The sequence below is a fragment of the Chenopodium album genome, chromosome 16 (genome assembly GCF_948465745.1).
Source record: "Chenopodium album chromosome 16, dcCheAlbu1.1, whole genome shotgun sequence".
Lineage (NCBI taxonomy): Eukaryota > Viridiplantae > Streptophyta > Magnoliopsida > Caryophyllales > Amaranthaceae > Chenopodium > Chenopodium album.
In genome coordinates, this window is record NC_137849.1 from 17,938,687 (window position 1) to 18,082,865 (window position 144,179).

The 144,179-nt window shown below is 36.3% G+C and overlaps 4 protein-coding genes across 5 annotated transcripts; 2 read left to right on the top strand and 2 right to left on the bottom strand.

Moving 5' to 3' along the window:
• Nucleotides 1–2,507: 2,507 nt before the first annotated feature.
• Nucleotides 2,508–37,040, top strand: LOC145586275 (protein FORGETTER 1-like). Of its 2 annotated transcripts, none has more exons than XM_081643062.1 (32): nucleotides 2,508–3,151; nucleotides 6,099–6,164; nucleotides 6,312–6,485; nucleotides 6,567–6,697; nucleotides 7,835–7,911; nucleotides 13,166–13,350; nucleotides 13,439–13,516; nucleotides 14,217–14,349; nucleotides 14,674–14,734; nucleotides 14,807–14,888; nucleotides 17,561–17,689; nucleotides 17,796–17,939; nucleotides 18,024–18,123; nucleotides 18,221–18,355; nucleotides 20,158–20,228; nucleotides 20,303–20,472; nucleotides 20,607–20,700; nucleotides 21,009–21,106; nucleotides 22,273–22,408; nucleotides 22,607–22,713; nucleotides 27,131–27,226; nucleotides 27,297–27,384; nucleotides 27,481–27,595; nucleotides 29,330–29,441; nucleotides 29,531–29,654; nucleotides 29,733–29,810; nucleotides 29,889–30,007; nucleotides 30,208–30,261; nucleotides 30,340–30,442; nucleotides 31,656–31,784; nucleotides 35,005–35,116; nucleotides 36,510–37,040. In XM_081643062.1, the coding sequence occupies exons 1-32, from the start codon at nucleotides 2,663–2,665 to the stop codon at nucleotides 36,539–36,541; spliced, it is 3,822 nt and encodes a 1,273-aa protein (XP_081499188.1). In that variant the 5' UTR covers nucleotides 2,508–2,662; the 3' UTR covers nucleotides 36,542–37,040. The 2 variants fall into 2 exon arrangements, with proteins under 2 accessions (XP_081499188.1, XP_081499189.1); XM_081643063.1 differs by having other exon boundaries at nucleotides 18,224–18,355.
• Nucleotides 37,041–64,872: 27,832 nt separating this feature from the next.
• Nucleotides 64,873–86,332, bottom strand: LOC145586276 (methyl-CpG-binding domain-containing protein 9-like). The gene is made up of 10 exons (XM_081643064.1): nucleotides 85,527–86,332; nucleotides 81,872–82,583; nucleotides 80,635–81,741; nucleotides 79,857–80,528; nucleotides 75,407–75,712; nucleotides 74,143–74,478; nucleotides 72,823–72,921; nucleotides 70,010–70,444; nucleotides 66,306–68,630; nucleotides 64,873–65,721 (listed from the first exon to the last, which is right to left on the bottom strand). Exons 1-10 carry the CDS (start codon nucleotides 86,084–86,086, stop codon nucleotides 65,419–65,421), a joined length of 6,855 nt encoding a protein of 2,284 aa, XP_081499190.1. The 5' UTR covers nucleotides 86,087–86,332; the 3' UTR covers nucleotides 64,873–65,418.
• Nucleotides 86,333–117,363: 31,031 nt separating this feature from the next.
• LOC145586279 (WAT1-related protein At5g40240-like) lies at nucleotides 117,364–121,589 on the top strand. Its single transcript, XM_081643066.1, has 7 exons — nucleotides 117,364–117,667; nucleotides 117,791–117,853; nucleotides 118,075–118,191; nucleotides 119,963–120,188; nucleotides 120,354–120,512; nucleotides 120,607–120,758; nucleotides 121,220–121,589. The coding sequence occupies exons 1-7, from the start codon at nucleotides 117,474–117,476 to the stop codon at nucleotides 121,386–121,388; spliced, it is 1,080 nt and encodes a 359-aa protein (XP_081499192.1). The 5' UTR covers nucleotides 117,364–117,473; the 3' UTR covers nucleotides 121,389–121,589.
• Nucleotides 121,590–121,760: 171 nt separating this feature from the next.
• LOC145586278 (uncharacterized) lies at nucleotides 121,761–126,295 on the bottom strand. The gene is made up of 7 exons (XM_081643065.1): nucleotides 126,055–126,295; nucleotides 125,870–125,959; nucleotides 125,564–125,740; nucleotides 124,067–124,237; nucleotides 123,583–123,822; nucleotides 123,180–123,271; nucleotides 121,761–123,082 (listed from the first exon to the last, which is right to left on the bottom strand). Exons 1-7 carry the CDS (start codon nucleotides 126,137–126,139, stop codon nucleotides 122,390–122,392), a joined length of 1,548 nt encoding a protein of 515 aa, XP_081499191.1. The 5' UTR covers nucleotides 126,140–126,295; the 3' UTR covers nucleotides 121,761–122,389.
• Between the last annotated feature and the right edge of the window lie 17,884 nt (nucleotides 126,296–144,179).

Sequence of the window (144,179 nt, forward strand, 5' to 3'; positions counted from 1 at the left end):
GTTAGCCTGAGCCTGGACCATCTCGTTCTTCAGGCGATTGACGTCTGCCCGGAAATTAGTGTTCTCCTTGTCAACCCCCTCCAAAGCCTTGAGGTCCGCCTGAGCATTATTAAAGGCAGCCTCAAAGTCACTGGTCTTCTTGTTGGCGGTCTTCAAGGCAGCCGTTAGACGTTTGATGTTGTCCGCCTGCGTCATTTCCAAGGCTTTAGATTCAAGTTCATTTATTGTATTTTGATATTGGGCAACGTATGTGGAATCTTTAGCCGCTTTATTATCCCGCTTTACCTCTTCTCTCTTCCGGGTATATGGCCTCTTGAGTCCATCAACCCTTAGCATAGCATGTGAAGTACAAATGGCGTGTTAAGAATGCAAGCGAAGAAGTACTTGGGAAGTTAAGGGAAGATACCATACGTCAAACAAGAAGGCCAAGATGCGTTCCACGTTGAACGTCACTATGACAGGGATGGCGTCCTTCTCCTTCCGGGGAATGGCCCCAAGCATGGACTTAGCATGCTACTATACGTTCGGCCACTGGGGAAACGATCTACACCATAATCAAGAGTGGGTGAGTGAGCTATATAGGCGGCACCTATATGTTGCCGGCTGCCCGACGATCCTTCTAACGTCTGTTGGGAGTGTGATTTCACTCGCAGGGGCCAGCCAAGCTCAAGCGGAGTATCGAAAGGGTTAGCCATACCTTCAAGGATTTGTAGGCTATCATCGCCTACAGTCGCTGTAGAACCGCCTGCAGTCTTGGGTGGATCACTACCCTTCGGTACCGAATTTGCACCCGGCTTTATCCCAAGATCAATGCCTAGGCAGAAGCCTTTTAGGCTGATGCTCTTCCCCACCGATGCTCATGCAACTTTTCCTAGACGAAGCATCTAGAGCCGTCTGAGCGGACGATGCTCTTTGAGTTTTGGCAAAGCTAGAGGCGTCGTCGTCTCGAGTCCATTTGAGCAGTTTTTGGAAGGACCTAGGAGCCTCCCCACCCTGAAAATGAAATTGCTAATTAGACATACAGCCGGTAGAATCCATAGATAACTAAATTCAAATATTCACAAAAAGGGGGGCAAACGGTTTTTACCTTGGCCTTTATCTGGGCTTGTTTGTCTTTCGCATTATCCTTGCGGATTTGGGCGGCATATCGCTTGGGTGTCTTGTCATCTGAAAGCATCCTCGAAGTAGTGGCTGCAAAAAAGAAATACTATCAAATCAAGAGTTGTGCAATACAATTGAATTTAGCAATATAAACGGCTATTAGCCGGATGCATGGTGAACCTACGCTTGTCAAACATTGTGCTTAGACCGTAGACGGATTCCGAGGGCATCTTCTTCCTCATCCCATTTTTTCCTCTCCTTGACTTCGATATCCTCAAGCGGGGAGAGGGGGCCATCGCTGCTATCTTTAGAGCTAGACCTAGAGGCGATGCTTCCCCCGTCTCTCCCTTGGGAAACCTCGTCATCAGAGCCAGAAGCAGAGGCGATCCTTTCCCCGTCTTCATCTTTGGGCTCCATCTCTTGAGAGCCAACATTGGAGACGACCTCTTCACCGTCTCCCTCCACAGACTCAACTAGGATCCCATCACTTGGGGTGCTAGGGATCCTAGAAGGGAAGTCATCTTCTGGGTCAATTTGCATATCAACCCCCTCAACCGGTGTGACCTCGTTAGACGATACTTCCAAGGCACCGTCTCTTCTTCGCCGTCTGATGGCTGTTTGTTTGGTTCGAGCCATTGTGTCCTACACAGACATAGAGACAGTTGGTTTTGGGGACGTACAATGCTGTTCCATACACCCAGAGCCGGCACCCTTAGTCCTAGACTCAGCCATACCAGAGGACCGGCTGACTGCTGACTGCTGACCTAGGCTTTGCCGTGTGTGTTGGTGATGAATTCATTTATTGAATGTAAATGTGCAAACGGAAAAACAAGAATGAGCTGAAAGGGGTAGAGACGGTACCTTTAGATCTGGCTCTGAAAGGTGTCATGCGTTGTTCGGCTGTAACAGGCGGGCAAGAAGCGAGTTTGCTTGTATATAGCACAAGCGGACGTTGGCCGGCTGTCAGGCAGACAGAAAATGAGCTGTTTGAATAACACAGACGGTTATCAGACTCTCTCTTTCTAGAAATCTTGACTTTCTTTCTCTAAACTTTTTGGAAACGTCCAAAATAAGGGGGATAAAAGTCATATTTATAGAGGGGTAAATTCAGGGACATATGTGTAATTTCCCTGGAATGTGAAAGGTTAAACCTGATTCACAATTAAAATTAATCTAATTAATCTATGAGTAATAGAGTGACAAATGTCACAGATGCCACATGTCACGCCATGTCATATTGTGAGGAGCAAATGTTTTGGGTAAAAATACTCATGTCAATGTAGCGCCAAGGGAGAATTTAGCCATTATCCATGCGTGCTTCCAGTACTAACCCACGCACACAAACTCTCACCTGAAATACCCCAATAAAGTCCATTTATCGAGCAATTTGATGTAACACAGGGCGCCAACCATTCTCCCAAAAATGCCTTTGGCGCTCTAAACGTCTCCAAATCTCAGAAAAACCTCCTCCTTCACTTCCTATTTCCCGTTAACCAAAGTCTTTCACTTCCATCTCTAAATCTTCACTTTCTCTTCCCAAATTCCACCTTAAAATCCTCCAATGTCACAACCATCTCTTCCTCCTCCAATTCCCCCTCCTCTCCCATCTCCGCCTAATGGCGGATTACTTGGCGGAGGAGCCCCGTGTCAAGTCCGATGCGCCGGTTGCCGTTTGATCTTAACCGTTGCCGCCGGTGTTGCGGAATTTGTTTGTCCTACTTGCCGGTTACCTCAGATGCTTCCTCCTGAGCTTTTGAAGAATTTCCGGCCTCCTCCTCCGATGCTCCCTCCTCTACCACCGCCAAACCCTAACCCTAACCCTAACCCTAACCCTAATTCGGTGGGACCACCAATTCCCACTCCTCCTATTCAGGCTCAAGGTATCGATCCGAATAAGATGCAGCTCCCTTGTGCTAACTGTAAGGCTATACTCAATGTCCCTCATGGCCTCGCTCGGTTCAAATGTCCGCAATGCGATATCGATCTCGCCGTCGATGTCTCCAAAATTAAGCAGTTTCTTCTTCCTCCTCCTCCCGAAGAAGTCAATGAGGTTCTTTTCTTCACTTAATTGTGTGCATTTTGTTAACTTTTGATTTAGCTGATTTTAAGTTGGCTTACCATTATTGATTTGGATAATTGCATGTTTCGTTAGTCAATAATCATGGAGATTCATTATGCATGCTACAATGTTGGTGTTATTTTCTATTCAGCTGTTCAGGTCTTATGAGTGAATTTACAAAATTATAGCACTTGGGTAAAATTATATATGGAAGTTTTATTTTCATATCCAGAATACCTTTATTTGTGATGCGAGGTCCTGACACGATACAAAGACTATTTCTTTCCCACCAAAAACATGCTTGAAAGCTTTCGGGTATTCTGGCTTCATTTCTGTCAAAAGGATATAACATATCTTTTGAAATTCAATTTGTGTTTAGAACACTTTCGCTAGTGAATCAAGGAGCTAACACAGTACTAAGACTACTTCTTTCTCATCATATTGCAAAATTGCATATTTCGTTAATTAACAATCATGGAGATATATTATGCATGCTACAATGTTGGTGTTAGTTACTGTTTAGCTGTTCAGATCTTATTAGAGGTAAATTTTAGCACTAGGGTAAAATGTATCTATGGAAGTTTTATTTCCATGTCTAGAATACCTGCATTTGTGACGCAAGGTCAGACATGGTGCAAAGGGTATTTCTTTCCCACCAAAAAAATCCTTGAAGACTTATTCTGGCTGCGTTTCTGTCAAAAGGATTTACATATTGTTTGAAATTCAATCCATGTTTAGAACACTTTCATGAATGAATCAATGAGCTAACTCAATACTAAGACAACTTCTTTCTCATCATAGAAAATTACTTGAATAGTTCCAGGTAAACGTAACACTCCCTCTTTTTGGAAATATATTGAATGAATGAATCAATGAGCTAACTCAGTACTATTGAGGTAAACGTAATGTTTGTATTCCTGTCATTGTATCAATACACTAACACTCCCTCTTTTTGGAAATATATTTTCACATAGTATCATTAATGACGAATGTTGAAGTATTTAAATAACATCTATGTGTGAAGGCTTACAGCCCCTAAGGCCATGTAGTGACGTCAAGGCCAAGGTGGCAAGGTCATGTAATTACAGGGTTATCTCAAGCTGCAACCCTATAGGCAGTGAACTCTGGCCAAGAGATCTTCTTATAAGCTTTGTCCAAGGTTGTATGGACCCATAGCCCGTAGGGGTACTGCAGAGGTTGGGGGAAGGTGGCTTACATGCATAATTTACCAGCTACTGAAAGAATACACCTTGTGTTCCACAGTTTTCAACTTAAGGCATCTGTGGGTACTTCTGTTTGCCATCTGGTGTTATGGAAATAACAGCTGAGATGGTTTTGGAAGATGAGCCAGAAATAGTTCTGGGAATTAAGGATTTTTTGGACGTTTATTGCTATAATGGACCAACCTTCCAGTTTTAAAGTTACCTGGAAGGACCTCATTTCAGCTGCTTTATGTTTTCTTTCTTTGTACCTTAAGATTTGCAGACTGGGTGAGGGGTAATGCAAAAAAAATTAACCCAGGTCCCTATCTATACATATGCTTAAAAAATATCAAGGGAAAGAGGAGTGGGGTGGGGAGAATAATCTCTCGTGTTAGTTACAGGGCAATTGCGAATTTAATAAATAAGTAATACTGCTGATAGTACTGAGCAAGTTAGTCATATACCGAATGAGTAAGGAATGGTGAGGAGGGGATCATTGTGAAAGTGATAACTAATTCATAGTGTGGGAGAGTTCCATTCCTCTTGAATGATTGGTTAGGCTGTAATTGATGATTATCACCTGATTCATTTCTTTGACACTTGTTCTGTTAGTGTATGCTATTCCATCTATGGTGTTTTTGCATAGGCTCCCATTCAATCGTCATCTGAACCCTAATAAATGTATTTGCTGATTTTAAATTTGTGTTTTTCTAAATTACGTATTTATGAGTGGTGAGAAGGTGATTTTTGTAGTTGGTTGTTTTGGATAGCGAGTGTGCTTTTGCATGAACTTTGTAGGTTTAGTTGTGTGTGTGTGTGTGTGCGTGCGTGCGTGTGCGTGTGTGTGTGTTAGAAAAGCTTCACTGTGGAGATTAGCACTCTTGGTCAACCTTGGATTTTTTGGCTGGATGAGTGTGTTTTCTTCCATTTATTTTCTTTTAGTGATTCTACACCCTCTTTTGGTTTTTCTCCTTGTTCTAGAAGCATCATCAGTCCCAATCAATTTCTAATTTGAAATTTGCAAAATATTATCGAGTCACAAATTTCATGGTAGACATTTCAGATCGGATAGGAGTAATATTGTATTATTTCTGATAGGGGGTAATAATATATGATATTGAGATGCCTTGTTGTTGTGCTCTTGTTCTCCTTTATTAGGTTGTAGTGAGGTGTGCTGATTGCTGTGGAAAATTTATGTTATGACTTTGGATCTATTATATTTCCACTGTTTCACAATACATAGTATTATTTTGACTTTTATTTCCCTACACATAACATTGACCACTTTATTTATTTATTTTTTAATACACCTATTAATAGAAAATTTATCTTTTTAAAATATGCATTGAAACTAATCACACAAGATTTCACATAGTAATATAAAATTTTAAAATATCAGTAAAACATAGTCAAAGCCTATGTTACTTGGACTTGGGTACCCATGTCCGACACGGGTATGTGTCCAAGTGTCCGACTCATCTATTTTATGAACAAACTTCCATGATTTTGAACTAAAATGAAGTTTCTAAGTGTCCTACCCATGTCTTATTGTGTGGAAGTCCGACACAGGTACTTGAGGTGATATGAACATCCCGAGTAACATAAGTCAAAGCTCATAAATGAAAAGTGTAAAAGGCCAAAATGATGCATGCATTGTGAAACAAAGGAAGTATATTCACTTTGATCATTTTGCTTCTTGGAGTTTATGTACACATCTTGACTGCTTATTGTTTCAGGTAGCTATTGAAGTCGAACAGGAGGAAGGTGATGGTGGAACAGTGGGAGAAACGTTTACAGACTATGTGAGTGCTTTGCGAATAATTAACCTTCATCTTTTGAGTTATATTTTCTCATTACAATTTATAGCATGCGGAATCTTCTTTGTTCAGGTGTTAAAACTTGAATATTTCAAAAGTAATTTTCTTAACTTGAGCATGTTCAATCTGCAGCGACCCCCTAAATTGTCTATAGGCCCCCCTCATCCTGATCCAATCGTGGAGACATCATCCTTGTCTGCTGTGCAACCACCTGAACCAACTTATGATTTGGAGATTAAGGAAGAAATTGTGCATTCTAAGGCGCTGTCTTGCTTACAGCTTGAGACATTGGTTTACGCTTCTCAGGTTGTTTTTGTTACCAATTATATATGTAATATGCTTATAACTTGCTCCTTTTCTGATCAGAAAAATTTAGTTCTTCAACAGAGACACTTGCAGCATCTTCCAAATGGTGAGAGGGCAGGATTCTTCATTGGAGATGGTGCTGGTGTGGGCAAAGGTCGTACCATTGCAGGGTTAATATGGGAAAATTGGCAACATAGAAGGAGGAAAGCATTGTAAGTTAAAGGTTGATGTGTAATGTGTGATGATTTTAGATTGGTTTTTAGGGCCGTGTATGGGGTGAGGCTTCTTTCTTTTTTTTTTTTTTTTTTCTTTTTTTACTGTTTGGGGGAGGGGGGCTGAGCATCATACTTCTAGAAAGATGTACATTATCTACAATGAAAAAAATCAAGTACTCCGGCCATATTTATAGAGTTTTTCCACTTTGACATTTTGGATTTTGTACATTACCTACCTTGACGTTTTAACTAATATATAAAATCTAATGTTATTAATTTTGAAATTATGATGTTATATTTACCTGAAATTATAATATTGAAATATCATCTTTCTATAATTTTTATTAAAAGGTAGTAAAAGATATTAATGGTTAAAGTTGTCAGCGACAAATCTGCCAACTATCTAGTCATATTGGAACAATTACTAAAATTGAAGGGAGTAGTTTTTAAGTTCATGAATTTTGTTTTGGCGACAATTGGCAAAAACTATACTCAAGCATGACATTTGAAATTCTTAATATGGGCACTTTTAATGCTCTTGCATCTATTTCTAGGTATATGCATCCATGATTTGTGTTTCATTATCAATTCCTTGGAAGAATCAACATTTTTTGGTCTGACAATTATAAAAATAATGGAGCATATACTTCAGTATTGTAATCCTAACAGTAAAAGAAATTATTATTACTGGCAAGTAGAAAGCTGATGAAGAGGGGAAGTAGACTTCACATAAGGTGTGAAAACCATGTTGGATACTTCTAAAATCACATTATTAATATTATTACTTTTAAAATTTTTATAAAGTATTAAAACCCCGAGACAAGGAGCAATCTATAAGCAAAATAGTACAAGTCAATCTTAATTAAATGTTGATATTTTGGGAGAAGGGGAGAGAGAGACAGTAAGGAGGCTACAACTTCCCGTGTTTTCTGAAAAGATGTGATAGAATTTATTTATTTATTGTTTTCTGAAATTAGTGATAGATGAAAAGCAGCAAGCTCCGCAACTTTCTTTATGTGTGCTATATGTTTTAACTTTAAGTGTTTGCTTCTTAGTTCATATATGCTTCTCAGAAGAAACAATCACATTCTGCTCATGTCCTGTATTTGTTTCCTCTGAATTGACCATACATAGGTGGATATCTGTTGGTTCTGATTTGAAGTTTGATTCGCGAAGAGACCTGGATGATGTAGGTGCAACATCTGTTGAAGGTAATACCATTTATTTATTTCTGATGGAGTCTTCATTATCATAAACATTCAAAACAGAGCACACTTAATTATGATGATTAGTAGTTAGATGAAATATATGTATGTACATATAGTAGATTATAGGGTCCATTCACGGTTTTTTTTAATGAAATTTGTTTCGAGATGTGGCCTGCCCACATTTAACCCTGGCATGACAGTAGTCCTGCTTTTTCATTATGCAATCTTTATTGCCTGAAAACAATACTAGTCAGTCTATACCAATTCATCACTTAAGGTCTAAGCCCAATTATAGGCCAAATGTTCTCCCTTCTATTTCAAGTTCTCATTCAGATGTCCTCTGCCCCCAATAGAAATAAGGGAGTGAAAGTGATGACTGATGAATGATGATCAAAGTAAAGAGCTAATTGTGTGTCTTTCATTATCTTTACTGGTTGCTTCACCTTTTGATCCAGGAGGCATCATTCCCTACTCTCCCAATAGCTGTCTTAATATTTTTGCCCCCAGGAAGATTCAACTGTTTATGGGAAAAACCAGCAGATGATTTCATAATTGGTAATTATTTTTTAGTTTCTAGATTTACCTATATCAATACATGAGATTTTATAAAATGCACTTGATTAGATACCCGTAATATATAGTACATTTAAGCCCATTAAATAATAATCAAGGGTAACTTTGGGAGTTAACTAAAAATAATTTTTATATTAAGAAAAGAGTAAATTATCGGATCATACCAAAACTAAAGAGGAAGGATTTTTATTAGTATGCAGAACCAGTAATGCATTAGAAAAAAATGATTTATTTATTTTTTTAGAAAAAAGGGTATAGTCGTACCAGTCAAAGGTTAAACAAAAAGTGGAAAGCTGCAACACCTCTAATTAATAAATGTGTGGTGATCTATTTATCCCTCTGTTACACCACAAATATGTAGATTGTTATATGTGATGGGTTTTCAACAATTTCTAGATTTTTCAGGGCATTTACGTAAAATTAAATCATTGTCCGGTCTTAATATTTCGGTGTTCTTTCTAATGTCTGAGATAATTTTCGAGAACAAGTAATCTGTATTGCATCAGTGTAGGGGAAGGGCACATTAGGATTTGTAATTATAATTAAATTAGAGTTAAAAAGGGGAAAATCAATTAGTTTATAATTAGAGGAGGTTAAGGAAAGAGAGATCATAAAGAAAATTAATGAGTGTTCCTTGAGTTTTGGTTTGTATTTGAGATAGTATCAAGCCTCTTGAAACCTTGAATTTCCTTAAATTTTCTCTCTCTCTCTCTCTCTCTCTGCTTCATCCTCCTCATCCTTTAATTTCTGTTCAATATAGAAAATTTAATTTTTTGTCCATATTAAAATTGTGGGATCCTTCAACATTTTCATATTCTGTCACATGTTTTTCTCCTTGTTTACCCAGACTTTTCACTTTTGCTCTTTGTTGAACCTCTCAACAACTCCACTTATATTGGACCCAATTATAATTGGGTTCGCTATTATTGAACAGGATATGATTGACTGGTAGTGAAGAATAGGCTATATTCCTATCTTATTAGCACTTAGTTATGATGAATGAAAACAAGGAGAAATTTGGGGGATGGGTACTTGAGTTGTGACAAATGAAGCATATATGAGAAATGTTATCTAATGAATGTTGTTTCTTAGAGCTAGATCTTTGCAGACAAGTAAAATCTCCACACATAGGTATGATAGAAACATCTTAAGGAATATAGCTAATCATTTATTCCATTTATGGTCTACCTTTGGATCTTGGACTTATTAAATCTAAACGGGTTTGGTAGTTACTTTTGTTCACATGTGTGATGGTTGGTGTCCTTGGTGGAAAAATTTACTTGGTTATTTTGATTTTGACTTTCCTTAATTTGTGTGGACCAATGTTGCATAGAACATTGAAATAGGGCAGGGAAAACATGTACGTGGAGTATTACCTTTGGCTGAATAGGGTAATATGAGTTGATATACATATTTTATTCTCTTACCACTTTCACGATTCCATACACTCTTACTTTTTTACCTTTTTGTTACACCCAACCACCTTTTTACTCTATCTCGTTTATTGTATTCACCTTATTTTCTTACAACCATTTTAAAATATGGTCATAGATAGTATATGAATAAGGTAGAAGTCAAAGTGTTGCAACTAATAAAAACGGAGGACATATCCGTTTTCATATGCTAGTAAAAAAAAGTGGTCAAGGTGTGGTATTTAAATCTTGCAAAAAGTCAAAATGGAACAAATAAAATAAATTATTGGTCTACTCGAGGAAGTAGGATGTATGTCAATTATCTAATAAAATATAGGGCATGGAATAGATGTGGTGAGCTATGTGGTGACTCTAGTATGAATCTTACTACATGACTTCCAACATCTATACATATTACATATTGGAAAAGCAAAGAATGAGTAGGAAGTCATCTGGTGGGTGAAATGTTTGTATGATATTTATACATTAATGTTTGCACATCCTTATGAGATTGATGATAAGATTCATTTCTTTAATTGTACATATAGTTGCATCTTTATATAATTGTTATTATTATATCGACATACTAAATGCGATTTGATACATAAAGTCGTACATCCTCAGTTTCGCCAACGCACAAATTTAACATTAATATCTTTTATTATCGATAAGCAAAAATTATAAAAAGTTGATATTTTGAAAATATATATTGTGACGAATCTAACAATATCCCACATGACTATGTTTTTCAGTAAATAAAAATCACAAAATACGGTGAAAGAGAACTGTGTGAGTAGTGCTAAAGTCAAAACGTGTTAACTAATAAAAACTGGATATGCGGGTTCTATTTTCTTCTCTTTCTCTCTCTCTTATTTAAAATATATAATTCACTTAAATTAACCCTCTTAACATCATATTGGAGAAGAATGAGTAGGAAGACATCAAATGTGAGTAGGTAAAACCAAGGTTACAAGGAGTGCGAACCAGTGTTTGGAAAAGCGCGTTGCTAAGGCGCACCAAAAACACCCGAGGCGCACCAAAAACACCCGTGGCGCACCAAAAACACCTGAGGCGCACATGAGGCTCACTTGAAGCAAATTTCAGCCAAAATTTTTTAACCGCCCATGCAATGCACCTCACTTCAAAGAGGCGCACTCACCTAGGCCCAGCAGAATCCCTTTCACTTCAGTGCGCCTTAGAGCTTTTTAATACATTGAATGCAATATGAAGCCACTTATCTCGAACTGAGCTGTTCGTACTGGAATGCGATGACTTGGATCGCTCGTTGTCGCGATCATGGTTCTTGCGGGTGAGCAAACACGGTTCATGCTCTGTAACTTTAAATGGCTTGCTTCCCGACAGTTTCAATTCTTTTTTCTCTCTCTCATCTTTCACGTGCATTCATTTATTTATTTTATTATATATTTTACTCTCTCTCCTTTCTTTTGTGTCTCACGTGGCAGTTCAGTGATGTTAAATTGTTATTTTAATTCTTATTTATGCTACCCTATGAAGCGTGGCATGCTACCCTATGAAGCGTGGCAGATAGGTTTTTCTGTGAGTGGGCTTTAAACTCTAACATCAACTTTGGGGTTTTTACATACTCTATTTTCTTTAGCAACCCACTTACATGCCCATATTGAAAATATTCTAATAAAAATATACTATTTACATCACGGAAAATTTATAAATTACCACCCAAATATTAGACCTGTTTTGAAATTACCACCCGTTAATTTTTTTATTTTATTTTACCACCTCTTAAATTAAAAAATTACTCTGATTCCCACCTTTTTCAAAATTCTGGTGGATTTTCCATATGTTGGCCCAACCTAACTAACATCCCTCCTTTTATTTCTTTTATTTTATTTTTATTTATTTTTTTATTTTTTTATTTTATTTTTCTCTCAACTTAATCCTCTCACTAATATATTTCACTCAACCTATCACTTCCTTCAAAAATTGCTGAAAAATCATCAATCTTCTCCCTTTTTCTCAACACTCATTTCTTCAATCTCCTTCAACACCCAATTTTCTCATCCTTTCCCCTCTAAATCGTTGCCATTAAAGATTTCAGCAAAACCTAAAACCCTAAACCCTTTCTCTCTCCTCAAAACCCCTCTTTCAATTGTCGTTGCTGCGACCACAATCTTTTTCTTTGTGTAGGGTTAAAGGAGGCCGTTAACTGCAAGAGCTGTGCACCGCCTATGGTTGAGACGTAGGAGAAGGGAGAAGATGTAAGTTTCAGCGAGGAGAGAGAAAAAAAGTTGGAGGAAGCCGTTGCGGCGAACTCGAATGATGTTGAAGCATTGAAATCGTTAATGGAAGCGAGAATCAAGAACAAGAAGCTTCCATGGAGGTGTTAAACAGGTTCATTAGCACAGGAACCCTTATTGTTGAAAATGTCCAATTGAATTGTCCTAAGAACCCTAATTCCCAAAACTACCTATTTACCCCAATTATAGTGGAATTTGGTGAAGGAAATGCGAATTGAAGTTGGGAGAGCTATTTTAAAGAGAAAAATCGGCCGTCAAAAGGGTCAAAATAGTGGTTAATAGCCGTTAGGTGGGGCCCACACACGGAAAACCCACCAGAATTTTGAAGAAGGTGGGAATCTGAGTAATTTTTTAATTTAAGGGATGGTAAAAAAAAAAAATAACGGGTTGTAATTTCAAAACAGGTCTACGGTAGTAATTTACAAATTTTCCTTATTTTATTTTCCAAAAAAAAAATTTGTCAATGAAAAATCATCTACTTATTTTATTATTTTAATTATTTTGTGCCCAAATATACTGGATTCACCACTAGTAGCGTTCCGTGTATCCGTTTTTGTACCACATTTCAAATCGTACCGCCTCCCATCTGATGTTGGGTGAGATGTTTGTATAGTATCTACACATTTAGGTTTGCTTATCCTTGTGAGATTGATGATAAGATTCATTTTTGTAATTGTACATATAGCTGTATCTTTATAGTATTGTTTGTAATAATAACGATATACTACATACAATTTGATAGTATAGTTGTACATCTTCGTATGGGGGTTTTTCTTCTCTCTCTCTCTCTCTCTCTCTCTCTCTTTATTTTTTGCATTTTTTAATTTACGTTTCCCTTTATTTTGGCTAATAATGCTTTGTGAATTACCAAAGAAATATATGATTCACTCAACTTAACCCTCTAAACATCATAATTTAAGTTTTCTAAGCCTGCATCAGTCTTACTTATCTTCTAGGAAGAATGTTTATATATTCTATTTTTGTATGCTTTTGTAGTACATGCTCTGAATAAGTTGCCTTATGGAAAGCTTGATTCAAAGTCCGTGGGAATCAAAGAGGGTGTTTTGTTTTCGACATATAGTAGTCTTATTGCATCTTCTGAAAAGGGGAAGTCTCGCTTGAGCCAACTTGTTCAGTGGTGTGGTGGAAGAGATTTTGATGGTCTTGTCATATTTGACGAGGTATCAGTTGTCATCCTTGCCAATATATGGAATGCAGGAAATTGATATGTGTCTTTTTACTTATAAGTGTTTTTGCTTTCTATAACAGTGCCACAAGGCTAAAAATTTGGTTCCTGAAGCTGGAGGGCAGCCTACGCGTACGGGTGAAGCAGTTCTAGAGCTTCAGGTATGTTCTTGAATTGGCAGTCAGATCACAGTATTTAATCATCATTCACCTCTCTGCCTTATTGGCAATTTTCTACCAATAGTATTATCTTGTTTTATTTATTCCTCATGAAGTGCCTTGAGTTCAAGTAGGTGTTATGTGATTGTGTACTACTCGAGTTATAGCTGTTGCTTTTTGCTGTCTTTGCAATATTTTTCAGGACAGAGGATGATTTTGACTTGAATTTCTTTGGACTTGTGATATCTATTAATTTATTTTGTAAGAGCACTTTTCTTTTTCATCCAGCCGTTTTTTAGCTTGTTGTTCACATTAGTATCACTTTGAGGACAGAACGTTGAATGGTTGGAGGCCTTGTAGCAATATTCTTCATTATGAGAGTGAAGATGCTATTTTTATTGCTATGTAGAAAAGTTTAACTTTATTATTGCTTTGTGGACTGATTAGCTTCTCATGCAGTCATGCTTTTTTATTTTTTTTTAAAAAGAAAAAAATTTAAGATTGTTTTACACCTTTTCAGGCTTAGAGAATCCTCAATTGTGTATATATCATATATCAATGATATTATCTTATGTTGTAGAACTGCATAAAGTTTGTCAACGTGTTTATTGAATATGGTTTATTGGTGAGCTTTCGATTGTTTAATTCTTTTGTAATGTAGGTGGATATTTAACTATGAGTTGTTATTGTTCAAACACAACAGGATAAGCTTCCTGAAGCTCGTGTAGTTTATTGTTCTGCCACTGGTGCGTCTGAGCCACGCAATATGGGTTACATGGTTCGTCTTGGTCTGTGGGGTGCTGGTACATCTTTTTTAAATTTCAAGGATTTTTTAGGTTGGTATCCTCCAACTCTAAATTGATTCCTGTTTTTTCCTGATTATTTTGTTGTAGTTACAGTCTTTGTGCTCCATAGTATATGCTGTATGCAATTCAATGTGGATTAAACATGCTCTAAGGAGCTTAACAATGGTCAAAATCGTTTTTTCTGATAAGAATTACATCACTCAAATTTGTTTATTTTGTTTCTGAATTTAATTTTGTCATTGATGATACTGTCTTTCCTTTTTTTGTTGATCTTGTCTATGTGTCAATTATCACATTTGTTATTGTGGCTGAGCTTAATGGTATCATTTAACTTTTTATGTTGTACATGTGCAGGTGCTCTAGAGAAAGGTGGAGTTGGGGCTTTAGAACTGGTTGCCATGGACATGAAAGCAAGGTAGTGTATTTGCAACTTTGTAGTGTAGTTGTGATGTAAGTGATATTGACATTCCCTCTTTTTACCCATCAGGGGCATGTTTGTTTGTCGAACACTTAGCTATAAAGGGGCTGAGTTTGAAGTTATTGAGGCACCATTGGAACCTAAGATGATGGTATGCAAAGCTGTTATTTTATTTTAATTAACAATGTTGGTTCTAGACTTATTTGTCTCTAGTGTACTTGGATAGTACATATATTTTCTCGTTCCACCCCCTCCCCATTCTTTTCCTGTCAGTTCTTTTCTTTAGTTTCTGGGAGTTGTATGCTAACAAATGTTTGCATGGAAAGTTGAAAATAATCATGTTCTTAGCCATTTTCTGGCTTGTTCAGTACTTTTTTAAGTTCTGTAGTGTTTATTGAGTCACACGGATGTCTTACTGTAGCTAATACAATTTTAAATTATCCACGTTAGTGCTGTTATAACTTCTAGCAGATGCCTTTGCTATGAAGCATCTCATAACCTGGGGTTTGCTTCCCTAATCTTCTGCATTTCTGTTACTTCTGAATTATTGACCTCTGGCAATTTGTTTATCAAGTGTATAATAATCTATAAAGGCATATCCTTGGCCACCCAAATTGATTTCTTGCTCTCTTTTTTCAAATTGTAAGAGTGCAAGTCGTACATATGCATTATAAATGTCAGTCATTTGCTGTAAACAATTCTGCAAATAAGTTTAATGTACAGAACATCTGACTTAGTATTTCTGATTTAACAAAGCAAATAAATAAAGATGATAGCTGGATGCTTTGATTGATAATGGCGGAAAGCTTACAAAGGTAGTAGATCTAGCCTACAAAATCTCGTGTTAGCAACTTGTGGCTACTACTCTCCATTTTCAATAATCCAATTCATGCCTACCTCTTCCTTTCCCCCTCTCTATTTATACTAAGCTTAAGACTACTAACCTGATAATACTAGACAACCAATAATGCCCCTCCTTATGCTAGTCTATTACATAAGTATGCTATAAACTTTATGCTTAGCGCCTGTCTTCCAGCAAGCTTTATTAGCGAACTTTTCTCCCTGTCAAAATCCCTGGACTGGTGTATCACATTGGAGCAACTGCAGAATTCTGTGCCAAATAGCAGCACTAAAAAAGCAACTGAAAAATAGGTGCTGTACAGGTTTTGCTCGCACACCACATAAAGAACATACGCTAAAGCACTTATCTTTTCTGCTTATGCTTTTGGTAATTACTCCCTACATATTTTTTTTAATTTCTACAGTCTGACTATTGTACTATTCACGTACAATACTTTGACTAATGTTTATGCTATATATATAAGATCAAACAGTCATATAGATACTTGTTGAATTTTCTCAATATTTTGAAATATCAACTTTATATAACTTATGCTTACTGCTAATTAAAGATATTATTGGTCAAAGTTCCGTGTAGACAAATAAGCCGGTCAGACCGGGGCATTTTAAAAAATAGAGGGAGTATATTGTTATTTGTTTGCCAAATAATAATGTCGACATGACACTACATATGATTAAGCTATGAATCAGAAAAAAAAGTGCTACATTTTAATGATTTTAAGAGGCATAGACTACAAGAGATTAAATGGCCATTGAAAATACTATTGCCAGTGTCGAAGTATTATCCAAGAGATTTAATGGTCGTGACAGCACTAATGACTCGTTGATTGTGGATCTTGTCGCGGTTTTTGCGTAACGAATTTGATTTCAAAATACGGTTTTTTTTTTTTTTTTTTTTTTTTTTTTTTTTTTTTTTTTATAGTAATCGGATTTACTCTGTATAATAGTGGTAAATTATTTTATTAGTTTAACTAAAGTATTATAGACATGGTCAACATCTAGTTAATGTTACATGTGGGGTGATGGGTGATTTGTAGTTGGAACATGTGATTTGGACGAGATCATGGGTTTTTAAAAAACATCGTCAATTGAAAATTCTGTTTGTTATGGCCCAACCGAAACAATGCAGCCATATTGTTGTACCATGACTTTGGTAAGAGAGTAGATAGTTTGGTGATCCAGGTAATTCTTGTGGATGAGAAAATGAGAAATAGAGGCAGCATTCTTTGATTGATTATAATTGGTAGGTAGTGGTGGCAGAAGGGAAGTTTGATTTTTCTTTTATCAAGTAAATTCGTAGGATTATGTTTTCTACAATTGGAAATCTCTACCTTATGACAATTTTGAATATCTGGGTGTAAATAGGAAATAGCTTAGAAACTATCCGATCAAATTAGTATAACACTTCTGTTAATAAATGATTTAAATCCTTTTTTGTTTGTTTATGGAAGCATGTTTATGGTTTAGAGTAGATCACACTTGTATCATCCAACATTAATTTTATTGTTGAAAATTAATTATTTATCCAAGCCTTGTAGCTTTGTTGAGCTACGGTTTCTTACTAGCAGATCAATTATTTTGATTTCCGATAGTTAAACTACAGCTATAATCTTAATATAACTGCAATCAAGTCCTTAAAAATCAACCATTGGAGATGCTGCTAGGAGTTCATGCAATCAAGAGAGAGATAAAATAGAGGAATCCATGTGATGGGGAGTGCATAAGTTATTGAATGATGGATTTATTTGTATATATCATATTAATATATTTCAAGTCTGAGTCTACTGTGCGTGTCTGTGTCTGTGTCTGTGTCTGTGTCTGTGTCTCTGTGTGTGTGTGTATTTCTTGGGTCAGTTACTCCATAACAATTGTACAGTAGCAATCTTTAGCCCTATCCATAAGGCTCCATTATTTCTTGGGATATAGATTGCCTTAATCTGCATTTGCTTTTTAATTTTGCAGGAAATGTATAAGAAGGCAGCTGAATTTTGGGCTGAATTGCGTGTTGAGCTACTTACAGCTTGTGCATTTCATGCTGAAGAGAAGCCTAATTCTAGTCAACTGTGGCGATTATATTGGGCCAGCCATCAGGTCTTGGAAGCTATCTATGCTTTTGTGGTTTGATTGCTGTTCCAAAATTCTTGTATTATAATCATATTTATATTGTGCTTATCTGGTGTATGATTGTCAACTTTAGCGATTCTTCAGACACCTGTGCATGTCAGCTAAAGTTCCTACAGTTGTAAAACTTGCTAAGAAAGCATTGAAGGAGAATAAATGCGTGGTCGTTGGCCTTCAAAGCACAGGAGAGGCACGCACTGAGGAAGCTATTTCGAAATATGTCAGTGATCGTTTATGGCATTTATTTACCTTGCTATTGATGATAATTAATCTAATTTTTCTATTTGTACTATTTCTTAAATAGGGCCTTGAACTTGATGACTTTGTTTCTGGGCCACGTGAGCTGCTACTCAAATTTGTTGAAGAAAATTATCCTTTGCCTGAAAAGCCTGAACCACTTCCAGGTCTTTTGATGTACATTGCTTTTTTTTTTTTGGTCTTTCTTTGTTTAGTAATCTTTATGTGGGGCAGTAATTTGATTCGTCAATGAATCATTTTCAGTAGATGATGAAGGTGTGAAGGAACTTCCACGAAAGAGACACTCAGCAGATCCTGATGTTTCATTCAAAGGGCGAGTGAGAAAAGCTGCCAAATGGAAGGCTGAAAGTGACGAAGATAGTTTTGGTGAATCTGAATGTGAGCTTTTAAAACCTAAACCTTAAACTGTAATGTTTTATACTCCGTCCTTTTTTTTTTCACTTTGTCAAGACTTGGGCCAAAAAAAAAAAAAATCGAGTTGGGATTTTGTCTTTTTTCTTCAATAATTAATTATGTATGGAGGAGAAACATGTGAGGATCACAGGCCAAAAAGGTTTGGGGCAAGCTCAAAGGGATGAATCGAAAATGAAATTGGTCGCATACTATGAGGGATGGAGGGAAATGGAGATGGTTACCTTGTTACTCATCAGCCCTTTTTCGTGGTTTGATCTGCTCATCATTATTCATTTCTTCTAAAAGGGAAATTTGAATGAATGATAGTATTCTGAGAAACTGTTGAGTGATTACTTTATTACCCTGTTTGATTTTTTAGACTTTTTTATGAGGGAGGTGAGGATATTTATTTGAGCTAGTAGATTACATGACGGTCAAGGTCTATGTGGTAGAGTGTGCATATTTTTACTTTTCTATTTGTTTACAGCAGCTAGATTTTTATTTTATTGTTTGTTGTGAGCTTGTGCCACCTGAATATTATATGGTGTCATTCAAAGGATCTCTAGTGTTGCAGCATTGTGGTGGGATGTGTACTATTTCACAGTGGAGAAAAAAGTTGGGTTTTGGGAAGGATTGGGTGGCAGAGGTTGAAGAAAGAAGAGAATGAGAAAGGGAAGAGAGGGGGGGGGGGGGCATTGCAGGAGCTCATAGCCCAGCCACCTGCAGTACTTTCCCGCTGTATGGCACTGCAGTGTACAACAGCCCGCAACGGAGAGAAAAGGAAAAATAGTGAGAGGAAGAGGGCAGCAGGACATTTAAGTAAATTACATAGGTTAATTATGGTTAGCATTTTTATGAAAACAAATCAATTAGGCCTCATGAATGCCATAAGCTATGGTAATAGGACATGGCTAATATCGCAAAGTGTCCGTGTCAACACGACACTTCACGGACACGGACACATGACACGTGTCCGATCCTTAACTGTGCACTCGGGCACTTCCATTTAGAGAGGAGAGGAAAAAAGAGAAGAAGCATGAAAGAAAAATATATCTTGTTCGAAAACGACCATTGATATAGAGAAGATGGAGATAAGCAGATTGCCATTTATTAGGAAAATTTTCCGAGGAATGAATTAAAAAAAAAAAAAGAATAGGGGTAGACATAATGAAAAACTTAAAGCTTTTGTAATATATAATTTATTTATATAAATTTAAGTGACGTATTGAAGTGTCCCCGTACCCGTGTCCAAATATCGGACAGAGTCCCCGTGTCCTAAAATTTTGGAACTTGCCGGATCGGACACTTGGACACGTGTCAGTGTCCGACCCCCGTTCCCAAGTCCATGTAACATAGGCCACAAGTCAGATCAAATTTTGTTTTCGGGCTGTATTTCATAAAAAATGTGTATTAAATCAGGGTAGCAAAAACAGTAGATCATTTCTCAAAGAATTTTATTTTCATCTGTCCATACTATAATAATTACCCTACTTTGTACTGGTTCCAAAAGATTCATCTTTACTTGTATCAATATTCTGTATGAACTGGGGTGATGGAAGGAATATCTGTTTAAACACCAGTACTATCTTATATGGTTGGCAAACAACTATTTGTATAGTCCTTTTGTTATTATTTGTATTTCATTCCTGGTTTAATTGAGTCTTGAGTGGACACTTTTTCGGTTAGATCTTACTCCAATTACATTTTTATCTCTTCTCTAATATTAGTGATTCGTGGGAGGAGACACTTTCAGTCAGTACTTAATTTGTCTGCTTTGTTACATGCAGCTGATAATGATAATGAATCTACTGAATCTGATGATGAGTTTCAGATCTGTGACATTTGTAATGGTGAAGAGGTGAATCACATTAAATTGTTATATATTATGCAATTTTGTGAATATTGTTTACTCATTTGGATTATTTGAAACAGGATAGAAAGAAATTACTTAAATGTGCCTGCTGTGGCAAGTTAGTACATCCTTCTTGTTTAGACCCACCTGTACCAGATGTATCTGAGGAGTGGACATGCAATTCATGCCATCAAAAAACAGAAGAATTTTTGCAAGCAAAACGTGCTTACATAGAAGAGCTCACAAAGAGGTATTTAAATTCATCCGTCTTTCCTGCTGCTGTTTTTTTTTCCTTCTGCTTCAATGGTCCTTGCATATATGTCTTCCATTTTGGCAGCCTCTCCTTATTGTAGTGTAATTTCTGTACTTTGGATATGCATTTAGGTATGAAGAAGCTGTTGAACGGAAGATAAAAATTATGGATATTATTCGCTCTTTGGATCTTCCAAACAATCCACTAGATGACATTGTTGATCAGGTAATCTCAACGTATTTCCCTTATTCTTCTTTGAGCATTTTCTTATCTCTGTTATTTTCATAATTTCATTTCCCCTTTTAGCTTTTTGTTAGTGCAACTTCCATTTTTTCCTTGGCCTAATGGCTCATAGCTTGCTATCTACTAATATATTTTGTTAAATTTTACTTCGTAGATGTTAATGTCTGTTGAAACTTAATGTATTACTATCATTATATTCTTGTTTGAAAATGAAAAAAAAAATGGTGAAAGAGCTAATATGCTTGTGCATGGGTTACCAGATTTATTTTTAACTTAATGTGAATGTGCAGCTTGGTGGACCTGATAATGTTGCAGAAATAACTGGTAGGCGGGGAATGCTTGTTCGGGCCTCATGTGGTAAAGGTGTAACCTACCAGGCACGGAATACGTAAGCTCATATAAATCTTAGTTTCATGGTAAATGTTATCCCCTTAGACACACTTATCACAGGATATGAAATGAATTGATTAAGCACAAAATATATCTTTGAAGGTGCCTTTGGATTCCTAGTTTTTATTATATTAAAAATAATCAATAAAAGACAAAATCCTATCTTTGAAAGGGTGTGTTACTCCCTATATTAGTTACAAGCGTGTTAACCGATACTTTTTTAGTCCCTCTGTCCTAAATAAAAGCCTTGTTTTCTTTATCAAAGTTGTTAGGGGTATTGTTGATTAAAGTTGAATAAAGAAGGAAGATATTGGGAATAGTTTAGGGGGTTTTGTTGATTAAAAGTGAGAAAATGGACCCCACCAAATTGAAAAATGGGGATTTTATCTACTCACAAAGGGAATATGTCTGTCTTAGTAGATCTGGCTGGATGTTTGATATGGGTTTAGATCTTGGTTTATTAATTATTGATATATCTCTTATGCTACCATTTTTGAGGAGTGTTTGGGTAGTTCGTCTTCCTCTTTGTATTGTCTTAAAATTCTGATTTTTTCCTAAATCTTTTCTTTTGTTTTATTTATTAATTTATTTGTTTATTTATTATTATTATTATTATTATTATTATTATTATTCTTATTATTATTATTATTATTATTATTATTATTATTATTATTATTATTATTATTATTATTATTATTATTATTATTATTATTATTATTATTATTATTATGTGTGTCTATTGGGGGAAATGATGAATGTCAGCCAGCTTTGGCATATGATACATTTGGTGCTTGCTGGAATTTAGGTCTCCTAACTTAATGGGTTGTTTTGTGTTGATGCTCTAGTTGAGGCCATGCTGCTACTAATTCTTAGTGAAATTAAGATTAGAATGTTCTCAAAGTAAGATTTATATATGCATATGCCCTTGCTTAAGTATGAGGCCGTGCTTACTAATTCCAAAGTTGAGGCCGTGCTTACTAATTCCATTTGCACATAGATTGTTCTCATATTTTGCTTTATAAAGAAACCTGGGTATTAGGAAAGAGGTATGCATTTTGGTGCTGAAATGCTGAAATCTATGTGCAAATGGAATTCTGCATAAAAAATTTCTGTTATTACTTTTAGGTTTGATTTAATTATTTATTTATTTATTTTTTTATCTAGGAAAGAGGTGACTATGGAAATGGTTAATATGCATGAAAAGCAGCTTTTCATGGATGGTAAAAAGTTTATTGCTATTATATCTGAAGCTGGGTCAGCAGGAGTTTCTCTGCAAGCTGATAGAAGGGCTTTAAATCAGGTAAAATAATGCAAATACATTAACTTTTTCATAGGCATCTGGGAATTACAACAGTAGTATTGCATTCCCTGTGAAGCTCATTTTAAACTCTGCAGGACTACATGATTAACTGTGTCATCTGATTTTGACTTACATCATTTCAAAAGTAAATTTGTGGATATCTTTAACACATCCTACTCAATTTCTTTTTTCTATCAGAGGAGGAGGGTTCACTTAACTTTAGAACTCCCATGGAGTGCTGACCGAGCAATTCAGCAGTTTGGCAGAACTCATCGATCAAATCAAGCCTCTGCTCCTGAATACAGGTTTTTTTTCCCTTAAATTGTCTCCTTTTGTTATGCTCCCAGTTTTTTATAAATGTTTTTTTTATAAACATTCTATTGTTTTTGAAATGAAGAACATGATTCAATATGGCTTTGGTGTTCAAGTTGTTGCATATGCTTAGAAGAAAAGGTCGGTCGTAAAAGACAGTAAGATTTTATTAATTATCAGGAAAATAGGACATGGAAATTGACAAATTTTAGTATTGCAATGTGCACTATTGCAGTTTTGCTTGATTAATTTATCATTTGTTTCATTGTCTCCCCTAAAAAATTAAGGATTCTATGTCATCTCTATCACTGATTTTCCACCAGTAATTAGTGCGTAAACTGATTCTAGTATTGGGTTTTATAACCTCCCAGTGCTCTTAGACAGATTCAAATTTATCAATTGAATACAAAAAAAGAGTTTGTCTATGGATAAATGCCCAAGCATGGTATAAAAATGCGGTTTTGGTCGCGATCGCGGGAATGGTTGCGGTGTCACGGTAACGATATTGATGGGTTGATAGTGGACGGGGTTGCGGTAGAATTTTATTTAAAAGTTATTAATCCAAGTTTTATAATTAAGGTATTTTGAATTAATTTTTATTTGGGTTTTAAGTTGAATTATTATAACCTTCAAACCAAAACCTTACGTAGTTACGTACTCTGTATTACACTATTACTCCAAAGCTTGTTTGTGTTTTATTTACCCATTGACAACAATAAAAATAAAACCAAATAATAAAAAACAAAAAAGGCCACCTGTCATTGCAAGTGACCACTGGCCCTCTACTGTCCTACCAACTTATTACTTGAATATAATAAAATAAGATAAATTAATAAAAATCCCCTACCAAACCTATTACTTCAAATCTACTTGACTATCTCGTTTCAGCTGTCCCACAATTTACTTTCACTCTTCTTTTGGTTTAGATCTAAGAACTCATCGGTTTCAATAGAGTCTCTCCATTTCTTTTCTTTTTGTCTAAAAAGTAACTCTTCTGAAAATTAAACTGAATTTGAGTCAATAGTGTTCGATGCGGATGAGATTCAGTTCATACCGGTTGTATTGGCCAGAATGTCGTCCTTTTGTAACATGTGCTAAATCGGGAAATATCGGTTTGGTAAGTTTGAAATCCATTACAAACCGGCCGGTTTGCGACGTAACGGCCGTATTTTTATACCGTGCACCCAAGTGCACGCAGACCATAAGCAGCTGGTGAATGGCCAGATAGGTATCCATTTGGGTTATGTTTTGGGGAAGAGTTCTAATCATACAATAATCTTCTTAGAACGAAAGAAATGAAAAATTGCATCCTGAGGATATGAAGCTCTTAACAAGAAGTTGAGCTTTATTCTACTTATCTTCATATGGCCACACTCTTACTATCTAACATTAACTAATGCTCTCCTCACAGCCTGTCAGTACAGCAGTCTCTAAATCCCATGTACCCTGATTATTACGTGTCGCCTTCGTTACTAGTTAACAAATGCTCTCCTCACAGCCTGTCAGTGCGCAGTCTCTAAATCCCACGTACCCTGATTATTATGTGCCACCTTGCACCCTGTTTATAGTTTCTGGATCAAATTCAGAACCCTTTGTATCCACTCTCTTGGCCCTGCATCTATTTTATGTCAGCCAGGAAAGTAGTACAATCAAGTGATTTAGGAAAGATCAAAACTAATCTTGAATGTACATGGTATGAGAGTGAGGGTATCTCTTTAGATTAATAAAAATACCTAAGAATTTTAGGCCTATGGATAGGGAATTGTTTTTTTATTGTTCGATTTAAAGAAATATGATTTATTCTTTTAAATTGAATTTTGGCACTACTTTTGAAAGAGGTTATCAGTACATTACTCACTAGGATTGCCAAAATATTATTCGAGTGATGTTCCAATGTGTCTAGAAGGTTTATGCTTTGTGTGAAGTGTGGTAGATAAGGATGATAACTTAATATGTTGTTTGTCTGTCTAATCTCTTTTATGTAATGTTAAGCAAAAAAATTTTATGATTTATTTCTGCAAAATGAATTTTAATACTTTCATGGTGTGGAATTTAATATTAAGCTATGGACTCTCCATATTGTTCTATTGTTCGTTTTAATGTATCCTTATAATTCTTGAAGAGTTTTTTCATGATAAAGCTAAATTTTGTTGGTTTATTCTTGCAACTTTGTGTAGTCTACAAATCATGTAGTGGTGAGATTAGAATTTTGATTTACTCTTTAAATAATAAGTTTGTAATTCAACTTAATTTTCAACTTACATTTTTGCAACTACTATTGGTTTGAAGTTGAAACTTCTATGTCCAACCTTAATAGAAGGGGGAAGGGGGGAAGTTTGGGTAGAGAATAGAGTTAGGCAAGTGCTTTTGTCGAGTTTGCCTTCTGTGAACGAACTGTTGGTATGAGGGATGCTGTGGGGAGAAAAAGGATAACTAGTTTGTATCTCATCTTGAACATCTATTTATTTCAGCTAAATTGTAATTTTGTTTGGCCAATTGGTTTCAAACATGTTAACTCTTGTAAGCTAAAACCATTTTTACTTATAAGGCTCACCATTAAGGACAAATTCCAAAATAGATCGTTGCAGGGCCACCATAAGAAAAAGACATAGCCGCAAACACAAGAAGCACAACAAAATAACACACACATCAGCAAAAGCTGAGTAATCACCACATATCAGAATACAAAGACTAATATAATAATTAACATTACTATATCAATTAAACAATGTAGTTCAAAACTACATTACACATTGTACTTTGAAAATAACCTTTATAAATTCAATCTCGAATAATAATACAAACCTTTACTCATTTCATCTGTCCCATAAGTGTGCCATGCTCTTTGTTTTATACCTAGTCTTGGACATGGGTAATTCGAAGACAAACCAACAAGTATAAAAACTTGAATACTCTCAATAACCAGAAAAACACCTTAAACCACCTTAAACCAGACCACATATGGGTCAATTCCCACTATAGGGGACCATAGAAAAATATAAATAAAGATTGCACCTCATTCTTAACTGATGATTATCATTCTCTTACCAATATGCCAAGGACTAAGGTAATAAACGCCGAGCCTCAAACCAAGAATAAAATAATCATTCTCAACCTTTTGATCTCATACGTCGATCAAATAACCATTCACAATGTAATAGATAATATCTCAATAATGGCACATGTTCCCAAATAACATAACAATTCGATTCAAAAACATCTCAACTCTTAGGGAAATAATACTAATAACCCAAATATAATCAAATCTTAGCCAACGTAATAATTTATTTGATATGAGTAACCCTAAAACCTCAATAAAACAATGCTCCCTATAGCAACAACATTAAAAACCCTAGAAAAATAACACAATCAATCAATTCAGCAAAAATAATACGGCAATTAGAATCATATTATACCACACACTAATCATGTATATATATAAATCATGATCATATATAATTCACAAATTATAAAATTTACACATAACAATACGGAGTACAATTAATACTAAGAATTTATAATCAAACAAATCCAAAATTCAATTAAGGTCGTGTGATTACCGTCACGGACATACAATCTGAACCTATAAGATACTCGTTTTGCTTGATGAACTTTCTTTCACATTGTATAATAAAATCTTATGAATATGATATGCTTATTCATGCGCACCAAAACAAGGGTTGACTTTGATTTAGAAAATCCAATTGATGATTAATTTGCGTCATCATGTTAAAGACAAAAGTAGTAAACTCACGGGAGAATTCAGAGTACAAAGTTGGAGTAAGCGAAGGCAAAGCTTAATATAATTAGGGTATAAGAAGTATTTATAGTTTATAAATAAGAGTTCTATTAGATATAAAATAAGGTTTCAAACTTTCCAAAAATAAACTATGTAGATAAGGTTGGTTACTTAATAATTAAAATAACTTAATTTATCAATAAAATATTATACGTATAAAATCATAAAATATTCGGGTATTACACACATTTTTTTCAAAACTTCTTTACCGTTAGCATCAATGAACTGGTGTCTCTAGTGCTTTACTATTGGATTTTTTTGTACTGTTGATGGTCAACTTTTATACTTGCCACTGTGCCTTTGTATAATGGAAAATAATGATAAACATAGCCCTAAGGGCTATATATAAGAAGCTAAGAAAGGAAATATTGATAATAAGTTAACATTAATTACACCGATTTACGCATGATTTTGTCATGAATTCCTAACTTAATTCCGTTTTAGGAAGTATATTTAATGCTTATATATAGCCATAAGGGCTACATAAATCATTACCCTTGTATAATATCTCTGTTATTGGCATATGCTCTCTATGCGAAAATATGTTCAGCAATTGATAATTATGGAGTGTTATATTATTCATTAATTCATCTATTTTCTTTTGCTTATAGACTCCTCTTTACTAATCTTGGTGGTGAACGACGATTTGCGTCTATTGTTGCAAAGAGGCTAGAATCTCTTGGAGCATTGACACAGGGGGACCGCAGGTATATAAAATTGCTGTTCTGCCGTCTCAATGAACCGAACATTCTCTTATACACTTGCTTTGTCTTGCAGGGCAGGGCCATCATTAAGTGAATACAACTATGACAGCGCTTATGGGAAAAGGGCTCTTATGGTGATGTATAAAGGAATTTTGGAGCAGGTTTCTGTTGTCTCAGTTATCTATGTAGCTATACTTTAGGTTGACCTTGATCCTTGTTACCTTAATACTTTGGGATGTTTTTTTTTGGATTAACAGGATTCATTGCCAGTTGTACCCCCTGGATGTTCAACTGAAAATTCCGAATCAATTCAAGATTTTATAACCAAGGCAAAAGCTGCTCTGGTCTCTGTTGGCATTGTTAGAGACACAGGTAACTTTTTCCTGTTTTTGGTCTTTGGTAACTGATGATTTATTCCATTTCACCTGTTGATGTATGCAGATCTAATAGGAAAAAAAGGGCTTATGGCTTAGTTGTGTATGATACTTCACTCGGGAGATCTTTAATTGTTGTAGCTGCATCTAATAAAGTGTTATGCTGCTGTAGTGCTGAATGGGGTTAAGGAGTTTGATCATTTGATGGAACTCAGCCTTTGCATCTGAGGCAACTTTGAGACAACATAGTTTGCGCCTTTGGGACTTGTTTTACTGTTGCTAAGTTGCATAGTTCTTGAATATATTTCCTTAATATTGGCATGTCATGTGAAATGGACCTCACATTAGATGGGTTAGTATTGAAATTAGAATGTCTAACTATGACTAGGTGTCTCCGGGTGAGAAATAGATTCTGTTATGTGGCTAAATTTTTTTTGTCTTGGTGGAGCAATTGGCAACCAAGCTTTCGGAGAAAAAACTGGAATGCAGTTGTTTTTAAGTTGTAGTGATCTTTAATATTTGCTCTCCTTCATGATTAGCCTACTTCGTTCTGATATTTAATAAAAAAATTTATTCATATGTAAAAATGACAATCTCAAACATTAAGAACTGTATTTGTCTCATAAGTAGATGGTTCGAAACTGAAAGCATATAGGATAAGTTAACAACTGTGATTAGTTTCCACAAGCTGTTCATTCTTTAAGTTGTGTCAAAAATATGTGAACAAGTTTCTTTGTTTGCAATTAACCCTTTATAACTAGCATACATACTAGCTTTAATGCATGAGAAATCATATGCCAAGGCTGGTCCTTACAAATTATCGATATTGTGTACTTAGCTGAAAACGGCTAAGGAACAATTTTTGTAGCGATTTTCTATCAGCTGTACAATCATTTGAACATGTGATTGTGCTATCATTTGGAAACATTTTCATATTCTAATCTAGACTCATCTATAAAGCATTTATTGTGGTCTTAGTTATTCTCATCTGGCAATTTGTATCATATATGAGGAGTTCATGCTCACCTGATTATGTCTTATATCACACATGAGCTCTGACAACTTGCACCCATGAGACTCTTGCCTAGGCAGGATCAATGTTTTGTGAGCTTATTGAAGCTAACAATTGCACAGTTAGACACCTTCTGCTGTGGCACCAATGTTGCTAATTATTGTATATGTCCACTTTCCTGATAATTTTAATTTTACGAGATACATAGTGAATTCAGGATTGTTTTGTCTTCACTGTATTATGGACTTTATCTGTGACTCTCAATGTATCTAGGATGTTCAGGAAATGTGGATCCACTTATCTGTATTTGATGAAGCATTTAAAGGTAAATGTTGTGCTGTATAAGAGATACGGACCAAAATTTTCGCAGGAATGCATTCTTGGCTAATTTATGCAGCATGTTGGAAAATGATTGATATTGAATAGTCTTATGGTTAGAGTTGTATGTAAATTCAGATATCTGTTGTATAAAACCATTTGTTCTTACTTCATTAACTTGCAATTTTCCGCCGTAGACCTTTTCTTGTGCTAGTGTTTCATGACTTTCCTTGGCAATATTTTTATAACCTAACAATATACTCAATTTTTGCGACCTCAATTTGTAAGTCTATTAATGGAGCTAACTATGTCAAATAGATGAGGGGAAAAGAGAAGAGGGGGTTGGGGGAGTGTTGTCTTAAATTTTAAATTTTCATTGACTATGACTATTTACTTCTGAAGTTAATGGAAAGGAATCTGGAAAGATATCCGCACGTATAGTTGACTCGGACATGCATGATGTTGGTCGTTTTCTTAATCGACTTCTTGGACTGCCTCCTGAGATCCAGAACAGGTCATATATTTATCCATAAGTACTTGTTTGAGTTGTACTTTTTATGTCTGACTATATTTGTAGATGATGAGTAATTGTTTTAATTGCAGGATATTTGAGTTATTTATCAGTGTTCTTGATGTAATAATTCAAAATGCCCGAACAGAAGGGAATCTTGACTCTGGGATTGTTGACATAAAAGCTAACATTATTGAATTACAAGGAAAACCAAAGGTTTCTATCTCATACATATGTTATGGCCACCTGTTCCTTCGATTTGTATGTCTAGTCATTGACCATTATTTCTTTCAGACTGTGCATGTGGATCAAATGTCTGGCGCATCAACAGTGCTATTTACCTTCACTCTTGATCGTGGATCCACTTGGGAGGTAACCTCGAGCATCTGTATGATATGCGTTGTGTTTGTTGACAACTGTTGATGTCTCACATAACATTGTTGTGTGCAGTTTGCTTCTAATTTGCTCAATGAGAAGCAAAAGGGAAGTCTTGGCTCAACGCATGATGGATTCTATGAGTCTAAGAGGGAATGGCTTGGAAGACGTCACTTCCTTTTAGCTTTTGAAGGGTATTCATGTGAATCTGATTGAATGATTTTGAATTACGTCCTACTTTGTCCGTTTTTTTCTTACTTTTTTCTTTTGTTGTCTTTGTTGTCTAATTTGTTATTTGTCTGGCTTAATGGTTGAAGTTGAATTCCTGGTATAATTTGCACGATAAAACTCCTTAAATTAATTCTTTTTGTTTGTTATTTTGCTGTTTATTCAGCTCTACCTCTGGCTTCTTTAAGATAGTCCGTCCTGCTGTTGGTGAGGTGATAAGGTAATTATGAATCAGAACATTGCTTGTACCTCTTACCTTAAGAACTATGCATCAATGACACTTGTTTTGTTTGTCCAGAGAAATGCATTTAAGTGAGCTTAAAAATAAGTATAGAAAGATTTCATCTTTGGAGAAGGCTCGTAGTGGTTGGGAAGACGAATATGAAGTTTCATCAAGACAGGTGAAGTATAACTGGTCCATATTCGTTCTGAATTTTATGGCATTGATGTAGTAGAAATTGTTATGTTTTTGGTGTAGAGAGAGTCGGAAGGGCTATGATGTAGACAGGATTGACTTTAACCAACTAAGCAAGTTGGCATCTAAATACGGTAGAAATTGTAATGTCTATCTGCTTCAGATTTTTCATGGTCAAGATATTTCATTATGTTTAATTAATCTTAATAACCTAAATTTCTCAATTTTATTAATCTCAATATAAGTAGTTAGGAATGGAGCACAAGTGAATCGTAAACCATTTTTCCGATTTAGTCAAAGAAATTAACATGAATAGAATAATAAAACTACTCCCACTTACCCGACTAAACATGTTTGCCTATGCATAACATGTATAAAAAAATACTGATTATTTTTCTTTTTTGTTTCAAATTTTATTATGGATTTATTAATTGTTATTCTTCATGTTTTTTGTTTCTTCTGTAAATCATTAGTTCATCAGTTAATTTATTTGTTCAATTATACGTAGTATAAAATATGGACAATAATGTAATTTTAGCAATTGAACAAATCCTCTCTTTTGAAAATGCTGATATGAGGAGCTTTTTTTAAATCAGCGGATTGAGTCAAATCTGCTCTTCCCAACCGCCAATCCAAACACCTCAAATTAGCGGATTGAATGGTTAAACCTTTAATTTGCCGTCAGTCTGCTTAACACAGCCTGTCCGAGGTTCAAGCAGCCAATTCTCACACCCTTCTTTTTTGTCTTTTCCCTTGTCTAAAGCTTTTTCTTGTCAGTATAGTTGTTTTAGACTATAGATTGGAAAATTTTGAAGCTCATTTGATAAGTTTTGATTTCCTTATAAATCATAATCCTAAATTTTGTTCAGAGGTGTTTTTGGCATCACTGCTGTATTTTCATTTGAAGCGTGTCTTTGTCTAGTCTTTATTCATCTTCCAGCATGATTGAGACACATTTACAGTGTTTACTTGCAAATGGTTGCTACATTGTTTCTTCGCCTCACTCACTTTTATGTTTGCTGTTTGGTTTCATTTTCTTTATCACTTCTTTATATGCTTAAGATCATAGCCTCATAACAGGGGGTCAGATGTACACATTCTTAGGGGAAAAAGTGTTTATGAATCATAAAGCTATTACAAGTGCTTATTTTAATTAATTAATTAATTTGTTTTATTATTATTATTATTATTTTTTGCAGTGTATGCATGGCCCCAATTGCAAGGTTGGTAGCTATTGTACTGTGGGAAGAAGACTGCAAGAAGTTAATGTTTTGGGTGGCCTGATCCTTCCAATTTGGAATGCGATTGAGAAAGCCTTATCAAAACAGGTACTGATTTTCCTGAAAGTCAGACATATCAACAATGCAAAATAGAGAAATAACTAATGAGTTGCTATCACCTATCACACATTATTTAGTTTAATATCTGTGTATGCACATACACTCTCTGGAATTTGACCTGAACATATCTGAGCTTCAACAGACTTCATGGTAGTTTGTAAATCATTCCCTTTTCTAGGTTTCACGTATCCAAATTTTCGTACGCAGTGATGACTTGTTTTTGTTGTTGAATTGTCACCTAAAGTATGTTTGGATAGAGAAAGGAGAAAGAAAAGGAGGGGAAGGGATGGGAAGGGAAGGGGAGGGGAAGGGAGGGAAGAATGATGAGTTTTCCTTCTAAATCTCTTCATTATTGGAGAGATCAATTTCTTACAATTTAATCCCTTCATTTCTCTCCCCTCCTATCCCCTTCCTCATTTATTATCCAAATGAAAGATAATCTATCCCTCCATTTCCCCTTCCCTTCCTTTTCTTCCATTTTCCTTCAATCCAACAAAGTGCTAGTCACCTTGAGGTCCTAGATTTAACCGCCCCTCTTGAGCAATTAAAGATAATTTTGAGAATGATTAATACTCTAATGTATTGTTGATATGTTCCATGGGAGTAATAGTGGTTTGATGAGAGAAAATTTATTGATTTAATAATATATGCCCCCATCTCCCTCACTTGGCCCTTTGAAAAGGAGAAAATACTGGGATTCTATATGGTTGTGTTTCTAAACCAAGTTGCACATTCCTTTTAATCATTGCTGATTGAGAATAGACAGTTATTGGGCGGGTCGGGTGAGGTCGGGTCAAAGAGGATTGCATTATATGGTCAATAGTGGGTCGGGCCAATTTGGGTTGCGGGCCAGTATTGGGTCAATATTAGGCAGGCCAACAAAATATCAATTAAAATAAATATTGGAGAAAGCCATTGTTAAGTACGTATGAATACAAATTTATCTATGTAACTATTTTTACATTATTTATATATTAAATTGGAAAAACATTTTGGCACTATATTGACTCTGCCCAATAAGGATCCTGACCATTAAAGGCTTTGTCCATTAAAAGCCCTTTAAGCTTGGCCTTGATCCTATTATCATTAGTCTACCCTACCCAAATAACCTGATCCTATGTTACATTGACACGGGTACGGGTATCCGATATTGGTACGTATCCGAGTGTCGGATACGCCATTCTCAAAAATTTAGGACACGGGGACACCGTCTTAACATTGGACTCGGGTACGGATACGGCAATAATTTTGTCCATAATATATCAAAAATTATATAGGTGGTTTTTATTGATAGATTTTGATATCTAGGTGAGTGGATTGCTAAAAAAAAGTAAACAAAATAAAAAGCCCAAGTTGTTTATTTAAAAAAAGCCCAAGTTGTTGATAGAGAAACATAGGTTTAAGGCCTTTTAAGCTTTTTACCAATTAAAAAAAAACCCTAGCCGCCACCCTTAAGCACATATATTAAAAAAAAAATGTTACTGCTAGGTAAATCAGGAGAGAGGAGGGAGAAAAAAAGTCAAAAACTTCAGAAATTAAATAAGTAAATACACGTGAAAGAAGAAAGAGAGAGAAAACTGCATTGAGAAAACTCGTAATCGTGTTCATCTTCGAAATTGTTTGAGAACCGTCTTCATCTTCTTCAAAGCTTCAACTCCTTCAATGGCCGCCGTACCCGAGAACAAAATGGAGTATCCGGAACGGATTTCATACCCGGATCGGTGTCGCGTCGTATCGACCCGGGTATGCCGGCCAAAATGCCGTGTCCAGGTAACATAGACCTGATCTAATTGAGAAGAGGTATAACTTCTTCGTGATACACATGACTCGAATTAAGCTTTTTCACCATAATAAAAGCCATAACTAAATAAGAACCTCAATTAAGCTTAAAATGACAAACTTTTTCGGTTTTCCTAGAGCTGTGCACCTTGGCTGGAAAAAACTTGGTCACAACCATACCTTGTATGAAATGGTGGAGCTTGTAAGTGTTGAAATAAGTGGAATAAGGTTATCAAGATTAAGCTTTTGATCAAATACAGACATTTAGGATCATTTGTAGTGAAATAAATGTGGGCTGCAAGGATACACATAAGCTGTAGGCTGTAGTGGGGAATGGGAGAGGGCATATTCAGTAAAATTAAGTCTTGGTGCTGCTTCAGTGTCAGCTACATTGTAACATTGCCATGTGATGATATTCGAGGTGTGTTGCTAGCATTTTGCTGCAATGTAGATATTCTACTACACTTTTGATCTGTATTTCCTGAATTTAATATCAAGCTTCCAAAACACTTACAAGAAGTATTGTAGCCATAGACACCAAGACCAAAGCAACTTAAAGCACATTACTGAGAATTTGAGAGTATTCCAACCATTATTTGATGATGCTAAATGCTAATGAAAATTCATCAAGTAATTTGAAGGGCCTTGCAATTATTTTGAGCCCATTTTAGGAATCTTATTTGTTTTTCACTTTGATTTAATAATGATTTTAATATGGTTATAGTTGAATATTAACCCCTGAGACAAGGTTTTTATGGTGCCCCGCCTCCACTCATCTCTGCTGTTTGTTGGTGCAAAACAAATAAGCACATTGGGATGCGCAGGTGAAGGGAATTGATGGAAACCTGCTCAAATGATTTTTATTCCTTGCGAAAGTGGAATCCTCAATGCTTCAATTGAACTAAACACTGCAGTGTATGTGTAATCTATAATTGTAAATGAGGGTTCTTATAAGGCTCTAAGATGGAAGGCGCACAACTTAACACCATCTCTTGGCCATGTTGAGGGGCTATGGTGTAAGAACTGCTTTTTGGGGACCTACCTCAACTTGTAAACCAAAGGTTTTTTTTTTTTTTTTTTTTCTTTTTTTTTTAAAAAAAAAAATAACAAGAAAATATGATGCCTGATATGAAAATCAAAACCCTATTTTATTCTTAGAATATATAATTAAAACCCTAATCTAATATGCAATCAAACCCATAACTCACTTTAGCAAGGGGTGTGCCCCCACCTCTCGTATACCACCTTGGGTTGTATTCCTTGCCGAATACATTTAGTGGCTTTTGCTTTGTAACAAGCTACACATTTCCGATTTATTGTTGTATATTATATAAAGAGACTGATAAAATTTATTAAAATTGTCTCAAGTCACTCCACTGCTGTACTTTAATTACAAAGGCACTTTTAACTGTGGCACTATAATCAACAGGCCCGCCAGAGTCATAGACGGGTTCGTGTTGTGCGTATAGAGACAACAACAGATAGCCAACGAATTGTGGGGCTCCTTATTCCTAATGCGGCTGTTGACGACGTACTTGATGGTGATTTTTCTTCTCTTAATACTTGCTGAATCCTTTCTTCTCCATCTTTTAGCTAATTATACTAGGTGTCATCACGTCCACTGATTGGGCTCTGTTTCCTATGCTGTCCTTTTGTGTGCATTCCCTTAAGGTATAATGTGTGAATTTTTGTAATCTACATATAATTTATAGTACTTATATCATTGGAACCGTAAGTAGCTAGGAATGACTTGAGAACTTGATTTGTCATAAAAGTCGATAAAATAAATTACCCAACCATTGGAGTTGCTCTAAAAATATATTTATGGTAAAGCTCTTGAACAAACTTCAAATTAGTTGGTCAAAGTGGAGGATTGACTGATAAATTTTTTTAATATTTTACTAAGGAGGCTTGGAAAGTATAATACTTTGTTTTGCTAAGCTTGACTTGTTTTGTGGCCTTACCTTTTTCTTAGATGGCTAAATGGGTTATGTTTGCTTGGACAACATAAGACATGGGTGCATGTCTACATGTCAAACTTGACTATTACATCAAAAGCTTCCATATGTTTGGCATAAATTAAGTTTTGTAGTGTCCATACCAATGTCATTGTGGTTTAGAAATTTTACTAAAGAGGCTTGGGAAGTATAACGTAGAGTCCAAGTAGCATAGCAACGTGTTTTAGGAAATCGAAACTAGTTGTTTTGAGCATAATTTTTATTTTTTTCAATGTTGCTTATGAGTGATTGAATCTAATTTTAAGCTAGTCTTGTAATTAAAGTATTACTAGATCCTTAGTTGGCCTAATTCATTTGCAATCCTTTCATTATTCTGTGTTTTGTTCAGTGACTTGCGCAAAACCTTCAACTGTTGTATGGAGGGAGACCTTCCCTATAATATAAAGCAAGTGTATTGGAGATAGGATATAAAACCTGAAATTTTTTGGGTTCTGCTCTATTCACCTAATTTCAGATGAGATAAGTTTTGAAAAAGGTTGATAAGGATTACCTAAGTTTAAGTTACAACTAAAAGTTATAAATGGTTTGATATAAGTTCGAATTAGATAGGATAGGTTTTATCTTGTGAAAATCAGGTGAATAGAACGTAGACACACCCTTAGTCTCCCTTTGGCTAAGTAAATGTGAAGAAAAAAATGAACAAGGTTAACGTGTACCTCTACTCAGCAGGGCTTTTGTCAGGGGTAAGGAGTACAAGGTTATGCTCCACTTGGTGCCTCTAATTAGAGTTTAACCTGTGTAGAGCTTGAACTCTATTCTTTTGAATTTCTTTCTCCATTCTTTCCTGGTGTTCAAGCATGTTATGCAGATTGGCAATTTTGGGGGATTTCATGTCTGCTCAAAATTTTTGGTTAGGTTTATTCTTTTCTCTTTAGTTGTGAATTCATATATGACAATTTAACTGATGTATTTGCAGATTTGGCTTGGAATGGAGGTATTGATGAGTAATTCATATTCATCGAGCCATTTTCTACCAAATTTCACGATTGATTTAAGTGTCGCGTCAGTCAGCTCAAGCCGTTGGTAGCAAGAAATGGATCCCGTGCTAAATACCCAGGAGTTGTACATAGAAGAGCAAATTTTTTTGAATCAAAGCTGTATCATTGTTTATCAACCCATGATGGGCGATCTCATCCTTCTTGTAAAGCTTCAGTGTAATTATAGAGCACAGAATTATAGCGTCACTGATGAACTAGACTCGGTGATTTTAGCTGCTAACTACCAATATGTAAACCTTCTTCAAATAGTTAATATCCCTCGGTTCATTTTATTGGTTACATTTTGATTCTTGACCCTATTTATTAAATGAGAGAATCTTCTAATTTATTCCTAATATATGAGATATGTTGTAAAATAGTGTATGTTCATTATCACTTGGTAGTTACTTTTGTATATATAAATTACTTATTTGGATGATTAATGAGTAGACAGTTTTTATGATATTCTACATTTTCTCTATATTCTCTCTCTTCCCTCTATTCTTTCATTCTTCTTTGTACTTTTCATTATACGTTATCAACACCATTGCCTATAATTATCATTATCATCGAATTGAAAATAAGCGCATGGAAATTGTAATCAGAAGAAAGAAAAAAATAACAAGAGGAATTAAATTCAACGAAGATTATTATGTAAGTTAAATCTGTGGTTTTGTTTTACTAGCGGTTTAACTTTATGATGTTTACTTTGATTTTGATTTGTTGTTATCCCATCTTGTAACATCATGCTCGTTTTTACGCAAATTAGATTTAAGATATATACTTTATATTTGTTCTAACTGCAATTCAACGTGTGATTGTCACATCAAAGTGCTTGCTATGCAAATTATTCATGTCAATTGTTATTTATTTTCATTTACTTTAAATAAAGTTGATTTTCAGTTATTATATTAATCTATGAATAAGATATATATTGGCCTTTTACTGTTCAATATCACTCCATTGTGTATTTGTAATTTTGTATGAATGTATGATTTGTAGTTTTACTCTATCACTGTTGCATGATGATTTTATTTGTTTGAACTTTAAAGTTGTGTTTAGATATATATTATTATTACTATTATTCTTATTAGTATTTATGCCAAATTGGTTGTAAATGTTAATTTACTGTATGTATTTTTGCCGGTTTTATGATCACTAGTTTATTTATTTTCACCACAATATATGCTACTTTATTTAATTTTATCAGTATATTATAATGTGAGTGGTGTAGCAATTACATACATTTTTGTTTATTTTGCCATTGCATGTTGATGATTTGAGCACCAATAATCATGTTTTTATAATCTCTGATTTGAATATTATTTTGTATATTGAAAAAAGGTCAAATCTTGCCAAACTTGAATTTGTGGCCCTTGATATTACCGGAAAAAATTATTTATCATGGGTGTTAGATGCTGAAATACACCTAGATGCTAAAGGGCTTGGTGAAACAATCAAAGAGGGTAATAAAGCTACATTACAAGAAAAAGCTAAAGCCATAATATTTCTTCGCCATCACCTCCATGAAGGGCTAAAATTGAATACCTCACTGTTAAAGACCCAAAAATCCTTTGGAATAGTCTAAAGGAAAGGTATGACCACCAAAAAAATGCTATACTTTATAAAGCTCGTTATGATTAGTTAAATTTGAGATTACAGGATTTTAAATTTGTTATTGAATATAATTCAGCCATGTTCAGAATAACTTCTCAATTGAAATTATGTGGAGAGAAGATTACTGATGCAGAGATGTTAGAAAAAACATACTCCGCTTTTCATGTAAATAATATTGTCCTGCAGACTTAATATTCGAGAGAAAAGTTTTGAAAATATTCTGAATTGATATCATGTTTGCTTGTGGCTGAACAAAATAACGAGTTGTTGATGAAAAATCATGAATCCCGTCCTATTGGTTCTGCTCCATTCCCTGAAGCGAATGTGATTTCTCATGATGGAAAAGAATAAAAAAAATAGAGACCCTTCTAGAAGTAGTGGTCGAGGTCGAGGTCGAGGTCGCGGTCGTGGTCAATGGCATGGCCGTGGTCGGGGACGTGGATATGGTAGAGGTCGTGAAGGTTACTCTAAAAGCTCACATTCCCACCGGAAGTGGGAACGCAAAAATGAATGTTGAGAAAGAAAAACATGAGCCTAATATTTGTTTTCGTTGTGGAGTAAAAGGTCATTGGTCTCGTGTGTGTCGAACACCAAAACACCTTGTTGAGCTTTATCAAGAATCACTAAAGAAAGCAAAAAAGGTTGAACAAATCTTGTACTTGAAGATGGCGAAGGTGACTTTGATTCCGGCGATGCAACTCATATTGAAGTTTCTGATTTTCTTACTACCACCGAAATAAATAATTAATGATGTATTGGTTATGTTGTTTGATTTTAGTCATAGGACTCTAATTTTAAATTATGTTGGTTATGTATATATTTTATGGTTTTATGATTGTAATATGATTTTATTTGTTTCATGAGATATTGTAATATTTTAGATGTTTTATTTTATTTATGGACATATTTTATTATTATTAGTATTTAGACATGTTTAGTTTTTGTGACACATTTTATTTCTTTGAGTATATAGTATGAATACTCCTCAAGTTCAATTGGAAATAAATGATGAAGAATTGTGTCTTGCTGATAGTGCAATTACTCATACTATACTCAAAAATAAGAATTATTTCTCTCAATTGATTTTGAAAAAGTTTAGTGTGAGTACTATATCGGGTAGTACAAATATAATTGAAGGATCCGGAAGAGCTAACATAATATTGCCTTGGGGAACAAAAATTAAAATAACTGATATTTTATACTTACCATTGTCTCAAAGAAACTTGCTAAGCTTTAAAGATATTCATGATAATGGTTATCATATTGAGACAATTAGTGAAGGAAAAGACGAATTCCTTCAAATCACTTATATAAACCAAGGCACAAAATGTATCTTAGAGAAATTGCCTGCATTTTCTACCGGTTTGTACTACACAAAGATCAATGTAATTGAGACACACACACTGATGACTTCGTTGTTTGGCATGATCGGTTAGGCCATCTCGGTTCAATAATGATGCGAAAAATAATTGATAGTTCTTGTGGTCATTAATTGAAGAGCCGACAGGTTTTTCATAATAATTTTTCATGTGTTGCTTGCTCAGAAGGCAAGTTGATAATTCTTTCATCACTAGTTAAGATAAATTATGAATCAATTAATTTTCTAGAACGTATACAAGGGGATATATATGGGCCCATACACCCTGCATGTGGACCATTTAGATATTTTATGGTATTGATCGATGCATCAACTAGATGGTCACATGTATCTTTGTTATCAACTCGTAACCTACCGTTTGCGAGATTACTAGCTAAGTTGATTAAATTAAGAGCACATTTTCCAGATTTTCCTATTAAGACTAATCTTCTTGATAATGCTGGTGAATTCACTTCTCAAGCTTTTGATGATTATTGCATGTCCATTGGGATAAATGTTGAACTTCCTGAAGCACATGTTCATACACAAAACTGTTTGGCAGAATCATTGATTAAACGTCTCCGGTTAATTGCTAGACCATTACTTATGAAATCTAAACTCCCAATTTCTGCTTGGGGACATGCGATATTACATGTAGCATCACTAATTCGCATCAGGCCAACAAGTTATCATAAATTCTCCCCATCACAATTGGTTTTTGGTCAGGAAACAAATATCTCTCACTTGAGAATTTTTGGATGTGCAGTTTATGTTCCAATAGCTCCACCTCAACGCTCTAAGCTGGGTCCTCAAAGGTGGTTAGGAATATATGTTGGATTTAAATCTCCATCTATAATTAAATATCTTAACCCTACCACAGAAGATCTATTTACTGCTCGATTTGCTGATTGTCATTTTAATGAATCAGTTTTTCCAACATTAAGGGAAGAAACAAACATTTGGAAAAAGAAATTAGCTGAAATGAGTTATCATTAATTCATTTTGATCCTGAAACAAAGCAATGTGAATTGGAAGTTCAAAGAATAAGTCATTTGCAAAGTTTAGCAAATCAATTGCCAGACTCGTTTGCTGACCCAAAAAGAGTGACTAAGTCACATATTCTAGCTATAAATGCTCCATTCAAGATTGATGTCCCAAAAGGGAAAAATGAAGTTGCTAATGAGTCTAAAAGCACGCCTGAAGCGTGGAAGACCAATAGGTTCCGAAGAAAAGAATTCTCGAAAAAGGAAAGGAGCAATGGTTGATGATGGCCAAAATGATAATAACATTTATGAAGAATCTCCCGGACAAACCTTAGACATGATCCAAAAGGACCTACCTAATAATGAAGAAATTTCAACAAATTATATCATGTCTGGAATTACATGGAACCGAAACCAAATTGATGTCGATGATGCTTTTGCATGCAATGTGGCATTAGATGTTATGAATGCTAATGAGGATCATGAGCCAAAGTCTATTGATGAATGCCGACAAAGAAATGATTAGCCAAAATGGAAAGAAGCAATTGAAACAAAATTAAAATATCTTGGAAAAAGATAAGTGTTTGGACATGTAGTCCATAAACCTGAAGGTGTAAAGCCAGTGGGATATAAATGGGTTTTTGTGCGTAAGAAAAACGGAAAAGGTGAAGTTGTGAGATATAAGGAACGATTAGTTGCACAAGGATTCTCACAAAGACCAGATATTGATTATGAGGAAACATATTCTCTTGTGGTGGATGCAACTACTTTTAGATTTCTCATTAGTCTGGCAATAACAGAAGGACTAAACTTACACTTGATGGACGTAGTCACAACTTACTTTTATAGTCCACTGGATAATGACATTTACATGAAACTCCCAGAAGAATTTAAGCTGCTTGAAGCAACAAAATCTAGTTCTCGAGAACAATTCTCTATTAAATTGAATAAATCTCTTTATGGATTGAAACAATATTGGCATATGTGGTATAATCGCCTTAGTGAGTATTTGTTGGGTTACAAAAAGGATCCTATTAGGCCATGTATTTTTATAAAGAGATTTGGATCAAGATTTGTTATAGTTGTAGTGTATGTTGATGATTTGAATATAATTGGAACTCCTAAAGAGATTTCAATAACAGTAGAATGCTTAAGGAAAAAAAATATGAAATGAAAGATCTTGGAAAAACAAAATTTTGTTTGGGATTGAAAATTGAGCACCTAAAGAATGGAATCCTTGTGCATCAATCAACATACATAGACAAGATTCTCAAAAGGTTCTCTAGATAAAGCACATCCATTGAGTAATCCCATGGTTGTAAGATCACTAGATGTAGAGAAGGATCCATTTCGCCCTCGAGAAAATGATGAAGAGATTTTTGGTTCAGAAGTACCATACTTAAGTGCGATAGGAGCATTAATGTACCTTGCTAGCCATACTCAACCTGACATGTCATTTTCAGTAAATTTATTAGCATGGTTTAGTTCATGTCTAACTCGGAGGCATTAGAACGTGATTAAACATGTACTTCGTTACCTCCAAGGCACGAAAGATATGGGTTTATTCTTTTTAAAATTGTCCAAAGAAAATTTGATTGGTTTTGCAGATGTAGGATATTTATCTGATCCACATAATGCTCGACCACATAGTAGATATGTGTTTACCTATGGTGGTACTGCCATTTCTTGGCGATCCATGAAACAAACCATAGCTGCTACTTCTTCTAACCATTCTAAGATTTTAGCTATTCATGAGGCTAGCCGTGAATGTGTATGGTTAAGATGATCGGTAATTCAGCATATACGAGAAGATTGTGGTTTATCTTCCGGAAAAGAAGGACCAACCATTTTATATGAGGATAATGCAGCATACATTGCGCAGCTCAAGGAAGGATAGGAGATCGGACAAAGCATATCTTACCAAAGTTCTTTTTCACTCATGATCTTCAAAAGAATGGTGATATAAATGTGTTAAATATTTGTTCGAGTGAAAATTTGGCAGATTTGTTTACTAAGGCGCTTCTAAATGCGACAATTAAGAAGCTACGTCATCACATTAGATTGTGTTCTCTTAAAGATCTTCAATGATGTTGTTGTGATGGGGAGTTTTGCGCACTGCACTATTTTTCCCTTAACCATGATTTTTTTTTCCCACTGGGTTTTTCCTTGGTAAGGTTTTTAATGAGGCAGCATTGTATTGTATTGTTTTAGATAATGAACATCCAAGAGGGAGTGTTGTAAAATAGTGTCTGTTCATTATCACTTGGTAGTTACTTTTGTGTATATATATATATATATATATATATATATATATATATATATATATATATATATATATATATATATATATATATATATATATTACTTCTTTGGATGATTAATGAGTAGACAATTTTTTTTGATATTCTACATTCTCTCTATATTCTCTCTCGTCCCTCTATTCTTTCATTCTTCTTTGTACTTTTATAATAAGATATAATTTAGTCATATGAGGTTTTGTTTTATTCGTTTCAACGAGTATTTTATTAATATTCAATCATTATAATCTTTACAGCATTGAATGATATTAATGGTCAAACAAGGGCATTGTCAAGTGTGCAAGTAAAAAATGTAACAAATAAAAAGGATTGAAGGGATTAATTATTTAACATTTGGAAAATATTATTTTAATAATTTCAACTTTGTCCAATTTACTTTGAATAATTTTAACCTTGGCATGTATGACGATGTAAAACTTTGACTAGTATTATCTTAAATTATCAATAAGTAAAAATTATAATAATTGAAAATTAATAATCTATTTATTGAAAGGATTATAATAAGTACCTACAAAACTACTTCATTTTTTACTATTCATATGACACGTTTAATTTAGGTACACAGTTTAAGGAGATGAGAGAGAATGTTAAAGCAAGTTTACATTGGGGTCGACTAAAAAAAAACTTTTCCTAGTCCTTTTATTTCCTAATAATTGCAATATTAGGTGTTCTACAAAGTTTTAGGAAAATTATAGGAGTGGGAATCAAAAAGAGTATTTAATAATATAACTATAGCTAGTAAGAGAAAGCATTAATAATTTTTTAAAAAAAAACGTTGTGTAGGGGGGAGGGTTTGATAAAATAATAAATTAATATTGGGTCCTTACTAGATAAGAAAGTGTTGCAATTATTATGAAACAAATATAAAAGATAGCTATTTTGATTAACGGAGGGAGTAAAAAGGAATGCGTGATGATTAAATAAACTTCCCAAAAAAGAATACGCGTCAACTAAAAAAATGGAGGTAGTATACTCTTTGTTATGTAAAAATCACACACGTTAGTCAAAGTAAATGAAAAGTTGAAAATTGACATGTGTGCCGATAAAAGTATTGTGATTATTATAAAACGGAAAAAGAATTTATAAAAATAAGGTCAAAGTAGTGCATTAATATTTAGGCAAAAATTTGATTGTATATGTTATTCTTTTGGGACAAAGGAAGTAAGGTTAGCTCATGCAAAATTTGATTGTGTGTGTTCTGTTTCGGGTTTTTTTATGTCCCTCGAGAGAGTTACATCACCAAGATTAGAATCATGCTGTCTGTACCTGAAAAACGACGGAGACTTTTGAAGGTTGGAGTTCTACCTTCGACGATCAAGTTAGAACGCGTACGGAGAATGTAAAAAAGTGCGGAAAAGGTAAAAGTGAGATATTCTAGAATTTCGATATCAGGTGTTTTCTCTGATGTGAGAGAATGTAATAAATGAACGTGTCTCAGAAATGGGGGAAATCTTCCTATTTATAGGGTCATTGGAAAAGGTGTTCTCTCTTAGGTCACCTTAAATTAATGGGCTGCGTCATTTTGTGGCGCTCTTGGGAATTGGGCCCTAAAGGCCGCCATTTTCTTTGCTATTTGAGGGTGCCACGTGTCAGCTGGTGAGTGGTCCAAGTTGGACCTATCTTGAGATGACACGTGTCCCTCTCTGATTGGGCCACATAGATAGGGTATTTTTACCCAAAACATTTACCCCTCACATGAATGACGTGGCGTGCCACGTGGTGCCTGTGACACGCGTCACTCTGTAAATAGTGAATAGTTTTTAACTACAAGTATTCACCTTTTGAGGAAATTACGGGGATGCCCCCGTTTTTACCCCTCTATAAGTAGGCTTTTACCACCCCTCCTCCTCCCTCATCTTTGACATTTTTACAAAAATCTAGAGAGAGAAAGAGAGAGAATTCTAGAGAGAGAGGCTCTGATCACCACATGTAGAAGCTTTCGTGAAAACCTTTGTCTGCTTTTTCGTTGATAAAGCCAGTCACCGTTTGAGACTTGTTTTAGCAAACTACATAAAGGTAATTGTCTCTCCTTTCTCAGCTCTTTCAAACTTTTTTCCGTTTGCATATATATATATATATATATATATATATATATGGCTTTCAATAAATGGATTCACCATCAACACACACGGCACAACCTAGGTTAGTAACCAGCCGGTAGCAAAGCACAAAAAGAGAAAAGAGAAAAGAGAAAGTTAAAACCAAAAGGAAGAAATGTGCTCTTACAATGGACTTTTGCAAATGGACAAAACACAAGTAGATACCAAGTTTCCTAAACAAACAATGGTAAGCACGTTCCGAGATATCTAGGGTTGATTAAAACATAGGACATGCTAAGTATAGAGAACTATCAAAACGCAATTCACTTTCATCTCAAAACATTTTTAGCACATTTTCCCAATCAGCTTCAAATATACTTTTAGCAAGCATCTCTATGGTTCCTCAAAGGAACCGGAAAAAGAAATAGATTTGAGGTTTCTCGACGTCTCAACTATTACATGCCACTCCATAAGCTTGACCTACATCTCCCTTCACCGACTAGTGACTCAACCACCAAGGTTAAAAGGTCTTGAAAAGGGTTGTAATGTAAAGGCGAGAAGGGTGAGGGTAGGCTACAATTTGAAATTTGGTGGTACACCTAAATTGTGAAGCAAAGATTAGCCAAATCTCAACACCAAAACCAAGTAAACACCAAACAAAAACACATCACCCCCAAGCTTATTCAAGTCTAAGAATTACAAACATATGTACAAAAAGCGTAAGACACTTTCCCCAAGCTAGAACAAAGCACTGTCCTCAATGCGAAAGAAAGGGAGAAAGAAACTTACATCAAAATATTTTTTTTTTGAATTTTTCATTGTTCATTTTTTTCAATATTTGCCAAAGCTTTCGAATTTGCTTTGCTTTTTCTCATTTTTACATTTTTTATTTTCACTTTAATTCATTGTCCTCACCTCTTTTAACTATGGATGACTTTTTCAACTTTGCATTTGCTTTTTATTCACAAAATATTTACAACACAAACTTGCTTTCATTATAAGAACCAAACAATCATTCTCATCCACCAGAACTCCAACAATAGAGACCAAATGCTTCACAAAAACCAATGATGGGAACAAGAATAAAACAAAAGGCTCAAGATCTAAAGATGTGTCTTGAAAATAAGGATATATGGCACAAATGGTTAGTAATTAAGCAAATGAAAACGATTCCTTTGTCCTTCCTTAATGGCTCGGTCGCGATCTCGGGAGATGAAAGTCAAATTCTAGATAAAGCACACAATAGTCAAGGATCCAAACGCCGCACAAGCAAAATACGGAGAAGGCTAGAGAAGAATAAAACCTCACAAGGTTGTGGTAAAGACTCACTAAAAGCTTTAAATTCACCAAAGCGGAACAATTGCGAGTTTTCAAAAACAATAGAATCCAGCTTCAAGGTCCTAATAGTTCTAAACGACTACCTTAGCGTGCTCTATCCTACAGTTAACCAAAGATATTCTCAAACCGTTCGAACCATAGTCCTTAGGAAGAGTAATAGCCTTAAGTGCAAGTCCAAGTGGTACTAAGTCCAAAGCAAAAGCAAAACTATTAAGAAAGAAAAGCAATGCCTCAAAAAGTTTTGTTTAATTATCAAAAATTACGTTTTTTTTTTATTTTTTTTTTCAAAGTCAAATTTAAAAGCAAAACATAAGAAAGAAAAATGCAAAAAGAAAAGTAAAAGAAAAGAGATAAAGAAATCAAAAAGAAAAAGTAAAACAAAAAGGAAATAGAAAAAGAGGAAAAAGAAACAAAAAAAAAATAGTAGAAAAGCAAAGGAGAAATAGAAAGTATCAAGGAAGTAAGCTATCATATATATCCCAATTGACAAACAAGTGAACATTCGGCCACAACGCCAATGTTCCCAAACACGCTAAGGTGTTAAATAGCAAACAACCTCGAACCGTTCAACTTCTCCTAATCTAAACCTATACTAAGCATCCAAGAAAAGAAAATAAAATAAAAGGAAGAAGATTAGAAGGATCTCACCGGGCGTCGAAGTTATGCTATAACAAATAAGGTGAAAGAATAACCACCGTCATGGAGCACTAATAACCATAGCACAAACTACGAGGCTAGACTATAGGGGTACATACGATGCATTCCCGATCATCTGCGAGCCAGAATGGACGATATTACCGCCTGTATGGCTCTCATGCAAGGATTGAATATTCCCTGCAGATGTGTTTTTGAAGCTGTCTGGAAAGCTCGAAGTAGATGCTAACTTAGACAGCTACTGACTTCTCCTGCGCTCGATGATTTGTTGAACATCAGGGGTAGATTTCTTGCTACCCACCGGTTGATTCTCCCGGCGGGGACTCCTTGGACCCTTTTGGGGCAGAAGGATCTTGGACCAGTCAAGGGTTGCGGCTGCCTTGTCCTTTGGATGTGGAGTTGGCTACCTGTCCCTGACTGGCTTTTTCCTCACAGTTCAAGGAGACTTCTTGGCCGGCTGACTCTTGCTAGAGCCAACTGTTTTCTTTTCGATCAGATACTTGATCTCACCCTTGAAACTCGTCATGAATTTCATGAGCTCGTCTCTGGTGACTGGAGCCTGACCTCTTGCCGACTGGGTTTCTCCTTCCGGCTGACCAGGGGGCCTACTGGTACCCGCCTGGCTTTCACCGCGTTCCAGAGTGTCTCTAGGACGGATGCGCTTAATGATGAGAGAGCCATCTTTGGCTATGTACGTTTCAACCTAAGGATCATCATCCTCATCATCTGTAAAGACCTCCAGCTGGTTAGCCTTGGGTTCAAGAGGCGGTACAGACTCTTAAACCATCCTTGAGGTACTCTCCCCACATACGGCGCCAAATGTTTTGGGTGTTTTTGTCCCTCGGGAGAGTTACAACTCGAGGACTGATCCGACTGCGCCTGTACCAGCAAAACAACGGAGACTCTGGGTGTTTGGAGCTCCGCCTCCGACAATTAAGTTAGTACTTGAACGTGAGTAGGAGAAGGTGCGGAAAATGAAATGAGATCTTCTCGGATTCCGAGATCAGGTGTTTCTCTGATGTGAGAGAATCTAGGGTAGGTGTAATAAATGATTAAATGTCCCAAAATTTGAGGAATATCTCCCTATTTATAGGGTCATTGGTGAATGTGCCCCTTCTAGGTAATTTAACCTAGATTTGGTGGGATGTGCCGTTTTGCGGCGCTCTTGAGAATTGGGCCTTGAAGGCCGCAATTCAGGAAGTATCTGAGGTTGACATGTGTCAGCTGGCAATTGGCCCAAATGGACCTTCCTAGGCTTGACGCGTGGTCCTCTGTGATTGGTCCACGTGGACAGGGTAATTTTACCCAAAACAACATGCACGACTAAAAAAACCAATAGATTATATCACAAAGCTATAGATAGAAAAATACTATTGCATAGTATTGTATAAAAGAATAATATCTTGACTGTGTATAAATGGAATACATTCTCTAAGAAGCTTCGGCAAAAAAAAAATTAAAAAAAAATCTTTTGGAGAGAAAATTTTTAAACAGGAGATGACATGTGTCATTCTTGATTTCGCCTTTAGTATATAGTTACTGGTCACATAGTTTTAGGATGGAACCTTACTTGATTTATGTACTAATTGCCTCTTATTTTATTGTCGACTGAACTCGTTTGGCACAAATAAGAGGCGATTAGTGATTTATTGCTAAGATAAGGTCAAGTTCTTTTACCTAATGAGAATCTTAATATGTGTTGGTGAAGACATGAGGTTCAAGTTTCATTCTAAGTGCAGGCATCGATCTAAAGTTGAACCATTTAGTGTTTGCAGATGACTTGATTTTGGGGAGAAAGCTTCTGTTGATCTTACTTTGAGAAGCCTTGCTACTTTTGCAGCTGCCTCTAGTCTTGTCGTTGATAACGGGAAATCGAATATTTAATACTATAATATGAGTCCCAAAGAGAAAGGAGATATTATTAGCAACTTTGGTTTTAAAGAGGATTTCCTGCCTTTCAAGTATTTAGGTGTGAATGTTAGCTATAAAAAGCTTAATAAGACTGATTGTTAGAGTCTTATTGATAAGATTACTACTAGAATTAGATCTTGGGGCACCAAATCTCTTTCTTATGCATGAAGAGCTATGTTAGTGAACTCAATACTGCTCACTTTACATTCCTATTGGGCTTCTATATTTGTCCTTCCTTCTAAAAGTGTGATCACTAGTATTGTGGATATTTGCAGTAACTTTTTGTGGGATGGTAAGTGTAGCCGTCGTTTGAAGCCCTCCTATGTTAAGCATGTGTGAATATGCTTGACACTCTTAGGAAGTGGGAATTGACATTATACGTTTAGGGACAAGGAAAGTAGGGAGCCGCCAACAAGTTTTTAAGGAACTTGTAAACCGTTCACGGATCATAAAAAGCAACCACGAATAAAGGGACAACGATAGGCAACAATGATGGACCCGTGAGATTACAACAATGATAGGGAACAACGATAGGCAACAACGAAGGTTACACCCCATTCATTATCCATGAGATTACTAACTCCATATGGTTCGAAACCACGAAAGGAGAGTCGGGGATAATGGTACAAAGTGAGTCTTGGAGTCACATTCACCCATATTAGCCTCTACTCAATTCTTATATTGAAAAGCGATTCCTGCGATCTCAAAAGCATGCAAACAAAGATTCAATTTGCTCCAAACTATTAAATATGCTAAATTGGTTAAATATTAATGCAACATATAATTCTAAAATATTCGTGATCGCTTAAATTAACAACAAGATTAAAAAGGAACCTAAACCGGTTGTCCAAATTATCTTATTAGTCGTGGTTTTCGATTACACATTCCTTTTAACATGCAATATAGTGATCATGAATATAATAAAATCAACATTAATATTGGAAGCAATTCAACAATAATTCAAAAAATTAATATATGACAAACATAATAAAAATCGTTAGAAAAATAATAGAAATAAAAGGAACATATTCCTTACTTTGATTTTTTTTCTTGCAACTACAAAATAATAAACACGTTAGTAACTTCAAGGAAATTAATAAAAAAATAATTAAAATTAAATTAAATTAAGTTGATTTGTGGCCAAACCCTCAAACAGTTCTACCTTTCACGCCTTGGTTTTAGGATGGAACCTCAGGTAAAGTATGGACTCCTAGGAGTGCTTAGGGGAAGTATTGTGAGAGAATAGGGAGGCTAGTATTTAGGCTAGAGCATAGAAGAGAAAATAGAGAATTATTTGATTGTTGGTGTAGAGGGAGAGAGAATGATTTTTGGTGTCTCGAACTGCATAAAAGAGGGGGGTATTTATAAAGGAAATTAATAGACGGATGCATGAAACCCTAGAGCTGCAGATAAACCCTAATTTGGGCGCCGTGACATGGCATGTCTGCCGCGGCACAGCAAGCACCGTGTCACGGTATTATCTACCGTGGCACGGCTCAAAGTTTTGCCCTAAATACGTCTAAATTGATAAAGCGCGTGACGAGTTGTATGCGGAGAGTATGCAGAAAAATCCCGTGTCACGGTATGTGTACCCTGACACAGCAAAGGACATCGCGACACAGCACTGTCCACCATGGCACTGTATAACACACCGTGTCGCGATGTACAATTTTTCCAAAAATGCCTCCAGGTTCATAAGCACGTGAGAAAAAAACGCAAAAAAGATACGGGAAAGCATCGTGAAACGGTGAAAATTACTGTGTCACGACACCAGGAACCGTGCCACATCAGCTTTTTTCGCGACGCGACGTTTTTGCTGCTGCGCGGTAATTCCAATTTCTTACGCGTTTTTAAAACTATGATAACATTTTATCCGTAACTCTGAATAAGGCATATAATATATCGTTGGAAATATTATCAAGTCTATTTTCAAACCCAATTAGAATCAGGTCAAAACCATTTGTAGATTTTAAGATATGGATGTTTTAGGTAAAGGGTGTCGGTTTTGGGCCGAGTTTAGTGTTTGGCTCATATTTCTTCGTTTTAAATCAGAATTGGGCGTATGATATATTGGAAAGATTTTTGAAAGGAGTATCCAATTAAATAATATTTGGATCAAAATTATATAGCCACAAAATCAGATTAGCTCGGTTTTGTGATGTGGACACGAAAAGAGGAAAATAAGTTATGGTGTGGGGAAATAGGCTAAGAATTAGGTTGGTTTATGAAATGTATTGAATAGAAATATGGATTAAGCACTTGAAAACTGCAAGACCAGCACCAGTCGCTAGACAAAGATTAGATACTTAACCCGACCAATAGTGGCGGTGAAATGTTGTTCATCATCGGGTTTGGTTTCGGGGAGACATTTTTAGGTGTCTATAAAAGCCCCCACTTTGCCTGAGTTTGTAGAAACGTCAGTTTCGAAAACGTAGTCAAAGTAGTCGATTGGGACGGAGAATGATTTAAGACGTTCTGCGATCCTAAATCACTCTGTATACGCCAGTACCTACAGAAAAAAGTTAGTTCCGCAAATAAAAAAGTAAAGGGATAGAATGCGTATCTGACACAGTGTAACGGTGGCAAATAAATTTTTGGTAGTTTTCTATGCTGAAGAAATTTACGGAATGAAGATCGTTGTGATATTTTCCATGCTTGAGGAATGTTGATAGATGATATAATCGCTGACTTCTTCGCCTTGAGAGGTGGCAACGACCGACAATTTTCCATGCCCGAGGAAAAGCTTGTCTGATGATGAGATTTCAAGTCTCTGTGTATCGAGAACCTTGTGTCGTGAATCATCTTCGCCTAGGAGATGATCACTAAAAATGATGATGGTTCGCTTGTCCTCGAATGAAATGGTTCGCTTGTCCCCGGACGTGGGTTGTATATGGTTCGCTTGTCCCCGAACGTGGGCTGTAGATGGTTCGCTTGTCCCCGAACGTAGGCTGTAGATGGTTCGCTTGTCCTTGAACGTGGGCTGTAGATAGTTTGCTTGTCCCCAAACGTGGGCTATAGATGGTTCGCTTGTCCCCGAACGTGGGCTATAGATGGTTCGATTGTCCCCGAACGTGGGCTGTAGATGGTTCGCTTATCCCCGAACGTGGGTTGTAAATGAGACCTGCAAAATAAAATTTGCCAAAGGACCTGTATAGACTGCGATTGACTTGACCAACTGACTTGACCAAGCTTGACTTGACATGACATGACATGTGTATGACTTGTGATTTTGTGTGTGTATGTGTATGATTTGAGTGTGTGTGCAGACACAAGCAAATGAAAATGCAAAAGCAAAAATTTTCCATCATTTTTGTCATGAATGGAGGGTACCGACTTTCTCCCGAAGAAGAAAGACGTGAAAGATAAAGTTTTGTTTTCGAACTTCCTTCTGTGAGAAAATTTTAAAAAAATTTTTGAACTTCTCCAAAAGAAAGACATGAAAAAGGGAAGAAGTTTTGAACTTCCTCTTTGAGCAAAGCGAAATGAATCGTATGGATTTTCTTCTAGTCAAATTGAACTGCTCGTCTTGAGAATAATGTATGCATGATGAATGTTCGTAGGCCAGGAGGCTAAGGACAATTACATCATGTGACACGATCAATGAATGCACTTAGGTCATGAAGCTAAGAACAATAGTGTATGAAAAAGAACCTTGATGAATGTTGCTTAGGTCTGGAAGCTAAGCACGTATATAGATAAAGTGATTGTTGAGTGTTGCATAATGAACGTTGCTTAGCTCAAGGAGCTAAGCACGATATGCTTTCTATGATTACAAATCTTTGATAAATGTTGCTAAGAACATTATGCGATGCGTGAAACAATGAATATTGCTCAGGTCAAGAAGCTAAGCAAGTATACAATGTTTCTTTTAATGAATGCTGTCTTGAAATATGATGAAGCATGCGTGGTAGGGAAACAAGATTTCATGATAAAGGGTTCCTAAGGGAAGGATGATATGGCTATGTATGTGTGAAAGAAGTGTGTGAATGTGATACTAAGGCTGGTTGCAAAGGCTGTGGTGATGGAAAAAGATGTGAGAAGAGTGAAAGATGATGACTCTTTAGGCTAGGTAAGCTAAGTGATGTGGGTTCAAGCCCCCAAGTCTAGGGTTGCCTACGTATCCGTTAGGAATCAGGCCGAACGTAGCTCTAACCGAACTTTGCACAAGTGTATGTACACCTCAAAGAGGTCTTTCGAGGGTTGTAATGTGGTTAAGGCCGATGGTTTAAAGAAGAAAGGGGTAAAAGGCTCAAGACCCGAGAGAAGCCCCCAAGATGTGTAATTGTGTATTTGAAATTTGAATTTTGCAAGTTTTATTTTTTCGCTTTTTTTATTTTTTTCGCTTTGAATTTTTTCTTTTTTTGATTGAATCAATGTGGGCAATCTCAGATCATGCGGTCCATCACTCACTTAGCATTCATATTTCTCATGCACGGTACCAAGCACTCGATGAGAGACGCTATTTGAGACGTCTTCATATCAAAGACATTAGAACACTTGCCCTTAGACATTGTTTTACTGTTGCTTTGCTACTTCTTTTTTTTACTTGCTTTTTGAATAATACACAAGTTTCACACTTTCCCATCCCAGGGTTAGGTGAATGTGGGTTAAATAAAAGGTCAATCGTTAGACGAGGCTCAAAGTGGTTAATGAAGAAATGGATATGTGATTGAATGGTTAATGGGGAATGAATGAGTTGCAAAGGTGCCTCAAGTCATTGGTGTACCTTGTGTTTGGTTCGGCGTTTTTTTTTCTTTTTAATTTTATAAGAAAGACATGATCGAGATATAAAGGAATAATGCTCATTTTATTGATGGGAATGGTGAATAAACACAATAGAGTCTACGAAGAAAAACTTATGCTAGATATAAGAGGGGAATGGAAATAATTAAAAAGAATCATGAAATCTTGCATGATTGACTTGCCGTGCGCCTTGTCTTCATTACTTCTTACCGCCGGAGGGATAGGAAGTTTGTTTGCATCAACAAGATCTTGAATAACGTCTTTCAAATTCTAACATTGCTCGGTATTGTGGCCTCTTCCTTGATGGACCTTGCACTGGGCATTGGGATTCCACTTGGCACTCCTTTCTTCAGGTTTTGTCTCTGGAAATGGCCCAATATGTGTGATCAACCCTTGACTATAAAGGCGATCAAAGGCCGCATCATAAGTCATTCCTAAAGGAGTATAAGTTCTCCTTTTCTTAGGCAATGGAGCATCAAGAGCTAACACTTCATTGAGATTGACTTGACTTATATTGTTGGCAGTATTTTCGTGCTTAGAATACGAAGAAGAAGGAAGGTCGTTCTTCTTGTTTTTCTAAGTGTTATTATTGTTACTACCAGCAGTCTTTATTAGCTCGTCCTCGATATTGATGCCAATGTCGTATACAGCTTCAAAAGTGTTCAGTGGAAGAAATTTGAGATGTTCCCTACACTTGTGAGTCAGATTTTGGATGAAGAGGCAAACCATCTCTCTTTCTTTGGGAGGATCTACCAAGAGTGCAGCCGTTTCCCTCCACCTGTTCAGATAAGCGTTGAAACCTTCATTCTCTTTCTGTTTGAGAATGGAGAGTTCACGTTTAGAAGTTTTGGTTTGAATGTTACGGTTTGAATGTTACACTTGTAACGATTCATGAAACTGTCGGTGACATCTTGCCAAGTTACATTATGCTTGGCATCTAGGGAATAAAACCATTGTTTGCAAGAACGCTCTAAAGAGAGAGGGAACACCGTAGGGAAGAGTATTACATCCAATCCCTTGAGAGCCATGGTTGCAGAGAACGCCTTCAAATGGAATATTGGATTGTCAATAGGCTTAAACTTTGGAATATCGGCAGTGGAGAACTTCTTAGGGAGCCTTTCCTTCATATCCAAAGGAGTGGGAGGTTGTTCCACATATGTGAAATCCTCAGAAGTCTTGCTCATTTGTTCTTTCAATTTGTCAAGGGTAGCAACACTGACCTTGTTTTGTTCCATGGTAGTGACCCTAGTGGTAAGGGTTTGCATCATGGCAGACAGTGCCTCGATGGATTTATTAATGTTCTCAATATCTTCCTTAGTGGGCATTGGAACGAACTGAAAGTAGTTTAAAGGCGAAGTTTTCTTTGAACGCCTCTTAGGTCTAAGAAATTGTTGGAGTAATGACTCGAACTGTATCTACCCCTGCTCCTTGACTAAGTACTATGAAAAAAAACAATTCACTTAATTGTTTGACTCATTTCTCAAGATAGGAAAGGAAGGGGAAAAATTAGACATTTGAAAACAGGTGAGAAGAAAGAACTCCACTCATTTTTTTATTATGACGAAAAAGGGGGTGCATGAACCTAGTATACGATCATAAACAACATGGTGCAGGACTCGAGTCGGAAAATAAAGAAATTGTGTGGACTATACTTGACTCGTGAGTGATTAAGTGATGTTATAAGATTCGTGGTATGATCGTATGGTTAGACATGTGAACAGTAACCAAAATGATTGACGCGAGGACCAAATTAGCACGGAAGACTAAAAAAAAGCTAACTGGACTTATTCCCTGGGCACCGTGACACGGCGAACTATACCGCGTCGCGGTACAAGCTGCCATGACACGGCACTGATTGTCGTGATGCGGCACTTCTGCCGTGTCAGGGTGATCAGTTCCAAGTATTTTTGTGTGTTTTTTCCAGTTTTCAATTTTAGAGTTTACGCTAATTACTAAGTGAGTACGGTCCATTGGCATTCGTTAGTCATAAAATAAACCACCATAGACAAAGAAAGATAGTTAAGGTTAGGATCCAAACGATTAAATATATACACATAGGGCACGTAGGCACAATGATGCAAAAAAAGTGTTCGCAACCTAAGGTCAAGTTCTATGTTCCACTATGGTCAAGTTTATTTGGTGTCAAAAGGGTACCATGGTTAAGAGTTTGGACGCGTTAGCAAAGCAGCCTCCCTTGAGGGTGTATGCCAACGGGCAGCTCCGCAAGATCGTGATTAAATCGAACTTGACTCCATGGTTTGGGTGAATTTAATAACTCAGATGAACCCTTATTTCCATGAGCGTTTTTGGGTCGATAGAGCTTAAATTCCCTGGGGCTAAGACGTATGTAGAACACACACATTTTCTAAAAAAAATCGATGGAAGCTGACTGTGATAAAAAAAAAATAAAGTCAATGGAAAGATTTCAGGACTGCTGCGACACGGTAGGAAGCACCGTGACACGGAGTCATGCCGTGACGCGACAGTCAGGAAATCTGACTAGTGCCTCTGTTTTCTTCTTCACAATCAGGTTATTCAATTTTTCCTACGGGTGAACCTAAAATACGATGTTAAAACGTCTATGTATATGCAAAAATGCCAATTTAATCACAGGAATACGATTCAAGAATATTTCAAGTCTCATCCACTCATCTTAATTAAATACCAATCACTCAAATCGATAAATAACCTAGAATCCTCCCCAGTGGAGTCGCCAAATTGTAGGCGTCGTTCGAAGCGCGCCTACGATAAGCATGCGTGAATATGCTTGGCACTCATAGGAAGTGGGAATTGACATTATACGATTAGGGACAAGGAAAGTAGGGAACCGCCAACAAGTTTTTAAGGAACTTGTAAACCGTTCACGGATCATAAAAGGCAACCACGAATAAAGGGACAACGATAGGAAACAACGATTGACCCATGAAGGTTACACCGCATTCATTATCCATGAGATTACTAACTCCATATGGTTCGGAAGCATGAAAGGAGGATCAGGAATGATGATACGAAGTGAATCCTGGAGTCACATTCGCCCGTATTGGCCTCAACTCGATTCTTATAGTGAAAGCGATTCATGCGATCTCAAAGGCATGCAAACAAAGATTCAATTTTCTCCAAACTAATAAATATGCTAAATTGGTTGAATATTAATGCAACATATAATTGTAAAATATTCGTGATCACTTCAATTAACAAAAAGATTAAAAAGGAACCTAAACTAATTGTCCAAATTATCTTATTAGTCGTGATTTTCAATTACACATTCCCTTTAACATGCAATATAGTGATCATAAATATAATAAAATCAACATTAATATTAGAAGCAAAGCAACAATAATTCCAACAATTAATATATGACAAACATAATAAAAATCGTTACAAAAATAATAGAAATAAAAGGAACATATTCCTTACTTTGATTTTGTTGCTTGCAACTACAAAATAATAAACACGTTAGTAACTTCAAGGAAATTAATAAAACAATGATTAAAATTAAATTAAAGTAAGTTGATTTAGGGTCAAACCCTCAAACAGTTCTACCTTTCACGCCTTGGTTTTAGGATGGAACCTCGGGTAAAATATGGACTCCTTGGAGTGCTTAGGGGAAGTATTGTGAAAGAATAGGGAGACTAGTATTTAGGCTAGAGCATAGGACAGAGAATAGAGAATTATTTGATTGTTGGTGTAGAGGGAGAGAAAATGATTTTTGGTGCCCCAAACTGCAGAAAGGAGGGGGGTATTTATAGAGGAAATGAATAGGGGGATGCACGGAACCCTAAAGTTGAAGATAAAACCCTAATTTGGGTACCGTGACACGACATGTCTGTCGCAACGCGGAAACGGGCACCGTGACACCGCATGTCTGCCGCGACACAGCAACGGGCACCGTGTCACGGTATTATCTACCGTGGCATGGCACAAAGTTTTGCCCTAAATACGTCAAAATTGATAAAGCGCATGAATAATTGTACGCGGAGAGTATGCAGAAAAATCCCGTGTCACGGGATGTGTACTGTGACACGGCAAAGGACACCGCGACGCGGCACTGTCCACCGTGGTACGGTATAACACACCGTGTTGCGGTGGCAGTTTTTCCAGAAATGCGTCCAGGTTTTTAAGCGCGTAAGAAAAAAAAATCGCGAAAAAGACACGGGAAAGTACCGTGACACGATGGAAATTACCGTGTCATGGCACCAGGAACCGGGCCACGTCAGCTTTTGCCGCGATGCGGAGTTTTTGCTGCTGCACGGTAATTCCAGTTTTTTTACGTGTTTTTAAAACTATGATAACTTTTGATCCATAACTCGGAATAAGGCATATAATATATCATTGGAAATCTTATCAAGTCTAATTTCTATACCAATTAGAATCAGGTCAAAATAGTTTGTAGAATTTAAGATATAGACGTTTTAGTTAAAGGGTGTCGATTTTGGGCCGAGTTTAGTATTTGGTTCATATCTTCTTCGTTTTAAATCGGAATTGGTCTTATGATATATCGTTGGAGACATTATTGAAAGGCCTATCCAACAAAATAATATTTGGATCAAAATTATATAGCCACAAAATCAGATTAGCTCAGTTTTGTGATGTGGACAAAAAAGAGGAAAATAATTTATGGTGTGGGAAAACAGGCTAAGAATTAGGTTTATTTATGAAACGTATTGAATAGAAATATGGATTAAGCACTTCAAATATTAGATACTCAACCCGACCAATAATGGCAATGAAAGGTTGTTCATCATCGGGTTTGGTTTCGGGGAGACATTTTTAGTTGTCTACAGTAAGGCTATCTCCAATAGAGTTCCCCTAATAGCTTGGGATATTGTTTGCAGAAATAAGAAGCATGGTGGTTTAGGGGTGCGTGATTGAATTGTCATGTATGGAACCTTGCTGCCTTGGAAAGCAGGTCTGGAACATTGCTAGTAAGCAAGATAGCTTTTGGTTTAAGTGGATTTTGTACATAAAAGGAAAGAATTGGAAAAGAGCTTATTTCCTTGCTAATGCTAGCTAGGAACTGGAAACAGTTGTGGAAAGTAAAGGAGCTTTTTAAGCCTGGCTTTACTGGTAGTAGATGGGATGCAAATGTAAAGGGCTACACAGTTGCTAGTGGTTATAAATGGTTGCAGAAGGAACATTCTGAGGTTCCATGGTGTAATTGGCTTTGGAATAGATTGAATATTCCTAGACACAGCTGAGCTGCCTGGTTAATTGTGTGGAAAAGAATTAGAGTTAAAATGAAGCTAGTAAAGTTGGGCATCATTAATGATACCTCTTGTCCTTTGTGTGGTGATAGAGATGATACTGTAGAACACTCATTTTTTTAGTGTCATTATAGTAAATTATGTTGTGACTTAGTGGAACAGATTACATGCATTAAGTGTAGTCCAAGCTCCCTAGAAGAATGCAATTTGAAGCTGCAAGGCATTATAGGCAGGTTCAAAAGACAGAGTTGCTATGCAGGGATTCTGTATGTAGTTTGGCAGCAAAGAAATAAGGCTGTCTAGGATTTGTGCTTGTAGAGTCCTAAGTTGGTGGTTCAGAAGCTGGTATGGGAGGTGTATCAAAGAAGTAGCCAAATTATGCCAAAGAAAATGAGGAGGAATAGAGAATGGCTAAAGTGTTTGAATGTTTAGCTTGGTTTTTTTTTTTTTTTTTTTTTTTTTTGTATAGCTGTTTTTTTGTGTTGTTGATTAGATCAGGTATTTTGTGTAGGTAAGGTGGCTAATTTTTTGTAGCCTTGGTGTTGTATACCGTTTTTGATTCATTAATAATATTTATTTACCTTTTTTTTTTTAAAAAAAAAAAAGGTCGAGTTCTTGACCCAGGGCTCAACACCTACACATTATGGATTTTAAATGTGCATATTAAGGCAGTTTGCACCTAGTGTACTGCATCTCGATATGCACACCAACAGTTGAAGATTCGTCAAAGAGTAAAATGGATTGGAGGGTAAAAGGGTATGAGAACTACACTATAAAAAAAACTAAAGAAGACTAATGATTAGGTTATATTTGCGCTCTAGGCCAATGAAATGTTTTAGTGCTAACATGTTTATGATTAGGCTATTTTTGGGCTCTAATTGAAAGGAGTAAAACAGTTTGGAAGGTAAAAGAGTATGATTGTATGAGCAATATTTATACGCTTCAGTGGACTAGCTAAAATTGGGTGGTCTAGGGCCTACAACCTAAACATTGAGTACAGTAAAAATGAATAACCAATGTTGTTTTGTTTTCCTATTTAAATGTCATCATTACAACATAACATAACATGTTTAAAGATTACGATATAAAGTAAGAAATGAAATAAATCTATGTTGTGTCTAACCCAAGGAAGACAAGCTAAGGTTTAGGTACTTTTGTAAAGCTGAAAGCTGAGAACACCAAAAATTCAAGTACCGACTAAATTCAAGTATTGGTCAAAACTCTATTCGATTAATTATTGTGAAGCATGTCCTTTTACCCCCCAATAATTCCATATAGCTAGACAATCACAGTTCATCGCTCGAAGGGAAAGAATAGAAGCAAGCATTTCCCATTCAACCAGTATTGATGAATCAATATGCAGGGAATTGAAGTATCAGACTTACGTGGTGGATTGATTATGCTCCTTCGAGAAAGTTTTCAAAGTAGACATGCTCCTTTTCTCAGAAAGACCATACTTCCTTTTTTCAAGCAAGCACAGAAAAGAGAGTTGGTCAGGTTGAAGCCTTGAAGGCCCTTTGAGGCAGTGCCATATGTTAAATATCTAGTAAGCTTAGAAACTAATCTTTTTTTTTTCTTTAACAAGAAAAGCTAAAAAAAACAAAACCAGTCAAAAAGAAAAATACAAAAGCTTATAACGTTGGCTTTCGTGGCCAACCAATGAGGCGGGGTAATCCAAAAACGAGAGACGTTTCTAATTTTGCACTCAAAAAGACTCAAAAGAACATATCAAGATAACCACCTCGAAGAAATGGGAACAAATCCCAAACCAGACAACATGCACTAGTAGAAAAACACAAATGCGCACTGAGAAATTGGCACCGGTTCTTTAAAACCGATGGGAAAAAAATAAGGCGAAATTTAGTTTAATAGAAATAGCACCGGTTCAAATCAAACCGGTGCCAAATTCCTTAAATGCCACCGGTTCAAACCGGTGGCAAATCATACAAAAAACCGGCCTTTTTTTCCCTTCCCCTATTCATTCTCTTAATCTCTTTCCCTTTCTTTTTTTCATTTTCATTCTCTCTCCTCACAAGTCGCGCTCCTCCCCTCTCTCCTCACCAAACCCATTGAAAATCCATTGAAGCTTAGACCCGCAAGCTCCATTGAAGCTCCGTCCCTTCTTCTCCCTCGAACTCCCTGCTCTCTCCATGAAGCGTAGATCCGCAAGCACAATGACGGTGGTCGGTGGTCATTAGAACCAAGCACAATGACGATGGTCAGTGATGGTGACTAAAGTCTGATTTCTAGGGTTTTAATTGGTGTTCTTGGTATGCGATTCTTTAAAATTTCCCATTTAAATTCCAAATTTAGGGTTCTTTTGCTTAATTTCTAGTTCAAATCTTAGATTTTGTTTGATTTATAGTGTTTTGATTTGATTTCTAGTTCAAATCTTAGATTTTGTTTGATTTATAATGTTTGATTTTGTTTAATTGCATGTGCTTTCTGGTTTAATCGAAAATTTAGGGTTTTAATGAATAAGTTATATTGGGGTTTTGATTATGATCTTGCTCATCTATTTCGAAATTAGGCAATCTGATGATGAGACGTGAGGTAGTCTATTTGTTTTTTTTTTGTAGTGGATTTTGTGAACTTGTATTAAGAAACTCTGTGAATTCAATGTCCTGATGTTCGATTGTAGGTATTTTTTTTTCAAAAGTTCTAATTATAATTGCTCAATTGTCAGATTTATATTGCTTATGTAATTTTCGAAGCACAAATTTGAGTTGTTTAAACTGAAAAGCTTGGATTATATTGCAATTGTTCCTGTTTCTGATTAATTCAACATGTTTAGCAAAATGATGATTTTTTTTATTTTTTTTTTAATTTTTTATTTTGAGTTCTGTGTATGTGTTTAGTGTGAATCACTGTTTGGATCGGTACGCAAAAATTGAGCTGGAGAACTACGTCTCCATAAAGGTATTCGTTCTTAAAAAGTTGTTATTGGGACTCATATTGTTATATAAATGTTGTTGTAGTCTTGGCCTTGTGTAAGTTGTTTTCAATTTGGCACTAGAAGTTTTAGCTCAAAATTCAAAATTTCCATCCTTTTTGTATGTTGCTCCATGTTTGTTTGTCATACAAAAGTAATGAAAAGAAATTATTTTAGGCGACGAGCACACTAAAGAATGAGACTTGCTGATCCAAGAAGGGGAAAAAATTTACTATATGACTTTGTATCATTCTTTTTCATTTTCATTATCATTATCTGCGCATGAATTATATGGGGTTCCTCACTCTATTTTTCGATTACCCTAGACTCATGCATATATGAACATGTCTTTAGTTGTATGTAAGAGACTGGGATGGAGATTTTACTCTCTTTTTGTGTGTGTAGATTGGTTGGATTGGTGAAATTCTTGCTCATCAGTTGCTCTATTCTGACCAGATATATTGTTGTTTGTTTATGCCATGATTTCCATTGAAAAGTGTTTGCAAGCTTCACGCTTTTTTTCCTAATTTTTTGCCAGTTATAAATTAATCTTTCTGCATAATAAAATAAACACATTATCCTTAATTAGAATAGTTACATGCGGAAATCTATTATCATCCATCTGCTGCATTTGGTCCTGGACTCCTTTTAACTACTAAATCTACATTGCGCAGATTGAAGGATTTTATGAGACGTATGATCAAACATATTATTATGCTTTACATTACTGTTACCTCTTCTGTTTACATGTTGTGGCTCTAAACTATGGACTTTTTCTAGATATTAGTGAACTAAACCTGCCCAAATCATGTACCATATCATTTCCCAATGGGAAGGATGACCTGATGAATTTTGAAGTTACTATCCGGCCTGACGAGGGGTACTATTTGTAAGTGTCTCTTCTACTAAATCATGCCAACACCTAGATTGCATCACGAGTCTGATAATTGATATCTTCTATTAATACCAGTCATAATTCATAGGCTATTACTAACTAGTGCGTAGTTCTTGCTTGTCTTTGTACCTATGTCATTGTTTCTTGACTTTGTTTCTTTCCCTTTTTATTTTTAATTATTATTATCATCTCCTAGCCATCAATATTGCTTTATTCCTTTGTTCTCTTTTTTCTTGTAATTATGGAGGTATGGAGAGGGTGGAGTTTTTGTCAAAAATCTATCTCTATGTTTCCTCCATTTTACCGTGAACACATCATTTGCCTTTTGCCTTTGCCTTAAAACTATTTTAAATATGAAATTATTAAAAAAAAAACTTTTGGTGGTATATTTTGAAATTTTATCAGATGTCTTCACACAACATTTCACACATTGATTTATAATTAACTGTATCAGAAAAAAGCATAGTCAAAGCTAATGAAAGAGTAGTGTCCAACAGCCCAAGGTCCAAACAATGCATGTATTGTGTTACTAAGAAGTAATTATACTAGTGCAGAGGGAAATTACTCGAATTAGATTAGTATATTTCTATTTGGATCATTGAACTTCATTAATAATTCAGTTGGCTATGCTTTTATTTGCATTACTTGTTTCTTTCATCTTCTTATCAACTCCCTCCATTTCAAAAAGTTCTCCTTGATTTTTTTTTTTTTTTTTTTTTTTTTTTTTGGTGAGTCACACAATTAAAATAGATAGAACATTAAGAGACGGAGGAATAATTGCATAGTGTATTGATATACTAAGGGAACTTTTGATTGCAGAGGCGACACCTTTGTATTTACTTTTCAAGTTCCATCTGTATATCCTCATGAACCTCCAAAGGTTAAGTGCAAGACAAAGGTAATAAATTATGCTACATAAAATGACAAGTTATAAGTTTTGTGCACTTCTGAATTCTGAATTAAGCTAATAATTTATTACTAACATTACTATTTATTGTCACATACCATATATATGGTTCATTGTTTGTTGCATTGTGACTTGGTGGATTAGTATTGCTGATTTTTGCTCATTGGGCTGATGACTCTTGCTCTTTTGGCTGTAGATTTTGGTCATCCCTTCACTGGAAGGCTGCTGCTGCACGCTGCCTCGCAAGGCTGCTGCTGCAAGCTTCTATGCTCCTGCTGCTGTTCTGGTCTCGTGATGCTGCTGCTGCTATGCTCTACGATGCTCCTGCTGCTGTTATGGTCTCGTGATGCTGCTGCTGCTATGCTCTACGCCACTGTTGTTCTACTCTTGCTGCTGCTATGCTCTACGCCACTGCTGTTCTACTCTCGCTGCTGCTAATCTGCTCTACGCTACTGTTGTAATATTATTACAGTCGGTCTGTTTATAATGTAAACCTATTTATATTTTTTTTTTGAATTAAAATTGTAATGTTACAGCTTTATATTACTTTATATTAATGAAAATTATAAGTTTATATATATGTAAGTTGTTTATATATCAATTTAAGTAAAAAAAAATGCAAAAAAAAAAAAAAAAAAAAAAAAAAAAAAATGCAAAAAAATATTTTTTTGGGGCATTAAGGGCACCGGTTCTGAACCGAACCGGTGCTAATAGTTGTGTTATTGCCACCGGTTCTGAACCAAACCGGTGCTAATAACTGTGTTATTGCCACCGGTTCTGAACCGGTGGCAAATACTCATTTTTTGGCACCCCTCAAATAAACACCGGTTCAAAACCGGTGCTATAGGGGGGTTTTGAATCGGTGCCTTTTTGTATTTTTCTACTAGTGATGGTAGAACAGTCAGTGTACATGAGAATCCAACGGTAACCTTTTTAAATACCTATTTGGAGTGCCCACAGACACTTTGTATTTGAATTGGAAGCCTTAGCTTCCATTACCAAACTAATCTAATATTGGTATTGGAAGCTAATTCAAAAGCTATGTCAAGTTCAAAAATGTTTTTTTTTTTTAAACATATCACTGTTATATCATGAATATGTTATACAGGTAGATCTTATCTACATGTTATAATTGTATGAGTAGCAATTTGGCGTACCAGCCCTATTGCCCTGAGGGTTATTGCATCAGATCAAAAATGAAATATAAAGAATAACTATAGATTGCGGCAGCATAACAGCTTGTATCTAAAATAAATAACACATTGAAATTCCAGTGATGTTTTTGCCCATCATCCAGTTTAGACTTCAAATTCGATTTAATTTGAGATTGTGGTTGATCTTATCATATTGCGATCCAAATCCTTATATACATAGACCCTCTAATGAATTCTCTCAAAATAAGCATTGTCGAATGAGAACAGATATAAACTAGTAAAAATTAGAGCTAATACGGTGAAGATGGTAAGTTGAAGCCAAAAAAGGCTGTGACAAAAAATGAATATTTGACTAACTCCTAAAGACTGTTAATTATACATTTCTATTCCTACACTATCTTTACATCATTTTCTGATTTACATATCAATTTAGCTCAATAAAAAGGTACCTTGAAAAAAAGGTACCCATTCCCACCAAAGAAACTAAAATCAAGAAGCTGCAGCGATAGTCGGAAATTACACTTTACCTGTCTCTGTGCGAAACTTAGTTCTTTCCCCTAGAATCCAAGTTAGCATGTCAGCCTTGAATCCCTTCAGAACTTCGGAGATGAGGAGCAAATACAGATGCCTTGAGGCTCCATATCATGGTGTTCAGTTTCTGTTGTAACCCTTATGACCAGAAACAAACATGGTCAGGGAAGATGATCATCTAGCAACAAAATTGCTGCCACCCACTTCAACTGGGATCCAAATTCAATGGAAAATTTATGCCAAGCAAGCATACATCTTAACCCTATCAACCCTCAGCATCTCTCTTCCTCCTACTAGATCTCCTCCCCTGCTTGGGTTTCTCTGATGAGTCCAGATTAGAGGGTGATTGCTGATCCACATCAGCACTGGGCTTCAAACTGTCAGCCACTGTTAGATCAGATACAGTTCTCTCATAAATAATGGCATTGTCCAAGGCATATATACGCAGCGCAAGTGACGACAAAGTAGAAATTTTTGCAGCTGCAGATAGCGACGACCAATACCATCGTTCATTTTTCAAGTACTCTGTCTTAATCATGTCTTCAAGTACAATCGACGCCTGGACCATCTGAAAAAGTTATCCAAAACACATTAATATCTCCGGTTAAAAAAAATAAAATATATATGGTTTGGATCCAATGATGAGATTCTTAGAATGAAATGAGAAGGATTAATGTGCAAAAAAAAATATCACTGAATGAGCATAGGAATCCTATATACTTTCATCACGGGAATAAAAAATGACAGATGCCTGGTTTCGAAAAAAAAATGACAGATGCCTAGGCAATTCCCCTCTCATCAACTGAAATTTTTCATATAAACCCGGGTGCACCGTGCACCCAAATAACCCAAAGTTAGTTTTTGCTATTCGTTTGATGATTAAATGAAAAAAACTCATCAAAGTGAGAACAAAATACTCATGGGTGCACCATGCACCATGCACCCGGATGTACTTAACAACCTCTACTCATAAACTCGTCTCTGTGAAAAAAATATTGAATTTTTTATCGCTACTTCTATCTCAAAATTATGACAATAAAAGGTGACAGTATGTAGGACGAAGGCATTATGACATTCCCAGTTCTACTGAAGTCATAGCAATTCTATTCTGTCCAGGACACTTCCAAAATGACATTTAAACCCAGATCATACCTCAAATATAGTTTCTGCTGCCTTTACAAAGGCATGCCAGGCTCTTCTTCTATCCGGATGAATCTTTGATGGTCTAATTGCTTCTTCAGGCAGCACAGCTTCCATGTCAAGTAAGCAAATCTTAAGTTGTCTCAGAATTTGAGCATCTCTACCAACTACAGGCTTCAATGAAGACTCTGGTACAGTACAGTATGTATCTGTCGTGGTAGAGGATGCAAAGTTACTTGCTGGAAATTTCATTGATCTTTCACGAGAGATTCTTGGTTGTAACAAGCCACTTTCCGAAATCTCATCATGTTTGTTTGGTATAAACGTTTGACTGCCAGGATCAACCACATTATTAGTGCAGCTTTTACCTGTAAACTGGTCACTTTGGCCAACTGCCTGTTCAGGGACCATGCTTTGATCAACACCTGCAGATTTATCCTGTTTCGATACCACAAAACTCAATGTTGGATTGCTCAAATAAGGAGACATAGCTGACACAAAAGACGGTGTTCCTTCAGAACCAATTAATCCTATACCACGCACTAATTCTTTGATGGAGTCATTTGTGACAAATTTGGAACTAACTTCTTCCAATTTGTGAGGACAATTCAAACCCTCATTTCGAAATTTAAAGTATCTTGACAGATCAGAATCTACAGGTTTAGATGTTTGAACTCTATCAGTTGCCATGGCAAAATGCTGTTGAGCATCAGGTTTTCTCATGATTTTTCCCCCAACATGTTCATCACTATCTTTTCTCTTCCCAAGAACTGTTGAACTAGATCTGCAGTTGCCATTGTTATGATTGTCAAGTTCCTCCGAGGTGTAAAAGGTTCTATGGCAAGAGAGACAATGGTGTCTGGAAAGCCATATGGGTTCAAGACATCTACATCTATACAATTTTTCATCACTGGTCTCTCTTGACCGCCTGAGTCGTATCTTTACATCTTCCATCTTATCTGCCTGACAAAAAGGTCCATAGCTACGCTCAAGAAGAGTGTCTGCTCTCGTGACTAGAAGACCAGGCATATCATTCTCTTCTGCAGGTATTGACACGGACAGAGAGATCTTATCTTGTTTTCTAGTTTGATGCAAGTCATGACATCTCAACTTTTGCCAATTTAGTATAGAGTCCTTCAGTTCTCTTTCTTTTGGGTTGTTAAGTTGAAATGACTTGACTAAATTTTTGACCTCCTCCTCAGATTGATAATAGAGCCATTGTGAGCAGGTTGGGCGAGAACAATCATGCCCATAAACAAATGGACAAGCTGCACTTGAACCCTCAAAACTCAAATGGCTATCAGATACAGAGGGAGATATATTTTCAAAAACAAAACCCTCACACCTCTTTGCCTGACCCACATGTTGTGCTTTAGGTTGCAAGGCCAAAGTACCATCAACAATAATCCAAGGACGTGCACCATGCTGGGCTGAAGCCCAATACAATCGACCAGAAGAGTCACTACCCAGAAACTCCATGCGCACAGAAGACTTCAAAAGTTGTGATTCTGCATCTGCGATTGACTGCTGAAGGACAGACAGCTCCTTCTGCACAGAATTCAGCTCCAAATTGGAAGCTTGTAACTCATTTGAAGTAGAGCAAGAGACATTTTCAGTCGTCTCAGAGTTCACACGATCCGAAGCAATAGAAACTCCTGGTATATCTTCAGATCTGCACACAACAGAGACTCCTGGCATGCTCTGTTCATGTGCTCTACCATGGCAAGAAGATTCAATATCCATTCCACTAGTTTCAGGCAGAGCAGCATTAGAAACAGAGCAATCCAGTAATGGTTCGCTTTTATGACGTTTGGATGATCGCTCGTGAAGGTCATGATTTTCAAGAGAGGCACTATCTTCAGTCACAATCTCCACAAGATCTTTCACTTGACACATAGAATCTACTGGCTTCTTAACTTGACTGTCACTAGAACTAATTTTCTCTAAGTAATTAACATTTTCATGTCTCCTATGACTGTTGGAATGCAAAGCACCCGTATCCCTTTTTGCCTGAGGAGCATTATCAGAGAAAGAAGAAATGCATTCACTTCTTTCAGTTACAGAATTTTGAAGCTCTGTGGAGTTGCTAGGGTTTGCTATTGGGGCAATATTTCCCTCAGTAGTAGCATCTCCCGTCACAATTGGGACACTAGACACAAGTTTTGCAGCTGTGGTAGCCAGTACATCTTCCCGTAACTTGAGATTCTTCAGCTCAGAGTATAGCATCCGCAGCTTCTGCTGCAGATCGGCAGATGCTTCAAAACATTGCTCTAGGTGTTGACGGACTAGAATTGAATTAAGCACCTCATCACACATAAACTTAAGTAGCAAAATTCTCTGCACCAAAAATGGCAATGTTTCTCAGAATAAAATTCAGAATTACTCAGTTTCAGCCACCACAAAGTAATTATGTGATCTAAAGCATAAAGCTACATGCAATTAACAATAGCCAATTAACCAGATCAGCATATAAAGCATTCACAATAGAAAATTTACTAAGCTAATGATTTAAAATTCCATCCAACTAAAATGATACCAGGTTACCAGCTTATATAGCAAATAAAAACGCATATAATTAATCCCTATTCGTGGCATCAAGGATATTTTACTTAAATTTATCTCTTCTTAGAATATCAACTTTGCAAAAGAATTCTTCAAACATGATACCAAGGTTTCTCGACATAGGGCATCCCAACCCCACACCCCATTGAAAGCAACCTCTTTCTGTACCTTTAGGCATTTAGCAATAACATTGTAATTACATTAGTTTAAACTCCCAGATTGCAGGTCCCACAAAATTATTAAACGTAGCAACTGCTCACTTTTGATAAATACACGCAGAAGTATCTCGCTAACATAAGCTGTTCACTTGATATTCTGGATTGTCTGACTGTTAACCAATCCAAGTACATTCTTTCTTCCAACCAGAAGCACAAAAGAAAGCAAAATAGAAGATTTACCAAAACAAACAACAGCCAAATTTTCACCTTACGTTATTAATATAACAAATTGAAGATAATTAAAATATGTCCTTACTCAATTCCTTGTATGATAAATGGAAAGAGGGAGGGAGCTACTATTTTCCGCTGTACATTGCAATTCATCTTTGTGATTATCAGTTGGAGGAGACTTGCAATATGATTAACAAGACAACAACCAAGAAAATTCTACAGGCCTCCATACACATTCATTCATCCTTCCCCATTTTTCTTTTTATTTATTTTCTGTAAATCAGTAGGCTACCCATAGATTACTTCTACTCCCTTCTAATTGTTATGCTTACCGTTTACATCCATTCCATTTTGTTTGTTACTTTAGCTTTAAACAAAGTTTTTTCCACCTTACCCCGCATGCACCACTACAAATGAATTTAAAATCCATACACGGCAGAGATAATCAAGGTGAGTATATTTTGCATTGTCTTATGTCTAAAAATCAACAATAGTAGGATGACATTAGTATAATATAGTATTAAATTAAAATCATGTGGCATGTACACAATGTCGTCCTTTTTATTTTTAAAATGAAAAGTGTACTTTGCTAAGCAAATAGGGAAATAAGAAGTATAACAACAGACCAGATTAATAAATCAGACAAGAAAGAGAGCAAGTTCTTTAGAAGGGATTACCCAATTGGCTAACCAGACAAGAACTTTCCATCTCCATTGCTTGAAATTTACTAAAATTAGAAAGAATAAAAATGCGTTAACAACTAACCTCGTCTACGCTGAAGTCCCAATACTCCTTCTGTTCCATTACAGTAGCTAATTGAGTAAGCTCCTCCAAGAAATTACGTATCCCATCTCCGTAATTCTTTCTCCGATGTCGTTGGCCAATTAACTGAACACCTTTAGAGGTTCTCCCTAACATACTTAACCCAGAAACACAAGAGGGGCAATACCAGTTACCTTCGGGGATTCTAGCAAGAGGAGGATTCAGGCAGTAAGTATGATACTCAGCATCACAAGTATCACATAGAAGAACACTATCATCATCTTTATCAATGCCACAGACTTTGCAGACACCCTCATCCCATGGGGCTTTAGGAATATCTCTCGTGGAGGCATATACATCTTCAATCTCCTTCTTTGCTTCAGTACTTATCTGCTCCATTTCTGAATACTCTTTAAGTTTGCTAACAAGAGCAACAACCTGCAAAAACCCCAAAATCAGCAAAGACACGACCAGTTTCAACAACTCACTGACCAGCAGAGTGCCTAATGAAGAGAAATAAAATAAAATAAGACTGACAAGATAGAGTGCCTAATGAAGAGAAAAAAATAAAATGAGACTGACAAGATAGAGGAAAGAAACCAAAGATCTTTTATTCCCATTACAAATTAAATTATGCTATTTTTATTCATTCTACTATACCCTTGTAATAATTTTACCCCAAGAAGTGATGTTGCAAGTCCCTTACCCATCCTCCCCAAAAAATTTGTATCCTGCATACAAAAGAATCATGAGATGATGTTCTAGTAACTACCTGGAATCTACCACACTCCAACAACTACTATAACAACCAGATCCACCACTCTAAAAGCACCACCCTGTCACCCTCCTACTAACTTGTACTCACCTTCCATCTTATTGAACATCCAATCTACTACCGCCACCACTATAATCACTTTACCTACCACTGCCCTGTATACCACCCAAAACCACCAAACCTAAACAGACATTCCCATCAATAAGCATCAATACACCCCCCACAATATTCACTTTACCTACCACTGACTGCCCTAAATACCACCCAAAACCACCAATGCGAAACAGACATTACCATAAATAAGCATCAATACACCACCACTAATTACAACTGCCAAAGCACACCATCCCAATTCATCTAACCTCAAATTTGACCATGAATAAGAAAAGCTCCACAACAAAGGCACAATAGAACTCATGGCCAATGAGAGAGAGATTGATATACAGAATAAAAATCTACCTGGTATGTTTGTTGAATATACACTTCCTCAACTTCAGAATAAATGCACCATTTTAACTTTTGCCAACAATACAGCTTGGAACATTGATCACCTTATATATAAAAACAAACAAAAAAAATCCGTTTTTTTTTTTTTTTTTTTATGTGTTACACTTTGACTTAGTTTTAGGTAGTTTGAGTGACTTTAATACAATAACATATACGTGGGGTACTTGGTGTATTAAAAAATTGTAATAAAATCAATGGAGTTAATATCATATTGAAAAATAAGGAATGTAAAGGGAGATAAGTAACAAAATTAGTAAGAGTGGGTAGGAGTGGGGAACATAAAAGGAGAATTATAATATTAAAAGTACTTCATCCATTTTTTTTAGTTGCATCACTTTCGTAAAATGGAAGTTTCAAATTAGTTGCATCACTTTCCTTTTTTACTAATAAATTTTCTCTATTACATGGGCCCTATTTATTTTTTCTCTCTACTTCTACTCCAAAACTTGCCTAAGAGTTCGTGAAAACTAAAGTATTGCAACTAAAAAAATGGAGGAAGTAGTAATTTGCCAAAACAAATGATGTGTAACACCTAAAAAAAGAGATTAATTAAGGCCGTGTTCACTTCACCTTTTCATCTTATCAATGCAATGTTGAACTGATGTTTTTTTACTCATACTGAACTGAAATAATTTACTCAAGTGAAATTATTTTTACTAATTCTCTATTATATATCTTCTTTAAAGTTACTGATTTTTGCTAAAGTGAAATTATTTTTAGTATTTTTACTGAATATTATTTTATATTAGGGTGAAGTGAGCAAGGCCTAATATACTTCCTCTGCTTCTTTTTATTTTACACGTTTCTTTACTCACATTTGTCAATGCACAAATTCAACCATTAATATCTTTAATTGTTGATAAGTAAAAATTATAAAAAGTTGATATTTTGAAAATATATAACATGAAAAATCTAACAAAATCTCACATTACTATATCTTTCATTACGTATAAATCACAAAACCCTGTCAAAGAGAAGTGTGTGAATAGTGCTAATGTCCAAACGTGTCAGAGGTAATAAATACATTAAGATTAAACAAACAATAATTATAATAATGACATATTTTGTAGATTAGTAATAAGCATAGTCAAAGTTAGTATATGAATACAGTAAAAACTAAAAAGTCAAATTGGTGCATGTCAGGTGAAACAAAGGAAGTAATGTCAATTACGGTATGACCCAAACTTCTGATGGTCAATAAGGAAACTACAAATTTAGACAAGGAACCATGGTTCATTAATTTTAAACATCTAATGTGCCTATAAAGGCAACACAGAAAGGAGTAAAGCTGAAGTTGAGCGATGAATGGAGGAGTTATTCAACAAGTGGTGAGGGAAGTGTCTGGCATAAGTTGGGAAATGTGATGTTCTTCTATCCCCTATGACCTACGCTAATAATTTTCTTTGCCACATATAGATGAAACCATTTAGTCAGTTTCCCTTTCTATTTGTTAATTGTATTATATGGGCCCTAAAATATAAATAACAATAAACAGAGATTAAGGCTGCTGGGAAAAGTACAAGATTTTGCAAACCTCTTCCTCATAAAGCGTCTCAAAACTCTCGGACAATGATTCTGCCAATTGAACCAGCTCTGGCTGCTCTATGTGGGCGATTCGTATATTTTTATACAACTGCCAAAATGATTGAACATGGTCAGCAAACAATAGATCTATAATTTTGCTCAGCTATCTTCAAATGTTAAAAGGCACACTAGGTAGAACCAAAGATGCTATCCATCAGAAACCAAATATAAGAATTAAAAATAAATAAATTTACAAAAATAACAAATGCAAAATTCACTGATTATCAAAATAGCCTTTACAGAACAAGAGGAAAATAGCCAAATGGAGTAAAAGACCAAAGAGAGAGTGGTGTCACCGTGATGAAAATATGCAGAAACATTTCCACAAAACTCCCAAGATAAAAAGATATCAAAGGAAACCAAGAATACTACATTGTCCCATGACACCTCATGAGAAAAAACAAGCAGGGAAAGCCCCCATAAACAAGTGGTCGTCACATAAATTTCAGAGTACTTAGAATGTCCCGGATTATTGAGCTTTGAACAAATTAACAGCAATCTACTCAGGAAACATATTTCAGATCCACAATTTCTAGATCATTGCATCTGAATAAATCAAGCCTGAAAGCCATAATGTAAAGAATTTAAACCATCTCAAACTCACTTTCCAGTAACAGAATGTTATCCATTTTACGTTTCTGCTTCGAACAAACTATTTCAAAACATGCCAATTTAATATTATGGATAAGAAAATTCATTAATTTGCATGTAGGGAGCGCGAGGAAAGGCCGGTAAAGCAAGATGACAATAAATTTAGTGAGCAAACAGTCAGCAACATAATATTGATACACTTCTCTGCCTAAAAGTTGCTACTCACCTACTCCAACAATCACACATTTCCTGAGACCAAAGTTTTCACCAAGTTTGATACCAGGCAGTGTTTGGTCATAGGAAAAGGACTCAAAAGCAGTCAGACATTAAGTCTAGAAGCAAAGGCTGATACATATTTCCACAAGTGAAAGTCCATTCGTACACAGAAACTTGACGCTTAATTCCATCTTCATACTAAACTTGACGCTTAATTCCATCTTCATACTAAACTTGACGCTTAATCACAGAAATGGGTAGCTTACTATAAGTATACTATCATGAGGCTTATGAATTCTAAGGTCAATCAATTAGCCTAATAATCACTGTCTTTGGCAGACAATTAATTTTCTTAGTCAAAAAATACGTTAGAAAATTTGACATCATATAAGCTCATCAGCAAGAGAGAAGCAACAAGTATTACAAAATTCAGTGTGTATATAAACAATATGAAGAAGATTACCTCCTGAACATCTTCAAGAAAGGCTTCAGGTGATCCACTATAGGCTCCAAATGCCAACCTCAAGTCAATTGTCCGAAAATCTAGTGGACGAGGCACCATCCCAGGGGAACCAAGCATTCCTTCATCATCATTTTCAGAAGAATGGGTCAAATTTCTCCCTACCAAATTGCAAAATACTTTATCCTCGTCAGCAGAAGCAGCACGACGCAAAAGTATTCGACATTTCCGCATAATAGTGTCAGATATGGAAACAATTGTCCTCTTTTTTCTTTCCATGCGAGCTTTTTGTTGTGAGCATTCATTGAGAACATCAGCCAGCACTGAGAGGACAGCTTTCTGCATCAATAAGCAAGTACAATATTATACAAGATAGTGTAAATGAATAAATGCACACTTGGCACAAGGAACATTCAAGATGCATGTTATAAAGCAACAAAAACAGCAGAAAAATTTGACAACAGAGCAAACTGGGGATTCTGAACCAATCTGTAGTTGAAGTCAACATTCACTATTCTAAAACCTAGAAGGATAGCAAAAACTAAGAAACTCAGACATCAGAAATAACACCACTACACACATTTTGCACCAAAAAAAAAAGTACCTACTCTTGTAAAACTCTTCAACTTTCTCCTCATCTTACGTGCACCAAATGAACAAAAGCCACTAAGCCTTTTTGGGACTTTCCGCACACATTGGCAAGTTGGGGTCCAATATTTTTCAATATGTCAAAATACATCAACTCTATGTTTCATATCTGTCATGATCATTTCAAAACCCCATACCATTTGTGAGTACAAAATATATTGAGCTCTACCCTGGTGTTTTGGGACATTTCATAAACATTTTTGGCATGTTAGTGTCCAAAGTGTTGTGGAAATATCAAGGATCAACACTTACATAGATATGAAATTTAAACTTATACAGACAGAAGAGGAAATTCCAAGGGGCCAGCTATTAATGAGTCAAACCTTTTCGTAAGGCTTCCACACCATGCTGCAACAACACCACCCTCCCCCCAATCCCTTTCTCATCCTCCCAAACCCAAAAACGAATCATTCGAAACAAAAGAACACATTCAGGACTCCATTGAGAAGCCAAAAGCGCTTACATATAAACAAAAAGAAAACATTACAATCCTTGCCAATCCATTAATCAGGAGAAAAAATTAAAAAAGGAAGAGCAACTAAAAAATTTCAAAAAAAGCAAAACCGCAAGGAAATCTGCGGTTTTAAAGCCATGATGATAATAAGTTCAGGAATACCACCTTAGTTGGTCCAGAAGCGTTGCCCTTGTAAACTTCCTTGCTAACAGAGTGCTGCAGGGTCTTTTTTGCCCAAGCGGGTGGATCCTTATTCAAAGCCTCATAAACACACTTTCTGATTCTTGTACCTACATTAGTTGGCAATTTCCTTACAGGTTCTAGGGCCTGAGCCCAATCTGGAATGATTCCATCACCATTACCCATCCCTTCAGAAGTACCAACTGGTTCCGGATCATCATCCTCTATGGTCAGACTATCATTTTCACTGCTTAGACATCCATAAATCCGCCTTCTGGCTTCTGCAAGTAGCTGAGAATCAATTATGTTAATGCAATTCTTATTTCTATACCATGCAAATTACAATACACACACACACACAGGAGGAGCTTCGAAAAGAAAATCAGTTTGAAATTTAAAAGTATGTAAGAAATGGATCAAAGAGTAATCACAAATGAATGACAAAACATATTTCCGGGATAAATTATCTATACAAGCATATTACTACAAACACATACACGACAGATAAAGATTATTCCATCAGAAAGCAAGGCGATTACCATGTTCATCTTAAAGATTCAAAAGAAACCTTATATCTTGCTTGATAAAAAAAAAAGCTATAAGGAATTAAGGATGCTAATCAAACTTATGTGGCATTTGGTAATAAGAGTCCTAAGATAAGGTAACATCTTCTATAACTAACCTTTTAATGGTTTAGTACACATTGGAGATACTCTTCTGCAACCACTACTTTGTCAATCATTAGAACTACTTGCATCTCAAGAACCCAGCAACCTATGACTTATAAATTATTGCTGGGTGTGCTCTTTGTTCTCGCATGATGAAATTTATTGTAGAGCTCATCTTCCCCAAATAGCTCTTGGGTTGCTTTTAGGTGTAGCTTGCTACATATTGCTTGAAATATTCCTTCTTCTTTTGGACTATATATCATGCCTTATAGCAGGTATCTCTTTTTCCTGTCCTCTGCTCATAACTAAACACAGATGATTGGATTTCTAGTTTGCTGTTGCATTCTTGTTTAAATTTGCAGAGCATCATATCAAAAGTCAATTATTTGCTCTGGAATAGAATACTGCTTTCTTTAGTGACATATCCTTAAGTTTCAGAATTAAGTATTTTCTACTTGCTTTCCTTTTTTGAACCAAAATATTAGCTTTCTAATAATATGTACTACCTCCGTTACATATTAGTTGCAACTTTTGCCATTTAAGGGGGCTACACATTAGTTGCAACTTTCTATTTCTTTCCTTTTTTGGTAAATTTTTTCATATAAAATTACTATTTTACCCTTACTTAAAAAATCATAATCTCAATTACATAACATAATCTGATCACATTAAACCATTTATCCAACATCATTAAATTAATGATTCCTCACAATCGCTAATCTGGGTTCTTCTTCCTCCATGAGTTTCTCTCTCCTTCCTCCATAAATTTCTTTCTCCTTCCTTGATCTAACCCAGACTATCCTAACATTCGCTCTTAGATCTAACCCACAAAATCCTCAAAATCGCTGTTAGACCTAACCCACAAAATCCCCATGAAAATCCTCACAAAACCCACAAAAATCCTCACAAAACCCATGAAATCCTCACAAAACCTCACGAATTCCTTACAAAACCCACGAATTCCTCACATTTCCTCACAAAACCCACAAAATTGCGCAAAGAGGGTGGTTGTTCGAGGTGATTTGAGTTGAGAAAGGGTAATTATAAGGTGGTTTGAGCTAAGAGGGAGTGGTTTCGGGGTTGTTCGAGCCAAGAAGGGGTGATTTCGGGGTTGTTCGAGCCAAGAGGGGGTGATTTCGGGGTTGTCTAGGTGGAGAGGGAGTGGTTTCACAGTGGTTCAGGTTGAGATGGGGTGGTTTCAAGGTGTGAAGTGGGTGGTTTTGAGGTGGATGCTGTTGGCCAACAGTGGTGGGATGGCTATTGTTGGCTAACGGTGGTGGATAGGGTGCTGTAGATGGTGGTGGGTAATTTATTAATTACATTCACTTTCTCCTACCTTGGTTATTTATCTATTCTTTAATTCATTAATCCACCATTATGAAATTTTGTCTTAGAATCCGTGTCAAGCTGAAAGTTGCAACTAATATGTAACAGAGGTAGTAATAGTCTTCCTGATGCTTGTAAAATTTAGGTAGTAACAAGTTTACATGCTATCAAAAGACTTGCAAAAGAAAAAGAGTGAGGATAAAAACATATATCAATTGATCGTAATCGTCTATATCAACCATGGATGTTTCCAAATCATATAACTAGTATATAAAGCTAAACTTTTAGCCAGGTTACGAGACAGCGACACTTGGCGTTTCAACTTTTCGCCAAATGTCGGTCATGTACGCAACAATTAGATATTAGTATGACAGGTAAGATTTACTTGGATATATTTTTTATATATAAAAAAAGTTGTATTTTTTAATAGGACAAAAACTAGGATAGGATTTTGTAGAATAAAAATAAAGTTAGTTTAGAGTTGTACTTTCAATAAATATGGATAGATATATTGGATTAAATTTTTGGTTTAGAGTTTTATTTTTGATAAAATACCTATATTTCATAGATAAAAAATAAATTATAATTTTAACGAGACAACGACACTTGACATTTTCAACTTTTCACCAAATGTCGCGTCACGTATACAACAATAGAGTCGGGTCACGGGTCGTTTTAGGTCAAGTCACTTTAGGTCACGGGTCGTTTTAGGTCAAGTCACTTTAGGTCACGGGTCAAGAAATGTTCACACTAGCCCAAAGTTTCAAATTCAGGTTAAGCCAACGGGCTTAGAACATTTTTTTTTTTTTTTTTTTTTTGCATTTTAAGAAATTTCTAATATTTCAAGCATGATTTTTTTTCTACAATTGCAAGTATAATAATTTAAATCAAACATTTTCACCAATAATATTATTAGGCATTACATGCCTACTGCATAATTTAAATCTCCACAAAATCACATCAATTCCTACCTAATTTTGTATCAATAATATATTTTAAAAATTGGTACATAAAAAAAAAATTATCTTAAAATTCAATAACAACTCGGGCATCACACGGGGCACCAAACTAGTATTTGCATAAAACGTTACATCCCGTGCTTCACTCAAAAATGACTCTCCACTAATTGGGCTTTAAACATTATATTGAAAGATTCCCCGTGTCTCCCCACTAATGGCTCTAATCCTCTAAAATTCTACTTTTTCAATATATCTCTCCCTATTCCTATTTCTAGTTGATAAACTTTCCTTATAAGGCCATCCCTGTTGAATAGACACACTTCTATCCATTTCATAATATGGTATGGCCCCATTAAATCACAATTAAATCTCTCACATGTTATGGGTCCTAATTTTATGTGTACTTCTAAAAGCAAATAAAAAATCGCAACCTCTCCCCCAAAAAAACACAAAGTAATTGTTCCCACAACCTCTCCCCCAAAAAAATACAAAGTAATTGTTCCCACAACCCACTAACTATTATAAGAAATTGCCCCACCACCAACTTTCACATACAATACAAAATCAATTAATATGCTGGGAACCCTTTATCAGTGAAACCATGTTACCTAAATAGAGAAAGAGGGAATAATAGCATACAGCTACTAAAATCCTAAAAAGACTTTGAATTCAATTTCTCATCATGACACACTCATCAATGCATCCATGTATACTCCCACGACAACGCTACTGTTTTCAATCAAAACCGTACTTCAAACCATGGGAAAAACCGGCAGAATTCTAACTGTTGTCTACATTGTCCAGCTTAGCATCGACCATAGCTTTAGTATCCATCCACTTATCCAACAAACAACATACATTTTGGTATCTCATTCTCAATAGACCAGGTTAATTCATTTACAATGCTGCATAGAGGAAAGAACTTGATGCAAATACCTAATTGCCCAACGTAGTCCAAATCAAACAAGGAAATCTCTGGTTACCCTTATCCAATTACACAAATCTAGCCCACCATTAATGAAAGAGATACAATAAATGGACCTTGATCTGCATGCTGCATTTATTGGTGTGTTTAAGGGAAAATCTGAATCAAATTTCTGGAGTAAGTTAGCCACAATATTGCTCCCTACCCTTCATCAGGTAAACCCCCTGGTATACGCAAATTTGGCAGCAGCTCCAGAAAAATGTCTCCCTGATAAGTTAGGTTCAAATTATGGTTGATTGGATTATCCAGGTCTGTAGATCCTTTGCGTGAATTGAGACTGGCGAATATCAAAAGAAGTGCCAAAGTGGTGACCCATCACCTAGACTAACATAATGATTACCAAGCTCATTCTTCAATACTAAATCCTGAAGTTGGAATCATTTCGACAGATACAAACACTGACACTAACAGATTCTAGGAAGAGTAATATCAGAGAACAACGAAACTTTAATTGGATAACTAACAACCCAATACAGTAGATATATGCATAATCTTACCAGTGCATCAGCCTCAATTCCGGCTACCCCAACTAGAGAGCCACAGAGGACCCCTCCATCACCCTGTAAGCAACGGAAGACTTTTCCACATTCACGGATAACATTTTCCGCCGAATCAAGATTCCCATCCATTGACAGCACAGCTAAAATATATCTCCGAGCCAATTCTGGCCAAGTCAATTCATTGATAGGCAGTAGATTAAGCTTTGGCCTAATTGCAAGAATTGAGCTGTCAACATCTCTTCTTCTACCTCGCCTTGACTTCGACTCTGTGTCTATGCTTGGATCCACCATTGCTGCAACCTTTATCTGCAGCTCACTCACAAGCACATCAAGCAAAGAGATGTGGGCCCTCTTCAATAAAACACCAGCGCACTTACTGTTAGTACATGATACTTGACTGGCATGAACCTCTTCCCTCACAGCAGCGGACTGCATTTCTATAAATTTATTCTCTTCGGGAGGACATGCAATTTCACTACTCGATGAGGAAGTATGCTCACTCAGGATACTGGATCCATCTACAGCATGATCACCTAGAGAATCCCTTTCGCGAAATCCATGATGCGACAAACTCTCAAACCAAGAGCTAATGAGTTCTGTCTCAAGTTCATCAAAATTCACAGGCTCCAAACCCATAATCTCATTAAAACGGCGAAGTAACTCCCACACCTATGAGAAGCAAAATTGAGGATGAAGCATAGATTCATAATAGCCAAAACCACAACCCAAAAAAATAAAATAAAAGGCAAACTACCTAGATAATAAGAGAACATACCTGAAGAACATCTCCAACTCGCTGAGGTGGAAGCTTAGCACCCAGATGCTTCCCAGGGGGACGAATATGATCAGTGCCAGCAAGTTCCTCAGTTGTCCTATAATTTTTGTACAGGCCGTTAAATACCTTGTCTTGTTTACACTGCTCTATGCTCTTCCCGTTGACAAGTAACAGCCCATTACAAACCAATGGTGTGGTCAAACTATCATTTCTTCTCTTCAAAATTTCATAATTTGAGCATTGATGGACATCAGGAGATTGCTCAATAAGTTCCTGGACAAATTCTACATCCAATCCAAACCGATCCACACTCAACCAGTTCTTTAGAGCTTCAAGTGTTGAATCAAGTTCATCATCACTTGTTACTAACAATGGGACCTTCAGTGAGCCCAGCAAGCTACAAAATTTATCCAAAGAACAGAATGCATCTTTGTTCTTGTACGTCATGACATCACAGACAGATGACATGCCCTCTTCAACATGCTTGCAGAAGAACTTCAGAGAGCCCTTCTGCTTGTACGATTGACGGCAAGCATCAACTAGTTTCTGGGATATATTGCTCCAAACAACAGATGAAGAGCGGCCATCAACTGAAAATTCACCAATCTTCTCACCTGTAGATAGATTATGAGCCAAGAGATCTTCTGGCTTCTCCGAAGTAGAATGGACTTCAAGTGTTGAATTGACTGCCTTCTGACCATTAACCTCATTTGGACTACTTATAAGCCATGACAAAGAATCATCTTCTGGTGGGAAGCAAGGATCTGAGAGAAGCATTTCAATACTGCATTCTTCTTCTAAGGGAGTTGTTTTCCCTCCAACTTCTTTACCTGGACCATTCAAACAGATACCAGTTTTCCTCTGCAAAACAGTTGACCCATAAGGAATGGGGAGTGCAGAACATGCAAACCTTCTAACCTTGAAAACAGGTCCTGTATCACCACCATCCAATACATGGCAAAGAAAAAGAGAGCCAGTAAATTTATCGTGCCAACATGACCTATAACCTACAGGCCAAATCTGACCAGCATCATGGTATGATGTTCTTGTATCAATTTTCCCCAAGGAAAGAACAAACAAATCTTCATACTGGAGAGGAAGCCCTTCCTAAAAATACAATCAAACATAATAAAATATGAGTGACCTTAAAACAACCAAGATGCAAACAATCATCTCACAAAAGCACTATAAAACAAGATAAAGTATCAAAATGATGCCATAAGGACCAGCAACTTACATTTTCTTCGATGCCAGTGATGCCATTATCTTCTTGTGCAGCATCCATAACTTCTATAATTTTTTCAGGCTTACTCATGAACTTGTCTTTCTGCAAATTCAAAAAGAAACTATTACTATAATTACTCTTCAAATTGTCCTTGTTCTCCACAAAACCATTGCCTACTGGAATCTTCATTAACTTCCTTCTTTTGGGTGTATGCAACCCATTCCTTCGTAATGTAGAGCCATAATCACTTCTTGTTTCAAGCTCCAAAGGAGTTCCATGAGATGATAAGCCAAGATAATTAGCAACATCAGACATGGTTTCAAACATCTTCCCGTCTGGTGCACAGTAAACAGCATATGATTCACAACCATTCTTAGATTGTTTAAACTCCACACGCCAACCATCCTCTAGAACACCATGCCTTTCAGAAACAAAATCTCTAAGAGACTGCAAAACTTCACTTGAATTCCAAGATGGTAACCTAAATGTTGTGCCACTAGTCCTAACTCGTTCCAACTGAGAACCATATTTTATGTCTTCGAAGCTTCTAGATGTAGACCGATTGTTAAGTGAAATATCTTGAAAATCCAATCTCACAGTATGTGCAACTATAGTAGATGTCTTCTGAGAGCCAAATCCATTACCCGAATAGATAAATTGGGGATATGGCAGCAGGCCACCAGGTGCATAACTGCTGATAGTGCTATTGCCAAAACAGAGATTTCTACAAGGGAAGAGAGAAAAAAAAAAAAAAAAAAAGGTATCAATACTTAAGTGAAGAGACAGACATTTCCAAAAATAATTCGCTCATTAGACATTTGGATGGAATTAAAATTGAAAATGCACACTAATATCTATATCCAGGTGCAGCAGTTAACTTCCAAAACATGATCTATGAGCCAGGCACCTTGGCATTCATTAATAATGAATTTTTTAGCTAAACTGAGATACAGCCAGAAGAAAAGATCAAAATTTAAAATGCTAAACAGAGTATACTTGTCATATGTAACAACTAATGTGATGTTAACTCAACTTTTGTTCAAATGACTAACTCTCCCCCCGTGCCCCGCCCCACCCCCACCCCACCGAAAAATGGGGTAGGGGGGAGAGAGAATGAACGAGGAACTTTTCATGACTAATTATTATATATTTATCTTAGACATTGTAAGGACCAAACATTTCCTGATCGAATCAGTCAACCAAGATTCAAGACTACCTTGCCAAAAAAAATTGAAGGTAAAACAATAAAATAGGCCAGAGAAAGCACATTTAATAAGTACCAATTCCTAGAGATTCTTAAGGAAATTTTGTCAAAAACTACCAATTAAAGCGCATGTTTTGGAAACAACTACCTATTGAATTTTTTTTTTTTAAATAACTACCACAAAATTGTAAAAAATTTAAGTAGCACTACCACTCTAATAATTCCAACTAAAATATTCGGCATGTAGGTTCCACTTTTTACCTTTACCTCATAAATAACCATCTAAAGTAACTAAATTACTCTTCATAAAGGTATAGAGTGGTAAAAAGTGATACCCAAATGTCGGAAATTCTAGCCAAAATTGTTAAAAGTGGTACTGTTACTTAAACTTTTTACAATTTTGTGCTAATTTTTTAAAAAAAAAATTTAATAGGTAGTTGTTTTCAAAACACGTGCTTTAATTAGTAGTTGTTGACAAAATTTCCGAATCTTAATTTCCCTCCCAATCTCCAAGTATATATCAGTATGAGACAAGACTACAAACCAAAAATGCCTTAAATTTGATAGGAAGATGTCCATATATCTTTGGCTACCTAAGGGAGGGCTCCAAAACTTGATATTCCAATAACAATGACGTATACATTATAACTGTAGAATAAGCTAAACATCACACTCTCTGGAGAAAAAATAAATAAACAAACAGAATGCCGGATGTAAATTCTTTCAAGCCACAAATCACAATAAAAAATAGAAATCGTAACGAATGCCACTCTCTATTCTCTAAGCACACTTCCTCACTGGTACTACCAACTCCCAAGAGAAACACATTCAATCTGCATGTCTTAAGAGTTGAGATAGACAGCAAACACACCCAGATACAGCATTCGATATATTCCATCTGCCCTCCACCTTTACACCGGACACATAAAAGACATGAAATAGGCACAAATTTACTTCTAATTAACAGATTTAAGGTGAATGCCTGCAGAATCTAAGTCAAATGCAGACAGAGGCCTTGTTTGGGATAGAAATTTTTGGAGAGCTTTTAGCATATTGGGGCCTATTAGAAGTTTTGAACATTCTAAAAGGTAATTCAGTGAGTTTGGTAAACAGCTTTTAAAAGAGTTTTTTGGGCTGCAAAAACTCTATTTGAAAAAGCTCACACTATGAACTCTTTGAAATAGCATTTTGAAAATTTAGCTTTTTGAAAATTACACATATTGAAATAATTAATAAATAACTGTTTCTATTTACCTAACACTTCTACAGACAATCAACTAATCAAACCTGCTAATAGAACAAACTAGTCAAACTACTTGCAACTAGCTATATCAATCTGCTACTAGCTAATTACAAAGGTAGAATCTAAGTTGAATGCCTATAGAATTGTGTATAATGTTAATTTAAACAAAGTCAATGTTTCTCCAACTCTTAATTTCACCTCAATTATCCATGTTGGATACTAGATACTTGAATTTCAGACATGAGTTTGCTAGATGGACAATTTCATTTGAAACAAAATCCAGCAAATGTTCCATAAGGTGTGTCTGACACTTAAGAAATTTATCAGGGTACGAGAAACTTAAAAAAAGACTACTATCTTCCAAGATATAACTAAATAAGAGGTCATCTCAACCCCCAAAAACTCACAAAAATCAATCTTCTGAGTTTAGATCGCAGTTACATTGAAAAAAAAGGTAAAGACAAACACTTTCCAAACCTGACATATATGAATATTAGCTAGTTGTCACACAATATCAATCAACATTCTCAAAACATCTGGAAGCCCAAAATTTTGCACATTAAGGCTGTTCATGGCCCTTTCAATTAAAGAAACAACAGAAATCTCGTTCAATTAAAACCTAAGCACACACTTTGGCACTTCATTCTTTTAGCAATGTCGTTCAACGTATTGTACACCCCCTATCCTCAGCTCACTCTAATGTCTTTAATGTACAAACTTGCAACCTTAAGACGACCAAGAAAACATCCCAAATTTCTTAAAAGCAAAAAAAAATTCACCTAATGTACATCTCATCATGACAACTCAGCTTACTCGACCCACCAATCACGCCTCCATACACGTAAACAACATAACAATTAAAACCTAATCGCACATTTTGGCATTTCATTCTTTTAGCAATGTCGTTTGACATATGGTACGCCCCCTATCCTCAGCTCACTCTAATGTCTTTAATGTACAAACTTGCAGCCCTAATGTACATCTCATCCTGACAACTTAGCTTGCTCGACCACCGATACACGCCTAAACATCATAACAATGGCATTGATCGCAAATGCAGCAACTCACGTTCAAAAATGCAATAAACTAAAACATGCATTTCTATCAGGCAAAAAATGTGACATTACAAACCTCAACATTCTTACTCACATTATAACATGCAAATAAACATAAAGACAATAATATCACCTCAAAACTACAATAACCCAACAACAAATTACCTAGAACCAGCAGCAGCAGCAGCGGCAACAGCGGCAGCATCGACAGCAGCCAAAGCCTCGCCATCACAATCACTCGGCGGCGAAGCATTCATATCAAGCAACCTAAACCCTCTCTCCTCCTTCCTCCCAAGCCGCCACCTCTTACTCCCAACCCCATCCGCAGCACAGAACCTACAAACCCACTCATCCCACACAACCGCCGAACCCGGCAAAACCCCGGTACAATTAAAATGAAACCCACGCTCACACCCATCACAAACCAACCTCTCGGAAACCAACTCCGGCGAAGGTCCACCGCAACCGGCGCACGGCGTCACATCCTCCGGGATCTCCGCCGGCGGACCCTCCGGAAACGGCGGGTTGTCGTGGATAGAGCGAACAATCGAAGTAGGAGAGAGAACAAAACTCGAAGGAGAAGGTAGGGTTTCTGAAGGAGATGGAACTTCGTTGAGATCGATTGCGAGTACTGAACGATGTTGTTGTTGCGAAGATGTTGTTGTTGAGGTTGACGAAGGTTTCGCCGCCATTATCGACGACGAGTTTGACTCGGTGAGTTTCATCGGGACGAGTTGGATTGGTACTCTTCTCTTTGTCGTCGCATTTTTATATTTTTCTTTTATTTTATTTTTTTGGGGGGTTAATGAGGAGAAAATAGGTAGACCAAAAAGTGAGTAAGATTGAGAGTGAGAAAAAGAAAAGGAGGGGTTTTAGAGAGATAAAGGAAAGAAGGAAGGTGAGAGTTGAAAGAGGAGAGAGAAAGAAGATATTAAAAACAGTTTGTTTGGTGTTAACACTTTGGCACGTGGTGATGTAATGTTAGGAGAAGGAAGAAGAAGAAGGGAAAGTAGAAAAAGTTTTGAAGAGTTGGAAATTGGAATTAAGGTTTTTGGTTCCCTTCCTTCAGTTCTTGGTTTGCTTTTTTATTGGATTGGTTTTTGCCTTGCCAACTATTGAGGATGTATTTTGGGGAATAATATGAGTATATTTTGTGACCATATTTTATGGCTAGAATATTGACTAGAATATCTTTTAGGTTATCTTTGGGTTAGTTTTCTAATTCTATCTTAGGGTAAAATTGTACTTCGTATTATTACAAAGTCTTATATGTGGTTAGCCACATGATGTGTCCACTGTACATGATCACATACAAAATAATTAATTAAGTAATTGGGGGGTTACGGTGATGAGCAAATGAGGTTACCTTAACACGTATGTAGGTTACTTAAATGAGAAATATGGGTTACTCTCTTAAATAAGTGGAATTATTCTTTCATTTTTTAAAACAAAATAATAGAGGTTACTCGAATGAACAAATGGAGTTACTTATTTCTAAATTACTTGAATTCACTCGTATAATGAATTTGGGTTAATTTTAAGGACAACATGAGGTTACTCTTATGAAAAATTGAGGTTACTCATACATATAAATGAAGATTACTCTTATAAACTAATGTAGCCACACTGTGTGGCTAGCCACATACAAGACTTACCCTCGTATTATATATTAATCATGGTGGCCATCAATGAGAATTAAGCTATCATGTTCATCCAATTTAGCATGGTATCAAACATGGTATCAAGTTCAATTTTTTAATTTTTCCTTTTGTTTTTTTTTTTTTTTTACAAGGAAAAAAAACAAAACAAATTTTTTTTTTCGGTGAACCATGGTGGACGGCAACTGTCACCATATTATGAGTGCAATAGTAGTGCTACATCTGCCAACAATCATATTATGAGTTTGAGAGGCCAATTATTTCCAAGTGAACAATGGCATACAATTACAAGTTTGGTGGGTAATACCAAAATTTTCGAACATTGTTCGAATAATAAGTTTGATGATACCTCTTGGATTATTGATACAGGAGCCATGCATCATGTTATAGGAGAAAAATCTTGGCTTTTTCATACAAAGAGTTTTGAATGTCCTGTAGGGTTACCAAACGGTGAAACAGTGTTGACTTCTCTTATTGGTTCTGTTCGTTTGTCGGACAAAATCACTCTAACTAGGGTGCTCTATGTCCCTAATTTGAGTTGTAATTTACACTTGGTTTCACAGCTTAATGATGAGCTTAATTGTATTGTCCAATTTAACTCATATATGTGTGCCATACAGGATCAAACGAAGAGTTGATTGGAACGGGAGCTCGGAGGGGCGGATTGTACTATTTTAGCAAATCAAATTATGTGCATCATGTGGGTGCTACTGACGCAAGGGCTAATTTGGAGCTATGGCATGTCGTATGGGTCATCCTTCCGAGAAAGTAGTTAAGTTGCTTCCTACTGTTAATTGCAAATCTAGTCTTGATAAGGAGTGTGAAGTTTGTATGCGTGCGAAACATCCTAGAGATAGATTTCCTTTTAGTGATAATAAAGCGTCTAGAATATTTCAGAAAGTTCATTGTGATTTATAGGGTCCATATCGTCATGTTTCATCGTGCGGATCTCATTATTTTTTTACAATTGTTAATGATTATTCTAGAGTTGTGTGGATATATTTGTTGATTAATAAAACCGAGGTGTTTCGTATGTTTTTGTCTTTTGTTGCTATGGTAGACAAACAATTTTCCCAGACAATTAAAGTTGTGCAAAGTGACAATTGTACCGAGTTTAATTATTTGCTTGATTTTTTTGCTGCAACTGGGATAATTTTTCAAATCTCTTGTGTGGGTACACCGCAACAAAACGAGAGGGTAGAGAGAAAACATAAACACATTTTAGAAGTAGGGAGAGCCTTAAGATTTCAAGCCAAATTGCCCATTTATTTTTGGGGTGAGCGCGTTCTTGCGTGCTGCCGCTCACTTAATTAATCGAACTCCTACTCCTTTACTTCAAAACAAAACTCCATTTGAAATTCTTTTTAATAAACCACCTCATTTTGATGTTATTCGCACGTTTGGGTGTCTTTGTTTCGCTCACAATCAGAAAATGAATGGTGATAAATTTGTTAGTCAAAGTCGAAAGTGTGTGTTTGTGGGTTATCCGTTTAGGAAGAAAGGGTGGAGATTGTATGATTTGGAGTCTAAGGTATTCTTTGTTGCTCGTGATGTTAAATTCATTGAAGATGTGTTTCCGTTTAGTCGTCCAGAAGATGTAAACATTGAGTCTTGGGTTTATGAGCCTTATTGTGATGTGCATGATGATTTTATTGAATATGAGTTATGGGATGAAACTGGTGCATTCTTTTAGGGCAACGGTGGGGGTACAAACGAGGAGGTAGCTGTAACACCCTAGAAATTTCTTTCTTTTAAAATACCTGTTTTGCTCTATTTAAAACTCAAAATAGGAAAATCTAAGACATTACCGCCACCGTGAAAACGGCTAAGGTAACTATCAAAGACACACAGCGGAAGACTATCTTTTAAAACATTCAAAATGACTCAACTTATAAAGTCAACCAATGAAAGTAAAACAAAGTCAACCTACAACTTGGAACCATTGTAGGCCCTTAACAAAACCGAACCAATTCAAAAACCTTTGCGTTAGCCTCACAAACATAATATAATAAAATAATTAAAGCAATAAACATATCATAAACTTATGGAAACTAGCATGATTCGCTCTTCACTCATGCCCATCATGAATATGCTTCATCACCTGAAAAGCTTTTCTCTACTTGTTTCCATTACTCTCCATTAAAAATGGGTCATCATAGGGCCAAGGTAAAGACAAGGCCAACAAACACCCAATCAGCAAAGCTGAGTACATGAGCGTAATTAAACACACTAACATGCTTTCACCTATCAACACACAACTTACCTCGTTGCACCTTTTTACAATCACACAACATACAATAAGACTTCTCAACTAAGTAACTAAATGATTCATTTAGCATTGATTACGCATCGAACGGGTTTCCCCCCTAACCTGCCCCAATAAAGGGGTACTAACACAGGAGCTAACCGTGCCAGTATAAAATAACCACTCGTAAGTGGCGGAATTCCTGCGCATAATAATAAAAGGAAAATACAGCATCCTTTACTCCCAATAGAAGTTATGGTTAAATATAAAACCCCATAACTCCCCCCATATGTTCATACTCAAGGTATATACGTTCCAAGAGTTTTGGTGCGTAATCTCTTTCACTTTACGTTATTTACATATTATTAAACTTGGTGATGACTCTCAAACCATAACACAATCAAACATTATAATTATCCAAACAATGAAACATTCCAATTTAATTCTTGAATAATTAGTGACCACATAAAATTTAAAGTTGAACCATTTTTAAATGTACCTCGGTGTCAAAGACACCTTAAACGCGTAATGCGCCACAATTCCTATCCCTCGGTGTTAGAAACACCTTAAGTGCACTAAGGCACCAACATATAACTTATTCAGGAATAGTGTCCTTCAAACAAGTGTATTATTCTGATAGGGGGTTCGGAATTATTAGAAAGCTAATTTTTCAGTGAGGTCAAGTGATCGGAATGCCTGGGTGGAACCGCTTCCGATTAGTAATATTAATGCATAATTAATATTACAGCTTAATCTTGACTGAACCCTTCGGGTCACACCCAAGAAACTAACGAGCCGAAGCGATGAATTAATTAGGAATTAACTAATAAGTCGACCGAGTAATTAATATTTAGACGTCGGAAATTCGAGCTTGGAGCGTCGAAACCGAGCGTCAGAAGTCGAGTCGAAAATAGTAAAAAGACGAGACGTGAAAATAATAACAAATCAACAATGACCAAAATACCCCTAGCATCGGAAAACCGAGTGCTAGGGGTGTGGCAAATGCTAGCAGCCCGCACCAAGTGCGGGGCTGTGCTAGCATACGGCAGCTAGCAGCCCGCACACTTGGTGCATGGCTTGCTAAGCCGTGGCAGCTAGCAGCCCACGGTTTTGGGCGCAAGTGAGGTGGGTCGAAGCCTCACAACCGCCCCATGGAATCCCACAAGGGAACCATGGGTGCCCAAGTGAGCTGCCATGTGGCCGAACCCAATTGGAGGAAAAGAAAGGGAGGTGGCCGGTTATGGGAGCTAGAGTGGGGGGCAAGTTTGGTCCCCCCCTCCTCCAAATGGTCTTCACCTACTCCTCCTTGTATGCTTGCCACTTGTTGATTTATTACTAGTTTGATTATTAATTTTATTTTAGTTTTAAAATAAAATGGGGAAATCAAATTCTCCCACATTGATGGGAGAGCTTTTCACACTCTTGCATTTCCCTATAAATACTCAACTTGGGGTATTGGGAAAAGCACTTGAGTAAGAGTTGGAAAAGGCATCACTATTTGTGAAAACCTTTGAACTCAAGAGTTGAAAAAGGCATCACCTTTGTGAAAACCTTTGAACTTAATTACTCTGGTTTTGGTCGGGCCTTGCTAACTCCAAGGCATTGGACCCTTGTCGGTGTTCGAGTTGTGGGTGGACTTCCGTTGGAGGTCGTCGTAATTTTGAGGCTAGCTTTCGAAGTAAGAGCCCCTTGAGGTCGGGCGAAGCACGCGTCAAAGGTATAATTATTATCTTTTTAATCTTGTCATTAAGTTAATTATGTTTATGGTTTTATTTATTGCGAGTGCGGTCTTGGTTTTGGGTTTGTTTCTGCGGTGAGTCGGACTCACCAAACCCCAACAGCGGTATCGGAGCCTCGCTCGTTTATTTTTAAAATCATATTATTTTTCAAGGTATTTTTATGGCTTAATTTTTCTGTTTTTAAGTTGCTAATTGGATTAGTAGCTCGGTTTATTAATTTTAATCCCGTATTAAAGCTGACTTCAGCTCCCAAACCCAAATTTCGACCCAAAAATAGTAATTTTGGGTGGAAAAGGCATTCTGGAAATGGTTTTACCCTTTCAAGACTCTGTTTTTAGCCAAAAAACGACCATAAATGCACTTTTCGAGGGATTTTTCGTTTTAACGAAAAATTTTAAGTCTTTCTAACCTTGAAAATTAATTACATATTTATGGTGGTTATGTAATTGGTTCAATCCTTATTTTATATGCAATTTTAAACCTCTTTAGACATGATTACTTGGTAGTAATTTGTGTTTGAAAGCTTGGTTTTATTTTTCACATAATTGCAAATTAATTGCATTAAGTGTGAAATCTTTGTTTTTTGAGGCTTCTAAGTATTAAAGATTCAATCTTTAATTATGTTAAGTGACTGAAACTTTGAGTTACTAAATTACATGAATTTTTATTGAACTTTGTTAATTTAATTATTTTTAAGTTGATTGGAATCATAAAGTTTGAAACTTGTGATAGAAATTTGTTTATCTTCATATTGGAAGATATAATTTTTCAAGGATTCACAAGTATTAAAGTTGGAATCTTTATTGAACTAATGTTCATATTTCCAACTTCCTTTTATTTTGTAAAAATCTCAAGATTAATTTAAATTAATTAAATTAATAGTGAGTAATTGCCCTCTTATTTTGGTTGCACCAAGTTAAACCAATTTTATTAAAGAATGGTTCTTGGAATAATTTTTGATTTTATGCACTTGGATGAATTTATTTAAGTTGGACTTGTTATATTTTCATTTTTCCTCAAAATTAATTGATTTTGAAATTAATTTAGAATTGATTAAATATGTCACACAAAATCAGGATTTTTCCCGAGGGATGAGCACCACAAATCAAGGCCGAAGAAGCCCCGAGCTAGCTCTCGGCCAGCCGGATTGCTCACGCAGCCATGGGCTGCTGAGGTGACAGGCTAAAGTCGTTTCACCTAATCATAAGTAATTCCTAAAACCACTAACCAATAATAGATAGGGAAGTAGGGTCGAATCCATAGGGAAACGAGTCTTTCTATTCCTAATTAATTATTATAATCTAAATTATTAAGTAACCAAAAGTTGTTATTTGAAGGAACTATACTACGAAGAATATGAGTAGGGAGAAATAAAAATAGGGAGAAATCAAATAATAAAAGACCAAGGGCATAGGTTCACCAATAAATAATATTTCAGGGTAAAACATAACAATCAATCATCAATGCATCAACTAATCAGATCATAAAGGGCTTTCGCTACGTATTACAATCACAGAGTTAATTTACCGGTATTAAATCTCATTTCTCGAATCTCGACCCAACCATTTATAAATTAGTCTGCCTATTGAAACTAATCCTAAACATCAATTCTCATCTCTCGAATCTCGAATCAATATTTCTAAACTCATACGAATTAAATCTGGCCAAATCTAACTGCATAGCATTAAATCAATCAATAGGAAATTAATCAAGCATTGACAATTAACAATAATAAATTACCCTTTCATATTATTTATGGATCCCCATAACCCTAGAAAGAAAACTACTCACACATAATTAAATATAAACTAAACAAAGCAATTAAACAAGTCATGATGAAAGAGAGAGAATAAATAACTTAGATTAAAGGAGAAGAAATCGTTACCAAAGTTGAAGGAAACAAGAGATGGAATTAAACAAAGAGTTGTAGAGAGAGAAAATAATACTAGAGTTTAAGAGGAGAGAGAGAAAGAGAGAGAGAGTAAGGGAAGGGAGAAAAGAATATTAAACTCGCTTAACAAAAGCGTATATAAACTAAGCTCGAAAATCCTAAGTTAAAACAACTTAAACGACGCTTAAACTTCTCCTCAAAAACACGCGCCCGATTGGGCGAGGCACCGCCCGATCGGGCCCGGCTACATGTTGGACTTGGATTGGGCTTCATTCTTGGCCCAATTTGAATCTCCACTTCAGGTCTTGAATACTCGGTGTCCAAATGCAATCGGTCATGCCTTCAAATGCTCGTAGTTGTACCGCAATAATCTTGGGAAAAAGCTCCAAAGATGCAATTTCCTACAAAACTCAACCAAAACTACGAAAACACTAGAAAACACCAATTAGTAATAAAAGTGGCTATAAAGAGCCAAAAACACTACTAATTATGACCAAGGGACGGGGGTAAAACACTATATAAAATGGACATATCATGAGGCTGCTCGGGTGCCTCGATCTATGGTGCTGCTGTGTGCCGAGGATGGGTTGCATGTGTGTGCACTCCTTAGTGCACCATGGCAGCCTTGAAGCTTGCCATGGGTAAGCCGCTTAGGGTGCTTGCTTTGAGCGTGTTTCTAGTGCGTAGCTTGGTACATAATTAAGGGGAATATGCATGGACGTTGCTTGTAAAGCAATGTGGTGCAAAGGGGCAAGCAGCCGTGGCCTTGTGCCTAGCACCTAGTAACCCGTAGCAAACGCTACTAGGCTCTACCTAGCTAGTGCTACGTGGGGTGGTGAAGGCACAAGCGTCAAGCCGTATAGTACGGGGTTGCTAGACAACCTTGACTATCATATGGCACGTATGTAGTGCGTGAGCCACTTGAGTACGGTTTTCTTTGTGTTTGCTTATTTTGCCGTTTTAATTATTTTATTAATTTAATTTGGTTTTAATTATTTTAATAAATTTTTGGAGGCTAGGCCTCGGTTTTTTGAGCGGCATTTGCAAAATTCTATTTTGGCAAATAATTGGGTTTTTTCGGCTTAATTAATTGGATTAATTAAGTTGGATGCAGAGTTTAGTGGGAGCTTCAAATATTAATTGCGCTTATTTACATAATCGGTTAAAACAACTTTGACTAGTTTTAATTAGACGTGTTAATCGGATTAACCACCTAGATTAGTTACTAATTATCGCGTGTTTATGCATTGTTACTTGTTTTATCGTTGTAAAATGCATGAGGCATTCACAAATAGTGAATGGATGAATGGAATGTATATTCTCTCACAGGTTTTATAAAATGGCAACTAGTGGGGCTCGATTAGGATGGAAAATACAGACTGCGATCCGTGATGTATTTTTATAAATCTAAATACGGTCTGCGTACCGTGTTGAGTATTTTTGTACCTTAATATTTAGAATAGTCCTAATCGTAGATACTAGTAGTTGCATAATTTTGGTCAAGTCTTGAAGACGGAGGTTCTTGGAAGACGAAGCCATGAAGTTGCAAAAGAAGACCTTTTGAAGAATTGAAGAATTCAAGAGGTCATGCTAGTTGCCAATATGCATCAAATGCTTATGCTTTACATATTTATGATTTATATATGAATTATATGTTAGATTCATGTTAAGGATTTCGAATATTGTGATGATTAATTAAGTTCACTTAAATCAACCAACATAGAAACCTGATGAGCGTCGTTTTTGGCGCTCAAAAGAATAAGATTTAGGTTCATTTTCTTTATTTTCTTTCATCATTTTCATATAATTCTTTTAGTTTTACTTGATTTTCCATTTTTTATAATTCACTTTAGTTCTCGATTGGTTTTTACGAGTTTTTCATATTTTTAGTTGATAATTCATAATTTTAGTTTTAGTTTTACCTTGCTACGCTTCCTCTCTTTGTTTTATTTGTGTTTTGTAGGTGAAAAATCAAGTCAATTTGCTCATTTTAGGACTGCCATGTTCGCGGGCATCATCTCGAGTGCACTGATGTTGGGGATGCTCGGGAGCGCGGAGTTTGATCAAGCAAGCGAAGGAGCCAAAGCCCATGCATCGCACAAGGGTGCGCGCGCGCGGCACAGGGGTGCGTGCGCGCAGACCCAACTGTGCGTGCGCACGACCTATGCAGCCTTCTTCGCTCGATTTTTCTTATTTATAGCTTTTGACTTTCTTTTTGGTGACGACTTAACTTTGTACTAGAGAGAGAATTTTTCCAGAAAAAGTAGAGAGAGAAGCTTAAGATTTACTTGTTAGTACTTGAATTTGATCTTAGATTTCAATTTAATTTTAAAATTCCTTCTTCAATTCAATGGATATTTGTAAGATTTCTTTCCCTTGATTTACTTTTAATGCAATTCCTTCTAGTTTCTTGGATTTTGATTGAGATTATATTCCTTGCTTTAGAAATTGTTGATTGATTGATTTTCTTTTGATTTAGCTTTAAATGAATATGAATTTGATTGAATTTGTTTTGTTTCTTAATTCCACCATGTTTAGTGAGTAGATTAGTTGCTAGGGAGAAGGGGAAGCATGCTTGATTGATGATTTTTGCTAGTTGATGATGCTAGATTGATTTGAATGGTGCAATTAAATTGGTTGACATAGTTGTGCATGTGATTGATTGGACTAGGAGTGATCAACATATAAGATTAATCTAGATTGCATTGCAAATTTCAATGACATGAACCCTTGATTTGAGAATTGCTTTAATTGATTGAATTTGATTGTGATTTTCCTAGCTAGCCATTCATAGTGATCCCTAGCTTGGCTTATAGGAGATAAACCTTGAATTCCTTTGATTGCAACTATTGTTTGTCCTTTGCAATGTTTGAATTGATTGAGTGATTTTTCAATTAGCATAATCATTGAGCTTGCATGTGGAACCCATATCCCTAGTGTTTAGTATATTGAATTTCTCGATTCATCTAGACTTCTTGATACCTTAGTTACCAACCGCATCTTCCACAAACTTCGAAGTAGCTTGACCTAGGCTATAGCTTACACCTATTCATTCCCTTGGGTTCGACCCTTGACTTACCCTATACTCGTATTAGGTTGGTCGAGTGTTTATAAATTTTCTTTGACTCTAGGAAAGGGTAGAGGACGACCTACATTTTTCCCGTGTCAAAACCCTAGGTCCCTAAAATATTGAGTGAAATTGCCATTACAAAATAACACTTATCGACCTATTGAGAGTAGTGATGGGCTACGCCAAAGCGAGGCATCACTATTACTCCCTAGACTCATAAGGCATACCGGGTATGCAAGTTGGTTTTGGTTGTACTCAACGATATGAGTGATGGAGTCCTAACATGTTGTGGAAAAGTGAATAAATTGTTGAGAGAGCATTAGATGCGACGATTTATTCAACCAAGAGTGGCTTGGAGCCATTAGCAAAGCGTTGCTTACCTTGGGAGATTGAGTGCTAAGACATGCCAAAGCATGCTTAGCCACTCTTTGTTTCCTTGGATCTTAAAATCGACTTATTTTCACAAAATAGGGACAATTTTATGTGTAAATAAGACGTTAAATAAGTTTGAAATATGCATGAATTAAATTCAATCTTATTTAAGTATCATGAATGGGTTTTCATTAAAATTCTTTCAAATTGTAGAATCATGACTTCAACTGTCGACAACAATCTAATATTCCCAGATCTTCTCGAGAAGTTACCATTTAGCTTGAATTTGGTGAACTTCAAGGAATGGGAGGAAGAACTCCGTATGACCCTCCGCAATTGCTACCTAGAGCATATCTTGGATACACCCATCCCGAGTTTCTACTCAAAAGGGGTTATAAGCGATGAAGCTCATGAGGAGTGGAGTTATGATTGCAAGAGAGTCTCGCGACTCATGGAAAACTCCATTCCGGAACAGTGGAAGAAGAAATTCTCCAACTACCTTCCGGATGTACTCCTCAAGGCTCTAGAAGATGTGGTCAATTTGAAGGTCATAAAGAGCTACAGGGGCAACTATGATGGACTTGTGGAGGAAGTGACTAGGTCATTGTCTAATATGAGGATCAAGCCACAACAAGATGGTTGTCTCAGCAAAGAGAGGCAAGAAGTATGGGCCAGGATCTATAGTGCAAGACTTAGACCCGAGATGCCACTTCAAGCCTATGTGCAAAAGATGACAAGGTTATTTAATCATCTGGAACTGATTGGTAGGCCGGTGGAGGATGAGAAAGCGACTCATATGCTTTTAAGCTCACTCCACTCGGGGTACATTGTAATTAAGATGCAACTTACCAACAATCGGAACAAATTATCCTACAAGGAAGTTGTCCAAGAGCTCTAGAAAACCTATTCTTGCAAGGCGGCTAAGTTTGCTCTAAGGCCCAAGAAGAAGGAGTTCAAGAACAAGGATAAGATGCGCTGCTTCTATTGTAGTAAGCAAGGTCACTACAAAAGAGAATGTAGCGAGTATCTGGAAGATGAGGCAAGAGGAAAAGGAGCCTCAATCTCAGGTATCATCTTGACACTTGAATACAAGCAATTTATAAGGTATTAGATACCGGAAAATTGAATCACTTTATGCTCCTATTTCAGGAACAAAGTGAGCGGCGCTTTGCAAGTGGACATGAGTACACAAGTGGAAGATGAAGATAATCTATCCAAAGAAAGCTTGTAATCTCATGTGTTTTGTCTAAATTCTAAAACTTGTTGAGTTTTATCTACCGTACTTTGATCACAAGACTTTTGTTTCATGTCTTGTTTATATTTATGGAAATGACACTTTTGTAGACAAAATTGTTTATTGTGATACCAAAAGAGCTAGGACCATGGAGTCAAATCAAACTTACTTGTGGCATTGTCGTCTTGGCCACATTAACATCAAACGCATCAAGAAGCTTCTACAAGAAGGCGTTCTTGACTCTTTAGATTTAGAATCTTTTGAGAATTGCGAAGGATGTTTATTAAGCAAGATGATAAAGCATCCATTCTCCAAGTTGGGAGAAAGAGCAGGTGACTTATTGGGTCTAATACATACCGATGTATGTGGACCGATGAGCTCCGCCACAAGAAATGGACATTGATATTTCATCACCTTCACAGACGACTATAGTAGATATGGCTATGTCTACCTCATGTCGCATAAATCTGAATCGTTTGAAAAGTTTAAAGAAATTCAGAGTGAAGTTGAAAATCAGCTTGGCAAGAAAATCAAAGCCCTTCGATTGGATCGAGGTGGTGAATACTTGAGCCAAGAATTCGATGACCATTTGAAAGATCATGGGATACTTTCAAAACTGACACCTCCCAGAACTTCACAATGGAACGGACTATCTGAACGGAGAAATCGAACCTTGTTAGATATGGTACAATTAACCATGGGTCTTAGTGATCTTCCTATCTCTTTCTGGGGACACGCACTTCTAACTGCGGCTCTAACATTGAACCGTGCTCCATCAAAAGCTGTAGAAAAGAATCTATATGAATTATGGATGAAGAAACCTCCTAGGTTGTCTTTTCTAAAGACATGGGGATGCAAAGCATATGTCAAGAAGTTGATTTCTGACAAACTTCTTCCCAAATTTGATAAGGTTTACTTTGTGGGCTACACAAAAGAAACCAAAGGGTATTACTTCTACAACAAATCGGAGAACAAAGTGTTTGTTACTCGCGATGGTGTCTTTTTGGAGAAGGAGCACCTTTCCAAAATGACAAGTGGGAGAAAAATTGAACTCGACGAAGTTCGTGAGGATGAGCAACAAAATCAGAATGACAGTCAAAGTGCTTAAACATCATCTGTTGAAAAAAGTCAAAGTTATCAAAATATGCAAAGTCGAACGACAATGCAAATGCTCAGTCCATTACCCTACGTAGGTCTCAGAGGTCGAGATCTCAACTTGATAGATATCTTGGTTTAGTATTAACCCAGAATCAGGACATCTTGATCATGGATGGAGATGAACCGGCAACCTACAAGCAAGTAATGGCAAGCACCGACTCTGCTAAATGGAAAGAGCCATGAGATCTGAAATGGATTCCATGTTTGAAAATCAAGTCTGGGACTTGGTTAACTTAACCTAAGGTTACACACCTATCGGATGTAAGTGGATTTTCAAGTTGAAAACCGACAAAGATGGAAATGTATTCATTTACAAAGCTAGATTGGTAGCAAAAGGTTATAGATAAGCTCATGGTATTGATTACGATGAAACCTTTTCTCCAGTCGCAATGCTTAAGTCCGTTCGGATCCTCCTGACGATTGCTGCATATTACAACTACGAAATATGGCAAATGGATGTCAAAACCACCTTCCTAAATGGTATTTTGGAAGAAACTGTGTATATGACATAGCCTGAAGGTTTTGTCGACCAAAACAACGCTGGAAAGGTATGCAAGCTTAAGAAGTCCATTTATAGATTAAAGCAAGCAAGTAGAAGTTGGAATCTGCGATTCGATGAAGCCATCAGTAAGTTTGGTTTTATCAAGAATTTAGATGAGTCTTGTGTTTACAAGAAGGTCAGTGAGAGTGACATTGCCTTCCTAGTCTTATATGTCGATGACATATTGCTCATTGGAAATAACATTCCGTTATTAGAGTCTGTAAAAGCTTGGCTCGGAAAATGTTTTTCAATGAAAGACTTGGGAGAGGCTCAGTACATACTAGGCATCAAGATCTATAGGGATAGATCGAAAAGGATGATACGATTGAGTCAAAGTACTTATATTGATAAGGTACTGGCTCGATTCCAAATGGAAGGGGCCAAGAGAGGTCACTTACCCATGTCACATGGCGTAACCCTAAGCAAGAAGCAGTGTCCAAAGACACATGATGAGCGAGAAAGGATGAATCAGATTCAATATGCTTTGTTAATTGGATCGATCATGTATGCCATGATATGTACTAGGCTAGATGTATCGTATGCCTTGAGCGCTACGAGCCGATACCAATCAGACCCAGGAGAGGCGCATTGGACTGCGGCCAAGAATATCCTTAAGTACTTGAAAAGGAACAAGGATAAATTCCTGGTCTATGGGGGCAGAGATGAATTAGTTGTTGAGGGTTATACCGACGCAAGCTTCCAGACAGACAGAGACGACTTCAAGTCACAGTCTGGGTACATATTCTGTCTCAATGGAGGAGCGTTTAGTTGGAAGAGTGTTAAGCAAAGCACAACTTCATATTCTACAACTGAAGCTAAATACTTGGCAGCATTTGAGGCAACTAAGGAGGCAGTTTGGATTCGCAAGTTCATTGGTGAACTTGGTGTTGTACCCTCCATTAAGGGTCCAATAGACCTCTATTGTGACAACAATGGAGCTATTACTTAGGCCAGAGAGCAAAGAGAAAATCAAAAGGTCAAACATGTCAAGCGACGGTTTCACATGATTCAAGAATGGAAATCAGAAGGTGAAATCAGAATTTGCAAAGTTGGAACGGATGACAATGTAGCCGATCCACTGACTAAACCTTTGCCTCAAGTGAAGCACAACAAGCACGTTGAGGCAATGGGAATCAGGCACATCGGAATATTATTAAGTGAACATTGAATATTATAATCGAAAATTATCCCTAATCAAGGTTATTTAAACGATGGACGATTAATGACCATTTGAGATTAGTGTGTAGTTTGATTTATAGCACCGTTTCTTGTGCTACAAGGACATAATCGTCATGAATCATTTGCACAGGTATTGGCTTAGAACCATACTGGATCGACCTATGAGAATACTTTAAGATATTAAAAATCGTCATAAGTATACTTCTCATTATTGCTATCGGAACCTTTTTCCTCGACCATGAGTATTGTGAGCTTTCTAATTTGAGTACTAGTCCGCTTTGATGATTGTCAAACGTCTGCCCTAATAAGGGATTATAACGGCATCACTCGGGCGGCTAGGTCCTCTCAGTAAGAGAAGCTACATTGCAAGACTGGAAATGTCCCCCTATTAAAAATAGGGAAAATGCCTTTGTTGTTTACAAGGCCTCTCGTAGAGCGAGAATGTAAAATGCATAGCTGTGCCCGGATGGATTTTAGAAATCATCTATTTACTGACAGTCGGACTCGGAATCGAGAAACACTTCTGGACGTAATAAGGATGACAAATAAATCTTACCTTATAGTTCATGAAGAGGCATTAAGCGACATAGGAAAAGGGCTATACACTAAAAGCACACTTGTCCGGAAGGATAAGTGGGAGATTGAAAGGAATAGTGTCCTTCGAATAAGTGTATTATTCCGATAGGGGGTTCGGAATTATTAGAAAGCTAATTTTTCAGTGAGGTCAAGTGATCGGAATGCCTGGGTGGAGACCGCTTCCGATCAGTAATATTAATGCATAATTAATATTACAGCTTAATCTTGACTGAACCCTTCGGGTCACACCCAAGGAACTAACGAGCTGAAGCGATGAATTAATTAGGAATTAACTAATAAGTCGACCGAGTAATTAATATTTAGACGTCGGAAATTCGAGCTTGGAGCGTCGAAACCGAGCGTCGGAAATCGAGTCGAAAATAGTAAAAAGACGAGACGTGAAAATAATAACAAATCAACAATGACCAAAATACCCCTAGCATCGGAAAACCGAGTGCTAGGGGTGCGGCAAATGAGAAGTATACTTATGACGATTTTTAAATCTCTTAAAGTATTCTCATAGGTCGATCCAGTATGGTTCTAAACCAATACCGGTGCAAATGATTTATGACAATCATGTCCTTATAACACAAGAAAAGGTGCTATAAATCAAATTACACACTAATCTCAAGTGGTCATTAATCGTCCATCATTTAAATGACCTCGATTAGGGATAATTTTCGATTATAATATTCAATGTTCACTTAATAGGTGTTTCTTTATCCAAGACTGGTCTTGATACCCTATTTTGAATATTCTCAAAATCGAATGGATTCAATATTTAATTCTAAACCACAATTAAATAGTTTTGTGGAATAATTAGTAATAATTTTTATTCCACTATGAAACCTTTCAACGTTTCATCTTATGATAAATGGTTTTTCAAATGTTTTAAGAGTAATAATCTTTATAAAACATTTATAGAAATCACACCCATATTTAATATGCTTGATCTCTTTCATGCAATTGTGAATGTTGTCGTTCACTTATTGCATAGGTTTAGTTAAAATTACTTTGCAAATCTTAGCATCTTCATTATTGATCACTTTCATAATAAGATGATAAAATTTGAGAGTGTCATGGACTATATGTGATTTAGGATTTATTTTCCAAGTGATGGCTCCCACTCATTTTCATGATCTGAGATCTTTAACTTGACAACCTACAATCATTAACATTCAACAACGAACTTTCCATAGAACAATTTTCTTATTTTTGCCTTTAAGGCAACAACAATATTCTCAACATATATTTCAGTAGACTTCCTCATGGTGCTTTGCTTGGATTTTATTCCAAACGGGTCACAGTGATTTGGGATACCCTAGTCACTTGTGATGATGGAAATTTACCTTAAATTTCCGCACATTACACATGGATGCACATCCATGTTATCCATGTTACCATTCTCAAGCCACGAAGTTTCTTACTTCGTGCTTACAAACGGCTTCCTTGTTAAGGATCTCATCCTTGTTAAGGTTTGTGCTTGCAACATCAGTACTCAAATTATATTTGTTTCCATGAGTCAAGAACTCATCCTGTTACTTATTCAAGTGCATTGATGTTCTTGATCATAATCTAAAGATCTATTACTTAGATTCAATTTGATTGGTACTATATACGTACTTTACATTCTCTAAGCAAGTAAGTCATATGACGATTCCATATCGTAGCGTACATGATGGATTTAATTGTAGAATGATTCTCAATCTTATTCCATCCATGTGACATTTTAGCTCATCCAGTTCCACTGATTTTTGCTAAAATGTTTGCTATGTGATACGGTTGAAAGTCTCTACTAGAGTCTTTCTTGTTTGACTTAGTATTTAGCCTAGCTTATACTCAGTTCAAACATTTACTTAGTTTTATACATATGGGTTGAAAGCCTTTCAAAGTCCTTCATGTTTAAGATGGTAAATTTCTTTACTCATTTAAACATTTAATTAAGTCTACACCATAGATCTCAATTCCCATGGGTGTTCTCTTTGTGAAGCATGTAACATAGCTTATTGGGGAATGAATGAGTATACTAGAGGAATGATTGAAAGAATGTTTAATGGTGAATTTTGTGCTTTGTCTTTGGATGATGCTTGGAATTTCTTCGTTTAGTTTGCTAGGGATACTAATGATAGGGATTCTCATGTTTCTAGTTTTGATATAAATTGTCAAAATTCTTCTAATTTTTGCATGAACTCCCTTGATGTGCCTAATTCTCCTTATGAAGAACCTATTATGCATGTTGATCCCTCTCCCTTATATGCTCATTGTGATGAGATTTGTGCTAATTTTGATGATATGCAATTTGATTTTGACCATGAACCTCAACCCAATAACATTGATGCCCAAATTCTTTCCCAAATACAATATCTCACCCAACAACTCCAAGAGCTTCAAGGGGAACAACAAATGAGAGAAGTGAGACTTGCCCAAGTGATGAGTGCTAAAGTTGATGTAAATGGATGTGAGGCACCTCATTTGGAGTGTGAGAGTGTTTTTGAGGATGATGTGGGCCAAGGGTGTGAAGGTGAGGGGAGATTTTCTCGTGATGAAAGGATTTTTGAGGATTTTGATCCTTTTCATTCCCAATTTGAGCTTGAGTGCCATCCTTCCCCATATTCACCTCCTTTGAGAGCTTCCCTTGGTGAGGATGTGAGTGAGCCATCTCCAATTTTGAATGAGGGATTTCATGAGGATGATGATGATTAGTTTGAGCTACCAAGAGAGATTGAGAGTCCCTTGAGTGATGGTGGAGGAGTTGAGAATGAAGAAAATTTTGATTTTGAGGATTCCCACCCTCTTCCCCATCTTGATGAGTCTACTTTGCATGTTTGTGACCCTTCTATCCAGGAGTCTTTGGACTCCTTTGAGGTTATTTCTAGTATATTCATTGAAGGAGTAACAAAGCATTATAGCCTTTTGAGAGAGTTCATTGGCAATGCTTCATGGGAAAGGGATGAGTTTGAGATAAACCTTTATCCTTTCGTGCATGGTTTAGAGACTCTAGGCATTAAGGATATTGAGGGAGTTGTTTTTTATCGATATGATAGAGAGGATGACGAGGTTATTTCTCTTGGAGAGTTTTTGTTTGAGGGAGATGTGAGTCATGAGTGTTCTTTTGAGGATTCTATGATTGATTTTCATGCCCTCATTGGTGATGTGAGGCTTTGTGAGACCATTGTTTTTCCTCCCCTTCCTCGTGTCCCTTTTTCAAGGAAATTTGACCACATCCCCTACTATCCTTTGTTCCTCCCTGCTTTTCTCAAAGAGCCTATTAAGGACCCTTTCTTCTTTGATGAGACTCTTCCTTCTCATCCTCCCATTATTGAGGAAATGGGTGATTGTGCCACCTAAAAACATTTTGAGGAGAGTTTGCCTTATTTTTCTTCTTATTTTCTTGATTTTTCTTTTAATTTTTCTTCTTTCTTTTGGCATCTTCCTCCTCACTTGCGTGCAATAATATTATTGCACATTCTTATTTCGTGATTTGCGTACTTGTTATCTTATGAAATGACTAGTAGTGCATTTGACAAGCTATTGCGTTTGTTGCAATATTATTTACTAGAGCGGTCTCGCTTGGACGTTAAACAAGCATTTCTCGGGAAGTAACCCGAGTTTTTATTGCTTTCATTTTCTTTTCTTTTTAGATTAGATTTTCTCTCATAGAAATGTTTGTGTGCTTTTTGCTAGGTACATGACTTGATATACACTTATGCATTGGTTTGGATCAAGAATCAAGGAAGTTTGACTCTAATTTTTGCTAGCATATGGAAACCAAGATTCAATTCAAGAGGAATTTAGCTTTGAAAGGTTAAATTGGGTCATTTGCGGGTATTTACACCCACCTATATCCGATAATATCTTTCCTTGCCCTATCTCTAATGGTTGATGACTTGTGAACATGTGTTGGTTTGTTGGATTGATTTCTTTCTTTTCCCCTCCCATGGACTCTTTGGTTTATATTTGAGCATGTTGTCTTATTCAAGTTTGGGGGAGGGTATTCTATCATGTTTGGTGGGATGTTGATTCATGTATGCCGTGCATTTGAGTATATGCAATTCCATGTCTTTTCTTATATTTCGAAAAATCCAAAAAGATTTTTGTTTACTTTCAAGATAATTTTGGCAAAATGTATTTTGTTTGTTCTTGTTTTGGACATTCTATTTTGGGACTTGTATTCTTGAATGTTTTTCTTCCTAAGTGGTAAATGTGTGCATGGTTTGAGAGTGTCATTGGTTGACTCTAGGATACTATATGCTAAGAGAGCTGGTTTAAGAACTTTTGGGTTCCATGAAGTCTTAGTTCATTGCTTGTGGTAAGATGGAGTTGCTCTCTATAGTGGATTTGATGCCCTTTAGTTGGTAATTGCTATATATCCCTTGTGAGCTTCATTTGTTCTAGCCTTCATCACCTTGTTGAGAGGCAATTAAGGATCCTTAGCTATGCATGTCTTAATCCTTGTTTTGACCTCTAGCTCCCAAGATCGTGACCGAGCCACTCTAGGGGAGGAAAAGGGCACCTTTTCTCATTTTTCTTTCTCTTCTTTTTGTTTTGTTACATATTTTGTTTTTATTTTGCATTTGCCTATCTTGGTACCCCTTTGAGCCTATTCCCTTTCTTGATTATGAGCCACATTACAAGCCTAATGACCTTTCGTTTTCCTAACCATTTAGTTTTATGAAGCATTTTGGTTTGAGAGTTTGTTTTGTTTTGTGATGGTTTGAATGAAAATGAGAAAGCAATATGCTTTTTTAGACCAAGCAAGAAAGTAAATTGTATATATTGTGTGTAATAAAGCAAATGCATTCAAGAAAAAGCCGTCCATAGTTAAAAAAAAAGGCAAGGACATCAAATAAGAGTTTATAAAAAAAAAAGAAAAAAAAAATCCATAAAAATTTGAAAAGAAACAAAAACAACAAAAATATTTTAGTGTTGGTTTCGTTTTCTTCCCTATTTCAAGCATTGAGGACAATGCTTTGCTTAAGCTTGGGGGGAGCGTTACTTCGTTTTTGTATATATTTTGTGTTGGTGTTGAGTAAGCTTGGGGGAGATGGCATTATTGGTATTTTTGTTTGATGTTTTGTGACTTTTTGAGTTTGTTTTTGAGGTTTGATCACCCTTTTACTTCACTTAAGAAATTTCACCAAATTTTTACCCCGCCTTGACCCCTAGCCTTACATTACAACCAATAAAAGACCCTTAGACCCTTGAGGGTTGAGTCAATATCGGTGGAGGGAGATAGTTAACAAGCCTTTGGAGAGAGTGTGCATTGCTAAGATGTCGGGATTAACTTCTCAAAGTTTTTCATTTTCTTTATCTTTTTCCGGTTCCTTCGAGGAATCATGAGAAGCTAGCTTAAGGGTTGATTTGAAGCTAGTGGAGAGAACGTGGCCCGATTGGTTGGGGCTAGGGTGGATAGAGTCCTCATTAGTTCTCTATGCTTAGCATATGTTATGTTTCAATCAACCATTAATATCTTGGAACGTGCATGCATTTGTCTATTTAGAAAGGTTTGCATTCATTGGTGCTTGTTCCTATTTCTTGTCCAAATATGAACTTGTGTTTTTCTTTTTTCTGTTTATGTTTCTTTTTCTTTTCTTTTTATTTCCTTGCCTTGGTTTTTATCAAGAGTTGTGGGTTAAGCTCTTAGGAAACCCTTACGAGAGCACACTCGTCCTCTAGGGCGATCTAGGGGCTTAAACGGCTTGTCTTTTGTTGCTAAAATTGACCGTGATTCCTACGGAAGTGAGTTAGTGTACATTCTTGTCTCCTTTAGTGTCTTAGCTTTGCTTGAATAATTCACTCCCTTTCTCTCATGTTTCGTGTTAATTTGCTCGAGGACGAGCAAAAGTTTAGCTTGGGGGAGTTTGATAATGACTTTTACGTCACTTTTAGGGGTGTTTTTAGAGTCGTTTTCCGGCTTATTTTCCAATAAATTTCCTCGTTTTAATCCTTTATTTCTATTATTTTCTTATTCTCGTCTTTTGTCTCTTAATTTGCGTATTTTAGTAGTTTTTAATAGTTTTTAGTTTATTTTCGTAATTTATTTATGTTTCTTATTCTCTAATGTTTTAGGTCTTGGTTCTAGTTAATAATTATCTTCTCGTTTTCCTCCTATTATTTTCTTTTATTTTCAAGTTTATTTTCTTTATTTTATTTAATTTCATTAGATTTTATTTTATCTTTAAGTTATTTTATTTTATTTTATCTTTATTTTATTTTATTTTATCTCTTGATAATCCCCTCGTGTTTGTTTTTGATTGTAGGTGTTTTCGGGTCCTTGGTCGAATTATAAGTTCAAATCGAGTTCAAGGTCCGAGGTTTGAGGCAAATGCACAATGCTACTAATTACCCTCTTGCTAGCAGCTTATCCTACACCCCACAAACACCACACCAACATCACCAATTCCCCTGCTTTCCCTCAACTCACAATTCCCCTGCATTCACCAACAACAACTCCAGCAGCCACACATACTCACAACCACCAGCCAACACGCAACATTAGCCACCAATTAAATTCGGCAGCCCTTCAATTCATAGTCACCACAACGCATTCTCAGCTCACCAATTCGCACCTCCCACCACTTCGCATAACCGCCCAAACCACCTCCAGTCATCGCCAGCAATCACCACCGCAACAACCACTACAGCAGCATCAATTCGCTCCAATTCATCTCCATTCACCACCACAACTAAACCGCACTAATCGCAACAAATAGGCAGCAACAGAGCAACGGCAGCCTCGCCAATTGCAGCAACCCAGATAACCGCGGGCGCGGCCTCTTCCGCCGCGGGCGCGAGGCTCTGTTTTCCAGCCTTGTCCAAATTTCGGTATGTGCCGAGGAGATGCCTAGCCGCGGCCGCTCCAATTTTTCAGGGGTATTTGTACGGAATTAATGAGCTTCAACGATCGCGATTGCTTCAACTAATCTAACGGCTGCGATGTGATGATGCTTGATGATGATAATGCTAATTGAAATTGATGAACGGTGGTGATGATGGTTGATGATGCGTGAATGGTGAAGATCAGAAATCACAGCAGCCATTGGATTCGAATTGAAGAAGAAGGTGGAATGCGTGGGTGTGGAGTGAAGGAGTGTGATTTGTTTTTAGGGAATTTTATTTTGTTTTTCTTTCTCTTTCTTTTTACTTTTATTCCCTTTTTCCTTCTTTATTTATTTATTTATTTATTTTACTTCTCTTTTTATTTATTCTCTTTTAATTTTAATTTTCTTTTATTAAACCTTGTAATATAAATACCCCTTTTGGGGATTATTAATCTCTGAACATTTAATTCACCCTAGATTAGATTAGTTTTAGGCTATTTTATTCTTTCTCTCTTAGGGTTAGATTAGGAACCTCTCTCTCTAATTTAGGAGTAGTTTTAGAGAGAGAAAGCTTGGATTTTTTATGGAGTTTTGAGAAGTTGAAGAAGCAATTTGTGGATTTTCTTTTCATGTATTCAATGAGTCTTCCTAACTTTTTCTCATCTTTATTGCTTTCCTTTATTTCTTTTTTTTTTTTGTTTATTTGCTTGTTGATTAGAGTTGTTAATTAGTTTAATAGTTTGATTTTAGCTTTAATTCTAGTTTTACCTTGTTTTTCATGTTCTTCTTTATCATGTTAGTTTAGATTTTATTCTAGGGAATTGGATGAAGATTATGTTGATGAATTGAATGATTTATTGTGATTTGTATGCAATTGATTCTTGATTATTGTGTATGGATGATGCTTATATGGATTAGAATCTTTCTAGCTAATTGATTCTATGTTCTTAATTGTGCTTTCAATCAATTGTGCGAAAGTGAGTTGTTTGAGAGTCTAACTTCTTCCATACCTATGTTAGGCTAGTTGCACGAGAGTGAATTAGTTTAGTAGGATAATTAGCATGCTTAATTGCGCGAGAGTGAGTTGAGTGTGTTGATTGTTCCTAATTGAGGTCATTTTCATCTAATTGCAATGTTGTTGTTGAATGCATTGATGTAATTGGGTTCCACTTTCCCTAGTTTTCGTTGTTTGCTCTAAGTAGTGTTTTAGTTGCACCTCTCTCTATATCTCGATCATCCTAGTAGTCTAATTAGCATAGATTGATACACTTAGTTTTCGTGGTTCGACCCTTTACTTGCCATTAACTAGCTTAGTGTAAGTTTAGGTATTATAAATTTCTAATTTGGTTAGGGTTAGTAGTCCCAACGACCTACTCTACCCGCGATCAGTAATGCCTTTAGTTTGGTCCATTGTCGAAAATACTTTCAAATCTAAGCATTTAGCATTTGATAGTTATTTCACAATAGAGTTCGTAAACTTCTTGTTGGACCTTACAAGATTGACTCTTGCTCCCGCTAAACTTCTTATCCACAAGAATTTATATGTTTCTCCATAAGTCAATCCTTTTATTAACTTTATGAGAAAACACGTTCCAATTCCTTTATGCAATGCTACCTTCAATCCCATAATGGATTTCTTGAGCTTGCTTTCAAATCTAGCATTATTTAGACTATTTTCACAGTCTCTTCTAAAATCCTAGTTTAGGAAGGGCGGTTTTGATATCCTTTTTGCCATATTTCATATGTGCAATTTTGCTAGAATAATCTCGAAAAGACTTGAGCATTCCGATTGGTGAATAGGTTTTTATTAAAATCAACTCCGTGAATTTAATTATATCATTTTCAACCAATCCAGCTATGTATACATTTCCTCATTTGTAAGTTTTCTCCTTGAAAATTTATTTGCAATCGATGGGTCTTTCACCATTCATGCAAATTAATCAAGTTTTAAACATGATTTTCAAACATGGAGTCTATTTCGGATTTTATGGCCTCTAACCATTATTTGGAATTTGGATTTGTCGTAGCTATCTTACAAGGCATTATTCCCTTACTATCTAACAGTAAATAGTATGCTTGTAAGTCTTAGGTTTATTTCTAACTTCATAGGAATTTATAGGATTCAATCCAAGCCTTTGGTGAATTCTATACCTATACGGGGTAATTTCATCAAACACTGAGTTTCAAGGCGCTTTCAAAGCCCTTTGATTATGTTGATCTTACTCCAACTTTTCAGAAGTTTTGTGAGTAATGAATTCTCATGAAGCCCTTTTAAGGTCTTCTGAGATTCTCAGTTGTAGTTTGTTGCTAATCTCGATGGTCATCGAATTCATTTTTCTCCCACTTGTCGTTTTGGAAATGTGTTACTTTCTAGATAGACACCACTTAGAGCAATAAACATTATGTTCTCAATTAGGTTGTGGAGGTAATGCCCGTAGTCTCACTTGAATGCTTACAAAGAGACATGTATATTGTCTTTGGGTAAAAGTTTGTTGTGAAACAAACAGTTAGCTCACACTTGAGCTATCTTAGCCTTTAATGAGCCATTAAGCTCTCACTGAGCCACCTAGCACTTGCTAAGCCAGTGAGCTCCCACTGAGTCACTTAGCTCCCAATGAGGCTAAGAGTTTTAGACATATACTTGAAAAGACGTTTAGAAGTTATTTCTATCCATAACTGAATATGGTGTCCTTTCTTAGTTTCAACATTTTGTTTAGTGTAACATTAGTCATTTGTGCAAATATTTAAGAACTTTATAGGAAGGGATGTGATCCATCATCGTTCGAGTCATTTTCAAATGACATCAAGGTTTCCATGAAGACACACTATGTTTTTCGTGGAGTTATTTAAGAAAATTCCCATTCATAACTTTGTGATGGTCACGCTTGGCTCAAGTAAACATCACTCGATCTAATCTAGACGTTTTGATATCTTGCCAAGTTAATTTTGTACTTTACTGAACTCTTGAGCTACTTAAGTCAAGTTTGTTCACATTTGATGAATATAGCCATATTCTTCAAATTCTTCGTGAAACGTTGAAATATTTGAATCCTCTTTAGCTTTCGGAGTCAATTGTCTATACCAAGAACAATAGCTCTTTACTTTGTCGGTTTTTAACAAGTAAGACTTGCTTGTCTTACAATGATTTCGAATCGATCAACTGTCAAGAGCCTATATAGCCTTGAGTACGTTCTTGTTAATGTGACATTGCTAAAGATGTACAAATCATGCCCATGACTTGAACTTTGTGAGTGTTCATGTTAGGGAAATGTTTGTTTATAATCAAGCATTCTTAAATCATGGTTTAGATAACCATGCCATTCAAATAAATTCGCAACTATTGCTCTTTACTTTGAATGTGAGTCTTCTGTGTATTAACGGATTGTTTGCTGATTATGGAACATAATAACCATTTATTTGTTCCAGCCTTAGCTTAAAAGGTCTTTAAACAAAGCATACGACCTTACAACTGATGTAACTCTTCTTGCTTCATCCTAAGCTTGTAAGTTAATAACTTAGCTTAACTTCAATAGCTTGAGGTCACTTTCAAAGTGTAACACTTAAGGAGTATCTGATACTTGTGAAGATAATGACTTGCTAAGTTAATTAGAATAACACGAACTCTTTAGTAGAAATGGAATTTCATTCCTTTTCTTTGTTCCTTGTTTCCTATATTTCTTATTTATACATTATCTCATAACCTTTAAGAACCGTTTCTTTAAGTGTTTTGACTTTTGTACTTTGTTAGGCATAATTAAGCATCTAGTGCGCCGTATAACAAAGTTCCATCTTTTCCTTTAATTCGTACTTGAATTAATACATCAATGAGTTGTACTCACTAAAGCGAAAAGATATGTTGGTTGTCAACTTCTGACAATTTGAGTTTTCAACTCAATACTTCATGTTTATCAAAACTACCTAGTATTTTGAATACATGATGTCTAACCGTCCTTTCGGACTTAGTTATAAAAGTCATTTATGAGAGTTGTACTCACTAGTGTATATAGCCTTTCTTTGAGATCTATTCTCCAAGATTTCCTTTACCAATCATTGAAAAACAATATAATTTGATTTAGGATTCTACAAATATAAGTGCAAGGTATAACCATTTATTAAGAAAATAACATAATAAGTTTGAAATTTAAAAGCATTCATGCAAATTTTCAATCTTATTAAGCGTCTTATCCACGTATTAAATTTGTCCCCATTTGGTGAGAATAAGGCGATTTCAAGATCCAAAGAATCAATGAGTGATTAAGCATGCTTTGGCTTATCTTAACACTCAATATTCTAAGGAAAGCAACTCTTTGCTAATGGCTCCAAGCCACTCTTGGTTTGATAATTCATCACATCTAATGCTCTCTCAACAACTTATCCACTTTGCCACGACATGTTAGGACTCCATCACTCATATCGTTGAGTATAACCAAAACCAACATGCATACCCGGTATGCCTTACGTATCCTAGGGAAAAATAGTGATGTCTCGCTTTGACGTAGCCCATCACTACTCCCAATAGGTCGGTAAGTGTTGTTTTGGAATGGCAAATTTAATTCAATATTTTAGGAACCTAGGATTTCTATGTTGGTTGATTTAAGTGAACTTAATTAATCATCGCAACATTCGAAATCCTAAACATGCATCTAATATATCATTCACATATATAAGCATAAGCATAAATACATATAGAAAGCATAAGTAAATGATGCATTTGGCAACTAGCATGACCCTTTGAGTCTTCAAGGGTCTTCTTTTGCAACTTCATGGCTTTGTCTTCCAAGAACCTCCGTCTTCAAGACTTAACCAAAATTATGCAACTACTAGTATCTACGATTAGGATTAATCTAAATATTAAGGTACAAAAATACTCAACGGTTCGTAGACCGTATTTAGATTTACAAAAATACATCATGGATCGTAGTCCGTATTTTCTATCCTAATCGGGCCCCACTAGTTGCCATTTTATAAAACCTGTGAGAGGATATACATTCCATTCATCTATTCACTATTTGTGAATAGCCCATGCATTTTACAACGATAAACAAGTAACAATGCACAAATACGCGTAAACTAGTAACTAACTTAGGTGGTTAATCCAATTAACGCGCCTAATTAAAACTAGTCAAAGTTATTTAACAGATTATGTAAATAAGCGCAATTAAAATTAGCTTAAAATAATAATAATGAAGCTCCCACTAAGTTCCGCATCCAACTTAGTTAATCCAATTAATTAAGCCGGTAAACCTAAAATTTTGCGAAAATAAATTTTGCAAGTGCCGCTCAAAACCAGGGCCTAGCCTCCCTAAAAATAATTTAATTAAATAAAATAATTAAAATAATTTAATAGGCAAAAATCGCAAAATGAAATCGAGAGAGTTTAGGTGCATCGGGTTGTCCAAGGCAAGCACCCCGAGCACTCGTACGCACACATGTGTTGTGTACTGCCTAGCAGCCTCACACACCATGCTTATCGAGCTGCTGCTTAGGTTGCCTGGTCAGCCCACACACCCTACGCGCCATGGCCGCAGCTGCTGTTGCGCCATGTCCCTCCCTCGTATGCCCTTCGTGCACCAAGTCGCGCACAGCCCCACGCACACCTTTAGCACAGCACGCACCAAGCGCACCAACCCGCATCCTCGGCAGCCACATGCGGGCTGCGTGTGCAGCCCAGCTGGCCAAGTGATGCTCGTGGATATTGTGCCTTGGTTTAAGTGCACAAAACAAGTCCAACTTAATTAAATTCAATTTAAGTGCACAAAACAAAAATTATTTCCATGAACTATTCTTTAATAAAATTAGTTCAACTTGATGCAACATAAATGAAGGGCTATTCTCACTATTAATTAACCAACATAAATTAATCATGAGATTTGACAAAATTAAAAGGGAGTTGGAATTATGAACATAAACATTCAAATAAACATTCCAACTTTAACTTGTGAATCCTTGAAAAATTACATCTTTCAATATGAAGATTAATGAAATTTCTATCACAAGATTGAAACTTTATGATTCCAATCAACTTAATAAATGATTTAAATCAAGAAAGTTCAACAAAATTCATGGAATTTAGTAACTCAAAGTTCCAACCACTTAAAACAATTAAAGATTGGATCTTTAGTACTTAGAAGCCTCAAATAATAAATTTTTCACACTTGATGCAATGGACTTGCAATTATGTGAAAATTTAACCAATCTTTCAAGCACTAATTACTACCAATTAACCATGCTTAAAGAGGTCCAAAAATGCAGAAATATTAAGGAAAGAACCAAATACATAGTCACCATAAATATTCCATTAAGATTCAAGGTTAAAAGATTTAAAAAATTTCGTCAAAAACGAAAAACCCTTGAAAAAGGGCATTTGTGATCGGATTTTGGTTTTTTCACAGTTCTAAAAGGGTTGAAAACTTCCCAAATCGCTGTTTCCACCCAAAAGTCACTATTTTTGGGCGAAAATCCTGGGTTCGGGGCCAAAAATCACATAAAAACGGGATTAAAATTAATAAAACCGAGTTACTAATCTAATTAGCAACACAAAACCAGAAAAATAAAGCCATAAAAACCTTGAAACTTTTATTTACAAAAATAAATGAACCAGGCTCTGATACCACTGTTAGGTTTCGATGAGCCCGACTCACCGCGAAAATAAAACCCGAGCCCAAGGAATACTCACAATTAATATAACTAAAGACATAAATAACAAGATTAAGGAAAAGACTAAATTACTCTTGAAACGTGCTTCGCTCGACCACCGGAGCTCTTACTTGAGAAAGCCAAGTCTCACAAAGGGCGATGACCTCCAACGGTATCCACCCACAATGCGACCCGACCGGTCTACTACTTGGAGGTTAGCCAAGTCTGACCAAAAAGACTACCCGAGTAATTAATGAGTTTAAAGGTTTTCTCTCAAGTGGAGATGTCTTTTCTAACTCTTACTCAAGTGAACAATCCCAAGGTATGCCTTGGCTATTTATAAGGAGTGCTTCCTTGTGAATTCCTTTCATTTTTCAATGTGGGACTTTTCACAAAAAGATCCCACACGGAAAGAATGTTGAATTCAATTCCTAGTTAAATAAACCAAGGAATAACTAAGTAACAAGTGTCACATGGTTAGGTGAGAACCACTTCCTCACTTGCTCCCCAAGGCAACTCACGTCCATTGTGAGCTAGCCATGTAGCACCCAACCTTGAGCCCCAAGATGGGTTCGGTTGGGCCGCCACCTTTCGGCCTGCGTCCATGACCCGTCACCCGGGTCTGCGGCCCTTGCCACATGGCGCTACCAACGTGGCGCACTGCCACCGTGGCACACTGCCACATGGCGCGCTGCCACATGGCATGCTGCCATGTGCGCTGCCACGTGGCGCACTTTTATTTGGCGTGCTTCCCTAGCCTTTCGCGCGGCTAGGGTTTTTACTTGTTACTTGAAGCATTCTCCCGTCTCGCCAATTCCTAAATTTTGGCTCGACTTTTAAGATTTGGTTCTGAAGCTCTAAGCTCGGAATCCGATGTCTTTGTTCACAATACTCGAGTGACTCATTAATTCCTTTCGGATTAATTCGTCATGTCGGATTGTTAGTTGCTTGGGTGTGACCCGAAGGGTTCAGTCAAGATTAAGCTGTAATATTAATTATTCATTAATATTACTAATCGAAAGCGGCCTCCATCTAGGCATTCCGATCACTTGAACTTACTGAATAATTAGCTTTTAAATAGCTCCGAACCCTCTATCGAAATAATACATTTGTTCGAAGGACACCATTCTTTTCAGTAACTCCCACAACTTCACACAACCAACAACAGTTGCCCCAACAACCGTCGTTCACAGCACCTCAAACCGCCACAAGCCAACACCACCTTTCATAGCAGCCCGCTCAATCAATTCTCCCCTGCCACCTCACGCAAAAAGCAAGTAATTATAAAGAAAGATAGAAGGAATACTCACAACTTCTGGAGGTGCACCAAAACCTTCACGGTGAAACGCTGAAGCCGCTACGACCATTGCGGTCGCCTCAAAACGCCGCTACTGCGAGCGCCCCTAAAGCTAAGGTCGTTGTTTGTGATTGTATGATTTGAGGAAAGAGAAAAGAATTGAACCCTAAAATTGTTTAGGGTCGTTTGGGGATAGGGGGAAGGGGGAGGGGTGGCTAACAGCGAGGCAAAAACTGTTTTTTTTTTTAAATAAATTAACTTATTTTTTTAATTGAGTAATTATTTAATAAGATAATGGGCCCCACTTAACGGAACCCAAACGATTTATGTTAAGTGGTAGCAAAAGTTATACACCATATGTTGTAACTATTAGTGGTAGCAAAATAAAATATAATTTTAGATGGGTAACAAAAGTGAAATAGGGGTGTTTGAGTGGTAATAAAGGTGAAATTTCTTATCCTTAGTCATCTGACCTAAAATAAACCCTTTTAAACCTATTTTGAACCATATACGAAATTATCCCAATCAAATACTCCCTCCGTTTTAAATACTTGCTCCACTTTTCCATGCGCGGATTTTTAGGAGAAATTGGAGAAAGTAATAAAATATGGAGGTAGTGGAGCATGTAGAAGAATAAAAACTTGTAAAAAGCAAAAGTAGTGGAGAGAATTGGAGGAGAGAGTATGAAAATAATAAAATATGATCATGGTGGGTCCACTAGGTGAGAAACATTAATTTAATATTGTAAAAACTTTCCAAATAAGGAAATAGAGCACAGATATTTAAAACGGCCGTAAAAGGAAAGTGAAGCAAGTATTTAAAAACAGAGGGATTATAAACCAATTTGAAGTTGGCTGGACTCAAATTCAACTTTGTCTCGACAAAATATCACTCGAAATTAACCGAACCGAAATTAATCTGACTCGACAAAAATCTAATTTTTTCCGAAAAACTCTTTTAAAATCCTAATTTAATTTGTTTTTGTATTTTGAAATTTATTTTTCCTATTTACAATTTTGTATTAATATGTCAACCCCTTTTATATTTTGCTAGATTTCGATTCCAAATTTATTTCCAATCCCTTCTTAAAAAAATATCGTTAATAAGGGTATGAAACTTAAATGAAAATTTATAGTCATCATTTTTTTCTTGAAATTGTTATTTTCATCAAAAGGGTTGGTAAAAAAAAACCACGAAAAAGAACTATATTAAGCATTCGTGAGTAATTTTTCGGAAATATATGTATTTTTTGGATTAATTATTGTCTGAGATTATTTTATTTATCAAATTGTCCCTTACGATTAGTTTTTTTTACCAAATTATCGCCGAATTTATTAATTTTTACCAATCTTTAAAAGTCTATTTTATTTACCAATTTGATCAATTGACCATCGTAACACAAACTCCATCTCATTAGGTGAATTGACACATGCGCTAACAGAGCACACTCTTTCTACCACAAAATAAATCAATAAAATCAGATACATTGACAGACAGATATGACCCACCACCCCACGGCCAACGGGCCCACACGAATAAAATCTCTTTCAAATCCGCCAGATTTCTCATTTGCAATTCTTATACAGTCAACTCCAACAAAATTGTCATCTGAAAATTCAATTCATAAAATCATCACCAAAAAAATCTCTCCTTTTTTCAATTTCTTTTCAGTTTTCACCCTGAAAAATAGAGAAAATGAGTTGGATGTCAATGGTAATGGGGGCAGCCCCATTTATGGTGATGATAATAGTGGAATGTGTTGAAGTTGGATTATCAACTCTTAGTAAAGCAGCAATGGTCAAAGGAATGAGCAACTTTGTTTTCATTGTTTATTACAATGCTCTTGGTACCCTTATTCTTCTACCTGTGTTTCTGTACAACATTTTCAGGTTGGTAATTTTCCTTTGGTTAATTAGTTTCCTAATTTTCTAATTGTGTATCTGTTGTTAATTTCCTATGATAATTGGGTATGATTGATTTTGTTAATTTATTAATTCATTGGTTTTATGCAGAGGGAAGGGAGTTCGGATCACATTTTCACTCCTTTATAAATTCTTTGTTCTTGGATTAATTGGGTGAGTTCTTAAAATTTTTGGGTCTTTATTTGTATGAATTGTATCTCTTAATATTAACAAAGTATGCAAATAGTGCAAAATTCAGTAAATAATAAAAAAGGGTAAAATTTTGTCACTGTTAGAATTATTTTGGATGTTTGAAAATTTAATTAGATGTGTTAGAATTATTTACTTTTTTTTTGGTTGATAATGGAGTTTTTGATTTTTCTAATATATGGCAGGATTTGTTTGTTGCAGATATGTGCCTACACTGGCATCAACTATAGCTCTCCAACTCTAGCAGCAGCTATTGGCAATCTTATTCCAGTTTTCACATTCATCTTAGCTGTCATTTTGAGGTAAGGATTGCTATAAAATTTTGGATTCTTATTGTTGTTACTTTCATATAGATCAACTTGAAGAAAATGACAGGGTACATGTTGTTAGAGTTGGATTTCATTTGATGAAGAAGTGAGTTCGAATTTTGCTTGTGTTGGTGTTGAATAAGATGTTTCACAAATTAACACTGATATGTGATTCATAAACAAATTTGGGGTCTTGTATCTTTTTGTAAATGATTCTGTTATATTTTCAAAGAGGGCACAATTTTAGCTATCCTTGATTTGTTTAACAAATATAATAAAAATGATGTATTACAGTATTAGGAATACTTGCAAACATGAGGACTACAAATATGGCTAATTGGTTAAATTATTACTTATTCATGTCATATGTTGAGTGTTGAAGGCTTGAAGCTTCACAGAAGGAAAATTGACGATGGAAAACCACATGGGAAGGAAATATTATTGAATGGAGTCTACTCTCTAAACTACCAAATCATCAGTGGTCCTAACCTATAAGTGCTCGAAAACCGCACTACTAAATTTCACAAACTACCATCACTGAATCTTCAAAAATTTAATAGTTGTGCTAAATTTGTATGTGGGAGTTCCACGCGATCAAGTAGCCATGAATCATGTTTGGTATAAATTTTTTCAGCTTCTAAGCCAAAATGATAAAGTTGCTTGGGGTAGCTTATTCTGATTGGCTTTCGGCTGTTTTGCCAAAATTATCTATTATGCATACATACAAACATCTTTGAGAGCAATTAATGACTCAACAAACCAATGGAAGCAGCTAATGCTACTAGTGTTTTGGGTGTTTTTGTCCCTCGGGAGAGTTACGACTCGAAGACTGGTCCGACTACGCCTGTACCTGCAAAACAACGGAGACTCCGGTTGGTTGGAGCTCCGCCTCTGACGATTAAGTTAGAACTCGTAGAAAAATGTGAAAAAGATGCGGAAAGTAAAGTGGGATATTTTCGGATTCTGAGATCAGGTGTTTTCTCTGATGTGAGAGAATGTAGGGTAGGTGTAATAAATAATTCAATGTGTCTCAAAAATGGGGGATATCTCCCTATTTATAGGGTCATTGGGAATAATGCCTTCTCTAGGTCATTCTAACCTAGATTTGGTGGGCTGAGCCGTTCTAGGGAATTGGGCCTTGAAGGTCGCAATTCTAGCAGGTATCTGAGGTTGACGCGTGTTAGCTGGTAATTGGCCCTGACACGTGTTCCTCTCTGATTGGTCCACGCGTTTAGGGTATTTTTATCCTAAACAACTAGGAAGTTAAACAAAAGTTAAGCAGCCCAAAGAAACATGGAACAACTGCACTGTTTGCATGATGCTGCTTGATGTATGCATGATGGCTACAAATCAAAGTAGTGTGTAGCCACATTGCTTTGTCTTTGATCTGATATTGTGTCCCTAACCATCCCTGGACGCTTTGGAGTCCACCTCCCATGCTGAGTTTATTGCTCACGGATGTATTCTCAAGCTCGTTTTTTGGGGACCTTAATTAAGCAGCAAAAACAGCAGCAGCAGCAGTAGTAGTAGTAGAAGAAAAACAGATTGTAATTGTGAAAGAGGGTAGTAAAATTTTAGAGAAGACTGGGAATTATAGCTTCATCACTTAAATCTTTACTCTTACTTTCTGTTCACCTGTTTAAGCATGCTTCTTGAAGCTCCATTTTTGGGTTTGATTTGGATAGTTTATCTGCATGAAATTATGCATGTGTTTCTCTTGATGGAGGAGAAAGCTTATAAGTTTAATTACACAACAATTGTGAAGGATGGAGAAGCTTGACTTGAGGAATCTCAGCAGCCAAGCAAAATGCTTAGGCACGATTGTTGCAATATCCGGAGCAATGGTGGTAACTCTCTACAAAGGGCCTCCATTGATAACTCAAACTCCTGATGCATCTAATAAGCTTCTTGCACTGCCAGTAAATTGGACTCTTGGTGGCATTCTTTTGGCAATTACTTCTTTATTGTCATCAACAGGCAACATTCTTCAGGTCAATATTTGTCTTTTCATTATATATATATATATATATATATATATATATATATATATATATATATATATATATGGCATTCTGCTACATGGAATGGGACTTTTACACTGATTTACCTTCTTTTTTTTTTTTTTTTTTTTTTTTTTTTTTTCCTTTTTTTTTCAGACAGCTACCGCTAAGGAATGCCCAGATGAGCTGACTCTAGTCTTCTTCTACAGTTTATTTGGGACACTGCAATCTGCTGCTGTTTCTGTCTTTATGGAGAGTGACCCAAATAAATGGATATTGCATCATAGGATTGAGATCATTGCTATAATCTATGCAGTAAGAAATTTTTGTAACATAATTTTTATCATTGTATTCATAATTTGATTGATTCTTTCCAATCATCAATCTTATAATCATTTGTTGATTGTAGGCAGTAACAACCACTGTTTTTCGCAATACTGTCATTACATGGTGCCTACGTGAAAAGGGACCTGTCTATGTAGTTTCTTACAAGCCTTTAGCCATTGTTATTGCAATGATCATGGGGTTGGTGTTTCTAGGGGATAACCTCTATCTTGGAAGGTATGTATAATTACCATTCCCTTTAATTTTCTTATATTTATATTTCTATTAACAATTGACACAGATGCCTCAGAAAATTTGCGGATCCATTTTCTCTCTTCCTTTGTGATCCTTTTGGTGGGGCAAGGGGATAAATGAGGGAAATACCTTATGAGGAAGTTCAGCTAGAAATGAAGAAAAAAAAAAAAAAAGAAAAGAAATGAAGGACTATTACTAGTTGAATTTTCGTAGATGGATATTAACTTCAGAATTCAGTATTTGTTGTTAAAACCAAGCTATAAACAAATTCCTTTTGTAAAATCTTAAACAGGCCTAAAGCAAATTAAAAATATCATAGTTGGCTGAAATAATTTGTTGCAATGTTATACAAAGGCTTTCAGGCTTATATAGCAATAGTATATGATTATAAAAAAAAGTCTACAACAAAGCTGATTCCTGAGGTGTTATTATGTGGTGTGCAGTGTCATTGGATCAGTTGCAATTACTGCTGGATTTTATTCAGTCATTTGGGGACAAGCCAAAGAAAAGGATGATCTTGCTTCTGGCAATGTCAGTAAGTTAGAGTCAACAGGCGACCTAAATGCCTCTTTGTTAAAAAACACTGATGACAACACTTGTGGAAGTGCTTGATACAGTTGAAATTAAAAATGGTAATGTCATTACGAGCTACATTCCGTAAGTTCTATATGATAAGAAATTAAGAATACAATTTGATTCATAATATAGGTTGCTGGTAGAAATTTTGTTATTGAGCTTGCCTCCCTGTAATTTGCTATGTCCGTCTTATTCTACTAGTACCATATTTTCGTAGCAGCTTTTTTCTGTGAATTCTATCAATCTAACCTCTTTTTGAACCAAGCTAATCAAAACCTGTCTTCATCAATCATATTCTTATTCTTTCCCTCTGGGCCTTCTTTTAATCAGGGTCTCGCATTTTGATTTATAATTGTTTCATTTATTCTTAGGATGTGTTTGGTATGAATATTGGATATGGAGTGGAAAGGAAACATAGGGGGGAAAATTAATCATTTGACTCTTACCTATTCATTTGTTTGATGTAACCATGAAAAATACTTAAACCTAACTCCCTTTCTTTTTGTTTGAGGAGGATAAGAGTAATTGTTTCCTTAGATTTTAGAGAGGTAACAAATAGGTGGAAATCATTACCTTTAGGAAATAGTAATAGTTACCCAAACCTTCTAACCAAACACTTGGTAACAATAATGGTTTAACTTATTGGATACAAGTGCGTGGAAGTCTAGCTAGCATCTCTTCTTAAGTCCAATTTGAAGTATAGTTATACACTACTTGACCTTGTATTAGCTATGCCAAGAATACTAAACCCTTTCTCCTTACTTTGTAATTTGTTTCATCGTCCACGCTCTTGTCAGATATATCAAGTGGTATACTTGGGCACTAAAGATAATAGAAGAGTTGATGTAGCATAGTTTATACTGAAAACAGTCTTCTCCTCATAAAGCTTGTAATCTTTCTCCACACAAAACTTAGACAACACACAACAGTACTATACTACGTAATACATGATCTTCTCATAGCTGTACCAAGAAGAGCACCAAAACTTTCTTATAAATTTGTAAATTCATATAGTATACATTGTAACTTGTTTAAGATCAGGAATAGCTATATGATGAGTAACCCATGTAATTCAATCGAGGCCGTACATTTTGGTGATTATAAACAGGGTCACTATAATCAACAGCTTTTATCACCATTGCTTCACGCCTTCCATCTTGTTCTTGAACTGCTCCAAATACTATCTCACTCTTGTCTGAGCCCTTCTCACCAGCTTCTTTTGTATTAGACTTAATATTCCTCTGTTGCGGCTTCTGCTGCTGTTCCTGCTCCTGCTGCACCTCCTGTTGTTGAGGAATCATCCCCTGACGCTGATGAAAATCAGCATCTCGTCCTTCATAATAACCCTGGCTTTGTCTTAGTTGCTGTTGGGGGTATGGTTTTCTCATGATAGAAGTCCTAGTTTCTACATTTTCTAGTCCTGGTGACTCATCTCCATAATTAATTTGCATAGGCCATGAATGATCTGGATGCCTGTTTAGTTGCTGGAAATGTCTCAGATGATCATGATGTCGTGTTTTCCTCTTTCTGAAACCCGAAAATAATAACCCTGCAAACACTTCAGCCACTGAGGAACTGGCATTGATTATAAGCCTTCCAAACGAGAATAATAAGCCTTCGTCCTCTTCACCATATTCATCTTCCGGGGGTATTAGTGGTGGCCTCACTGATTTTGGAGGTCTCTGATACGGTGCTGCAATAGCATGGCTGTTTATTTGCATTCTTGGATCCTGGTGATAAAATCAGAAAATCATAAAAGCATTAGTTAGAAATATTTGATTAGAGTAGGTGCCTCAGTAGTTTGTAGTAATGTCTTGAGGTTTTTACTGATCTCTTGGTTGAAAATAAGGCTTGCACTCTCTGCTTGAGCAATGCCAACATGTATCCAAAGAACATAGCTGCAACAAGGACTACTACACCTGAAATGATGAAGAAAGATTTCATAAATAGGTTGATAGAAGGCGTCGTACTTTCTATTTTTAGCAAGCTATTTCAGTCACAAATGCTCTAAATTTTCTCACAACCGTTTTAATGAAACTATGTTATATCTTGAAGGGAACATTTTCTGTAAAGGTAAAGCATGTAATCAAGTTTTTGAGCTGAAAAAGATGGTTAAAATGTCGCAGTTTCTAAGCTTTTTTTTTTTTTTTTTTTTTTTTTTTTTTTTTCTCTCTCTTTCTTTTTATATTTTTGACGGAAAAAGCTTTTGTTACTACTGTCTTGGCTATACCGAAATATAAGTTTTCCTCAGACTGCTGATCGTGTTGAACTGGTGGCTGCTCATAAGAACAATCAGCCTCATGGAGTTGTATTTCACGAATTGCTTGGTTTCCTCTATCCGTGACTAGGAGTGAGCAGCTACTTCGTACATACACTAGGTTGAAATCATCAGAAAACTTTGCATCTTCGCTAGCTCCATCCATATGACTTCCTCCATGGCTCCGTTTTCCTCCTGCTATTGTAGTAATTCCTGAACAAATGAGAAAAAAAGCAAAATTATAGTCTTTATAAACAGGATTCAATGACCACTGAACGAGGAATCGTGTGAGGTGAAACTTTCAGTAATGGTTACGCAGTGTGTCTGTAAGGGTGTTGTATGACTTGTATCTATCAACTTTGCCAGTATCACCCAAAAAAATTAAGTTTTCCTACCAGGTATACTAAACGGATTTACAGAAATTTCTGTAAGTATTATCAAAAATACAAATCGATACCTGCATCAGTGATTTTCCTGATGGCCATATTCATGGTGTCAGCAATGTAGATGTTTCCATTGTCATCGACTGTTAAACCTTTGGGGCCATACATTCTTGCATCTCTTAGTTTCCCATCTACGTGCCCTGTGTAGCCTTCGGGTGATCCTGCAATAATTTTTGGCCTGCTATCTGAAGAGATTTATGGTTTAAATTGTAAGTCAAGCTAAAGACTCAAAAACATCTACTGCATGTAAAATTATCAAAAGACTTGCATCAGTTGCTTGTCAAGAAAATTTAAAGCGATAAGCCCTCATTGATGTTTACATTTGGTCTGAATTGATACTTAAGACCAGGTTCCTTTCACTTGTATTTAGCTTTAGGAATTAGGATAATTCAGATTTACTTTGATTGAGTGACGCATCACGATTAATTTTTCAGTTCCATTCAATCGTTCATGTTAAATTATGTTTGATTCTGATATGTTTTGGGTGTAGCCTGTTTGTTTTGTTTTATCTAGCATAATAGCGATTTTAATTCAAGGTGCGTTTTGTGTGCGGTTGTCCACACCAAGTGGCCGCTTTTAAAAGAACAAAGTAACCCCTATAACAGTGACCAAGTAGCCCCTGTAATACCGACCGAGTAAGCTTTATAACACTGATCGAGTAACTCATGTAACATCGACCGAATAACCCCATAACACTAATGAAGTAATCCTCATACGGTGGCCAATCACAAGAATTTTTTATTTTGATCTAGTCATATAGATGGTTTAGTAAATTTATTTATGAAAATTGCCATTTCAATAAAATGGAGTTTATTTTCTGTTAGAACCATATCAATATTACAAAAAGAAGAAAAATTTGTACTATTTGGTTTTGAAAGTAAAAGAATGATAGAAAAAATTCCCAAGATATGTAATTTATTGTACTTTTACAATTTAAAGAAGAGTCTTCTTCCCAACTAAAGTAAGCCGACATTATCATCTTAAAAAGTTGGTCAAGACAAAATGCAAATCCTCTTAAAAACTAATTGCCTCAAATAAAGAGAATCAAGGATAAACTACAACACAAGTTTCAACTTTAACCCTTGAACAAGCTACTAATATACTTCAAACTCTTTACACCAATTATTCTCTGAGCTTGCAAAAGTTTTGGATTAATAAAATAACTTAGGCTATCGTTATATGGAAAAATATAATTGTTGTGTTATTTCAATAATGCCAACTCTCGAGAAGTTTAATGTCCACTTAAAATACTTAAAATCTCTTTATTTTCTACGCGTCCTTTTAAAATGGTAATTGTATAAGTATTTTGAATTTTAAAGCATGCATGATGTGCATATTAATTAATTTAATTATATTGCAGAGCATTACTCATAAACTCTAAAGTCCATTTGAATTAGGAATATGATGTATAATGAAGAAATCACACAATAACTTTAATTTTAACATTTACACGGAATTATAATAATAGTTTTCAATATACAAATACTGATCTAAAATCAATCAAGACTTACATCGAGACAATGGTGTTGAAATCTTGTAAAGATTATTGTTGACAGAATCCAAAATTAGAAGCTCTCCTGTTGGAGATGCCTGAACAGAATAAGGCTCAATCCCAACCTTACTTCCATCAAAAACTGTCTCAACTGTATATCCAGCCTCGAATTTCATCAATGAACGACTGGAAACAGCTGAAATGAACACCCATTCATCAGTCTAATATAAACATGCACTGCTGATTCATTACATCAGAACACTGCAGGAAACAGAGAAATTGCTGAATTGAACTGATTCAAGTCGTCGTATAGTACATTTCTAACCTTTCTCTGGCTTAATGACTGGAGTTCTTAGAGACCAAAGCCATTTAAAGACAGTAGACATCACATTAGTGACGATACCAGCTACTATTCCTGACAACATACAAGAAAAAAGGCAAAAATTTGAAGTAGGAAAATAAAATTAATTTTGTATTAAGGAATTTTTAACCGTAAAAGAGTTAACTTACTTGCAGGAGGAGATGCTGAAACAAATGATGTATCATTGAAAAATATCAGAAATATGAAAAGAGAAATAACCCATTTCTTAGACATTTTGTTGGATGTTTCAATGAATAAATTATTGATTTTAGTTTATGAAAAAGTATTGGAAGTTTATGTAAGTTTTTCCCATAAAATAGGAAAATAAAATGTTTCTATAAAAGGAAAGTTATATGTAGAAGATTGAAATATAAACATAGGAATTTTTCTGCCTTGAAATGAAAGAGGGTGAGGGAGAAGGTCGGTTTATAAGATAACTAAAATATGAATGTAAGGAAAAAGCAATAGATATGTAACGATGGAATCATATGCTTTATGTCTTTGTATTAATTGTGTCTCATTTGAACGTGTACACATTATTACACTAATTATGAGTATAACAATATACTCCTATAAAATGTGGGTTTTAACTAATCCTTTGGATTAATAAATGTGGGTTTTAACTAATCCTTCGGATTAATTTTATCCTTAAAATTTCATGTAATGAGAATTGAGATATCAAGTCATTGTATCACTTATATCGTATGTATAAGGGAGCATATACAAAAGGGAGGATACTTGCTTGAGGAAAAGTCAACAAGACTCCTAAATACAATAAACTAGATCAAGGGCCTGTTCACAATTACTTAATTTCAGTTCAGTTCAGTTTAGCTCCAATCGGTTTAGTTAAGTTCAGTTCAGCTCCAATCAATTCAATTCAGTTCAGTTCGGTTCAGTTCCTAATTTCCCTCTCTCATAAAATATTCATTTCAGCTCAATTCAATTCAGTTCAGTTCAGTCCAGTTCAGCTCCAATCAGTTCATTTCAGCTCCAATCAGTTCAGTTCAGTTAAGTTCAGCTCAATTCAGTAAATGTGAACATGCCCTAAGTCCCGTGCCACGCACGGGTTAAACAAAATATTATAATGATTATAATGTTAATTCAAAATCTACCAAAAAATATCCTCATATTTTTAAATGAATTTGAAAAGGTTTGAATCTTAATTTATACTCGGAATTGAACCTCAAATCCGGATTATACCAAAGGTAGAACACCTTAAAGTAAAGAAAAAGATGTAGAATAATATTTTATACAATAAAAATATGAAAAATATGTGAATATTTTTTTAGGAAGTGAATCACAATTATATAAAGAAATGAATATATTATTTTTAGGAAGTGAATAAAAAAACAAATAAAAAAAGTTTTGAAGGGAAAAAAACAGCACCAAGAAGTGATACGTGTCATTCTTGGTGTTTGTTTTAGTATTATGTTATTGATATACGTCTACAAACAGAAAATATACAAATATGTGATTTTTAGTATAGCGAGAAGGATAAAAAGTATAGATGTTCAAAATTTCACTTCTGCACAATCAGCATTACCACATTAATTTGGCTCAACAAAGTTCTACCATGCATGCCGTCTTATGCAAATTAGGAGACCTGTGCTATTTTTATAACAATGTTTAGGATTTTATTGTATCGGTAATAATGAAAAGAAAAATGATACAAATATTCAAGTTTTTAAATAGTAAATTTATGCCTTAGTAATATAAAATAATTTCAAATAAATTGTGTGCAAATGGCAAAATACGTACATGATAATTTTTTTTTTTTTATATTTGCTAAATAAAAATAGTGAAAAATATACATTAGACAAAACCAAACTAAAAATGAAAAAGAAAAGAAAAGAAAACTGAGAAGAAAAAAATGTTTTCCTTGAGGTTTGAACTTCTACCACCAAGCCGTTGAGGTAGTATATTAATATTGTGTACATAATTGATAATTATATTATGCATTTCATTTGGGGCCCTTGAAATTTATTGGGCCATGGCGCCTTGTGCTGAGGACCAGCTTGCACAAAGCCTTAGCCGACCTTGCTGCCATATTAGCCGAGTTTGTTACTCCACTTGCATTAGTTCTTACAAATACTCCCTCTGTCCCTCAATTATGTACCTATTTTTTTCATTTATTACTCACATAATGAAGAGAAATAATCATATAATTAAGGGACGGAGGGAGTATTATTTTTTGTTTTGTTGTAATAAGCAGGCATTATATAAGCTACTACGATATTAATTTCAAAGCAATATTATATTTGCAGAGCTCTAAGCTCCATTAATGAAACTTTCAAGTTTCAACTAGACCATTTATCTCTTTTTTACTCTTCACTCTATATTTTTTTTTATTTTTTTTATTCAGTAAAAGCTTAAACTAATAACATGGTATTAGAGCGGATCACTTTTTTTTCTGAAGATTTTGAAAAGCCTTTTGAACAACACTTATGGAGGATTTGAAGCATTTTCTAGTAATTGAGCTATTCTTCAGTAACGGTTTTTAAAGCAGTCTTTGAGCATTTTTTGTGAGTTCCTAAGTGGATTAGCTCAAATCGATTGTTTTCAAAAGTTGATTGTCTGTTGCATTCTTAGTTCGATTTCTTTGTGCCTCATTTCTTATGTAAGTTTGTTGAAAATGGTGAACGAGAACATGGAAAGAGTTCTAGATCCAATCAAGGCCCAACTAGTCCCTATTACTTGCATCCATTATGATTTTACCAGAAGGAAACTTGTTTCTAGTGTCTTTGATGGGATTAGGTATGGAAATTAGAAAAGATCAATGGTGATAGAGCTACCTACAAAGATCATTGGATCATAGCTGTTCTTGACCCAGTAGCATCTTGTGTTTATTGATATTATTGCAAGAGCGATATGGTTCGATCTTAAAGAGGGATTTGGACGTGCTTATTCTGCTCAATTGTATGTTTTACATCAAGATAATTTTGTGCTGCTAAGGGGAATTTGTCTATTTCTGAGTACTATAATCATCTTAAGTAGTTGTGGGATGAGTTGGGTAATCTTTGTCCTTTGTCATCTTGTGTTTGCGGTAGTTGTAGTTGTGCTTTAGCTCAAGAGTATCTTAAGATACAACATGACCCAAGGTTGATGACCTCCTTAATGAAATTGACTAATAACTATGCCAATGTGAGATCTAACATTATTTTGATGATGCCAAGCTTACCTACTAGCTCAAGAATATATAATAATGGATCGGATTTATAGGAAGAAAGGCATAGAGCTTTAAGCAGAATGACAGAGAAGGTTACATAATCAGTTGCTTTATTTAGCTGCAAATAGAAGGAGGTTTGTTGATAGGGGACATAATGGTCAAAATAACAAGGGTAATAGTTCTGTTGGTGTTATTAGGAGAATACTTAACTATTTTTGTGACCATTACAAGATCAGATGACATGTCATAGTATGGATATCCATTAGGTTCAAAGGAAGTCAGTAGCTTAATCAAGGAACTGAGAGGTTTGCTAACTATGATGATGTGAGTCCTATTACTTATTGTATTTGAGTTTTTATCAAGAAAAATTTGAGATGCTTGAGTGCATATTTGACAGTGAAGTAATACATTCAACTGAAGTCACTTCTTAATAAGCAAAAGATAAAACAATCAGTGGATAATGAATATGGCAATGCTTCATTTGCAAGTAACTAGTGTCTCCTGTCTTCTGCTTATACTAATAGATGGATTGTAGATAGTGGAGCTAGTGCACATGTGTCATAAGTTAAGAGTTATTTGATTCTTATGATGATCTAAATAAGTACTCCCCCGTTTTTAAATACTTGCTCCATTTTTCTTTTTTGGCCGTTTTTAAATACTTGTTTAATTTCCTTATTTGGAAAGTTTTTACAATATTTAATTTATTTACTCTCACATAGTGGACCCAACATAAATCATATTTTATTAAGTTCATATTCTCCCTCCTCCAATTCTCTCAACTACTTTTGCTTTTTACAATTTTTTATTCTTACACCTACCTCACTACCTCTATATTTTATTACTTTCTTCAATTTCTGCTAAAACTCCGCGTATGGAGAAATAGAGCAAGTTTTAAAAACGGAGGGAGTATATAACTATCCCACACGGGACAAGAATGAAAGTAAGACACATACGTACTGTTATTATCAGTAATAATATTACGCTGAAGAATGTGTACTATCGTATATGTTTCAAACTTCCACTTCAATCTTATCTCTATGCACAAATTATGTCAATATGGTCATTGTATTATGCAGTTCACAACTAACAAATGTATTGTTCAGGATCAATAGTCTTTAACTCCATCACTTGTTTGTTCTTCGTAAGATTAAAAAAGTTTGTACTTCGCTGAGGATGATTTTGTTGGACTTAGTAATGCAACCAAAAAGGTTTTGTCTCAGGCTGAATTAGGTTGGTTTGTCCGACCGAGCAGGTGAGAGTAACTCCTTGGTTGAAAACTCATTATTGTACAACTAGCTACATGGTCGTGTACCTTACTCTACACGGTTGTGTGGTTTTGCAGACAAACCTGTCTACACGGTAGTGTACCCTCTTCTACATGACCGTGTGTGTCAAATATTATTAGGAATGGCTATCAGTTGGGTCTAGCTGGGCACATCATAAACTAATAGGCTGTTTGGATTTATTGGTTTCCTTTTATTGGAACTTTATAAATAATAACAAGAGCCTCTTCTATAAAAACAACTTTCGAAAAACCCTAAACACATAAACACAAACTTACCCTTTTGAGATCTGAACAGTTCTTGAGCAATTCCAACCTTTGATTCGGGTACACGAATTGCAAAGGTCGTTGTGTAAAAATTGGGGGGCATGCGTCATTGAGAAATCTGTACCGATGGTGGCGTATTTCGCTTCTATGTCAGTGGGTTCCAAACCACGGTACAACAGAAGGAGGACAGGTCTATGATTCGAGTATGACGATCAAATTTGTACCAAGGAAAGTTCTTGATTTAATTTGTCTATTATCATTCATGGGTCTCGGTTTGGCGGATGGTGGGGCGGGGATGGGGATGGGGATAAAAACCATACCCGCCATGGGTGATGGGGCGGGGGTGGATTTTAAGTTGTACCCGCCCCATCCCCACCCCGCTCCACTTCGTACCCGCCCCATCCCCACCTCATACCCATATTTATATATCTTTAACAGCAAAATTATATACTTTTATACTATTTTATAAAATAATTACGTGAAATAAAATATTAATTATCATACTTTGTACTATACTTATATAATAAAAAAAAATGTGTGTAATTTTAAGAATATTTTTTATTATTATTATAATCCGTATTAATTATGTAGGATTGTGTATTTGAGAGACGGAGATTAGGTGGGTCTTGGATGGGGATTAGGCAGGTCTTTGGTGGAGATAAGGTGGGAATGGATATCCAAGTGGGGGGTGGGGCGGGGATGATTTTGGAGTTGTACCCGTCAGGGCGGGGATGAGGATGAATATTGGACCAGCCGCGGGGATGGGGATGGATATGAAAATGTTAGGTGGGGATAGAGATGGGAAGACCAATATCCGACCCGCCCGCCCCATTGACGACATCCCTAGTGCAATCTAGCTTTTCTCCTATTTTATTGGGCCACACCACATAGCCCTTATAGTAAAAACTCTACCTCTAAATTAAAAGAACTTGATACTTATAAATAGGCAGTTGGTGACCCAAATTGAAAAGCTTCTATAAAAAGGAGATTACAACCCTTTTGGAAAACAAAGCGCTTAGGAATTGATTGATCTTCCACCTAAGAAGAAACCAAGTGGTTGTATACTAGGTCTCCAATTATAGACACCTGAAAATTACTTGAAATCAAATCCGATGATTAACAACCTTTTTGCTGAGTTTTGATGAGTCCGACTCATCACGGAAATAAAACTCGAGGCCAAGAACAAACTCACAATTAATATAACAAAATGCATAAATAACAAGAATAGGGAAAAGACTAAATTACCCTTGCAGCGTGCTTCGCTCAACCGGATGGAGCTCTTACTTGAGAAAGCCGAGCCTCACAAAGGGCCAGGACCTCCGACGAAGTCCACGCACAACGCAACTCGACCGGTCTACTACTTAGAGGTTAGCCAACTCCGACCAAAAAGACTACCCGAGTAATTAATGAGCTTATAGATTTTCTTTCAATTGGAGATGCCTAAATGAGCACTTATTCAAGTGAGTTTTCCCATTTCCCAAGTGGGATATTTATAGGGAAAATCAAGTGAGAAATCCATTCTCCCATCAATGTGTGAAAGTTTGTAAAATTAATTTTTTCCTTTTATTTTTTAAATCAAAAACAAAAGAAAATAGTCAACAACTAATTAATTAACAAGTGGCATACTAAGAGGAGGGGTTAGGTAAGGACCACAAGGGAGGGGGGGACCAAATCTTGATCCCCAAGGCTTCCCAAGAACCGACCAAACACTCCCACATGCCCCAATGGGCTGCCGCCACGTGGCAGGCCGAGCCAAGGCACCCAAGCAGCCCAGCTGGCGCTTGGTGTGCGGCTGGCCTGCTGCTATGTGCTGCTGGGCGCAGCACCATGCGCGCTACGCTGCTGCTGTGTGCGGCTAGCCGTAGCGCCATGCGTTCTGGGCTGCTAGCATCCTGCGGCTGCCACGCACATGCTAGCATGGCTTGCTAGCCATGGTGCGCTAGCATGCCATAGCCCCTAGCTAGCCATGCTAGGCTCGGCTTAGCGCGCATGCTAGCCACCTTGCTATACCAAATGCCCCTAGCACTCGGTTTGCATGGGGCATTCCAACGCTAGGGGTATTTTGGTAATTTTTTGATTAATTAGTGATTTTACCGTCTCGTCTTTAATTAATTCAACTCGACTTACGACGCTCGGTTTTAACGCTCCTAGCTCGATTTTCGACATCTAAATATTTATTACTTGAGCGACTCATTAATTCCTTCTGAATTAATTTGTCGTGTCGGATCGTTAGTTGCTTGGGTGTGACCCGAAGGGTTCAGTCAAGATTAAGCTGTGATACGAATTATACATTAATATTACTGATCGGAAGCGGCCTCCACTTAGGTATTCCGATCACTTGAACTTATTCAATAAATAGCTTTCCAATAGCTCCAAACCCTCTATCGGAATAATACACTTGTTCGAAGGACACCATTCCTATCAATCTCCCACTTGTCCTTCCGGACAAGTGCGCTTTTAGTGTATAGCCTTTTTCTTATGTCACTTAATTTCTCTTCATGAACTATAAGGTAAGATTATTCGTCATCCTTATTACGTCTAGAAGTGTTTCTCGAAATTCGAGTCTGACTATCAATAAGCAGATGATTTCTAAAATCCATCCGAGCACGGCCATGCATTTTTATAGTCTCGCTCTTTGAGAGGCCTTGTAAACAACAAAGACATGTTCACTATTGCTAGTAGGGGGACATTCCCAGTCTTGTAATGTAAGCTTCTCTTACTAAGAGGACCTAGTCGTCCGAGTGTTACCGTTATAATCTCCATGTACGGCAGACGTTTAACTAACATCAAAACGGACTAGTACTCAAACAAGAGAACTCACAATACTCATGGTTGAGGAAAGAGGTTCCGATAACCATAATGAGAAGTATACTTATGACGATTTATAAATCTCTTAAAGTATTCTCATAGGTCGATCCAGTATGGTTCCAAACCAATACCTGTGCAAATGATTTATGACAATCATGTCCTTGTAGCACAAGAAACGGTGCTATAAATCAAACTACACACTAATCTCAAGCGGTCATTAATCGTCCATCATTTAAATGACCTCGATTAGGGATAATTTTCGATTATAATATTCAATGTTCACTTAATAGGTGTTTCTTTATCCAAGACTGGTCTTGATACCCTATTTTGAATATTCTCACAATCGAATGGACTCAATATTTAATCCTAAACAACAATTAAATAGAAACAGAGTGATAAAATTGCATGAAATTAAATTACTCCAAAACTAAATGGTTTCATCTTAGTGTCTTAGATTAAAATGTTCAAAATTTAATTAAAACACTAAACAGGGAAATCAAAGCCAATCTCCAACTTGCTTGATTCCCATCGCCTCAACGTACTTGTTGTGCTTCACTTGAGGCAAAGGTTTAGTAAGTGGATCGACTACATTGTCATCCGTTCCAACTTTACAAATTTTGATTTCACCCTCTGATTTCCATTCTCTTATCATGTGAAATCGTCTCTTGACATGTTTGACCTTCTGATGTTCCCTTTGCTCTCTGGCCTGAGCAATAGCTCCATTGTTGTCACAATAGAGGGCTATTGGACCCTTGATAGAATCTGCAGTTTTACTCTACTTGGCACTCTTCCAACTAAACGCTCCTTCATTTAGACAGAACACATATCCAGACTGTGATTTGAAATCGTCTCTGTCTGTTTGGAAGCTTGCGTCGGTATAACCTTCAACAACTAATTCTTCTGAGCCACCATAGACCAGGAATTTATCCTTGTTCCCTTTCAGGTACTTTAGGATATTCTTGGCCGCAGTCCAATGCGCCTCTCCTGGGTCTGATTGGTATCGGCTCGTAGCACTCAAGGCATACGATACATCCGGCCTATTACATATCATGGCATACATGATCGATCCAATTAGCGAAGCATATGGAATCTCATTCATCCTTTCTCGCTCATCAGGTGTCTTTGGACACTGCTTCTTGCTCAAGGTTATGCCATGTGACATGGGCAAGTGACCTCTCTTGGCCCCTTCCATCCTGAATCGTGCTAGTACCTTATCAATATAAGTACTCTGGCTCAATCCAATCATCCTCTTAGATCTATCCCTGTAGATCTATCCCTGTAGATCTTGAAGCCCAATATGTACTAAGCCTCTCCCAAGTCTTTCATTGAAAAACATTTTCCAAGCAAGGCCTTTACAGACTCTAACATCGAGATGCTATTCCCAATGAGCAATATGTCATCGACATATAAGAATAGGAAGGTGATGTCACTCCCACTGTCCTTCTTGTAAACACAAGATTCATTTGGATTCTTATTAAAACCAAACTTACTGATGGCTTCATCAAATCGCAGATTCCAACTTCTGCTCGCTTGCTTCAGCCCGTAGATGGACTTTTTAAGCTTACTCACTTTCCAAGCATTGTTTTGGTTGACAAAACCTTCAGGCTGTGTCATATACACAGTTTCTTCCAAAATTCCATTGAGGAAGGCGGTTTTGACGTCCATCTGCCATATTTCATAGTTGTAATATGCAGCAATCGCTAGGAGGATCTGAACAGATTTAAGCATTGCGACCGGAGAAAAGGTGTCATCGTAATCAATACCATGAATTTGCCTATAACATTTTTCTACCAATATAGCTTTGTAAATGAATACATTTCCATCTTTGTTGGTTTTCAATTTGAAAATCGACTTACATCCGATAGGTGTGTAACCCTCGGGTAAGTCAACCAAGTCCCAGACTTGGTTTTCAAACATGGAATCCATTTCAGATCTCATGGCCTCTTGCCATTTAGCAGAGTCGGTGCTCGCCATCGCTTGCTTGTAGGTTGCCGGTTCGTCTCCATCCATTACCAGGATGTCTTGATTCTCGGTTAATACAATACCAAAATACCTATCAGGTTGAGACCTCGGCCTCTGCGACCTACGCAGGGTAACGGATTAAGCATTTGCATTGTCGGTTTGACTTTTCACATTTTGACCAACGTCAACAGATGCTATTTGAGTACTTTGACTGTCAATCTGATTTTGTTGCTCGTCCTCTCGAACTTCGTCGAGTTTGATTTTCCTCCCATTTGTCATTTAGGAAAGGCGTTCCTTCTCCAAAAAGACACCATTGCGAGAAATAAACACTTTGTTCTCAGATTTATTGTAGAAGTAATACCCTTTGGTTTCTTTTGGGTAGGCCACAAAGAAAACCTTGTCAGATTTGGGGTGAAGTTTATCAGAAATTAATTTCTTGACATATGCTTCACATCCCCATATCTTTAAAAAAGACAACCTAGGAGGTTTCTTCGTCCATAGCTCATATGGAGTCTTTTCTATAGCTTTTGATGGAGCACGGTTCAGTGGTAGTGCCGCAGTTACAAGTGCGTGTCCCCAGAAAGAGATAGGAAGATCACTAAGACCCATTGTTGATCGTACCATGTCTAACAAGGTTCGATTTCTCCTTTCGGATACTCCGTTCCATTGTGGAGTTCTTGGAGGTGTCAATTATGAAAGTGTACCCTTTTCTTTCAGATGATCATCGAATTCTTGGCTCAAGTATTCACCACCTCAATCCGATCAAAGGGCTTTGATTTTCTTTCCAAGTTGATTTTCAACTTCACTCTGAAATTCTTTGAACTTTTCAAATGATTTAGATTTATGCGACATAAGGTAGACATAGCCATATCTACTATAGTCGTTTGTGAAGGTGATAAAATATCGATGGCCGTTTCTTGTGGTGGAGCTCATTGGTCAACATACATCGGTGTGTATTAGGCCCAACAAGTCACCTTCCCTTTCTCCCAATTTGGAGAATGGCTGCTTTATCATCTTGCCTAATAAACATCCTTCGCAATTCTCAAATGATTGTAAATCGAATGAGTTAAGAACACCTTCATGTACAAGTTTTTTGATGCGTTTGATGTTAATGTGGCCAAGATGACAATGCCACAAGTACGTCTAATTTGAGTCAATGGTCTTAGCTTTCTTGGCGGTATTATTAACATTATAAATTTGTTTGTCTAATGAAAGCACACATTTTAGATAAACGTGTCATACCATAAACATATAAACAAGAGTTTTAAAACAATAGTCTTGTGATCGAAACAAAACATGACGTCCAACGTCAAAAGATCAATGTATGGTTGATAACCTAAATAAATTCTATGTCAAGACAAACTATGTGATTACAAGTCTTCTAGAAAGATCATCATCTTCTTCCGCTTGTATATCCACATCCACTTGGTAAGCCCTTCTCACTTGGTTCCTAAAATAGGAGCATATAGTGAGTCATTAATGGTATCTAATGAATTGCTTGTATTCAAGTGTGGTTTATAAAGAAGATACCCGAGGTGGAGATTTCTCTTCCCTTTGCCTCATATTCCAGGTACATGTTGCATTCTCTCTTGTAGTGGCCTCGTCGACTACAGTAGAAACATCGCATCCTTGCCTTGTTCTTGAACTCCTTCTTCCTTGCCTTTAGAGCAAGCTTGAGTCTATCACTTCCGCAAGGGTCGGCCCATTGAAGCTCATTAACAACCTCCATCAAAGAGAGTTTGTCACGATTGGCAGTTAGCCGCATCTTCAATGCGATATAGCCCGAGTGGAGAGAACTCATTAGCATGAGAGCAGCTTGCTCATCCTCCACCGGCTTGCCAATAAGCGTCAAGTGAGTGAATAGCCTTGTCATTCGAAGCACGTGGGCTCGAAGTGACATTTCAGGTCTTAGTCTAGCATTGTCGCCCATACCTCTTGCCTTTCCTTGGCTAGGCACCCCTGTTGCGGTGGCTTGATCTTCATGTTGGAGAGTGACCTAGTCACTTCCTCCACGATACCATCATAGTTGCCATTGATACTCTTGGTGACCCTCAAATTGACTATATCCTCTAGAGCTTTGAGGAGCATGTCCGGAAAATAGTTGGAGAACTTCCCCTTCCATTGTTCCGGGATAGAGTTTGCCATAAGTCGTGAGACTCTTTTGCAATCCCAACTCCAATCCTCATAAGCCTTATCGCTCATAACCCTTTTTGAGTAGAAACTCGGGAAGGGTATGTCAAGAATGTGCTCTAGGTAGCAATTTCCGAGGGTCTTTCGGAGTTCTTCTTCCCACTCCTTAAAGTTCACCAAGTTCAAGCAAAATGGTAACTTTTCGGGAAGTTCCGGGCACATTAGGTTGTTGTCGTTGTTAGTTGAAGACATGATTCTACAATTGAAAGAATTTGAAATGAAAAACCATTCATAATACTTAAATAAGATTGAAATCATGCATATTAATCAAACTTATTTAAACGTCTTATTCACTCATTAAATTGTACCCCATTTGGTGAGAATAAGTCGATTCCAAGATCCAAAGAATCAATAAGTAGTTAAGCATGCTTTGGCTTGTCTTAACACTCAATATTCTAAGGTAAGCAACTCTTTTCTAATGGCTCTAAGCCACTTTTGGTTAGATAAATCGTCGCATCTAATGCTCTCTTAACAACTTATCCACTTTGCCACGACAAGTTAGGACTCCATCACTCATATCGTTGAGTATAACCAAAACCAACATGCATACCCGGTATGCCTTATGTATCCTAGGGAGAAATAGTGATGCCTCAATTTGGCGTATCCCATCATTACTCTGAATAGGTCGGTAAGTGTTGTTTTGGAATGGCAAATTTTACTCAATATTTTAAGGACCTAGGGTTTCTATGTTGGTTGATTTAATTGAACTTAATTAATCATCGCAACATTCGAACCCTAAACATGCATCCAACATATAATTCACATATATAATCATAAATATATATCGAAAACAGAAATAAATGATGCATTTGGCAACTAGCACGACCCCTTGAGTCTTCAAGGGTCGTCTTTTGCAACTTCATGGCTTCGTCTTCCACGGACCTTTGTCTTCAAGACATAACCAAAATAATGCAAATACTAGTATCTACAATTAGGAGTAATCTAAATATTAAGGTACAAAAATACTCAACGGTTCGCAAACCGTATTTAAATTTACAAAAAAAATGACGGAACGCAGTCCGTATTTTCTATCCTAATCGGGCCCCACTTGATGCCATTTTTATAAAACCTGTAGGAGAATATACATTCCATTCACTATTTGTGAATGGCCCATGGATTTTACAACGATAAACAAGTAACTATGCACAAACACGCGTAAACTAGTAACTAATTTAGGTTGTTAATCCGATGAACGCGCCTAATTAAAATTAGTCAAAGTTGTTTAACCGATTATGTAATTTAGCGCAATTAAAATTGAAGCTCCCACTAAATTCCGCATCCATCTTAATTAATCCAATTAATTAAGTCGGTAAACCCAAAATATTGCCTAAATAAAATTTTGCAAATGCCGCTCTAAACCGAGGCGTAGCCTCCAAAATTTTAATTAAAATTAATAATCATAATTAAAATAAATAAAACGGCCAAAACCGCAAAATTAGCGTAGCCTTAAAACCCGGGGCTAAAGTGCCAAGTGTGGGGTTGTGCGCATCGTGCCGCAAGCACGCAACACACCCTACACGCACTCCCCACAACAGCACTAAGAGCTGCACGCACACACTTCCCGCACCAAGGCTGCAGCATGCGTGCACAGCACCACAACCACAACACGCTGCTGCCTAGCTGGTGCTGCTGTGCTGCTGCTGCTGCTGTGGCGCACCAAGCCACGCTGCTTGTGTGCGGCACGCACCAAGCTCACCAGCCCTTGGCAGCCACATTAGCAGCCTGGCTGGTCGAGGGTGGTGTAGCCTTGGTTTGCGTGCCACACTCTTGGGATTTAATTTCGAATATTTGCGTGACTTTATTAATTAATTCCAAATTAATTTTAGAATTAATTTAATGAGCAAAATGAAAATTATAATAAGTCCAACTTAAAGAAATTCATCCAAGTGCACAAAACCAAAATTATTCCCAATATTCTTTAATAAAATTGGTTCAACTTGATGCAATAAATAAATAAGGCTATTTTCACTATTAATTTAATTAATTTAAATTAATCATGAGATTTGACAAAAATTAAGGGGGGTTGGAATTATGAACATAAAATTCAAATAAAGATTCCAACTTTAACTTGTGAATCCTTGAAAAATTAAATCTTCCAATATGAAGATAAATGAAATTTCTATCACAAGATTGAAACTTTATGATTCCAATCAACTTTATACATGATTAAATCAAAAGTTCAACAAAAAATCATGGAATTTAGTAACTCAAAGTTCCAACCACTTAAAACAATTAAAGATTGGATCTTTAGTACTTAGAAGTCTCAAAGAATAAATTTTTTACACTTAATGCAATGGATTTGCAATTATGTGAAAATTTAACCAATCTTTCAAGCACTAATTACTACAAAGTAACCATGCTTAAAGAGGTCAAAATTGCAGAAACATAAAGGAAGAACCAAATACATAATCACCATAAATATGCCATTAAGATTCAAGGTTAAAAGATTTAAAATTTTTCGTCAAAAACAAAAAACCCTCGAAAAAGGCATTTCTGGTCAGATTTTTGCTTTTTCACAGTCCTAAGAGGTTTGAAACATTTGTTTCCACCCAAAATTCACTTTTTTCTGGCGAAAATCTGGGTTCTGGGCCAAAAATCAGATTTAAAAGGGTTTATAATTAATAAAACTGAGCTACTAATCTAATTAGTAACATAAACCAGAAAAATAAATCATTAAAAACACCTTGAAAATATTTGTTATAAAAATAAACGAGAAAGGCTCCAATACCACTGTTGGGTTTCGATGAGTCCGACTCACCGCGGAAATAAAACCCGAGCCCAAGAACAAACTCACAATTAATATAACAAAATGCATAAATAACAAGAATAGAGAAAAGACTAAATTACCCTTGTAGCGTGCTTTGCTCAACCGGATGGAGCTCTTACTTGAGAAAGTCGAGCCTCACAAAGGGTGAGGACCTCCGACGAAGTCCACCCACAACGCGACCCGACCGGTCTACTACTTGGAGGTTAGCCAAGTCCGACCAAAAAGACTACCCGAGTAATTAATGAGCTTATAGGTTTTCTCTCAATTGGAGATGCCTAATTGAGCTCTTACTCAAGTGAGTTTTCCCATTTCCCAAGTGGGATATATAGCGAAACGCAAGTGAGAAATCCACTCTCCCATCTATGTGGGAGAGTTGGTAAAATCAATTTTCTCCTTTTATTTTTTAAATCAAAAACAAAAGAAAATAGCCAACAACTAATTAATCAACAAAAGGCATAATAAGAGGAGGGGTTAGGTAAGGACCACAAGGGAAGGGGGGGGGGGACCAAATCTTGATCCCCAAGGCTTTCCAAGAACCGGCTAAACACTCCCACATGCCCTAATGGGCTGCCGCCACGTGGAAGGCCGAGCCAAGGCACCCAAGCAGACCAGCTGGCGCTTTTTGTGCGGCTAGCCTGCTGCTATGTGCGACTGACCGTAGCGCCATGCGTGCTGGGCTGCTAACATGCTGCGGCTGCCACGCACATGCTAACATGGCTTGCTAGCCATGTGCTGGCAGCCTTGCTAGTCATATGCTGGCAGCCTTGATAGCCATGGTGCGCTAGCATGCCGCAGCCCCTAGCCGTCCATGCTTGGCTCGGCTTGGCGCGCATGCTAGCCACCTTACTATACTAAATGCCCCTAGCACTCGGTTTGCACAGGGCATTCCGATGTTAAGGGTATTTTAGTAATTTGTTGATTAATTAGTGATTTTAGTGTCTCATCTTTAATTAATTTAACTCGACTTGCGACGCTCGGTTTCAACGCTCCTAGCTCGATTTTTGACGTCTTAATATTTATTACTCGAGCGACTCATTAATTCCTTCCGAATTTATTTGTTATGTCGGATCTTTAGTTACTTGGGTGTGACCCGATGGGTTCAGTCAAGATTAAGCTGTAATACTAATTATACATTAATATTACTGATTGGAAGCGACCTCCATCTAGGCATTCCGATCACTTGAACTTACTGAATAAATAGCTTTCCAATAGCTTCGAATCCTCTATCGGAATAATACTCTTGTTCGAAGGACACCATTCCTATCACTTTCACTGTTGTTATTGGTCGGGTTGAGTATTTAATCTCGGGAGTGCTTAAAATCCACATTCAGTACAGTCAAACACAACTTACAAACTAGTCAACAGATCAGTCCAAATGTTTAGTCAAAGCATGGTCCAACCATCACTTTAGCCCTGTCCATTTTAATTCGTTTTGTTCTATTTATTAATAATATTTAAACCCTAAACCTAATATAAGTTCGGAGCACTGAAACGAAACCTAATATATTCTGTATTGAATGCAAAATAAAAGATAAAAATGAACTTGGACGAAATTCCAGAAAACACAAACGCCGCGACACGGTAAAATCTGCCGCGCCACGGCAGAAATTGTCGTGGCACGGCATATATTTATCTGCCGCATCATGACAATTTTCTAGGGTTTTGTTTTGCGGCACCTTTAATTCTAGGGTTCCATACCTTACCCCTTGTATTTTCTCTATAAATACGAAGCTTATTTCACCAATTTCGGGGCACCAAATCCTCTCTTAGGCACCAAATAATTCTCTCTTCCTCTCTTATGCATTAACACACATTCTCATCTCTCTCACGCAATCTAAACCTTAAACCTATTCTTTTAATTATTATTCTTACACCATTCCTTCCCTAAGCACTCCAAAAAGTCAATGCAACACCCAAAGTTCCATACTTAAACCAAGGCGTGAATAGTAGAACCAATTAAGGGTTTAGACCTAATAAACTCTACTTTAATTTAATTTAATTCAATTTGATTTATTATTCTTTGAAGTTACTAACGTTTTATTCATGATGTAGCAATTTAAGAAGCGTGGAACGTGAGTAATTTATCTACTCAATTACTTACTTTTATTTTATATTGCTAGTATCATGATTTTGGTTATTTTTATGATTTGATTTGACTAACGTTATTATGGTTAAATTGCTTCCCATGTTAATGATGATTTTATTAGGTTTATTGATCACCATACTGCATGTTTAATAGGAATATGTAATTGAATATAACGCCTAATAAGGTAATTCGAATGTAGGATTAAGGTTCCTTTTTAATCGTATCGTTTGATCAAGTGATCATGATACATAGAATTGTGTTGCATTAATATTCAACCAATCTAGCCTAATTTTAGTTTGGAGCAAATTAAACTTTGTTTGTATGCCTTTGAGATCGCAAGTGTAGGGAATATTTCACACATCAACTTTGAGCCCCACTGTGATCATGAACTTAAGCATGGTTGCATCCAAAGGGAAAGAAGCTAGAGCAAAAGAGTCGCCAACAAGTTTTAGGAACTTGTAAACCGTCCATAGGTGTGAAGGTTACACCCCATTCACAATCACAGAGATCACTAACTCCATAGTGGTCCGGAACTATGACTGGATATTCGGGGATGATGATACGAATCCAACCTAAAAGAGATTGAACCCACCCTAAATAGGCCTCTACTTTATTTTTATGATATTCGTGTGCACTTTTCGATCAACATACATTCAATAATTTAACCCTAAGCATATTTAATCTACGTTGGTTTATTATTAATGCACAAATAAATCTATTATTGGTGATCACTTGAATTAAAATCATATTAGCCTAAATCCAAATTATTAATTATCTTATTAGGCATGATTTCAAGTACAAATTTCCTTTAATCTTGAAAAAAAGGCGTGATCTAGCAATAACAATAACAACATATAGATATCATAAATAATCAAGCAATGTAATAATATTGACACAACAAATCATCATCATCACAATATTCTACAAGAATAATATTAATTAGCAAGATCCTAGGCATGATACTAACATGATTAATAACAAATTTAAGCATGTCACTAAAAAATAAAGATCAAAGCTTTGTCCTAAACATGATACAAGAAAGCAATAAAAGCACTTACATAATACTAGAAATCATAAAGACATCCTAACATGATACTAGGAATTAATAATAATATTAATCTAAGCATGCTCTCTATATCAAAGGAACTGATAAGAAGTAATTAAATTACTCACTTTGAAACCTCGTACTTCTTTTTATCAAAACAATACACACTTTAATAAACTTCAATAAAGAATTAAATCAAACAATTAAAATAGGAATTGAAATATAGATTTGGGACCAAACCCTGAAAACTATCAACCTTTCACGTCGATGTCTAAGGAAATTTCGAGCTTGGCTAGGTGTATTCGAGTCTCGTGAATGAGGAATGATGATCAAATCAAGAAAATCAAAGAGATGTGTGTTATGTGTGGCTAGGCTTAGAAGAATTAAGAGAGAGAAAGAAAGAATAAGCTTTAGCTTAGAGAGGGAGAAGAGATGGTGATTATTGGTGAATGAAAACGGAGGAAATCTTCCTTTATTTATAGAGAAAAAAATACCAAAAATATTACACAAGAGTCAGAATTCGAATCAGAATAAAACTTCTTTCATCGCGTGGCGATAGGAATATCGCGGCGTGGTACAAAACAATTTTTTTGCGGTTTTTATTTTTATCATATCTTTTGATCTAGAAATTGGAATAAGATAAATAATATGTTTTTGGAAATCTCTTGAAGTCTACTTTTCAAAAAAATTGAAATTAGATT

What these genes read in the sequence shown, in the direction of transcription:
- LOC145586275 (XM_081643062.1), top strand. Translation starts at nt 2,663, where the DNA reads ATGTCACAACCATCTCTTCCTCCTCCAATTCCCCCTCCTCTCCCATCT. An exon ending in GCCATGGACATGAAAGCAAG is followed by an intron (nt 14,735 to 14,806) that starts GTAGTGTATTTG and finishes TTTACCCATCAG; the next exon opens with GGGCATGTTTGTTTGTCGAA. An exon ending in AATTACAAGGAAAACCAAAG is followed by an intron (nt 29,655 to 29,732) that starts GTTTCTATCTCA and finishes TATTTCTTTCAG; the next exon opens with ACTGTGCATGTGGATCAAAT.
- LOC145586276 (XM_081643064.1), bottom strand. Translation starts at nt 86,086, where the DNA reads ATGAAACTCACCGAGTCAAACTCGTCGTCGATAATGGCGGCGAAACCT. An exon ending in GGGACTTCAGCGTAGACGAG is followed by an intron (nt 68,631 to 70,009) that starts GTTAGTTGTTAA and finishes TTTTTGGTGCAG; the next exon opens with AGAATTTTGCTACTTAAGTT. An exon ending in CAGCAGAAACTATATTTGAG is followed by an intron (nt 65,722 to 66,305) that starts GTATGATCTGGG and finishes TAACTTTTTCAG; the next exon opens with ATGGTCCAGGCGTCGATTGT.
- LOC145586279 (XM_081643066.1), top strand. Translation starts at nt 117,474, where the DNA reads ATGAGTTGGATGTCAATGGTAATGGGGGCAGCCCCATTTATGGTGATG. An exon ending in CAACAGGCAACATTCTTCAG is followed by an intron (nt 120,189 to 120,353) that starts GTCAATATTTGT and finishes TTTTTTTTTCAG; the next exon opens with ACAGCTACCGCTAAGGAATG. An exon ending in GATAACCTCTATCTTGGAAG is followed by an intron (nt 120,759 to 121,219) that starts GTATGTATAATT and finishes TGTGGTGTGCAG; the next exon opens with TGTCATTGGATCAGTTGCAA.
- LOC145586278 (XM_081643065.1), bottom strand. Translation starts at nt 126,139, where the DNA reads ATGTCTAAGAAATGGGTTATTTCTCTTTTCATATTTCTGATATTTTTC. An exon ending in TTCAGCATCTCCTCCTGCAA is followed by an intron (nt 125,960 to 126,054) that starts GTAAGTTAACTC and finishes GTATGTTGTCAG; the next exon opens with GAATAGTAGCTGGTATCGTC. An exon ending in TTCAACACCATTGTCTCGAT is followed by an intron (nt 124,238 to 125,563) that starts GTAAGTCTTGAT and finishes AAATCTCTTCAG; the next exon opens with ATAGCAGGCCAAAAATTATT.